General features: G+C 44.2%; 1 protein-coding gene across 1 annotated transcript; it reads left to right on the plus strand.

Moving 5' to 3' along the window:
* The first annotated feature begins 21,283 nt into the window (after nucleotides 1–21,283).
* On the plus strand, nucleotides 21,284–111,099 carry LOC122933171 (lysophospholipid acyltransferase 2-like). Its single transcript, XM_044288005.1, has 13 exons — nucleotides 21,284–21,410; nucleotides 38,043–38,188; nucleotides 48,768–48,845; nucleotides 61,935–62,024; nucleotides 62,111–62,166; nucleotides 66,551–66,605; nucleotides 73,623–73,752; nucleotides 82,641–82,815; nucleotides 99,752–99,855; nucleotides 100,279–100,343; nucleotides 105,001–105,133; nucleotides 107,931–108,082; nucleotides 109,430–111,099. The coding sequence occupies exons 1-13, from the start codon at nucleotides 21,333–21,335 to the stop codon at nucleotides 109,569–109,571; spliced, it is 1,404 nt and encodes a 467-aa protein (XP_044143940.1). The 5' UTR covers nucleotides 21,284–21,332; the 3' UTR covers nucleotides 109,572–111,099.
* The last annotated feature ends 33,080 nt before the right edge of the window (nucleotides 111,100–144,179 follow it).

The following is a 144,179-nucleotide window of genomic DNA, read 5'->3' on the forward strand; positions in this document are numbered from 1 at the left end:
CCAATCTATCCAGATCTATCTGTAGCAGTATAATTTACACAATTTAGTGTCATCTGCATAAATTGATATTTTACTGTGCAAGACTTCTATAAGATTATTAATTGAAAAACAATTGAAGAGAATGGGGCCCAATACTGACCCCTGTGGTACCCCACTAATAACAGTGACCCAATCTGAGTGTGTACCACCCTCTGTTTTCTATTACTGAGCCAGTTACTTACCCACATACAGACGTTTTCTTCCAGTCCAAGCATTTTATATACTAACCTTTTATGTGACACAGTATCAAATGCTTTGGTGAAGTCAAGATATATGACATACATTGACTCACCCTGGTCCAGTCTAGAACTTACCTCCTTATAGAAACTGATTAAATTAGTCTACATGAACATCCCCTCATGAAGCCATGTTGGTATAGTGTTATACGCAGAAATAATGGTCTGTCTATTATATTACTTAATTCTCCTAGGATATAGGGGTATATGCCATCTGGTCCCAGCGAATTGTCTTCCTGGATCAGACAGGCCACGTTTAATGGAGAATTTACTTTTACACTTTGCGTTGCATCCCTCCCCCCTCAACACTCTGTAAAGGGCCGACACCTTCAGATTTATACTTTTTATCATTTATATTATTGAAAAACATTTTAGGGTTAGTTTTACTCTCTTTGGCCATTAATCTCTCCAGTTTGGCTGCTTTTATTTACCTTTTATATATTGTATTTTTTTTCCTTAGTTTTTCAATGCTTCCTCGCTAATTTCCTGTTTAAGGCTACTTTCACACTAGCGTTCGATCGGATCCGTTCTGAACGGATCCGATCATAATAATGCAGACGGAGGCTCCGTTCAGAACGGATCCGTCTGCATTATATTGGCAAAAAAAAGCTAAGTGTGAAATTAGCCTGAGCGGATCCGTCCAGACTTTTACATTGAAAGTCAATAGGGGACAGATCCGCTTGAAGATTGAGCCATATTGTGGCATCTTCAAACGGATCCGTCCCCATTGACTTACATTGTAAGTCTGGACGGATCCGCACGCCTCCGCACGGCCAGGCGGACACCCGAACGCTGCAAGCAGCGTTCAGGTGTCCGCCTGCTGAGCGGAGCGGAGGCTGAACGCCGCCAGACTGATGCAGTCTGAGCGGATCCGCATCCATTCATACTGCATCAGGGCTGGACGGAAGCGTTCGGGTCCACTCGTGAGCCCCTTCAAACGGAGCTCATGAGCGGACAGCCGAACGCTAGTGTGAAACTAGCCTTAGTGATTTAAAGGTTACGTACACCTTTGTGTACATAGGGGGCAATTTTTTTTATTATTATTGCTTTGTACTTATTTTGAGCAAAACATTTTTTTTTCACTTGGTCTTTATTAAAAATCCTATCCTTTTTTGTGTACATAGCTGAGATGCTCTAGTAGCTGCCTGTGGATTTATTGTCTTTTCCGTCATCTGGGGAGCAGACGGACTGCTATCTCTGCTCTCTGACATTATAAACACTCATAAAAGCTCAACCCTTATCTTACTGATAAGAATATGGCTTAAATAATTGTTTATCACTTCTTAGTAGTTTAGAGATAAGGGTAATTAGATAACTGGCAAAAAGTGAAAGTACCAGTCACACAGTTAGAAAAACAGTTAACCCTTTGTGACAGAATGGCTCAATACTTTTAACCCCTTAAGGACCCTGTCATGCCCTGCTCAGGTTATGTGCGGAGGTCTGCCAGTTTAGCAGCATGTGTGTAGTTTTTTTTGTTTGGGTTTGGAGTTGAGCTGTATTCGCCTTCCTTCAGGTGCACTGGGTGGGGTCATTTGTGTGAGTTTAAATTACGCCCCTTCCCAGTGTGGGTTATAGCTTCTATCTTGCTCTGAGGAAAGGTGGATTTGCTGTTTCTGCTCAGCTACAAGATAAGTTGTTTTTTGTCTTCCTTTTTGTGTGTTCTGTCTAGGCTGTTAAAGAGACACCTGACTCCTGCAGGTCCTGAGGAAGCAGGCTGACGCTTTCCCCCTTTCCACCATCTTAGCGGCTTTAGGGAATCTACAACCTTAGGCACGGGGGCACGTTGGTTCCCACCTTTCGGGTCTGAATGTGGGCACAGAAGTCCAGGGAGAGCTGGTAGGGAATTGTCAGGAGGTGACCTTTATTCCCAGCTTCTGGCCTAGACACTTGTTTTGTGGTTATCTGTGTGTTTTGTATCTTGTATCCTACCCAGCGTGACAGACCCATGACGTACATGTACGCCATATTTGGCCGGGACTTAAAGACCAGTGACGTACATGTACTGCATGGTGATCGGGCGGGTGCAGTCACTGGTAGCGGGACCCCTGCTATATGCGCCGGCATAGGTGAAAACACTGATGCCGGCGCATTAACCCTTGATGTTCCGTGGTCAGCGCTGACTGTGGCACGCGTGATGTCTGAAGAGGGAGGGAGCTGCCATTGTGTCCCCGCGCTGCGGTGACGGAGACCAGATGGAAAGGGAAGGCAGCCCGATGCCTTCCTTAGGCATCGTGGCTGCCTTCCGTGACAGCCTGTGAAATCCAGCCCCCTGGATCTCACAGGAAGCAGGCTGTAAGTGTATTACAGTGTGTAATAAACTTACAGCCAATGCATTACAATACTGAACTTTTGTGATGCATTGTAAAGGGGATCAGACCCCCAAAAGTTGAAGTCCCAGAGTGGGACAAAAAATAAAGTTAAAAAAGAAGTTAAAAAAAGAAAGTTTTACAAAAAAGATCTAAAGTTTCAATTTAAAAAAAAAGCGTCCTTTTCCCAAAATAAAGTAAAAAATATTTTAAAAAATAGGGAAAAAAAGAAAAGTAGACATATTAGGTATTGCCGCATCCATATCGACTGGCTCTATAAAAATATCACATGACCTAACCCCTGTCACCGCCAGCTCTGTGAGAAGATCTGGCAGACATTCTTCTCTACCTCTTGTATGATGTTCTTTGTTTTGGTTTCACTTTCTCATCTCTTTTCCTTCTCCCAGCTGTCACCTATTTGCACTGATTGTCTCCCTTTATATTCCCTCCCATACTGCCTCACTTTGTGGTTTATTCTTCTTCCTGGATTGTGTTCACTGCTGGAGGCTGCTTCTCCTGATTCCTCAGATAAGTCTGTTTCCTTTATTTGTGCTTCCTTCCTGGCTTGATTGTAGGTCACCCTGACTCCATCCATATTAAGTGCAGGGAGCCGGTGGTTGTGTCCCCTCACTATTATAGGGTTTTCAGGTGTCACATAGTAAAAGGTATGAGGGCATGCAATCGTCTACCATTAAGACCTCTGCATGGGCATAGCAGTCAGGGAGAGCTCGAGAGGGTTTTATAGGGCTCACCCATATGCTCCTTAGTTTGGAATCAAGCCAGTTGGATGTTTATTTATAAGTTCCAGCTTTCTGCAACACCATCCATAACAACCCCTCAGGTGAACACCATAAAAAAAAAAAAACTGTGCTTAAAAAAAAATTATTTTTTGTCACCTTACATAACTAAAAGTTCAACACCAAGCGATCAAAAAAGCATATACCACCCAAAATAGTACCAATTTAACCGTCACCTCATCACACAAAAAATTTGCCACTACCTAAGACAATCACCCAAAAAATAATAAAAACTATGGCAATTTTAAATGTAAAAAAAAAAATAGGTAGACATATTAGGTATTGCTGCGTCCGTAACAACCTGCTCTATAAAAATACCACATGACCTAACCCCTCAGGTGAACACTGTAAAAAATATAAAATAAAAACTATGTCACAAAAGCTATTTTTTGTCACCTTACATCACAAAAAGTGTAATAGCAAGCGATTGAAAAGTCCTATGCACCCAAAAATAGTGCCAATCAAACCATCCCACAAAAATAATACTCTACCTAAGACAATCACCCAAAAAATTTTGAGACATTAAAACATGATTTTGTTTTTGTTTCAAAAATATTATTGTGTAAAACTTAAATAATTTAAAAAAGTATACATATTAGGCATTGCCACGTCTGAAAGGACCTGCTATATAAAAATATCACATGACCTAACCCATCAGGTGAACACTGTTAAAAAAAAATAATAACTGTCAAAAAGCAATTTTTTTGTCACCTTACATCACAAAAAGTGTAATACCAAGCAATCAAAAAGTCATACGCACCCCAAAATCATACCAATCAAACCATCTCATCCCGCAAAAAAACAACGAGACCCTACCTAGGACAATCGCCCAAAAATAAAAAAAATGATGGCTCTCAGAATATGGAGACACTAAAATATGATTTTTTTTGTTTAAAAAAATGCTGTTATTGTGTAAAACTGAAATAAATAAAAAAAGTATACATCACATGACCTAAATCCTCAGGTGAACACCGTTAAAAAAAAAATGAAAAGCCATTTTTTGTCACCGTACAGCACAAAAAGTGTAATACCAAGCGATCAAAAAGTCATATGCACCCTAAAATAGTACCAATCAAACCATCATCCCCTAACTGAAAAAACATGAGGCAATCGCCCAAAAAATAAAAATAAACTATGGTTTTCAGACACTAAAAAATAATATTTTTTTAAATGCTTTATTATGCAAAACTGAAATAAAGCAACCAAAAAAGTAGTCAAATTTGGTATTGTCGCGTCTGTAACAACCTGCTCTGTAGAAATACCACATGATCTAACCTGTCAGATAAACATTGTAAATAACAAAAAATAAAAACGGTGCCAAAACAGCTATTCTTTGTTACCTTGTCTCACAATAAGTGTAATCTAGAGCAACCAAAAATCATATGTACCCTAAAATAGTGCCAACAAAACTTTATCTTGTAGTTTCCAAAATGCGGTCATTTTTTGGGAGTTTCTACTCTAGGGGTGCATCAGGGGGTCTTCAAATGTGACATAGCAACTTAAAATTATCCCAGTGAAATCTGCCCTCCAAAAACCATATGGCGTTCCTTTCCTTCTGCGCCCTGCCGTGTGCCTATACAGCAGTTTATAACCACATATAGGGTGTTTCTGTAAACTACAGAATCAGGGAAATAAATATTGAGTTTTGTTTGGCTGTTAACCCTTGCTTTCTTACTGGAAAAAAATGGATTTAAATGGAAAATCTGTTAAAAAGTGAAATTCTTAAATTTCATCTACATTTTCCTTTAATTCTTGTGCAACACCTAAATGGTTACCAAAGTTTGTATAATCAGTTTTGAATACCTTGAGGGGTGTATTTTCCAAAACTTTTTGGGAGTTTCTACTCTAGGTGTGCCTGAGGGGGTCTTCAAATGTTAGATGGCGACTTAAAATTATCCCAGTGAAATCTGCCTTCAAAAACCAATATGCTGTTCCTTTCCTTCTGTGCCTTGCCGTGTTCCCGTACAGCAGTTTACTACCACATATGGGGTGTTTCTGTAAACTACAGAATCAGGGCAATAAATATTGAGTTTTGTTAGGTTGTTAACCCTTGTTTTGTTAGGGCTTGTGCACACAACCGTTGCCCCTCCGTGCCTGTGCTGTGGACCGCAAATTGCGGTCCGCAATGCACGGGTAACGGCCGTGGGGCTGCAGCATGCAGAGCGCAACCCCATTCACTTGAATAGGGCCCGGGATCCATCCGTTCTGCAAAAAGATAGAGCAAGATCTTTTTGCGGTGCGGAGGCACGGAACGGAACCCATGGAAGCACTCCGTAGTGCTTCTGTAGAGTTCCGCTCCATTCCGTACCACATCTACGGATTTGCGGACCCATTGAAGTGAATATGGCAACTGAGGGGCAACGGCCGTGTGAATGAGCCCTAACTGGAAAAAATTTATTAAAATGGAAAATATGCCAAAATCTACATTTTCCTTTAATTCTTGTGGAACACCTAAAAGGTTGAGAAAGTTTGTAAAATCAGTTTTGAATACCTTGAGGGGTGTAGTTTCTAAAATGGGGCCATTTATGGGTGGTTTCTATTATATAAGCCTCAAAAAGTGACTTCCGACCTGAACTGGCCCTTAAAAATTGGGTTTGGGAAATTTTCAAAAAAATTTCAAGATTTGATTCTAAACTTCTAAGCCTTCTAACGTCCCAAAAAAAGAAAATGTAATTTACAAAATGATGCAAACATGAAGTGGACATCTAAAGTAATGACTATTTTAGGAGGTATCACTATGTGTTTTAAAAGCATAGAAATTGACATTTTAAAAATTGACAATTTTTCCAAATTTTTGGTAACTTTGGTATTTTTTTATAAATAAAAATGAAATATTTTGACTCAAATTTACTACTATATGAAGTACAATATGTGATGAGAAAACAATCTCAGAATGGCTTGGATAAATAAAAGCGGTTTAAAGTTATCACCACATAAAGTGACATGTCAGATTTGCAAAAAATATGAAAAGTGGCAGGGTCCTTAAGGGGTTAATAAAGGCAAATTGAAAATATGATTTTTAGCCATAAATGAATAAAATGTAATCATAAACAAAAATTGCCTCCAATGGTGTACATAGCCTTTAAATGTTTCCTTTTTGTCATGTATTGCTTCTTTTACATATCTATTTATCCACATTGTTTTTTTCTTGTTGTTTACCCTTTATTCCCGTAAGGTCAAGTCTAGAACTTACCTCCTCATAGAAACTGATTAAATTAGTTGACAGTGCGGCCGCGCTACAAACTCCAGCATGGACCCCACAGACTTGAAAAAGGAGTACATTCATTTACCAATAAAAGATCCTATACATATCTACTGAGGTTGTGTCTTGGCGCCAGAAGTTATAACTTTTTGTGTACTGACACAGTACACACCCCCTCAAATTGTGTTTCATATCATTCCTCTGGAGAACTGGCTACTCCACCTACAAGGATTGAGAGATACCGGCTGCACTGGCCCCTTGTTCTCATGAGTGTTGTGCCTGCATATGCACAACACCAAAAGGTGAGCACAACCATTGATGTCCTACTTCTAAATATTTTGTAATAATCATACAACCCTTTGAGCGCCTTCCCATCTTTTTTTGCCATATTTTCAGTCTATGTCTGGGTAGTTGAAGTCCCCCATAACAACCTCATGATTTGCCACCTCATATATCTCATGTAGTAGTAGATTTTCTGTGGACTCTGATATATTAGGTGGCCTATAACAAACCCCTATCAGTATTTTATTATTTTTTTTGCCTCCATGTATTTCCCACTATGTCATAGTCCTCCTCACACATCACTAATTCCAGTTCCCCAGTTTTATTAGTCAGGCTTCTGGCATTAGTATACATACACTTGAGAGGTTTATGTATATTTTTTACCCTACAGCTTTCCTTCTGAACTGCTCTAGTCTCTCCTTCCATTCCCCAGTTCCAATACGTCGCCCCAGGCCTCTATCTGCATCTTTCCCTCCTATGATGTAATTACCCTCCCCCAAGTCCCTAGTTAAAACACTCCTCCAACTTTCTAGCCATCTTCTCCCCCAAAACAACTGCACCTTCCCCAGTGAAGTGCAGCCCATCCCTACAATAGAGCCTGTAGCTGACAGAGAAGCCGGGCCAGTTCTTCAGGAACCCAAATCCCTCCTTCTTACACCAGTTCTTGAGCCAATCTCCCTAATCTCCCGCTGCCTTTCTGTTGTGGCTTGTGGTACAGGTAGTATTTTGGAAAATACTACCTTTGAGGACTTTGTCCTGAGCTTCTGACCTAAATCCCTAAAATAATTTTTAAGTACTCTCCACCTACCTCTAACTTTGTCACTGGTTCCAATATTGACCAGTCCTCCCAGTACTCTATCAACCCAATCTGCGATATGTCAAACTCGAGTGCCAGGAAGTCAACACATCATTCAATGATCCCAGTCTTTGTGACAGATCACCCTATCTGTACCCCTAATAACTGAGTCTCCCACTACCGGCACCTGTCTGGCCTTCCCTGCTCTCCTGGTCCCTTGCTTACTGAAGCTGACATTCCCCTGACTGGCAGAAGATGTGTCTTACTGCAGAAGTGCCATCCCTGAACTGACACCCCCCTTATCTGACAACCTTGCGAACTTGTTGTGGTATGTCAGATCTGGGCTAGCTTCCCTCTACCTTGTTTTCTAACTGTTACCCAAACTGTGATTCCGAACAGGCAATTTACTCATACTTTGAACAAAGATATGCACCCTCAAACCGTATTCTTCACTCCGTAAGACACACCAGACCATAAGACGCACCTAGGATTTAGAGGCAGAAAATAAGAAAAAAATATATATTTTCATCCCACCTCAGACCCCAAATCTTCATCAGACCCCACAAATCATACCCTGAATCCTCATCAGAGCTCAGATCAGACCCACAATCCTCATCAGAGCTCAGATATGACCCCCAATCTTTTTTTAGCCTTCCCCAGATCTGTGTCTCCACACAATCCTGTCTGTGATCTCTACAGGCAGCTCTTTCCTCCTCATTGCTTGGGTCTTTCTCAGAAATGCATTGCCAGCTGTGAGACCTTATATAGATAGGGGTCTCTGTTTCCAAAGCGTGTCCAATTAACTGAATTTACCACTGGTAGACTCCAGTCAAGGTGTAGAAACATATCAAAGTTGATCAGAAGAAATGGGAGCACCCAGAGCTAAATTTCAAGTGTCACAGGAAAAGGTCTGAATTCTTATGTCCATGGTAAATTTTTGCATTTAATTTTTAATAAATTTGCAAATATTTCTAAAATTCTGTTTTCACTTTCTCAATATGGGTTATTGAGTGCAGATTGATGGGGAATACTTGCATTTTTTTTTATTTTAGCACAGAGCTGCAACATATCAAAATGTGAAAAAGGGAAAGGGTCTGAAGACTTTCTGACTACTGCATAATGTGATTATTCTATAGTTTCAGTTGTGTTTCGGATGGACACAGCAATAGCATTATGTATACTTTTTTCCCCTTTTTATTCTTTCACATAGTGAAGTATTATATTGTGGAAAAAACTTTAGTATTTTGCTTTTTTTAAGCTTTTTTTTAAGTTTCTTTATACTTTTTATTTTGTTTCCATTTGGGTACATGAATTTGAGTTACATTTATTGCTTTTATAACAAACTACAGTATTGCAGTGTATCACATCTGTGGGACAACACTGCGACATTTTGTCTGAATATAGCTGTGGAATCCAGGCCCAAAATCTGACATGGCCTTCACCAGGGAAGACTACACAATCCAGTTTTATCTGGTAGCGTAGTGGAGGAGTTGCCTTCAGCTGCAATTATTTATCAAGGTTTTCTGACACATTTCTAAATAGCATTGCAGGGTGTAAAAACATTATCAACATCAAGTTCTGTTCGTAAATCTGGTGCAGACTGCAATCACCACTCCCATCATGGTCCAATACTAACAAGGGCTCATTCCGATGAGCCCCTATTGTCCCTGTTCTCTCTGCTGAAAAAAAAGATCCTTTCATGTTAAATCAGATTTATCTTTTTTTTCCATTTATATGGCATCAGTATGTCATCTGTTTTTCACATCTCAAAAAAAAAAAAAAAAAAAGTAACGCCCAATAGACCATACATGAATGGTATCCATGTACTGTCCGGGTTTGTTTTTAGCACACACTCAATAAGGAACATTTACTTCAGACCCCCATTTCACACTCTAGTCTTAGTAAAAGCTCACTTGCATAAGATCCAGATTAAGAGGTGCAGGCCTCTTCATAAGGGCTCAATCACACGAACGTAAGGGCTCCGTGCCCGTGCTGCGGGCCGCATACAGCGGTTCCGCAATACATGAGTCACCAGCCGTGTGCATTCCGCATCACGGGTGCGGACCCATTCACTTGAATGGGTCTGCAAATCCGGAGATGCGGAACGGAAGCATGGAAGGGAACCCCACGGAAGCACTACGGAGTCTGTGGTGTTCCGTTCCATGCTTCCATTCCGCAAAAAGATAGAACTTGTTCTACCTTTTTGCGGAACAGACAGATCACGGACCCCATTCAAGTGAATAGGTCTGCAATCTGCATGCAGCTACCCCACGGTCGTGCCCGTGCATTGCAGACCGCCCTGAGCCCTTACGTTCGTGTGAATGAGCCCTAAATGTGTGACATCTTCTGCTGTCTGTGCCCCAGAACATAAATCTAGACCTCCCAAGTGTCCCTCTTTTAGGGGGACAGTCTCCCTACTTTTGACCCATGACCCTCTTTGTTCCTTTTTTTGATCTGAGGTATAGATTTGCATTATTACATTTACAATATTCATCCATATAGAGCAGTGATGGTGGTGAACCTTTTAGAGACCGAGTGCCCAAAACTGCAACCCAAAACTCACTTATTTATCGTGAGCCATTTACCCTGAATACTAATATAACATATCTTTCATGTACTTTATCATTTATCTGTAAAAGCCTGCCTACATTCAGTGAGCTGTCATGCCATAGCATACCCTGCGCTGATGAATGGCAGAAAAAGTCTAAGGCATAGTGTTACACCTTGGACTTCTTCTTCCAGGGTGCGGGTGCCCACAGAGAGGGCACTGAGTGCCGCCTCTGGCACCTGTGCCATAGGTTCGCCATCACTGATATAGAGTTTTCCTGGTTCCTCTCTGTAAATTAGAGCATGTAGCTGGCCAGCTAAGAGCTGTCCTAGGTTGCTAACATAGCTTAGAGTACTTTCACACTAGCGTTTTTCTTTTCTGGCGCTGAGTTCCGTCCTAGGGGCTCAAATCCGGAAAAGAACTGATCAGTTTTATCCGATCCGGTCTTTTTTTCCCATTGACTTGCATTAACGCCGGACCCGGCGCCGTGTGTTCAGTCAAACCGGATCCGGCTTTTGCATGTTAAACCCGAAAAATGTGAAAAAAAAGTCCATAAATGGCGGATCATTTTTTTCCAATGCATTTTTGCATTGTAATCAAAATCCTGATCAAGATCCTGATTCAAATGTGATCCGTTTTCACACATTTTTCCGGATCCGGCGGGCAGTTCCGGTGTCAGAATTGAACACCGGATTTAAACAATGCTAGTGTGAAAGTAGCCTAAGGGTACTTTTACACTTTTTTTTCTTTTCCGTCATAGTGGCTCAATACCAGGAAAGAACTGATCAGTTTTATCCCCATGCATTCTGAATCCGTTCAGGATGCATCAGGATGTCTTCAGTGCGGTCAAGACTTGCCTGAATGCCATAGGAATGTATTAGTGCTGGATCCAGCATTCAAAATACCGGAATGCCGGATCCGTCCTTCCAGTCTGCGCATGCAGGTGAAAAAATAAATGCCGGATCCGTTTTTCCAGATGACACCAGAAAGACGGATTTGGCATTTCAATAAATTTTTCTGACTGATCAGGCATTTTTCAGACTGATCAGGATCCTGCTTGCCGGATCACTCTGCCGCAAGTGTGAAAGAAGCCTTATACAGACGTGGACAAAATTGTTGGTACCCTTTGGTCAATGAAAGAAAAAGTCACAATGGTCACAGAAATAACTTTAATCTGACAAAAGTAATAATAAATTAAAATTCTATAAATGTTAACCAATGAAAGTCAGACATTGTTTTTCAACCATGCTTCAACAGAATTATGTAAAAAAATAAACTCATGAAACAGGCATGGACAAAAATGATGGTACCCCTAACTTAATATTTTGTTGCGCAACCTTTTGAGGCAATCACTGCAATCAAACGCTTCCTGTAACTGTCAATGAGACATCTGCACCTCTCAGCAGGTATTTTGGCCCACTCCTCATGAGCAAACTGCTCCAGTTGTGTCCGGTTTGAAGGGTGCCTTTTCCAGACTGCATGTTTCAGCTCCTTCCAAAGATGCTCAATAGGATTGAGGTCAGGGCTCATAGAAGGCCACTTTAGAATAGTCCAATTTTTTCCTCTTAGCCATTCTTGGGTGTTTTTAGCGGTGTGTTTTGGGTCATTGTCCTGTTGCAAGACCCATGACCTGCGACTGAGACCAAGCTTTCTGACACTGGCTAGTACATTTCTCTCTAGAATTCCTTGATAGTCTTGAGATTTCATTGTACCCTGCACAGATTCAAGACACCCTGTGCCAGACGCAGCAAAGCAGCCCCAGAACATAACAGAGCCTCCTCCATGTTTCACAGTAGGGACAGTGTTCTTTTCTTGATATGCTTCATTTTTTCGTCTGTGAACATACAGCTGATGTGCCTTGGCAAAAACTTCGATTTTTGTCTCATCTGTCCACAGGACATTCTCCCAGAAGCTTTGTGGCTTGTCAACATGTAGTTTGGCATATTCCAGTCTTGCTTTTTTATGATTCGTTTTCAACAATGGTGTCCTCCTTGGTCGTCTCCCATGTAGTCCACTTTGGCTCAAACAACGACGGATGGTGCGATCTGACACTGATGTTCCTTGAGCATGAAGTTCACCTTGAATCTCTTTAGAAGTCTTTCTAGGCTCTTTTGTTACCATTCGGATTATCCGTCTCTTAGATTTGTCATCAATTTTCCTCCTGCGGCCACGTCCAGGGAGGTTGGCTACAGTCCCATGGATCTTAAACTTATGAATAATATGTGCAACTGTACTCACAGGAACATCTAGTTGCTTGGAGATGGTCTTATAGCCTTTACCTTTAACATGCTTGTCTATAATTTTCTTTCTGATCTCTTGAGACAGCTCTTTCCTTTGCTTCCTCTGGTCCATGTCGAGTGTGGTACACACCATATCACCAAACAACACAGTGATTACCTGGAGCCATATATATAGGCCCAATGGCTGATTACAAGGTTGTAGACACCTGTGATGCTAATTAGTGGACACACCTTGAATTAACATGTCCCTTTGGTCACATTATGTTCTGTGTTTTCTAGGGGTACCATCATTTTTGTCCATGCCTGTTTCATGAGTTTATTTTTTTACATAATTCTGTTGAAGCATGGTTGAAAAACAATGTCTGACTTTCATTGGTTAACATTTATAGAATTTTAATTTATTATTACTTTTGTCAGATTAAAGTTATTTCTGTGACCATTGTGACTTTTTCTTTCATTGACCAAAGGGTACCAACAATTTTGTCCACGTCTGTATGTTTATACAGCTAGACCTGCCAATAACCTTAATGCAGTTCCTATGTTTGTGTGTTAAAGACAAAAGCAGAGTTATTCACAGTGACTCCATGTTTGGATGTCAGGTAATAGTTACATATTGTGTTCACAGAAGCAGAAAAGATAATATGCCTTTAAGAGTCATTATATAATGTAAGGTGAGGCTACTTTCACACTGGCGTTTTGGCTTTCCGTTTGTGAGATCCGTTCAGGGCTCTCACACGCGGTTCAAAACGGATCAGTTTGGCCCTAATGGATTCTGAATGGAAAAGGATCTGCTTAGAATGCATCAGTTTGTCTCCGATCAGTCTCCATTCCGCTTTTGAGGCGGACACCAAAATGCTGCTTACGAAACTGAGCCAAACGGATTCGTTCTGACACACAATGTAAGTTAATTGGGACGGATCCGTTTTCTCTGGGACAATCTGGCACAATAGAAAACGGATCCGTCCTCCAATGACTTTCAATGGTGTTCAAGACGGATCTGTCTTGGCTATGTTAAAGATAATACAATCCGCATTTCCTGAGCGCGCCCCTGATCTTCCGGTCCACGGCTCGGGATAAAAAAATAGAACATGTCCTATTCTTGTCCGCAATTGCGAACAAGAATAGGCAGTTCTATGGGGGTGTATTGCGGATCCTCAATTTGCGGATCTGCAATGCACTATGGACGTCTAAATGGACCCTTAAACTGTTGTTGCTAAACAGGAGTCTTGGCCAATCCTAGCTAGCCTCACACAGCCTAGGACTTTTGACCAATTAGAGCCAGCCTCACACACAACTTGTGTGGGAAATTCCCCTAGCAGGAGCTGCTGGAATAATTATTCGCCAGAGAGAGGAGCTGAACAGACACACACTCCACACACTGAACAGACACACACACAAAGTATTTAAAACAGTTATATAATGTTCCTACTGTTAATATAGTGATTAGAACTGTATACTGAACCAGTTATATGTGTGTTTACTTACAGTTCCACCAATTGCAAATACCATACAAATGAACTACTACTTTGTTTACATTCCAAACAAATTGCATACAAATGCGAACTGCTCATACCAGATCATAAGCAATTGTATAGAGCAAACTGAAACCCAAGTAGAGCAAGTAGAACTATTGGTTAACCTCAGATATACAGACAAGTCCATAAATATTGGGACAGCGACAGAATTCTAACATTTGTGGCTCTATACACCACCACAATGGATTTAAAATTAAACTAACAAGATGTGCTTTAACTGCAGACTGTCAGCTTTTATTTAAGGGTATTTACATCTAAAGCAGGTGAACGGTGTAAGAATTACAACAGTTTGCACATGAGCCTCCCACTTGTTAAGGGACCAAAAGTAATGGGACAATTGGCTTCTCAGGTGGTCCATGGCCAGGTGTGTGTTATTCCCTCATTATCCCAATTACAATGAGCAGATAAAAGGTCCAGAGTTAATTTCAAGTGTGCCATTAGCATTTGGAATCTGTTGCTGTCAACTCTCAAGATGAGATCCAAAGAGCTGTCACTAGCAGTGAAGAAAGCCATCATTAGGCTGAAAAAGCAAAACAAACCCATCAGAGCGATAGCAACAACATTAGGCATGGTCAAAACAATTGCTTGGAACATTCTTAAAAAGAAGGAACGCATCGGTGAGCTCAGCAACTCCAACAGATCTGGAAGACCACGGATAACAACTGTGGTGGATGACCGAAGAATTCTTTCCCTGGTGAAGAAAACACCCTTCACAACAGTTGGCCAGATCAAGAACACTCTCCAGGAGGTAGGTGTATGTGTTTCAAAGTCAACAATCAAGAGAAGACTTCACTAGAGTGAATACAGAGGGTTCATAAGATGTAAACCATTGGTGAGCCTGAAAAACGACATCTAAAAAAGCCTTCACAGTTCTGGAACAACATCCTATGGACAGATGAGACCAAGATCAACTTGTACCAGAGTGATGGGAAGAGAAGAGTATGGAGAAGGAAAGGAACTGCTCATGATCCTAAGCATACCACCTCATCAGTGAAACATGGTGGTGGTAGTGTCATGGTGTGAGCATGTATGGCTGCCAATGGAACTGGTTCTCTTGTATTTATTGATGATGTGACTGCTGACAAAAGCAGCAGGATGAATTCTGAAGTGTTTCGGGCAATATTATCTGCTCATATTCAGCCAAATGCTTCAGAACTCATTGGACGGCACTTCACAGTGCAGATGGACAATGACCCAAAGCATACTGCAAAAGCAATCAAAGAGTTTTTTAAGGGAAAGAAGTGGAATGTTATGCAATGGCCAAGTCAATCACCTGACCTGAATCCGATTGAGCATGCATTTCACTTGCTGAAGACAAAACTGAAGAGAAAATGCCCCAAGAACAAGCAGGAACAATTGCAGTAGAGGCTTGGCAGAGCATCACCAGGGATGAAACCCAGCGTCTGGTGATGTCTATGCGTTCCAGACTTCAGGCTGTAATTGACTGCAAAGGATTTACAACCAAGTATTAAAAAGTGAAAGTTTGATTTATGATTATTATTCTGCCCCATTACTTTTGGTCCCTTAACAAGTGGGAGGCACATATGCAAACTGTTATAATTCCTACACCGTTCAGCTGATTTTGATGTAAATACCCTCAAATTAAAGCTGACAGTCTGCAGTTAAAGCACATCTTGTTCATTTCATTTCAAATCCATTGTGGTGGTGTATAGAGCCAAAAATGTTAGAATTGTGTTGATGTCCCAATATTTATAGACCTGGCTGTACCTCTCAGAGAGATCATAAAGTGCTTAAATAACTTAAAGTGACAGTACAGATACTGAAGAGAGAAATATATCAGACATTTTATGTTGAATGATAAGATTGAACAGTTGAACCACCATCTTATGCATACCGCCATTTTGTGATATATTTTCAACACGTGTTATGTACATGGACTATCTGCTGTGAAGGTGGACCCCCCTTTTGCCTTCAGAACTGCCTTAATTCTACATGGCATTGATTCAACAAGGTGCTGATAGCATTCTTTAGAAATGGCCCATACTGATAGGATAGCATCTTGCAGTTGATGGAGATTTGAGGGATGCACATCCAGGGCACGAAGCTCCCGTTCCACCACATCCCAAAGATGCTCTATTGGGTTGAGATCTGGTGACTATGGGGGCCATTTTAATACAGTGAACTCATTGTCATGTTCAAGAAACCAATTTGAAATGATTCGAGCTTTGTGACATAGTGCATTATCCTGCTGGAAGTAGCCATCAGAGGACGGGTACATGGTGGTCATGAAGGGATGGACATGGTCAGAAACAATGCTCAGGTAGCCCGTGGCATTTAAACGATGGCCAATTGACACTAAGGGGCCTAAAGTGTGCCCAGAAAACATCCCCCCACACCATTACACCACCACCACCAGCCTGCATGATGGATACATGTTCTCATTCTGTTTACGCCAAATTCGGACTCTACCATTTGAATGTCTCAACAGAAATCGAGACTCATCAGACCAGGCAACATTTTTCCAGTCTTCAACAGTCCAATTTTGGTGAGCTCGTGCAAATTGTAGCCTCTTTTTCCTATTTGTAGTGGAGATGAGTGGTACCCGGTGGGGTCTTCTGCTGTTGTAGCCCACCTTTCTTTCCCATTCTGACCTTCAGTTTGGAGTTCAGGAGATTGTCTTGACCAGGACCACAACCCTACATGCATTGAAGCAACTGCCATGTGATTGGTTGACTAGATAATCGCATTAATGAGAAATAGAACAGGTGTTCCTAATAATTCTTTAGGTGAGTGTATATGAAGAAAAGTTGAAGTTAATAAAGAAGTTATTTGAAGTATTTGGTGTGCTCTTTAACCACTTAAGGACCACAGGTTTATACCCCCCTAGTGACCAGGCCCTTTTTTACAAATCGGCACTCCACAACTTTAGCGGTTTATTGCTCGAACATGCAACTTACCACCCAAATTAATTTTACCTCCTTTTCTTCTCACTAATAGAGCTTTCATTTGGTGGTATTTCATTGCTGCTGACATTTTTACTTTTTTTGTTATTAATCAAAATTTAACGATTTTTATGCAAAAAAATGTCATTTTTCACTTTCAGTTGTAAAATTTTGCAAAAAAAACGACATCCATATATAAATTTTTCGCTAAATTTATTGTTCTACATGTCTTTGATTAAAAAAAATGTTTGGGTAAAAAAAAAATGGTTTGGGTAAAAGTTATAGCGTTTACAAACTATGGTACAAAAATGTGAATTTCCGCTTTTTGAAGCAGCTCTGACTTTCTGAGCACCTGTCATGTTTCCTGAGGTTCTACAATGCCCAAACAGTAGAAAAAACCCACAAAGTACCCCATTTCGGAAAGTAGACACCCTGAGGTATTCGCTGATGGGCATAGTGAGTTCATAGAACTTTTTGTTTTTTGTCACAAGTTAGCGGAAAATGATGATTTATTATTATTATTTTTTTTTTCTTACAAAGTCTCATATTCCACTAACTTGTGACAAAAAATAAAAACTTCCATGAACTCACTATGCCCATCACGAAATACCTTGGGGTGTCTTCTTTCCAAAATGGGGTCACTTGTGGGGTAGTTATACTGCCCTGGCAATTTAGGGGCCCAAATGCGTGAGAAGAACTTTGCAATCGAAATGTGTAAAAAATGACCGGTGAAATCCGAAAGGTGCTCTTTGGAATGTGTGCCCCTTTGCCCACCTTGGCTGCAAAAAAGTGTCACACATCTGGTATCGCCGTACTCAGGAGAAGTTGGGGAATGTGTTTTGGGGTGTCATTTTACATATACCGATGCTGGGTGAGAGAAATATCTTGGCAAAAGACAACTTTTCCCATTTTTTTATACACAGTTGGCATTTGACCAAGATATTTATATCACCCAGCATGGGTATATGTAAAATGACACCCCAAAACACATTGCCCAACTTCTCCTGAGTACGGCGATACCAGATGTGTGACACTTTTTTGCAGCCTAGGTGGGCAAAGCGGCCCAAATTCCTTTTAGGAGGGCATTTTTAGACATTTGGATCCCAGACTTCTTCTCACGCTTTCGGGCCCCTAACATGCCAGGGCAGTATAAATACCCCACATGTGACCCCATTTTGGAAAGAAGACACCCTAAGGTATTCCGTGAGGGGCATGGCGAGTTCCTAGAATTTTTTTTTTTGGCACAAGTTAGCGGAAATTGATTTTTTTTTGTATTTTCTCACAAAGTCTCCCTTTCTGCTAACTTGTGACAAAAATTTCAATCTTTCATGGACTCAATATGCCCCTCACGGAATACCTTGGGGTGTCTTCATTCCAAAATGGGGTCACATGTGGGGTACTTATACTGCCCTGGCATTTTAGGGGCCCTACAGCGTCAGAAGAAGTCTGGAATATAAATGTCTAAAAAAATTTACGCATTTGGATTCCGTGAGGGGTATGGTGAGTTCATGTGAGATTTTATTTTTTGACACAAGTTAGTGGAATATGAGACTTTGTAAGAAAAAACAAAAACAAACAAAAAATTTCGGCTAACTTGTGTCCAAAAAAATGTCTACATGGAGCCTTACAGGGGGTGATCAATGACAGGGGGGTGATCAGGGAATCTATATGGGGTGATCACCCCCCTGTCATTGATCACACCCCTGTCATTGATCACCCCCCTGTAAGGCTCTATTCAGACATCCGTATGATTTTTTACGGATCCACGGATACATGGATCGGATCCGCAAAACACATGCGGACGTCTGAATGGAGCCTTACAGGGGGGTGATCACCCATATAGACTCCCTGATCACCTTCGTCATTGATCACCCCCCTGTAAGGCTCCATTCAGACGTCCGTATGATTTTTTACAGATCCACGGATACATGGATCGGATCCGCAAAACACATGCGGACGTCTGAATGGAGCCTTACAGGGGGGTGATCAATGACAGAGGGGTGATCACCCATATAGACTCCCTGATCACCTTCGTCATTGATCACCCCCCTGTAAGGCTCCATTCAGACGTCCGTATGTGTTTTGCCTTACAGGGGGGTGATCAATGACAGGGGGTGATCAGGGAGTGTATATGGGGTGATCACCCCCCTGTCACTGATCACCCCCCTGTAAGGCTCCATTCAGACGTCCGTATGTGTTTTGCGGATCCGATCCATGTATCCGTGGATCCGTAAAAATCATACGGATGTCTGAATGGAGCCTTACAGGGGGGTGATCAATGACAGGGGGGTGATCAATGACAGGGGGTGATCAGGAAGTCTATATGGGTGATCACCCCTCTGTCATTGATCACCCCCCTGTAAGGCTCCATTCAGACGTCCGTATGTGTTTTGCGGATCCGATCCATGTATCCGTGGATCCGTAAAAATCATACGGACGTCTGAATGGAGCCTTACAGGGGGGTGATCAATGACGGAGGTGATCAGGGAGTCTATATGGGTGATCACTCCTCTGTAATTGATCACCCCCCTGTAAGGCTCCATTCAGACGTCCGCATGTGTTTTGCGGATCCGATCCATGTATCAGTGGATCCGTAAAAATCATACGGACGTCTGAATGGAGCCTTACAGGGGGGTGATCAATGACAGGGAAGTGATCAGGAAGTCTATATGCGTGATCACCCCCTTGTCATTGATCACCCCCCTGTAAGGCTCCATTCAGACGTCCGTATGCGTTTTGCGGATCCGATCCATGTATCCGTGGATCCGTAAAAATCATACGGACCTCTGAATGGAGCCTTACAGGGGGGTGATCAATGACAGGGGGGTGATCAGGGAGTCTATATGGGCTGATCAGTGGTTTATAAAGGGTTAATAAGTGACAGGGGGGGGTGTAGTGTAGTGTAGTGGTGTTTGGTGCTACTTTAGTGAGCTGCCTGAGTCCTCTGGTGGTCGATCCTAACAAAAGGGACCACCAGAGGACCAGGTAGCAGGTATATTAGACGCTGTTATCAAAACAGCGTCTAATATGCCTGTTAGGGGTTAAAAAAATCACATCTCCAGCCTGCCAGCGAGCGATCGCCGCTGGCAGGCTGGAGAGCCACTCGCTTACCTCCCGTTCCTGTGAACGCGCGCGTCTGCGTGCGCGCGTTCACAGGAAATCTCGGCTCACGCGAGATGACGCCTATTGGCGTTAGCGTAGCCTGGGAGAGCCGCCGCGATGACGCCTTTCGGCGTTAGCGTAGCGCTAAGTGGTTAAACCTACTGTTTCCTAGAGGAATTACAGAGTAAGGCCTCATGCACACGACCGTTTTTTTTTCCCGTTTACTGGCCGTTTTTTGCGTTCCGTATACGGTCCGTATACGGAACCATTCATTTCAATGGTTCCGCAAAAAAAACGGAATGTACTCCGTATGCATTCCGTTTCCGTATTTCCGTTTTTCCGTTCCGTTTTAACATAGAACATGTCCTATTATTGCCCGCAAATCACAGTCCGTGGCTCCATTCAAGTCAATGGATCCGCAAAAAAAACGGAACACATACGGAAATGCATCCGTATGTCTTCCGTTTCCGTTCCGTTTTTTCCTGAACCATCTATTGAAAATGTTATGGCCAACCCAATTTTATCTATGTAATTACTGTATACTGTATATGCCATACGGAAAAACGGAACGGAAAAACGGAACAGAAACGGAAACACAACGGAAACAAAAAACGGAACAGCGGATCCATGAAAAACGGACCGCAAAACACTGAAAAAGCCATACGGTCGTGTGCAATAGGCCTAATAGACAGTCTGGTTAGACTAATAGTCAGAGATACCAAAATTCTTCTAATGCCACAGCACAAAAGGCACTTCATAGTGCTGTGTCTGTCACAGAGCATGCCCTATATATTCATTATTTGATATAATTTGGCTGTTTTTACGCTATTGTGTTGAAGAAAACTACTAAAGTGTCTAGATACGCCGGAAAAATGGATCTTTCACACAATGAACCATAAGTGTCCTTCTTTCACTGTCCAGAAAGTTGGGAGGTATGATAAATCCATTTCTGTCTGCCATGGAGCTCCTGCCCCCTCCAGCTCACATTCTGGAAAAGTGTGAAGGGGGTCAGAAACAGCTGGGGGGGAAAATCACACATTTTGACACAAAACAGCAGTGGTGACAAAATGTGGCACTTTTCTGCTCCCAAAAACTGGCGTAGAAAGTTAGTGCATGAGCCCAGTTGACTTGAGTGGGTTTGTCTCCTGAGGGTCTCCATAACCCCAATGATCAGGTCTGAATTCTTCAGGCACCCTCCCTCCATTCACAGCGCAAGGTGCAGCCCTGGCGGCTTTTCGGGAGTGGTGTGTGGGCGGGTGTCCTAGTAGGTAAAGTGTCAGTGAAGTCAGTGAAGAACGGGTGTGGAGCAGCACATCACTCAGGAAGAGGCTGCGAGCGGAGAGAGTATGAGGGAAGCGGGGGACTCCGGAGGGTCGCCCTTACAGGCGGTGCGGCAAACGCTCAGGGGCCTCCCCACAGAACAGGTGTGTACGTGTGTCTGTCCGTGTGTGCGGCTGTCACTGTCGCCGGGACGTGGTAACCCTTGCATTGCCTGGACGCAGTTCTGCTCCTCCTGTGTGGGGAGCGTTCAATGCATGTAAAAAGTGATCTGTAACCGGTTAGACTGGGAATTATCAGCGGTTTTCTTCTCACTGGCTGTGACTACTGAATGAATGAGCCGCCGCATAGTGATTGCTAGCTGCGTATGCTGTGCCCGAGTTCTCGAAGTATGATGGGAGTGAGAGGCCGCGGGGTAATAAACAAGCCTGTGTGCTGTGCACGACTCTTATCATTGTACAGTCAGTGTAAACGTTAGAGGAGCACAGGGAGGTGCCGGGTGTAGGACGGGAAATGTCCGCGGTGCCGGCCGGTGACGTCACTGAGCGGGACTGCTGGCCCCTTGTACCTCAGCATCAGCCCCGGCTGTGGCCGCACTTAGTGCTAGCATTAGGGACTGCTGGCCCCTTGTACCTCAGCATCAGCCCCGGCTGTGGCCGCACTTAGTGCTAGCATTAGGGACTGCTGGCCCCTTGTACCTCAGCATCAGCCCCGGCTGTGGCCGCTTAGTGCTAGCATTAGGGACTGCTGGCCCCTTGTACCTCAGCATCAGCCCGGGCTGTGGCCGCACTTAGTGCTAGCATTAGGGACTGCTGGCCCCTTGTACCTCAGCATCAGCCCCGGCTGTGGCCGCACTTAGTGCTAGCATTAGGGACTGCTGGCCCCTTGTACCTCAGCATCAGCCCCGGCTGTGGCCGCTTAGTGCTAGCATTAGGGACTGCTGGCCCCTTGTACCTCAGCATCAGCCCGGCTGTGGCCGCTTAGTGCTAGCATTAGGGACTGCTGGCCCCTTGTACCTCAGCATCAGCCCGGGCTGTGGCCGCACTTAGTGCTAGCATTAGGGACTGCTGGCCCCTTGTACCTCAGCATCAGCCCCGGCTGTGGCCGCACTTAGTGCTAGCATTAGGGACTGATACAAAGTTTCTCCTCCACAGAGAAGTGGCAGCTGACAACACCCAGTACCGCCGTGTTCCCCATAGGCGTGCCATGGTTATCAGTGACAGGACAGAAACCCAGCAGCTCTGGTATTCCTCAGTTTGGAATGTACTATTGTCTGAGGGCCCTTTCACGCTGGAAGATGTTCTGCTGGTGACAATGGTGACAAGCAGGGCAGGACTATACATGTGTTGCAAGTCTACAGTGTTAGGGCTCACGCACACGACCATTGGCTATTTTGTGGTCCGCCATCTGCCTCTCTAGATCTGCACTTGTCACCAGTTTCTAAGGCTACTTTCACACTAGCGTTCGGGCGGATCCGTTCTGAACGGATCCGCTCATAATAATGCAGACGGAGGCTCCGTTCAGAACGGATCCGTCTGCATTATATTAGCAAAAAAAAGCTAAGTGTGAAAATAGCCTGGGACGGATCCGTCCAGACTTTCAATGTAAAGTCAATGGGGGACGGATCCGCTTGAAGATTGAGCCACATTGTGGCATCTTCAAACGGATCCGTCCCCATTGACTTAGGCTACTTTCACACTAGCGTTCGGGTTTCCGTTCGTGAGCTCCGTTTGAAGGAGCTCACGAGCGGACCCGAACGCAGCCGTCCAGCCCTGATGCAGTCTGAATGGAGGCGGATCCGCTCAGACTGCATCAGTCTGGCGGCGTTCAGCCTCCGCTCCGCTCGCCTCCGCACGGACAGGCGGACAGCTGAACGCTGCTTGCAGCGTTCGGGTGTCCGCCTGGCCGTTCGGAGGCGTGCGGATCCGTCCAGACTTTCAATGTAAGTCAATGGGGACGGATCCGTTTGAAGATGCCACAATGTGGCTCAATCTTCAAGCGGATCCGTCCCCCATTGACTTTACATTGAAAGTCTGGACGGATCCGTCCCAGGCTATTTTCACACTTAGCTTTTTTTTGCTAATATAATGCAGACGGATCCGTTCTGAACGGAGCCTCCGTCTGCATTATTATGAGCGGATCCGTTCAGAACGGATCCGCCCGAACGCTAGTGTGAAAGTAGCCTGGGACGGATCCGCACGCCTCCGAACGGCCAGGCGGACACCCGAACGCTGCAAGCAGCGTTCAGCTGTCCGCCTGTCCGTGCGGAGGCGAGCGGAGCGGAGGCTGAACGCCGCCAGACTGATGCAGTCTGAGCGGATCCGCCTCCATTCAGACTGCATCAGGGCTGGACGGCTGCGTTCGGGTCCGCTCGTGAGCTCCTTCAAACGGAGCTCACGAACGGAAACCCGAACGCTAGTGTGAAAGTAGCCTTATGCTGTTGCTTCTCGATATGTGCCCCCAATTCCGAGAAATAAGTGTTTTTATGTTATGTAAATAAGGCCTCTTGGTGCAACAAGGGTGTTGTCATTGCACAAGAGGCTCCACTCAGTTTTCTCTGCCAGCCACGGCCCTGAAGTTTTGCGGCAGCGCATTTGGTCTCTTTTTAAGCTCTTAGGCAGCGTTGCCAACTGTCAAGAAATTTACGGGCAGCCTAAAAAAAATCTATTTTCCTGTGTCCGCAAAAAATAATTCTCATCATTTTCTAGCTCACAGTAAATGAGGGTAATGAGTTCCTATCAGTATGGACAAGATATTTCTGGGAACGTTCTGTCAAAGAAAGATGTTTCGTCCACGCATGGTCTTACTTTGAACAAAACATCTGTTGTCCGACTATGAGATGAAAATTGGAAACACGGCCTACTTGTTTTCAGATGATGATCTGCCATCGGTCGCCTAAATCCGTTATTTGTTGTTTAATTTAACCCGAAGAACGATGGTTCTGGTTGAAATCGTCTCAGCTTTAGACCAGTATGAGGACCTTCAGTTGCCGTACGTGAGACCATTATTTTCTATCAGAAAGCTGGCAATAAGTGCAGTCTGTGCCTAATGATGGGCTGAAGGGGAGACTGCTGTGAATATAAATTCTTTGTCGCCTCCCTACCTTATTGTGGGGTTGATCTACCTGTAAAGGAAGCAATTACAAACCTGTTAAGAGGGAGTTGGCGATTGTGCTAATCTGCGTTAGTGTATAGGTTCACCTGAGATGACACAAGGTACAGTATGACAGTGCTGTCATTTCATCAGAGCCGGTCGTAAAGCTATAGGAACGTCCAAGCAGAATAGCTTCCATGTGGCGAGCCTCTTTCCATCCCATCAGATGATATTTTAGTATTTTTTCGTTACTGATCAGACCTTGGAGAGCCTCATTCATCTCCATTGTTTGCACCAACAGTCGCTGTGAAGCTGGTCACTCCTGGATACATTGTTTATTGATATCTCCAGGTTGGTCACACCTAATTCATGTGACTTTATGTCATTCACAACACATATAGGATAGTCGTCAGGAGTGTAACAAAAACTAATCACATATCAAAAATCTCCCTTAAAGGGGTTGTCCAGGATCAATTATTTTTTTTACAAAACAGTTTGCTCACTATTAATAGCTGTTTCAAGGTCCCCCCAGATGTTTTTCAGTATTTATTTACATCAGCACTGCTCCGACAGTCCCCCACTGGATTGTTGACATCTATGTTTATGTGTGCAGTAACTTCCTGCCGCACTGCCTTCTGGGTCCCAGCGCAGAGCAGCATCGTGTGGTTTCTGGTGTCTGTCTGCTCCTCTGTGCATCCGCCCCCCCTGATTCATATGCCACCTCCTGCCTCACATATTCATCCCCCTTAGTTACGCCCCTAAACTCTGCCTCCTTAACTGATAATAAAGCGCCCTGCCCGGTGACGTCACTGGACCAGCGCAGTTTGTTGCCGCCGAGCTACTGCCCATCCATGCGCTGTGAATAATTAGTTTGGCTGACGGTGACATCACCGGGCTCCTTGCGAAGCGGAAGAAGAGGCTTCGCTCTGCAGAAAGGGACCCGGTACGTCACTGACTCTTAGAACAACGGCCCTTCCGGTTGAGATTTTGTGAATTCAAAAAGGGGCATCAGAAATGTCAGTTAAAGGTAGGACAGGCATGAATGTAATATTTAGGGGACTGTTATACACATACAACAATGTCCCCAATCCCGGACAACCCCTTTAATTAAAACATACCTTTTATTAAATATACACTAAAATATGAAAACCCCTGAAGAAAGTGTTATTTTAAGGCTACATGCACACGACCTTATGTTTTTTGCGGTCCTCAAATTGCTGATCTGCAAAAAAAACGGATGACATCCATATGCATTCCATTTTTTTTTGCGGATCCATTGTAACAATGCCTAAAACGGACAAGAATGGAACATGTTCTATTTTTTTTGTGAGGCTACGGAACGGACATACAGATTTTTTGCGGACCCATTGAAATGAATGGGTCTGCATCCTATCCGCAAAAAAACGGAACGGACACGGAAACAAACAACGTTCGTGTGCATGTAACCTAAGTGTTAAGCAGTCATATAATACACCATCTGTACAGGGTCCGGGTTATGGGCAAGCTTAGCCGCTCCCAGGCCAGTTGATACAAGTTGTGACGTCACTGGGCCTGCGGTAAACAGTGAGAAGGCCGCTGCGCTCCTGGAGCACTACTGCCTTCTCAAACAGCTGATCGGCGGGTGTCGGACCCCCGCCGATCAGATGCTGATGATCTATCATAAATGGTGGATATAAGTAGTTACTAAAACCGTCACGTCAGGAGAGGTTACAGGCTTTCTTTAAGGGTCCATTCACACGTCCGTTGTTTGTTTCCTGATCTGTTCCGTTTTTTGCTGAACAGATCTGGACCAGATCTGGACCCATTCATTTTCAATGGGTCCTGAAAAAAAACAGACAGCACAATGTCAGATTTTTTTTCAGGACCCATTGAAAATGAATGGGTCCAGATCTGGTCCAGATCTGTTCAGCAAAAAACGGAACTGATCAGGAAAGAAACAACGGACGTGTGAATGGACCCTAAATGGTATTCCCGTGTCAGACATTGGTGGTATGTCACTGGGATATGCCACCAATGTCAGATAGGAGTAGGTTCCAGAGATGAGAACAACACCGCCCTATCTCCATAATAGGCCCCCAAATTGAAGGAGAGTGCAGGCACAGCCACCCTCCATTCACCGTTATGGGAGTTCAGAAAATAGTCGATCGCTCACTCTGCATTTTCCAGCAGTCTCATAGTGGTAAATGCAGAAGTGGCCATACATGCACGGTGCACTCTTCATTCACTGCTATGGGACTTCCGAAAATAGCCAGTTGCGCCCATGGCAATGCATAGGACTCCCAAAGAACCTGTATATGTGCAGTGTGCCCTACTTCACCGCGTTCAGGAGAGCCGGTATGGTGACACGTCTCTACGGTTCCATATTATGTGTTCCACTGTCCGGTGCTTCAGTAGAGCACCAAATTGTCATGTACAAGCAATGACCCAGATTTACTAATGTGTCTGCAACAAAAATCTGCCTAAAAGTTGCGCAATTTGGGGCATCACACTACCGGTCCACAGGGCATCTGGGACAGTACCCTCGGTACTGGAACAGGGCGCCATTGAAGAGTAAATTGGCTTTTTTTTTTTTTTTTAAGCTAATCACTTTCAGGGCCTTTTTTTACTTTGGGGAACAACTCCTCTAAACACAATGAATAAAAGATATTTGACTAATGTCTAGAAGAATTGCACATTTCCTCACACAGTAACCTGCAAAAATAGGGGAATACTGTACACTAGGCCTTGAGAGGTGGCCTCCACTAGAATGTATACACAGGCCAGATGCCGACCAGATGTTTGGGATAGGAGAAACTGAATAGTAGGAATATTTTCTGTATCTATTTTTACAGGTTTCTACCAGTTTGGAGAAATGTTGATTCTTGGGCCTTAACTTTAACTTAGTGTTGTATAATATATTTCATGGTCTGGAGCTTATCACACACAAAGATGGAAAATTGCTGGCTTATCGGGAAACACAGTATCACTAAATTGTAATGCAAAGGTCATTCACTACGAGGAAAGTAGAACTGAACCTGGGGCTCAGAAATGCATCATAGGCGGTTAGTGAAAGTGTGCACTAAACTAATCACTAAACTGATATGATCTACATAGACTATATCACACGACACAAACAAATAGTACTGCTATAATACACACATACAGATATAATACATACATGTACACATTGCACAAACATATATACACAATACACGCATATATGTAAATACACATTAAACATATATATATATATATATATACACACACATGCTTACACATCATACACATATATGCACTTTAGGCTACTTTCACACTAGCGTTCATAGGTCCGTTCGTGAGCTCCGTTTGAAGGAGCTCACGAGCGGACCCGAACGCCTCCGTCCAGCCCTGATGCAGTCTGAATGGAGCGGATCCGCTCAGACTGCATCAGTCTGGCGGCGTTCAGCCTCCGCTCCGCTCGCCTCCGCACGGACAGGCTGGACAGCTGAACGCTGCTTGCAGCGTTCAGCTGTCTGCCTGGCCGTGCGGAGGCGAGCGGATCCGTTCAGACTTACAATGTAAGTCAATGGGAACGGATCCGCTTGAAGATGTCACCATATGGCTCAATCTTCAAGCGGATCCGTCCCCCATTGACTTTACATTGAAAGTCTGAACGGATCCGCTCAGGCTGCTTTTACACTTAGAATTTTTTCTAAGTTATTAATGCAGACGGATCCGTACTGAACGGAGCCTCCGTCTGCATTAATATGATCGGATCCGTTCAGAACGGATCCGATCGAACACTAGTGTGAAAGTAGCCTTACATAAATACATACACATTACACACACGTGTTAAATAGATGACTTACACTCATGTTATCCACATGTATACTTGCCTGTCCTGTGGGATCACTGTCAACTCTCAGGAGAGCAGAGGAACCATAGTGAGCAAACTGCATTGCTTCTGCACCCTCATGTCCATTCCAACAAAATTGCCACCAGGATCTGTTACCACAGCAGGTAAGCTCCAGCCCATGATTGCTCTAGAGCAGTAGCGGATCCAGAGCCTGGTCTCGGGAGGGGCACTTCCAGATTATTTTCTGTCCGCCGCCACAAAACAATGGTGCTTATAGAACAGACTACACAGTGTAGAGGTATACTGTATATTGTGGGGCACAGTGTAGAGGTATACTGTATATTGTGTGGCACAGTGTATGCTATATGTGTATAACAAACATTTCACATGAAAACTTACAATTACTTGGCTTGGCCCTTGGGGATCTCGGACACCACTTCAACAGCTGGGGGGCTCGGTGGAGCTGATGTGTTTTATCCTAATGAGAAAGATTTCACAAGAAGGATTTGGAGAAGGTATAGCAGAGCAGGGAGAGGCTGGTGCTTCTACTAGGGGGCTCATACCACGGGGGAGTAATAAAGCCCACCATAATGCCCCCCCAGTAGAAATAATTCTCCTTGTAATGTGACAGTGCAAAAAATACCCCCTTGTAATGCCCCCAGTTGAGCTAATGTCCCCATAATGTGCCAGTGTAAAATATCCCTATATAGTGCCCCCAGTAAATGCCCCCATAGTGCTCCTCTCCCCCTTCCTCCTAGTTTAAATAATAATTTGCAAGTTTAAAATACCCCTTCTTAGTGCCCTCCGTAGATGACCCCATAGTACTCCTCTCCCCCCTTCCCCATAGTACCCACCATAATATGTCCCAGTATAAAATGCTACTGTACAGAGCCCCCCATATAAAATACCCCTTCTTTGTGGCCTCAGTAGATGCCCATATAGTGCCCACCAATAATGTGCCAGTAATAAGTGCCCCAATCATGTGCCAGTAATAAGTGCCCCCAATCATGTGCCAGTAATAAGTGCCCTCATCATGTGCCAGTAATAAGTGCCCCAATCATGTGCCAGTAATAAGTGCCCCAATCATGTGCCAGTAATAAGTGCCCCCAATCATGTCCAAGTAATAAGTGCCCCCAATCATGTGCCAGTAATAAGTTCCCCCCTATCATGTGCCAGTAAAATGTGCCCCCATCATGTGCCAGTAAAATATGCCCTCCCCCAATGTGCCAGTAACAAGAGCCCCCCCAATGTGTCGGTAACAAGAGCCCCCCCAATGTGCCAGTAACAAGAGCCCCCCCAATGTGCCAGTAACAAGCGCCCCCCCCCTAATGTGCCAGTAACCGCCCCACCAATGTGCCAGTAACCACCCCACCAATGTGCCAGTAACAAGAGCCCCCCTAATGTGCCAGTAACAAGAGCCCCCCTAATGTGCCAGTAACAAGAGCCCCCCCAACGTGCCAGTAACAAGAGCCCCCCCCCAATGTGCCAGTAACAAGAGGCCTCCCAATGGGCCAGTAACAAGAGCCCCCCCAATTAGCCAGTAACAAGAGCCCCCCCAATTAGCCAGTAACAAGAACCCCCCCAATTAGCCAGTAACAAGAACCCCCCCAATTAGCCAGTAACAAGAGCCCCCCCCCCCAATTAGCCAGTAACAAGAGCACCCCCAATTAGCCAGTAACAAGAGCCCCCCCCCCCAATTATCCAGTAACAAGAGCCCCCCCCAATGTGCCAGTAACAAGAGCCCCCCCAATGTGCCAGTAACAAGAGCCCCCCAATGAGCCAGTAACAACAGCCTCCCTAATGTGCCAGTACCAAGAGCCCCCCCCCCCCCAATGTGCCAGTAAAACTATTGTACATATATAAAAAAAAAAACACTTAGGCTGGGTTCAGACCTGAGCGTCCTGACCTGAGCGCTGTGTATGCTCGATTCTCCGGCGTCTCACATACGCGGCTCCGGTAGTATGCAAACGCCCATTGTTACGCGTTCCCGGAAGTCTATGTACAGGAACGCGTGACAAGATGCCCCAAAGAAGCTCCTGAACTTCTTGGGGCGTTGGGCGTTTTACAAGCGCGATCGTACGCGCTGTAAAACGTCCAGGTGAGAACCATGCCGATAGGGAAGCATTGGTTTCTCCTTGTTGAGCGTTTTACAGCACGTAGGAACGCGCTGTAAAACGCTCAGGTCTGAACCCAGCCTTATACTTACCTCCATGTCAGCGATGCGATGCAGGTGTATTGCACTGCAGCGATGCAAATACAGATGTATTGCACTGCATTGAAACAGGTATCAGACCCTGAAATGTTGAAGTCCCATAGCGGGACAAAAATAAATCCTGATGGTGTTCTCCGGATCTGGGATAAGCAGATAGTGTGGCGTGTCCACTGGACCCAATTGGCCATAATGGGATCCTGCCACCCCCAAGCATAAATTCTGGAGTCGAATGAAAACAAAAAATCGCTGCATGAAACGCTTTTTTGTTTGGTCGAATCCCAATATAGTCAATGGCGTCCGGTGGACATGTGGAACTATCATTCTGTACTGGATCCGGAGAGCACGATCACACCGTAAGGCTCCATTCACACGTCCGCAAATGGGTCCGCATCCGTTCTGCAATTTTGTGGAACGGGTGCGAACCCATTCATTTTCTTTGGGGACCGAATGGATGCGGACAGCACACAGTGTGCTGTTCGCATTTGCGGAGCGCGGCCCCGATCTTCGGGTCCGCAGCTCTGCAAAAGATAGAACATGTCCTATTCTTGTCCGCAGCTTGCGGACAAGAATAGGCATTTCTATAGGGGTGCCGGGCGGGTGTGTTGCGGATCCGCAATTTGCGGGTCCGCAACACACCACGGAGGTGTGAAGGGAGCCTAAGGGCTCGTTCACACAAAGTTTTTTGTGTTCCGTATACGGGCCGCTTTTGCGTTCCGTATATGGTCCGTATACTGAACCATTAATTTCAATGGTTCCGCAAAAATAAACAGAATGTACTCCGTATGCATTCCGTTTCCGTATTTCCGTTTTTCCATTCCATTGAGGCCTAGTTCACACAAACGTATGGCTTTTATAGTTTTTTGCGGTCCGTTTTTCACGGATCCGTTGTTCCGTTTTTGAGTTCTGTTGTGTTTCCGTTCTGTTTTTCCGTATGCCATGTACAGTATACAGTAATTACATAGAAAAAATTGGGCTGGACATAACATTTTCAATAGATGGTTCCGAAAAAACGGAACGGATACGGAAGACATACGGATACATTTCCGTATGTGTTCCGTTTTTTTGGCTGACCCATTGACTTGAATGGAGCCACGGAACGTGATTTGCGGCCAAATATAGGACATGTTCTATCTTTCAACAGAACGGAAATACGGAAACGGAATGCATACGGAGTAAATTCAGTTTTTTTTGCGGAACCATTGAAATGAATGGTTCTGTATATGGACCGTATACGGAACACCAAAAAACAGCCCGTACAGTCGCAAAAAAAACGTTCGTGTGAACTCGGCCTGAAAGATAGAACATGTCCTATTATTGCCCGCAAATCACGTTCCATGGCTCCATTCAAGTAAATGGGTCCGAAAAAAATGAAACACATATACGGAATGTACTCCGTATGTCTTCCGTATCCATTCCGTTTTTGCGGAATCATCTATTAAAAATTTTATGCCCAGCTCAATTTTTTCTATGTAATTATTGTATACTGTATATGCCATATGGAAAAATGGAATGGAACCGGAAACACTACTGAAAAAAAAATGGAAAAACTGATCCGGGAAAAATGGCCCGCAAGACACTGAAAAAGACATACGGTCGTGTGAACGAGCCCTAAGGCCTCTGGCACCCGAACGTATTTTTATTCGGTTTCTGTTCCGTATACGGAACCATTCAATTTATTGGGTCCGCAAAAAAACTGAAGGTATTCAGTGTGCATTCCATTTCCGTATGTCCATATTTTCGTTACGCAAAAAAATTTAACATGTCCTATTATTGTCCGCATCACAGACAAGGACAGGACTGTTCTTTTAGGAGCCAGCAGTTATGTCCTGCAAAATACGGAATGCACACGGATGTCATCCGTATTTTTTGCGGATCAGTTTTGTGCAAACCGCAAAATACATACGGTTGTGTGCAAGAGGCCTTAGTCAGCCTAAAATGGTATCATACTTTTTTCACTTTTGTGACTTTTTTTTAACATAACTTTCTTTTTCGTCCAGCTTGGGCACTCTAATATTGTAATATCTGTACATTATTGCATGTGGATATAACGTTTTATTGTGACTAGAACACAGCAATTAAGAGTTAATGGCTTCAATGCAACAAAGGGGCCTATGTTGTTGGTCATTTTAAGCAATACAGCCTGATAAGGGCTATGCTGGATTGTATTCTCTGCATTCAAGTTTATTATTTCAAGATGTTGGATTGCAGCGTCAGCCTCTTAAAATAATGAAATACATATGCTGTGTACAGTGATATCATGATTTGCTACATAACACATGGATTTTAAAGAAGAATCATATGTAGGGGACACTTACATCAGAGGTATTTTTTAACGCAATATTCATAGAAACGCCTTTAAAAAAAAAATTGGGGCCGCATTTCTTTTTCGTTTCAGCAGTACTATGCGATTGGTAATTAAATAAAACGCATTATTCATCTGTAGTAACACAAATTCTTGTCTACAAAACGGACAAGAATAGGACAGGTTATATTTTTTTAGCGGACCATGGAACGGAGCAACGGATGCGGACGGCACACGGAGTGTTGTCCGCATCTTTTGCGGCCCAATTTAAGTGAATGAGTCCGCACCCGAGCCGCAAAAACTGCAGCTCGGGTGCGGACCAAAACAACGGTCATGTGCATGAGGCCTAAGACCAGCGTTTTAGATGCTAGTCTTGATGAGGCCCAGCACTGGCAATGGATCCGTCTCAGTTATGTAGAGGCGCAAGCTTCTGCATAACTTTGGCTCATCCACCGCCGCTTCTAAATGTAGGACAGTTTCCTTGCTGTCTTACATTTAGACCATTTTCTATGCCTAAACCAGGTGTAGAAAGTGGTAAATAAAACGGCCTTCTGGCCCGTCCCCTTCCCAAGCCATGCCCGCTTTTTTAGAACTGGCGTGAGCGAAGGAAAAGTCACAGATGCAAAGGACCTTTGCGCCACAATCTGCGCCAGAAATAAGCCTAATATAGACATATTTTGGTTTAATAAATGACCCCTTTATCTGCAAGGTAATGCTCATTATAAGGCCTCATGCACACGACCGTTGTGTGTTTTGCGGTCCGTAAACTGCGGATCTGCAAAACACGGATAGTGTCCGTGTGCGTTCCGCAATTTTTGCGGTACGGCACAGACAGCCTTTAATATAACTGCCTATTCTTGTCCGCAAAGCGCGGACAAGAATAGGACATGTTATATATATTTTTTGCGGACCACGGAACAGAGCAACAGATGCGGACAGCACATGGAGTGCTGTCCGCATCTTTTGTGGCCCCATTAAAGTGAATGGGTCTGCATCCAAGCCGCCAAAACTGTGGTTCGGATGTGGACCAAAACAACAGCCGTGTGCATGAGCCCTTATAGCAGGTTTAAAATTTGGATAATAGTGTGACAGCTGTATTGTTCTTTTGATAGGAGTAGATAAAGACATTGCATTGATTAGTGTAATGTGTGATGTTCTAATTGAATCACTACAGGGGATTTCTCTGGTTGCTGTGACGGCCTGACTGAGGAAGTTACAGGGGTTATTCAGTCCCCCCATATGCCGTGCCACCCACACTGAATATACCTACCTGAGTCCCTGCTCCCTGCGCTGCTCCTGGTCCCTGCACCGCCGCTGCTGCTTCTTCCCGTGCATGGATGAAAACATCTTGTGTGGGGGGGCAGCCAATGGCAGGCAGGGACAGGGAAGAGCCTCCCTAGCATCACCTGCTATCTGCCGACCAGGAGCGGCACAGGGAGCGGAGACCCAGGTAAGTAGATTCAGTGTGGGGGTCCCGGCATATAGGGGGGCTTTTTATAGGATTGGAGGGGTTTTCTGCTGTTTTCTTACTGGTGATCTATCCTTTGGATAGGTCATCAGCATCTCATCCGCTAGTTGAGAAGGCAGCGGCACTCGCAGCTGCGCTGAAGTCTTCTCACTGCTTCCCGCAGGCCAGTGACATCACAATTATGTCATGAGGCCTGGGCGCAGCTCTGCCCCATTCACCGGGGACCCCTGCCAATCTGATGCTGATGACTTAACCAGAGGATTAGATCATCAGTAAGAAAAAGACGGAGAACCCCTTTAAGCAAGACTGTCAGAAGTGCTAAAAGTCTAAACAAATAGGAAGTTAAAGAGCCAGGACAGGAAGCAGAAGAGATGGCCTATTTTATGGAAACAGCAGGGTGGACTGAGATCCCTCCACAGTAGTGAATGTTAGCTATGGAAAGAGAGTAGCTCACAATGCTACTGGATCTGGTTGTCACCTGCAGTATACAGGGCTGAGCAATATTCCATAAATATTCAAGTCACTTCTTAGAAAATAACAGGCACAGAAACTACGTCTAACAAAAATGTGGTGGTGTTCTTCAGTACTATTGGGAAAATGCATCTTGAATCCAACCTGCAGAAAAAACATGGTTTTCACAGTACCTACCCCTCCGTCATGTTCCGATTCTTCACTGGTCCTCTGGATCTAAAGTGATTTTTTTTAACCTATCCAAATTATCACAAATAAAGCATCTGTGCCCCCAGATACCTTTTTAAGCTATGATATAACTCATTGAGATATGTCATTGTAGGCCAGACTGCCAGATGGTGCGCTTCATTTATGAACTGGCTTAGTCGCCCATAGCAACCAGTCAGATTCCACCTTTCATTTTCCAAAGGAGCTGTCAAAAATGAAAGGTGGAACCTGATTGGTTGCAATGGGCAACTAGTTCTACTTTACACCGGTTTGATAAATCACCCCCTTTGTTTGTAATGTATGGGCTGCGCTTAGGCAAAATTCTTATCTGGCAAGACTTTAGTGAGTTAATTCGGTATTGCTATCTGCATATTTAAAAAAAAATTGAATTAGGAATCTGAAGTCGGGTTTTGTACCAAGGTACCAGCCAGTAACAAACACGACTTTAAAAACATTTTAAAATAGGAATCCAAAGACACAGATAGGAATACTGAATAAGTTCACAGAAGTTTTACCAGACTGCGGCCAATTAGAATTCCGCCTACGCTCAGTCAATTCATTTTAATGCTGGACGGAGACAGCATTAAAATCAAAGTTTTTCTGAATGAATCGGCTTTGGACCTATGAGCCGAGACTACTTGTCAGTGCAGGGGGAATCAACGACCCTTCTCCAGAAATCTAGTAACTATAACCTGTAACATTATTACACTCCAGAAATACATCCAGGAACTCTTTTAGCGCGTTCGCCCTCACCACCTCCTTTGGCAGATTATGGACCGTGTAAATGAAGCACTACATTATGAAGGAGATTATCGTTTTAATAGCCGACAGTTGGTTTTCTGTCAAAGGCTCTAGTTTAAAAACAAAAAGTGGTGCAGGTTAGAGATAGATTCCCCACACAGGTGCTATATCCAAACATCATTGGTCACCAGCTACGCACTTTTGTGTCTGCTCAGTCTCTGAATCAAAAGACAATTATAACTGTATCAAAGGGGCATATCACTAAGATATGTCCCCATTGTCTGATAGGTGCGGGTCCACCGAGAACAGAGCCTTGAAAGTGGTGGAGGGCGCACTGTTCATGCACAGCTGCCCTCCAGGTGAGGTTACAGGTCTTCATTGAAAGCTGTGTACCATGTCATGTCAACAGATTGGAAAAAACTATGTAGTCTGATCCTGCAGTCATACTTCCCCTACAGTTTAATGTACATCTGCTAGATTCCTGGAGAAACAATTAAATTGTATGTTCAATTTTATCCCTCACCATTAGGTTCCATTAACGCGTCCGCAATTTTCCTTACGGTCAGTTTTTTTGCGGATCCGCGTTTCCGTAAAAACCTTCAGTTTTTTACAAAAGTGCATCCACATCCATTCCGTGTTTCCACAGAAATAAAAAAAGGAGGACTACATGCTGCTAGAGTTATGCGGATGATAAGCGGATGATATTTGGTGTCTTTCCGCATGTCATCCGCTTTTTTGCGGACCCATTGAGTACAATGGGGCCACGGACAGCAATTTGTGGCCAAAAGTAGGACATGCTTCATTTTTTTTGCGGAACTGCTTCAAAGCAAATACTCCCCCATTGAAATGAATGGATCCGCACCTGTTCCGCAAAATTGCGGAACAGATGCGGAAGGAAAATTGCGGACGTGTGAATGGAGCCTAAGGGACAATGTTGGTGGTGCCCCCTCCCCTACAATGTTAAATCGCTATGTCATTCCACCAGATATGTAAAACCAGCTTTAGGGCTCATGTACACGAATGTGTCATGCCGTGCATTGGGGACCGCAATATGTGTGGCCAGTGCTGACAGATGTAGACCCATTCAACTTTAATGGGTCTGCGATCCATCTGCACCGCAAAAAATATATAAAGCATGTTTGTAAACCGCAATACGGGCACGGCTGGCACACGTTCATGTGCATGAGCCCTTAGGCCTCTTTCACACGGGCGTCAGTTTTTTGGCCCGGATAAGAGGCGGGTGCGTTGTGTCTCCTTTGCTGAACAGGACCTGGGGTGAGCATTAAATACAGGTAAAGGACCTTTGATGACGTCACTCCGGTCATCACATGGTCTTTTACCATGGTAAATCACCATGGTAAAAGATCATGTGACGTACCATGTGATGATCGGAGTGACGTCATCAAAGGTCCTTTACCTGTATTTAATGCTCACCCCAGGTCCTGTTCAGCAAAAGGAGACACAAGGAGATGCCGGGCTTCGCGATCAAGTGGACTAAGGTGAGTTAAATTATTTTTTAATTTTTTTTAACCCCTCCAGCGCTGTTTTACTATGCATTCTGTATTCAGAATGCTATTATTTTCCCTTATAACCATGTTATAAGGGAAAATAATAATGATCGGGTCTCCATCCTGATCGTCTCCTAGCAACCGTGCGTGTAAATCGCACCGCATCCGCACTTGCTTGCGGATGCTATGCGATTTTCACGCTTCCCATTAACTTCTATGGGGCCTGCGTCGCGTGAAAATCGGACAATATAGAGCATGCTGCGATTTTCACTCAACGCACAAGTGATGCGTGAAAATCACCACTCATGTGCACAGCCCCATAGAAATGAATGGGTCAGGATTCAGTGCGGGTGCTCGCCCGTGTGAAAGAGGCCTTAGACTGAAGAATTTCCTTTGTGAAAATGTTGTTCCTGGTTCAACAAGTAAAAATGGGAGAACAATAAAAATATTGTCACCGTGTTGACAGGTATACTATTGGCAGTATATTTGAATTGGCTCAGGGTCCTTTTACACTTGCCGATGATCTGGCTTATTATGGGGAACAAAAGCAGACGTTCCCAATAATTGCCTGCTCGTCAGTGGAGAGGAGGGCTGTATTTACCTGCAGCAAACACCTCCACTGTATGGGGATAAGCAATTGATCCAGGGATCACTTGTCCCCATAGAGAATCATTGTTCCTAGGCAGTAGATCACTGTTTAGACAGAACTATCTGCTGCGCAGGAACAACGATTTTTGGTGTCGGCAGAACGACAGGATCACCTGATGAATGGACGTTTCCTCATTCATTGGGTGATTGCTGGCACCTTTTGCACAGACCGATTAATCTACCTGATCATCTGTATGTGCAAAAGGATCACTACCTCTGTTCACCTCTGTTGGCTAATAGCATTTCTTACAAATCAAGTCATATTATAGCTATGTGCATGCAGTTACAATGTTTTTTTGTTTTTTCTATTTTAGCGCCTTTTCCTCACTGGGCAGCTCTCTGCACTCATTTTGGCTTTCTTGTTCCGATACTGTCTGCCTCCTTCTCATTGTGGACCAAAAGTCAGACATGGCATTGCCACCTTGCTCGGAATTGGGCTGTCAATCTACTGCTTTGGATGGTGAGATATGAGTATTGTGCTCCTTCCTATAAAGCTACAATGAAAATTAAAATCCATTGCTCTGTAGCAGTTATACTTTATGCTAACCTCTAATAAGAAATCGTCTTGTGGTATCATTATAATATCTATGTGAAAGCTAACATACCCATGAATGTAAGAACCGACAGCACACGGACTAACTCATTACAGTCAATGGTGAAATTTACATGTGAGGCCATTGGCCTGCACAGAGGAAGGTGCAGCATGCACCATGCAGGTTCATATAAGACTCGCCCATTTAAGTGAGTCGGTGCGTGATAAAAACATACAGTATACGGACAACATCTGTGTGCAGTTTGTGTTTGCCAGCTTAATGTCGCTGATATGAAAGGAGCCTAAGGACCCTTTCACACGGGTGAGTATTCTGCACGGGTGCAATGCTTGAGGGGAACAAGTGCGGATGCGGTGCGATTTTCACGCATGGTTTCTAGGAGGTGATAGGGATGAAAGCAACCCTGGAACCCATTAAAGTGTATTTTCTGTATTATTTTCCCTTATCACATGGTTATAAGGGAAAATAATAGCATTCTTAATGCAGAATGCTTAGTAAACTGTAGATTGAGGTGTTAAAAATGAAAAAAAAAATTAACTTACGGTACCTATTCCAATTTATTGCGCAGCTGGCATCGTGCTTCTTCTTTCAGGACCTGCAGAAGGACCTTTGGTGACGTAATCGCGCTCACCATGTGGCGAGCGCGGTTACATCAGCGCAGGTTCCACTGAATGAAGATAGAAATCTTCATTCAGCAGGACCTGCGCTGCCGTCACCGCGATCACCACGTGGTGAGCGTGATTACGTCACCAAAGGTCCTTTTGCAGGTCCTGAAAGAAGAAGCAAGAAGACAATGCCGGCTGCGTGATCAATTGGATAAGGTGAGTTAATTTTTTTTATTTTTATAACACTTCAATCTACAGTTTACTATGCATTCTGCATTAAGAATGCTATTATTTTCCCTTATAACCATGTGATAAGGGAAAATATTAAAATCTACAGAATACCAACCCAAACCCGAACTTCAGTGAAGAAGTTCGGGTCTCGGTACCATAGCCAGTTTTTTATCACGCGCATGCAAAACGCATTGCACCCCCGTGAGAAAAACTGAACATCGGAACGCAATGGCAGTCAAAATTGACTTCAATTGCGTACCTACTCGCACTTTTTCCAGCGACGCATCCTATCCGGCCCTCACACGCGACGCTCGTGTGAAAGAGGCCTTAGTGAACGTCCAGATAAAATTTCGGGTTTTACCTCTATGGTTTGGATCTTTATTTTCAACACAGTTTGTCACAATTATCCTGTGCATCCATCAGGTTCATTGACTGCTTCCAGTATGGCTGATATGTTTTCTCTATCAGAACGGGTGATTTTCCGTTTTTTTTTTTTTTTTTACTCCAAGCCCTCACAAAGCCATAATATTTTTATAATCACATAGCCGTATGAGAGCTTGTTTTTTGAAGGACAAGATGTACTTTCTAATCGCACCATTTATGGTTGCATATAATGTGGTGGGAAGCGGGGAAAAAATTCCAATGGTGGTGGAATTATATAGAAAAACACCATTCCGCCAGAATTTTATGGAGGTTATTTTACCGTTTCCTATGCGGTAAAACTGACCTGTTACTTTTATTCTCTGGATAAATACAATTACAATGATACCACATACAGTATGTATAGTTTTTCTTGTGTTTTTAATACTGAAAAAAATTCTAAAGTTTGGGAAAAAAAGTTTTTCTTTGCATTGTCATATTCCGATCTCCATAACATTTTACTTTTATGTGTACAGAGCTGTGTTAGGACTAATTTTTTGCGGGGCTATCTGTACTTTTCATTGATACCATTCCGGGGTGTGTATGACTATTTGATCACTTTTTATTCATTTTTTGTGGGAGGTGAAGGGACCAAAAAACGGCAAATCAGACAGTTAGATTTTTTTTTATGTTTTGCCATTTGCCGTATGGGATAAATATTAGCAAGCATTTTCGCACTTGGTGATGCTCGTGATATATTTTTGAAAATTATTTATGTATATTTATTTTAATTTTGGGGGAAGAGGAGTGATTAGAATTTTTATAATTTTTTATTTTTGTAAATATATATATATATATATATATATATATATATATATATATATATATATTTTTTTTTTTACACTTTTCATAATTCTCCTAGAGAACTATAACAAGCAATCATTATATAGCTTTTTCTCATAGACTCCAATGCATTAGCATTGTACCACTTCTAAGTACAGAGGCTGCCGCACACTACGTCTGGTTCCCCCAGACCTTGCTAGAGGAAGCCTGCACACGGCCGGGAGTGTGCGCTCCTCGTCTTTAAAGAGGACCTTTCACCGATTATGACACTGTGAACTAAGAATACAGACATGGAGAGCAGTGCCCGGGGATCTCACTGCACTTACTGTTATCCCTGGGCACCGCTCCGTTCTCCTGCTATGCCCTCCGGTATCTCCGGCCACTAAGTTATAGTAGGCGGAGATTTCAGTCACTAAGTTATGGTAGGCGGAGTCTGCCCTTATTCTGCTCTAGCGCTGGCCAATCGCAGCACAGCACTCACAGCCTGGGAGGTTATTTTCTCCCAGGCTGTGAGCTCTGCAATGCGATTGGCCAGCGCTACAGCAGAACAAGGGCAGACTCCGCCTACCATAACTTTGTGACCGGAGATACCGGAGGGCATAGCAGGAGAACGGAGCGGCGCCCAGTGATAATAGTAAGTGCAATGAGATTCCCGGGCGCCGCTCTCCATGTCTGTATTCTTAGTTCACAGTGTAAAAATCGGTGAAAGGTCCTCTTTAAAGGGACACTGACAGGCCCAATTAGCATATTGAGTTATATATATCACAGTACAGGTCATATAAAGTGTATTAGAATCATGTAAGTATCCCCCCTGCCCACCTTATAAATAAAGTTTTATAACCTGCTTGTCCGGTCTCCAATCTGCCCAAGGGGCGGCGTTTCATCTGAAAATGCACCCAGCCAGCCGCTCCCAACTGCCGTTCTGAAGCCCCGCCCAGCTCATCAATATTCACTTCGCTGGGCGGCGGCTACAACTCTCCCGACAGCAGAGGCTGCAGCACTTGAGTCCGGAGAGTTGTAGCCGTCGCCCAGCTATGGAAAGCTATGGAAATGTAAATAGAGTGATTCCCTGTCCCTTATGTTTGTCAATTCCTCATGACCACAGGGAGGGAGTACTCATTTTTAGGATCCCAGCGCTGGTACAGTTTCAGACCCTCCGCTATATGCATTTACCATGTACAGCGGAGAAGAACTGTGTGAAACGCATATTCTGTCGATGCGTTCCACTGCTGAGTCAGGCGCATGGGCAGTAGCAAGGAATAGGCGGACTGTAAGCCTGTGCACTCCACGCCTGCGTTCCACCTACAGGAAGTGGACGCGGGCCGGCGCCCCATGTGATCCTAGCTTCCAGAAGCGATATTCAGGTGCCGCCCATCAATTCGCTGGGCGGCGGCTACAACTCTCCCGACTCAAGTGCTATGCGCTGGGCGGGGCTTCAGAACGGCAGTTGGGAGCGGCTGGCTGGGCGCATTTTCAGATGAAACGCCGCCCCTTGGGCAGATTGGAGACCGGACAAGCAGGTTATAAAACTTTATATTTCCCTATTTATAAGGTGGGCAGGGGGGATACTTACATGATTCTAATACACTTTATATGACCTGTACTGTGATATATATAACTCAATATGCTAATTGGGCCTGTCAGTGTCCCTTTAAGCTCTCAGATGCCGTGGTCACATTTGACCATGGCATCTGAGAGGTTGAATGTATGCGATCTACGTAATTGTCGATGGACCAAATTCATCCCAGCTGCCTGCTGTGTGAAGCAGCGAGCACTCAGTGGTTAAAAAATGTTTAAAATACCCGAACGCTGAAGTAAATTTACTTGTAGTGGTTGGGAAGGGGTTAAACTCCATCACCACATACATAGCTTCTTAATCACATATACCACTAGAGACTGGGAGATAAAAGTCTTCGTGTTTAACAAGACTTAATGTAGCATATGCTTCACTTCATATAATGCTTCTGCAAAACCTATTAAAATCCCAGCAATCCAACTGTGAAACGAAAGCATTTTTCAGCTAAACCCAGAATTTATTAGCTTAGGTTTTCCAATTTACATCAACACTCTTTACAATAATCACTTATGAGGGAAGCTGTTATTTTGTAATTAATGTCTTTCTTTTACCTTTATTGCTACTATCTTCTATTCTAGGCTGTGGTCACATGACCATGACCATGTCCATGCAGCTGTTTCCTATTTCCTATGATGTTATGTTCAGGGCAGGGCCGGTGCAAGGATTTTTGCCCACACAAGCGAAGCTACATTTTGGCGCCCCCCGACCAGAAACCAGAACTCGGTGGGGGTGATGTAAAAAGGAGGCGGTGATGTGACATGGAGGGGGATGAGAAATGTGACATGGAGGGGGTGATGTGACATGGAAGGGGGAGAAATGTGACATGGAAGGGGGAGAAATGTGACATGGAAGGGGGAGAAATGTGACATGGAAGGGGGAGAAATGTGACATGGGAGGGGGGAGAAATGTGACAATAAAAAAGTTTCATTATCCCCCCTTCTCTGCGCCCTAAGGCTTGATCTGCCTTATTGTAGCACCGGGCCTGGTTCAGGGGCGTGTCAAAGCAGTAACAGGAGCAATGATAGGGGAGTGTTTATATAGCTAGCTGGTGGGAGGAGCTATAAACTAGCTGGGTGTAAGGGGCAGTGATAGGGGAGTGTCTATGTAACTAGCTGGGTAGGAGGAGCTATAAACTAGCTGGGTGATAGGGGAGTGTCTATGTAACTAGCTGGGTAGGAGGAGCTATAAACTAGCTGAGTGATAGGGGAGTGTCTATGTAACTAGCTGGGTAGGAGGAGCTATAAACTAGCTGGGTGTTAGGGGCAGTGATAGGGGTGTGTCTATGTAACTAGCTGGTGGGAGGAGCTATAAACTAGCTGGGTGATAGGGGAGTGTCTATGTAACTAGCTGGGTAGGAGGAGCTATAAACTAGCTGGGTATTAGGGGCAGTGATAGGGGAGTGTCTATGTAACTAGCTGGTGGGAGGGGCTATAAACTAGCTGGGTGTTAGGAGCAGTGATAGGGGTGTGTCTATTTAACTAGCTGGTGGGGGGAGCTATAAACTAGCTGGTGTTGTAAGGGGCAATGATAGGGGAGTGTCTATTCAACTAGCCTGCCCCTATGTAACTAGTTGGGTGGGAGGAGTTATAAACTAGCTGGGTGTTAGGGGCAGTGATAGGGGTGTGTCTATGTAGTTGGTGGGAGGAGTTATAAACTAGCTGAGTGTTAGGGGCAGTGATAGGGGAGTGCTTATGTAAATAGCTGGTGGGAGGAGCTATAAACTAGCTGGGTGTTAGGGGCAGTGATAGGGAGTGTCCATGTAACTAGCTGGTGGGAGGGGCTATAAACTAGCTGAGTGTTAGGGGCAGTGATAGGGAAGTGTCCATGTAACTAGCTGGTGGGAGGAGCTATAAACTAGATGGCTGTTAGGGGCAGTGATAGGGAAGTGTCCATGTAACTAGCTGGTGGGAGGAGCTATAAACTAGCTGGGTGTTAGGGGCAGTGATAGGGGAGTGTCTATGTAACTTGCTGGTGGGAGGAGCTATAAACTAACTTGTTAGGGGAAGTGATAAGCTAGTGTCTATGTAACTAGATAGGTAGGAGGAGCTATAAATTAGCTGGGTGTTAGGGCAGTGATAGTGAGTGTCTATGTAACTAGCTGGGTGGGAGGAGCTATAAACTAGCTGGGGGTTGTAAGGGGCAGTGATAGGGGTGTGTCTATGTAGTTGGTGGGAGGAGTTATAAACTAGCTGAGTGTTAGGGGCAGCGATAGGGGAGTGTTTATGTAAATAGCTGGTGGGAGGAGCTATAAACTAGCTGGGGGTTGTAAGGGGCAGTGATAGGGGTGTGTCTATGTAGTTGGTGGGAGGAGTTATAAACTAGCTGAGTGTTAGGGGCAGTGATAGGGGAGTGCTTATGTAAATAGCTGGTGGAAGGAGCTATAAACTAGCTGGGTGTTAGGGGCAGTGATAGGGAGTGTCCATGTAACTAGCTGGTGGGAGGGGCTATAAACTAGCTGAGTGTTAGGGGCAGTGATAGGGAAGTGTCCATGTAACTAGCTGGTGGGAGGAGCTATAAACTAGCTGGGTGTTAGGGGCAGTGATAGGGAAGTGTCCATGTAACTAGCTGGTGGGAGGAGCTATAAACTAGCTGGGTGTTAGGGGCAGTGATAGGAAAGTGTCTGTGTAACTAGCTGAGTGTTAGGGGCAGTGATAGGGGAGTGTCTATGTAACACTTGCTGGTGGGAGGAGCTATAAACTAACTTGTTAGGGGAAGTGATAAGGGAGTGTCTATGTAACTAGATAGGTAGGAGGAGCTATAAATTAGCTGGGTGTTAGGGCAGTGATAGTGAGTGTCTATGTAACTAGATAGATGGGAGGAGCTATAAACTAGCTTGTTGTTAGGGGCAGTGATAGGAAAGTGTCTGTGTAACTAGCTGGGTGAGAGAATCTATAAACTAGCTGGGAGTTAGGGGCAGTGATAGGGGAGTGTCTATGTAACTAGCTGGGTGAGAGAAGCTATAAACTAGCTGGGAGTTAGGGGCAGTGATAGGAAAGTGTCTATGTAACTAGCTGGGTGGGAGGAGCTATAAACTAGCTGGGGGGTAGTAAGTGGCAGTGATAGGGGTGTGTCTATGTAACTAGCTGGTGGGAGGAGCTATAAACTAACTTGTTAGGGGAAGTGATAAGGGAGTGTCTATGTAACTAGATAGGTAGGAGGAGCTATAAATTAGCTGGGTGTTAGGGCAGTGATAGTGAGTGTCTATGTAACTAGTTGGGTGGGAGGAGCTATAAACTAGTTGGGGGGTTGTAAGGGGCAGTGATAGGTAAGTGTCCATGTAACTAGATGGGTGAGAGGAACTATAAACTAGCTGGGTGTTAGGGCAGTGATAGTGAGTGTCTATGTAACTAGATAGATGGGAGGAGCTATAAACTAGCTTGTTGTTAGGGGCAGTGATAGGAAAGTGTCTGTGTAACTAGCTGGGTGAGAGAATCTATAAACTAGCTGGGAGTTAGGGGCAGTGATAGGAAAGTGTCTATGTAACTAGCTGGGTGGGAGGAGCTATAAACTAGCTGGGGGGTAGTAAGTGGCAGTGATAGGGGTGTGTCTATGTAACTAGCAGGTGGGAGGAGCTATAAACTAGCTGGGGGTAGTAAGGGGCAGTGATATGGGAGTGTCCATGTAACTAGCTGGGTGAGAGGAGCTATAAACTAGCTGGGGGTAGTAAGGGGCAGTGATAGGGAAGTGTCCATGTAACTAGCTGGTGGGAGGAGCTATAAACTAGCTGGAGTAGTAAGGGGCAGTGATATGGGAGTGTCCATGTAACAAGCTGGGTGAGAGAAGCTATAAACTAGCTGGGGGTAGTAAGGGGCAGTGATATGGGAGTGTCCATGTAACTAGCTGGGTGAGAGAAGCTATAAACTAGCTGGGGGTAGTAAGGGGCAGTGATAGGGAAGTGTCCATGTAACTAACTGGGTGGGAGGAGCTATAAAGTAGCTGGGGGTTAGGGCAGTGATAGGAAAGTGTCTATGTAACTAGCTGGGTGGGAGGAGCTATAAACTAGCTGGGTGTTAGGGGCAGTGATAGGAAAGTGTCTATGTAACTAGCTGGGTGGGAGGAGCTATAAAGTAGCTGAGTGTTAGGGGCAGTGATAGGAAAGTGTCTATGTAACTAGCTGGGTGGGAGGAGCTATAAAGTAGCTGAGTGTTAGGGGCAGTGATAGGAAAGTGTCTATGTAACTAGCTGAGTGGGAGGAGCTATAAACTAGCTTGGGGTAGTAAGGGGCAGTGATAGGGGAGTGTCCATGTAACTAGCTGGGTGAGAGAAGCTATAAACTAGCTGAGTGTTAGGGGAGATGCTGGAGCTGGGGCAGAGAAAGGAGAAGTCTTTAGGGGTTTGGTTGGCTACAGCAACAGGAAGTGCTACATACAGAATGTAAAGAAATCAGAGTGATTTGTTTTCATAGGTTTATATTGAAAAAAAAAAGCATGGCAAAATGTACATGAGATAACAAAATGACATGAGCATATCTGTTAAAAACCTTAGTAATCTCATCAAATCCATTTAAGGTAATGTTCACACTGCATGCTTCATTTTATTTTATTCACTTATATGGTGCTGACATACCACACTTTATAGACCTTATCATAATTATGCTACCATTTTTTAAATGGATGGTCATTTTAGATCTGTTACTACATGTTGGTCTTAAAAGGGTATTCTAGATTTTTTTTTTTTACTGATGATCCATCCTCTGGATAGTTCATCAGTATCTGATCGGTTCTGACACTCGAGACCCCGCTGATCAGCTATTTTGAGAAGACAGCGGCGCTCCTGTGAGCCCACAGCTTACCAAGCACAGCGCCAAACATTGTACAGTGGCTGTGCTTGGTATTGCACTCAGCCCCATTCACTTGAATAGGGCGGAGTTGCTCCTAGGCCATGTGGCACATTAATGTGTTGTCACTCAGTCTAGGAAAAGCAGAGAGAGGGCTTTGGTTCTCACAGGAGTGCCAGAGCCTTCTCAAACAGCTAATCCCCCACCGATCAGATACTGATAAAAATCATGGAAAACCCCTTTAAAGCACTTCATTTTTACCCTTGTGTGTTTAGTAAAAAAAAAAAAAATAAAAACTATTGCTAGTGTAAATGAATTTTAAATAAATATATACTATAAGAATAAAGCACCCATGAACCAGTCCTTTCAGCTTCTCAGCAAATACAGAAAGTTTTTTTGTTCTTCACTTTGCTTGCCCAGAAGCTACAGCAAACCACTGCAGCAGCACAATACCACCTCCTGGCCGCCACCTGAAAACCTAGCCTTTATAGGCTACATCCATGAGGACAAGTGCAGTTCTATGTCCTAATACTCTATTACAGCATAGGGAGGTCACTGCATAACAGTGGATATGAGTTGGACATGTCTTACCAGGCAAAATCAGCTTTTTGCCCAGGTTGTCTGGAGGGGGACCTACTGCAGTTAGCTGAATGAAGGCAACCTTGTGTAGCCAAGTAGCTATAATGAAGACATTCAACTGATCATTATGCTAAGCAGGAATATATTCCTGGGATTAAAGCAGTTTTTACCTTTTGCAAACACACCTTTATGACTAACAAGATGGCAGTTTCTTTATGTTCCGGATCCTAGCTTCCTCAAAGGAGTTGTCTCATGACAGACAATGGGGGCATATCACTAGGATATGCTTCCATTGTCTTATAGGTGCGGGTCCCACCACTAGGACTCGTACCTATATCGAGAACGGAGCCCTCCATTCATTTTCTATGTGGCTGGCAAAAATAGCCAAGCGCTGGCTCAGCTATTTCCGTCAAGCCCTAGAAGTGAATGGGAGCGGTGGTCGGTCATGCTCCCATTCACTTCTATGGGGAGCCGGCTTGGTGGTGGCCAGACCGGACTCCTCCAGCCATCACATTGGGCTCCGTTCTCGATATAGGTGCAGGTCCCAGCGGTGGGACCTGCACCTATAAGACAATGGAGGCATATCCTAGCAATATGCCCCCATTGTTTATGATGGGACAACCCCTTTAAGCAATATGATTGCATTTCATAGATTATAGAAGAATATAATGACAGGGCTAACGCTATAGCATTTTACTGTTTATAAACATAATTAAAGGGTTTCTACCATCAGAAATACTGTTATGTAGCTGACTGACATTAGCGATGTGGTAATGTCAGCACTACAAAACAGTATGTTTTTTACATTTCTCCCTGCAGCCGTTTTGCTAAAATACTCACTTTTATAATATGCTAATTAACCTCTAGGTGCTATGTGGGCGTAGATTCAGCACCTAGAGGCTTTGTCTACTCACCCTTTATCTCGCCCAGGTCCCCCGTTCTGCCCACCCCGCTCTTCTTGATTAATGTCCAAGTTCCATGCATCGTTGAGGAAATCTTGCGCCTGCGCCGTTCTCTTCTGTATTCGGCGCAGTGAGTGAAGGTCGCGCTCCTGGTGCCGGCTTCCTCACTGTGACATAGTCGGCGCAGGCGCAGTGAGGAAGCCGGCACCAGGAGCGTGGCCTTCACTCACTGCGCCTGTGCCGAATACAGAAGTGAATGGCACAGGCACGGAATATCTTTAACGATGCATGGAACTTGGACATCAATCAAGAGGAGCAGGGCAGACAGAATGGAGGACCTGGACAGGATAAAGGGTGAGTAGACCGAGCCTCTAGGTGGCTCATTAGCATATTATAAAAGTGTGTATTTTAGCAAAACGGCTGCAGGGAGAAATGAAAAAACATACTGTTATGTAGTGCTGACATTAGCGCATCGCTAATGTCAGTCAGCTACATAACAGTAATTCTGGTGGTAGAAACCCTTTCAATTATCTTGCCAACTTGTCTAATATTCTACTAAACATATCACACCCTTAAGCAAGTTGTAAACCTGTTTTTCATATTTTTACTCTGCAGGCTCACTCTATTTCTTGTTGGAGAGGTCGTCATGTGCTATCTCATGCTTCTTGTGATTGACCCTAGAAAAATTCAAATGTAAGTATAAAGACAGCTCACACGAGGAGTTGGTTATTATTTACCATCCTAAACATCAATGAAAATTCTCCAGATTTCAGCTGTGCTCCACTTTTAGTGTCTTAGACATAAATACATTTTTGATCAAAATTGCATGTTCCCATCTACCAGCAACAAGGTGGTCTCTTTGGATGTGCACAGAGCTTCATATCTTCATGTACAGTGAGGCTAAATGCACGTGATCAGGATTGCGTGTGGAAAATCTGCACCGTAGGTCATATACATTGCATTCTATGAACATTTGACATTTTCATATACACAGAGCATATTTTTTCCATACGGATTTTGACCTGCAGTGGGGATTTTAAAATCCACAGCATGTCAATTTATTTTATTTTTCCTGACTAGTTTGTCTCCATTCAGTTCAATGGGGAGAGAAAAATCCACATGTAAATCGCACCAATTGATTCGCATTGTCCACACGTATTTCTCTGCGAACACCTGCAGATTCCAGTGCGGATTCTCCACACATAAATCCTGAATGTGAGCATTTACCCCAAAGGCCCCTGGTCTGAATGAGACTGCTGCATTTACATGAAGCCGTCTTTAATATTGATTGGACCCCGGGAAAGAATTTACTTGGGCCCCCTGGATCCCACTTTCTAACACCCTAGCATGCAATCACGCCCTCCACCACAACACACACACACAAAAATAAAAATCCACACGCTTCGTAGAGTAGTAAACTTTAATAATGATGAGTGGCCACTAGGTGTTCCTTGGCAGTAATGTAAATACTGTCTTTTTTTCTGAAAAGGCAGTGTTTACATTAAAAAGCTTGCAGAGACATGCTATAGACACCAGAACTACTACGTTTAGCTGTTGTGGTTCTGGTGACTATAGTGTCCCTTAATATAGAGGAAAAAAAAGAATCAGTACAAAAGTGTCAAATAAAATGGCTGCATCATTATTCTAAAAATTAAAAAAGCACAACTTCTGACACAAATATAGAGTATTTTGCAGATTTTTTTTTTACAATGTGCATATAGTACTGTACTACTAACCCCTCCATCCACCCCTACATACAGGGTAATACAGCGCCACATACCTCTTACATCCAGTGACGTCTCTTTGAAGTAGATGTTCTCTTTCCTCGTCTTCTGCTTTCAGACCTTAATACCAGATCACCATTTTTCAGCCTTCTCGTCTCTGCAGTTTGACAAACAAAATCTTAGTTTTACTACTTTTCCATCATCCTCCCATCTTCTGGACAAATCATCCTACCACCCCAATACTGTGCCGCTGTGCTCCCCAATACTATACTGCAGAAACAGATAAATCCCCTGATAACATGATAATGTCTGTAAAGCGCTGCGGAATTAGTAGCGCTATATAAGTGTGTATAATAATAATATAATAATAATAATAATAATAATAATAGTACCATGCAGATAGTGCCCTTCAATTATTCAATTATTGGCACACACTGCCCTAAAATAACTGCGCCCAGCAAATAGTGCCCCTGACACTAATAGTGTAAACATAACGTCATCCAAAAATAATTGTGGTAAGCTGATACTGTACCAAGGTGCCCCCACAGTAATAGTGGTCTCAAAAGTCCCACCAATAGGAATAATTCTCTGCTAGAGCACACCGAAACAATGCCAGAACAGGTCAGAAGCACAGAGGTTAAGAAATGATAAGCTCAGAGTCCTGTCTACAAATGCTCGCAGTTTAGGAAAAAAAATCAATGAACTTGGGTCAATAATGGCATCTGAGAATGTAGATTTAGTGGCTGTTACGGAGACATGGTTTAATGAAAGAAATGACTGGGACATAACCATACCAGGGTACTCTTTATACAGAAGAGACAGAGAAGGCAAGAAAGGAGGAGGAGTGGCCCTGTATGTGAAAGATAGCATTAAATCTAACCTAATACAAGTTGGTGAGGCCAACATAGAGTCAGTTTGGGTTACGTTGCAGTTTGCTAATCATGCAGTAACTCGTGTAGGTGTGATATATAGACCACCTGGTCAAGTTAAAGAACTAGATTATCTACTAGTTGAAGAAATAGCTAAAATGACAATGAAAGGAGAAGTTATCATTATGGGAGATTTCAATCTTCCAGATTGAAACTGGAAAACCAAAATAGCAAGTTCTACCAGGAGTACAGATATTCTAAATTCCCTACTGGGGTTATCCCTACAACAAATGGTTGAGGAGCCAACCCGGAGGGAGGCCATTTTGGATTTGGTATTCACAAATGGGGATTCGGTATATGATGTCATTGTAGGCGAAACCTTGGGATCTAGTGATCACCAGTCAGTGTGGTTTAATATAAGAACTGTGAAAGAGTCCCACCACACAAAAACAAAAGTTTTAGATTTTAGAAAAACAGACTTTTCAAAAATGAAATTAGTCATAAATGAGTCCTTATCAGACTGGAACGGATTACATGGAGTCCAGGAGAAATGGGACTACTTAAAAGGTGCATTATTGAAGGCAACAGAAAATTGCATTAGACTTGTCAGTAAAAGCAAAAAAAAGGAAGAGACCACTGTGGTACTCAGCAGAAGTGGCCCAAATCATTAAAAATAAAAAGCTAGCATTTTGTAATTATAAGAACTTCTAAAGCGCAGGCAGAAGAAAAACTAGCTCAGTCTATGAAAAAGGGGATAAGACATTCTTCAGATATATAAATGAAAAAAGGAAATTAAAACAAGGAATAACTAAATTAAAAACAAAGGACGGAAGGTATGTAGAAGAGAATAAAGGGCTAGCCGACTGCCCTAATGAATACTTCTGTTCAGTTTTTACAAAAGAAAAAGGAGAAGGACCTCCACTAGAAAGGATGACTAATAAATTGTTTGATGCATGTGTCTTTACAGAAGAAGATGTTCTAAGTTTGCTGTCTAAAGTGAAGACAAATAAGTCACAGGGGCCTGATGAGATACACCCAAAATTATAAAAAGAGCTTAGTGGTGAGCTGGCAAAACCGTTAACAGATTTATTTAACCAATCATTAGTAACAGGAGTCGTCCCGGAAGATTGGAAATTGGCAAATGTCGTGCTCATTCACAAGAAAGGTAGTAGGGAGGAATCGAGCAACTATAGACCAGTGAGTCTGACATCAATAGTAGGCAAATTAATGGAAACCCTATTAAAGGATAGGATTGTGGAACATCTAAAATCCCATGGATTGCAAGATGAAAAACAACATGGGTTTACTTCAGGGAGATCATGTCAAACAAATCTTATAGATTTTTTTGACTGGGTGACTAAAATAATAGACGGGGGAGGTGCAGTAGACATCGCATATCTAGATTTTAGTAAGGCTTTTGACACTGTCCCACATAAAAGACTTATCAATAAACTGCAGTCATTGAGCATGGACTCCCATATTGTTGAGTGGATTAGGCAGTGGCTGAGTGACAGACAACAGAGGGTTGTAGTCAATGGAGAACATTCAAAACAAGGTCATGTTACCAGTGGGGTTCCACAGGGATCTGTACTGGGACCAATTTTGTTTAATATCTTCATAAGTGATATTGCAAATGGCCTCGATGGTAAGGTTTGTCTTTTTGCTGATGACACAAAGATATGTAACAGGGTTGATGTTCCTGGAGGGAAACGCCAAATGGAAAAGGATTTAGGAAAACTAGAAGAATGGTCAGAACTCTGGCAACTGAAATTTAATGTGGATAAGTGCAAGATAATGCACCTGGGGCGTAAAAACCCAAGGGCAGAATATAGAATATTTGACACAGTCCTGACCTCAGTATCTGAGGAAAGGGATTTAGGAGTAATTATTTCAGAAGACTTAAAGGTGGGAAGACAATGTAATAGAGCAGCACGAAATGCCAGCAGAATGCTTGGATGTATAGGGAGAGGTATAAGCAGTAGAAAGAGTGAAGTGCTTATGCCGCTGTACAGAACACTGGTGAGACCTCACTTGGAGTATTGTGCGCAGTACTGGAGGCCATATCTCCAGAAGGATATAGATACTCTAGAGAGAGTTCAGAGAAGAGCTACTAAACTAGTACATGGATTGCAGGATAAAACTTACCAGGAAAGGTTAAAGGACCTTAATATGTATAGCTTGGAAGAAAGAAGAGACAGAGGGGATATGATAGAAACTTTTAAATACATAAAGGGAATAAACTCGGTAAAGGAGGAGAGCATATTTAAAAGAAGAAAAACTACCACAAGAGGACACAGTTTTAAATTAGAGGGGCAAAGGTTTAAAAGTAATATAAGGAAGTATTACTTTACTGAGAGAGTAGTGGATGCATGGAATAGCCTTCCTGCAGAAGTGGTAGCTGCAAAAACAGTGAAGGAGTTTAAGCATGCATGGGATAGGCATAAGGCTATCCTTCATATAAGATAGGGCCAGGGACTATTCATAGGATTCAGATATATTGGGCAGACTAGATGGGCCAAATGGTTCTTATCTGCCGACACATTCTATGTTTCTACATGGTAGTAATAGTGCTCCTACAGTGTCCCCACTGTGCCCCAGAAGTAAGAATGCTCCCATAGTAGTAACAATTCTCCTTATAATGTGCCAGTGCAAAAAATACCCCCTTTTAATGCCCCCAGTTGAGCTAATGTCCCCATAGTGCCCCCATAATGTGCCACTAAATGCCCCATAGAGCTCCTCTCCCCTTCTTCCTAGTGCCCCCCCATAATGTACCAGTATAAAATTCCCCATATATAGTGCCCCAGTAGATGCCCTCAGTGTCCCCCATAATTTGCAAGTATAAAATACCCCTTCTTAGTGCCCCCATAGATGAGCCCATAGTACGCCTCTCTCCCCTTCCCCATAGTACCTACCATAATGTTCCCCAGTATAAAATGCCCCTACACAGAGCCCCCCATATAAAATACCCCTTCTTTGTGGCCTCAGTAGAAGCCCCCATAGTGTTCATCTCCCCCCTTCCCCCATATAAAATACCCCTTCTTTGTGGCCTCAGTAGATACCCCCATAGTGCCCCCAATAATGTGACAGCAAGAAGTGCCCTCATAGATGCCCCCATAGTGCCACCCAATAATGTGCCAGTAAAAAGTGCCACCAATAATGTGCCAGTAAGAAGTGCCCCCATAGATGCCCCCACAGTGCCCCTAATAATGTGCCATTAAGATGTGCCCCCATAGATGCCCCCCAATAATGTGCCGGTAACAAGTGCCCCCATAGATGTCCCCCAATCATGTGCCAGTAACAAGTACCCCTATAAATGCCCCCCAGTGTGCCAGTAACAACTACCCCATATATGCCCCCAATCATGTGCCAGTAACAAGTGCCCCCATAGATGCCGCTCAATCATGTGCCAGTAACAAGTGCCCCCATAGATGCCCCCTAATCATGTGCCATTAAAAAGTGCTCCCATAGATGCCCCCCAATCATGTGCCAGTAACAGGTGCCCCCATAGATGCCCCCAATCATGTGCCAGTAACAAGTGCCCCCATAGATGCCCCCCAATCATGTGCCAGTAAGTAGTACCATATTAAAAAAATAAACACTTATACTGGCAGCAATGCGATGCAGGCCTTTTCCGGCCTGTGTCCCGTGCTGTACGGCTCAGGCGGTGCACCGCCTGCACTGCCTGCAGCCTATGAGAGGAACGGGGAAGGGAGACGCCTCTCCCTCCCCCGCCGCAGCACATCTATCTGTATCGCTGTCCTGAGGACGGCGATACAGATGACTATGGAGATGAGCGCTTGCACAATGGAAGCGCTCATCTCCCTGTGCCCTGCCGCCCCCCCTACTTGTCACCAGGGGTCCATCGCCTCACTTTGCCTAATTGGCGGTGCTGCCCTGCTAGCGCCCCCTGGAATTTTGCGCCCGGGGCAATGGGCCCCCACACACATGCTACGCAGCTGCCCCTTTTGCCCCGCGTTAAAGATGGCTGTGATGGGGGGGAGCGATTGCTAATACTATCATTCGTCCCCAAACCGAATAATTGTTTGCCGACAGCAGAGGCCGTTTAGAAAGCACGATCTGCTGCCAGCAAACGATGATTTAGGTGACTGCATGAAAGATCCAATTACCCAATGAACAAGCGTTTCATTTGTTCATCGGGTAATCAAAGGCATCTTTAAACTGACAGATAATTAGTGTCATTAAACGTTCCTAAGTTGATCTACCCAAAAACAGACCCAAAGTCCTGGATTTTACTGCTTCTTAAAATCATCATTCTCGTACAACACTGACCTGTCAGAGCTTCACTAGTGTACGGATTTAACTGGCTGCTGCAGCGAACGCTGCTCAGGCTGGAGCACACATCGCTACCTTGTACCCGGTACCGATATGCCATGCCAGGATTTAGCTGAGCGAAGAGGGCTCCTGCTCAGCTCAAGGCTCTCTATAGCACATCAGTACAGGAGTAGCAATGTGCTTTAAAGAGCCTTGAGCTGAGCAGAGCAGCTTCAGGTAGGAGCCTCCCTCCTAATGCCCTCACGGCCGCCACTGCATCCCCCCGTCCTGCAGATGAAAACATCCGGAGACGTGGGGGCCGTCAATAGCAGGCCACGATGGGAATAAGCCTCCCTAGCATCGCGGGTGACTCTAGGGAGGCTCATTTCCGTCTCAGCCTGCTATTGGCTGCACCTCTTCCCCACCGGGCATTAGTATTACCTGTATGTTGTGCCCAGCATTTTGGGGGCATAATAGGGGTTAGATAACCCCTTTAATCATTAGGATACCGGAGGTTTTTTTTTTTGCGTTTTTGCATTTTTGTTCCCTATATCTTGAGCCATAACTTTTTTAACCTATCCATTTGAGGGCTTTTTTTTTTGCAGGACAAGTTGTACTTTAATATGGCATTCAATGTAGTGGGAAGCGGGCAAAAAAATCCAAATGGGGTGGAGTAAAAAAAAAAAAAAAACGTTATTAGACTTACCGGTAATTTTGTTTCCTTGAATCCACCATGACGACTACCATGGAGAGATGACCCTTGTCCTCTATAGGGGCAGGAACACAGAGAGTTTAAAAGGCCACCACCCACTCTCAGTGTTTACAGATTACCAAAGTGGGTGCAGCCTAATGAATATTATAATGGCATATTCAACCACCAGTGACACCAGATTTTTTTTTTTAAAAGAGTATTACTTCATACTCTCTGATAAGGTTTACTAGGGAGGGAATATCTGGGCCGTCATGTTGGATTCAAGGAAACAAAATTACCAGTAAGTCTAATTACGGTTTTCCTTATCATCCACCATGATGGCTACCATGGAGAACTACCAGATTACTAGGTAGAGGTGGGGGGGGGGGGGAGCTGCCTGCAGAATCTTGCGACCGAAGGTCAGGTCTGCACTGGCTGAAACACCCAGACGATAGTGTTTTATGAAGGTATTTATATTTGACCAAGTGGCCGCTTTGCATATGGTATCTAGTGAAACACCGGCCTTCTCTGCCCAGGACGAAGCCATAGCCCTAGTGGAATGGGCTCTAATGTTGGCTGGGCTATCCAGGCCTTCCATGGAGTAGCAGCATGTGATGGTTGACTTAATCCATCTACCAATGGAGGCCTTTCACACTTTTTTCCCTTTGTTCTGACTGGACTAGGAGGTTATTGTCTTTCCTAAATTCTTTAGTAGTAGCCAAGTATAACACGATGGTGTCTCGTACATCAAGGAGGTGGAATTGAGATTCTTCTGGCTGAAGGACATCTACAGGAAAGGATGGTAAAATAAAATGGAAAGACTGAGAGGTAAGGTTCTTTGCATGAGAGGGCCTGGATCTCCCCTAGGCGTCTGGCTGATGTTATGTCGATCAGAAAGGCCGTCTTGTATGATAGATGTTTTAATGAGATGTCTGAATGGGGGATTTGGCTCAGGAGCCACTGAGGAAGGGGAGAGACGTCCCCGAAACGCGTCTGGCGTAGTTCACCCCCATAAAGAAAGACCCGGAGTTATCAAACAAGTTTGCAAACTTTTCGGATGCTGGAGCGCTCCACAAAACCTCGATTCGAAATTACTCCGAGGAAAAATCAGACCGAACAAACTGATAGGCAAATCCCGCGAGACAACCAACACGTGGTACGGAAGTCTCGAGCGAGGACGCCAAACAGCGTGAGAAGAAGCTGGCGCAGCGTGGTGAGTAGCGGCAAGAGAAAACGACTTCCGAGTCACCGGCCCCGAACTAGAAGGGTAAGATAAACGGTTCCGCTTTACCCCCCACCTGCAGCCCTATTTTCACTTTGCTGTGTATTTACACCAGTTGGAACTCTACATGTTCTCCCTGAATTGACATTACCACTTGGCCATAGTGCCGTCCCTGGAACATTGTTGTATTCTAACCAGAGGAACATCTCAAGGAGGACATAATTTTACATTATAGAGAAACTGCCTGATAGGACTTTCTTGCAGATCCAACTAGGGATACAGTTCAGCTTTCTACGGGATATCTGCAATTACCTACAGATTGCAATCTACAGTGTGTATTCATTCTGCGGTTTTTACATCTTATTCACATTTCCACATATTTTAACTGATTGTATTTTTATTGTGCATAATAATTGTAATTGTTTTTATGTAATGTCTAAATAAATTGTCACTTCAATTAGTACCACATATTTGAGTGCCAGCCTTATACTTTTTTCACTACATTATCCTTTGACTGATTGGGTGATCAGTCTTCAGGCTAGAGCACCAGTTCCGTTTGGGAGAGGTGGTGAGCTATCCACTACTGTGTCACGTATGATTTTTTTATGTTTATTATCCAGCCCAGTTTTGACATTTCTTGTAAGACGTAGTCGGTTATATTGTGTATTTTCGTTGATGAGTCTCCTATTATGAGAAAGTCGTCTAGGTAGGGAATTTTTTTTTGCCCCTTTTAATCTGAGAAAGGCAGTCATTTCTACAACGATTTTTGTAAATACCCTTGGGGCGGAGGAAATGCCGAAGGGTAACGCTGTAAACTGAAAGTGATTTGTTATGCCTTTTTCATCTTGCAGGGCGAATCATAAGTAGGCCTTAGACTCTTGATGTATGGGAACGTGATAATACGCGTCTTTCAGGTCTATGGACGTCATGTATGAACCTTTTTTGATTAGTGAAATGATGGAAGAAATGGACTCCATTTTGAATTTCCGGTATAGTATGTGCTGATTTAATCCTTTTAGATTTATTATAGTACGGGAGGATCCGTCTGGTTTCTGGACCAGGAATAAACTTGAGTAAAAACCCCTCCCTCTTTCGGGGATGGAGACCTCCGTTATAACGCCTGCTGATTTTAAATCTAGGACTCCTTGCCAGGTTTTTTGCAATATTTTGGGGTTGTGTGTAGTTAGTTGAAACTTTCTTGGGGGGATTGAGGAAAGTTCTATACGATATCTGTTCTGGATTAAATTTAGGACCCAAGGATTCTGGGTTACTTCCTGCCAAGGTAACAGAAAATTCCTCAATCTGCCCCCTACTTTGGCGTCATTGCTTGCCCTCGGTTTGTTTATTCTGTGGATTGAAGAGAAAACCTCTGCCCTTGCCCCCTTTGGGATAACTCCACTGACCCGTTTTACCTTTGCCTCTATATGATTTTGACTGAGAGGGAAAGGAACTAAAGGTTTTTTTCTTTTTCTCTTCAGGAAAACCCTTTTTTGTGTCTGCTACCTTTTCCAGTATTGTGTCCAACACAGGACCAAACACATACTCGCCGGAGAAGGCAATAGAGCAAAGTTTTGCTTTAGATGTTCTGTCTCCTCCCCAGGATTTAACCCATAAGGCGTGACATGCGGCGTTAGATAGAGCTGCATCCTTGGCAGCAAAACAAATGGACTCTGGGGAGGTATCCGCTAAAAAGGCAGTGGCAGACCTCAGTAAAGGAATTGAAACTAAGATTTCTTCCCTAGGTGTTTTATTTTTTTATGTGGTTTTAGAGTTCGTTTAGCCAGATATACATGGTTCTGGTGATGTTGGTCTTGATACCATACATAGAAGCCTCCCAACATTTGCGTTACAGGGCATCGGCTTTCCTTTCCATAGGATCGGACAATTGAGAAGAGTCCTCGAATGGCAAGGAAGTCTTTTTTACCACCTTAGCGACTTGTACGTCGATCTTAGGTGTGTCATTAAATATTGTGTTTCTGTTGGGTCAAACAGTAATCTTTGCTTAAATTCCCTGGAGACTCCTAGTTCAATTTCCACGGATGAGAAGTATTTTCTATCATCCTCAATAATTTCACCTTCTGACAAACTTTCGTCAACTTCAATTGGTCTAGGTTCGGACAGGGCCAAATCCATGTCCTCTGAATCAGAGGAGGGTGGAATTTAAATTTTTGACTTTTTTGGCGGAGGTGCAGAAACAGCTAGCGACGATTTGATTTGATTTTGTATCATCGATTTAACCTCTGTTAGGATGGACGGCTGTTCCTCTTTCATTAGGGCATAAATACATGGCTGGCAGAGTTTTTTAGCATAACCTTCTTGCAGCTTTTTAGCACAAGTGGCACATCTTGTGTTCTTAGCTTTAATCTTTGCCTTTGCTCCCTAAAAAAGAGGAGCAGCTATACATTAGCCCACTATAAGGAATCATACATTTTTGTTTCATGCCCCCACAGGGTAACTCACGGTTGGAGTGGCCAAGGGGGGTTCCGCCTGATCCATGTTGCTTGCTGGGGCGTCCGGAGGCTACATATTTGCTCAAACAGGGAGGACTCGCAGTGGAGGCTGTGAAATTTGAAAATGCCGCTTTTTAAGCCGATCGGCTTCTGACATCATCACAGCGCGCCTTGGCGTATGTGTTCCACTGCGGAAGTATCCCAGCGCGCAGCCAGCGACAATGGTAAGGCGTCTGGAAGGGAAGGAAGACCCTGGGTACTTACTGGAGGGAAAGCAGGCCCCCCAAGCTGAGGACGAGTTCCCTCCGTTGCTCTACCTCTGCCTAGCATTGGAATAAACCACAGGAGGGCAGAGGGAGTCCAGGATAAAATCTTCAATCAGGTATTTCACGATACCTCCTTCCGGAGGTGCACTGTGTAGGTGCCTTCATAGGGGCAGGAAAACACTGAGGGTGAGAGTGGGTGGTGGCATTTTAAACTCTGTGTTCCTGCCCCTATAGAGGTTAAGGGTCATCTCTCCATGGTAGCTGTCATGGTGGATGATAAGGAAAAAACACAATTCCTCCACCTTTTTACGGGTTTTGCTCTTATGGCATTCCCTTTGCGGAAAGACTGACCCATGCCCTTTATTCTCTGGGTCAGTAGGAATACAACAGGGGTGTGGCAGGGGAGGAGCCATGAAAAGTGGTGGGATGGGCCAGGGGTGGGTAGTGGGCGGGTTTCGGGGGCCCAATTCAGATTCTTGCTATGGGGCCCAATGATTTCTATGTACGCCCCTGGGTACATGAACAGTAAACTATCACAGATGATAGGCTGAGATACAGAGGCACTGTGAACAGTATTGATTGCTGATGTATTTTGATGTGCTTGCTGTTTATTGCACTCTGGAGATGAGAGATTAGACACTGAATGAGAAATAGAGTAGCAGGATTCATTTATGGGTGTAGTAACATGGCCACATGTAGAAGGAGTAGCTACTGCAGACTGAACAGTGAGGATTAGGGCCAGCCTGTGGCTTATCACTCTGCAGGGCAGCCAGGCTTTATCAATAAAGTTACCTATTCAACAAAACAGGAAACTAGGAAAGTAAACAGATCTGCCAGGATAGTCTGATATCCAGACAAGGGGAAGGAAAGCACAGGCATGAAAAACAGGTATTGGGGCATATGTATGCATAGCGAGGGGTGCTGGGAGCACATAAAAAAAAATGAATTTGGGACCGAACAATCTCTTTAAGCCAAGCTTAAGGGGAGCACAGGCAGGAGCATAGATGTGTGCTCCGGCCCGTCCAGTATTTGCTGTGGCAGCCAGTAAAATCCGAACATGAGTATAGCACTGTATGAGAATGATGATTTTAAGAAGCCATAAAATCCAGGACTTTGGGTCCTTTTTTGAGTAGAAAAAACTGCATAATTGATTAATAAAGTACATTTCAAAAATATCTTTGGAGCTATTTAGAACAGTTTAAAGAAAGGTTTAGTTAGTATTTAAAAAATTATATCTTTTGGGGGAATTTATCAAGCTGTGCACTCCCGAATTCCAACCACTCACTCCGGCTTTGAAAAGTGGGTGTAAAGTGAACATGGTTAGCTGTGTTAATGGGTTTCACTTCTGATTTATCAATGAGACTTTTTTTTTAAGTCTGAAATCTTAGTAAAGGGATGGCGAAGAAAATTGGCAACATCTCAAGAAAGAAGTTTTAAGCTTAAGGCTACTTTCACACTAGCGTTCATGGGTCCGTTCGTGAGCTCCGTTTGAAGGAGCTCACGAGCGGACCCAAACGCCTCCGTCCAGCCCTGATGCAGTCTGAATGGAGCGGATCCGCTCAGACTGCATCAGTCTGGCGGCGTTCAGCCTCCGCTCCGCTCGCCTCCGCACGGACAGGCGGACAGCTGAACACTGCTTGCAGCGTTCAGCTGTCCGCCTGGCCGTGCGGAGGCGAGCGGATCCGTTCAGACTTACAATGTAAGTCAATGGGAACGGATCCGCTTGAAGATGTCACCCTGTGGCTCAATCTTCAAGCGGATCCGTCCCCCATTGACTTTACATTGAAAGTCTGAACGGATCCGCTCAGGCTGCTTTCACACTTAGAATTTTTTCTAAGTTATTAATGCAGACGGATCCGTACTGAACGGAGCCTCCGTCTGCATTAATATGATCGGATGCGTTCAGAACGGATCCGATCAAGCGCAAGTGTGAAAGTAGCCTAAAGATGCACATTTGATAATGTTTTGGCGAATTACAGCAACTCAGATTGCAGCAAAGCTCCTATTGTTTTTATTTGGTGAATAAAACAACCTTGCTCTTTGGAAAAGCAGCTGACGTCATCTGTTTGCTGGTGGTTTGATACATACTTCAGGAGATAGTCATCCTATGATAATTCAGATTATTAACCATGTAACTATTTACTATGTAACTATGTCATAATTGTACTTGATGCTAAAGAACAATAGGCAGTTGTATTGTGACTCGATAATATATGGGTATTACAGGGCTGTGACCGGTATATAAATGGGAAGTTCTATAACAATGTTCCTTTTTCTTCTATCTCCAGATACACATTGCTGATAACCATGGTTTATCTCACATTCTTTCATGTTCGAAGATATGCAAACCCTTTAGTAGACGAGCTGGATTTTACAGTGTAAGCCTTGATTGGTATCTTTATTTGACAAGTTTCACCAGCATTTCATATTTGTGAGGCGGCGTAGTTATATTTCTCTCTTTCAGGGCTTTAATGACACTTACCCAAAAACTGAGTCGTTTTGCATTTGAATATCATGATGGTGAGTGAATACAATGATGTTATTGCCGTTTATGAAAAATTTTCTATGTAAGTTGTAGTCCACTGAAGCAGTACTGTATTTAGGAACGGTGTGCAAAACTGCATAAGGGTGCTTGTACACGAGATGGTCAAAGCCATATCAAAATTCCACCGCAGAACTGCACACAGTTTTATCATGAATTAACTATGCGATTTTTGGCCGCACTGCTTGTACAAGTGAAGCACATTGAAATCTTGAGTTCTGCACACCTACTGCTGTGGGCCTCCCATTCCTCTTCTCTTTCTGGAGGGCCCATCTGCCAGGGTAGCTCTATTCTTCTATCTCTGTCTGTCCGTAGTGCGCACGCACTCCCTCCGGCTCGTAAAAGGCCAGCATGCAACCCAGTCTTCACCAGCCAGATGCTGGCAACTATGGGATTCTTAAGGCGCCTTCCCCTTATGGAAGGTGCCTCAACAATAGGTTCCTACTCCGCTAGACTCCTGGTAAGGTGTGATGTATTTAATTTGTATCCCTGTGTACCGACTTCTGCCCATTTCCTGCATATTGACCTGACCTGTGTCTGTTCGCTGTAATGACCATCCGCTGCCTGTTCTGACCTCGGACTGTATACTGGATTTCACGTACTATGCCTGCCCTGTACTTGGCCTTCTCCTGACTTCAGTTTGGCCTGACCCCTTGGTGCCCTGCATTAGTGTCTTGTCCTCTTGGGCCAGCTTTCTGCTAGGATAAAGCCCTCACAAGCAGCCTCTTGTCAAATATGTTCAATTGACTCAGTGGTTCCACACCCACTGTGTAAGGCCTCATGGACACGATCGTTTTTGTGGTCCGCATCTGAGCCTCATTTTTTGCAGCTCGGGTGCGGACCCATTCACTTCAATGGGGCCGTAAAAGATGCAAACAGCACTCTGTGTGCTGTCCGCATCCGTTGCACCGTTCCGTGGCCCTGCAAAAAAAAAGAATATGCATTTCTACAATGGGCCGCCCGTTCTGTTTCGCAAATTGCGGAAGGCACACGGGCGGATCAGCGGTTTGCGGACCGCAAAAAAACGGCACGGTCGTGTGCATGAGGCCTAACAATGAGCTTTACCTCTACAAGCTGAGTAGGTGAAAACTGCATGACAAAACCATACCATCTTGCTGTACAACTGCATGTGGTTTTGACCTTGCGGTCAAAAACGCCCTATGAAAATACACCCTTAGGCCTCATGCACACGACCGTTGTGTGCATCCGTGGCCGTTGTACCGTTTTCTGTTTTTTTTTCGCGGACCCGTTGACTTTCAATGGGTCCGTGGAAAAATCCGAAAATTCACAGTTTTGCAGCCAAGACTGTGATCCGTGTATCCTGTCAGTCAAAAAAATAGGACCTGTCCTATTTTTTGGACGGACAACGGTTCACGGACCCATTCAAGTCAATAGGTCCGTGAACGAACACGGATGCACACAAGATTGGCATCCGTGTCCGTGATCCGTGGCCGTAGGTTACTTTCATACAGACGGATCCGAAGATCCGTCTGCATAAAAGCTTTTTCAGAGCTGAGTTTTCACTTCGTGAAAACTCAGATCCGACAGTATATTCTAACACAGAGGCGTTCCCATAGTGATGGGGACGCTTCAGGTTAGAATATACTAAAAGAACTGTGTACATGACTGCCCCTTGCTGCCTGGCAGGTGCTGCCAGGCAGCAGGGGGCAGACCCCCCCCCCCCCCCGTAGTTAACACATTGGTGGCCAGTGCGGCCGCCCCCCCTCCCCTGTAGTTAACTCATTGGTAGCCAGTGGGCTCCCTCCTCTGTAGTTAACTCATTGGTGGCCAGTGGGCCCTCTCCCCTCCCTCCCCCTCCTAATTAAAATCTCCCACCCTATCATTGGTGGCAGTGGAGAGTACCGATCGGAGTCCCAGTTTAATTGCTGGGGCTCCAATCGGTAACCATGGCAACCGGGACGCTACTGCAGTCCCGGTTGCCATGGTTACTTAGCAATTTGTAGAAGCATCATACTTACCTGCGAGCTGCGAGGTCTGTGTCCGGCCGGGAGCTCCTCCTACTGGTAAGTGACAGGTCTGTGCGGTGCATTGCCTAATGATCTGTCACTTACAAGTAGGAGCTCCCGGCCGGGACACAGACATCGCAGCTCGCAGGTAAGTATGATGCTTCTACAAATTGCTAAGTAACCATGGCAACCGGGACTGCAGTAGCGTCCCGGTTGCCATGGTTACCGATCGGAGCCCCAGCGGTTAAACTGGGACTCCGATCGGTACTCTCCACTGCCACCAATGATAGGGGGGGAGATTTTAATTAGGAGGGGGAGGGAGGGGAGAGGGCCCACTGGCCACCAACGAGTTAACTACAGGGGAGGGAGGGGAAGCCCACTGACCACCAATGAGTTAACTACAGGGGAGGGAGGGGGGGCCCACTGGCCACCAATGAGTTAACTACAGGGGAGGGAGGGGGGGACCCACTGGCTACCAATGAGTTAACTACAGGGGAGGGAGGGGGGGGGGCGGCCGCACTGGCCACCAATGAGTTAAAAACGGGGGGGGGGGGGGCTCTGCCCCCTGCTGCCTGGCAGCAGGGGGCAGTCATGTACACAGTTTTTTAGTATATTCTAACCTGAAGCGCTCCCATCACCATGGGAACGCCTCTGTGTTAGAATATACTGTCGGATCTGAGTTTCACGATCTAACTCATATCCAACAGTATATTCTAACATAGAGGCGTTCCCATGGTGGTGGGGACGCTCCAAGTTAAAATATACCATCGGATTGGAGAAAACTCCGATCCGATGGTATAAAAGGGACTCCTGACTTTACATTAAAAGTCAATGGGGGACGGATCCGTTTGCAATTGCACCATATTGTGTCAACGTCAAACGGATCCGTCCCCATTGACTTGCATTGTAATTCATGTCGGATCCGTTTGGCTCTGCACGGCCAGGCGGACACCAAAACAACTTTTTTTTCATGTCCGTGGATCCTCCAAAAATCAAGGAAGACCCACGGACGAAAAAACGGTCACGGATCACGGACCTACGAACCCCGTTTTTGCGGACCGTGAAAAAATACTGTCGTGTGCATGAGGCCTTAAATAGTGGTAGCCAATTCAATTGCAGCACAGCCATCTTAATAACCAGTAGCTGTGTGCCATGGACACCAGGCAAATAGTTATGAAGCTGTGAAGGAAGCTTTAATGGAAGATGGTGGGGCAGTAGGATCAACACCACCAACTGGCACCATAGAAGAGGTCTGTGGCAGACAATATAGGGAACATCTGTAGTAAACACTAAAGTGCTTGATCTGTGGCAGACCGTATTAGTAGAATGTATGGCTGACATAAACCTGTGGCTAGAATAGAGTTATCTGTGGCTGGCACCATACGAAGCATCGGAGATTGGCACTGTAAAGAACATCTGGAGCGGAAACTATAGGGAAAACCTTTGGAGGGTATTCTGGGGGCATCTCGTGCTGGCTCACTGGAGACCACCACATTGACTTACTCATAGGAACTTTGAGGTCAATAAAAAGGCAGAGTGAAAACATATTATGGCTTTTATTTTTCATCAAACTAGTTTTGCCTTGTATTTGCTGGTATGTTTTACCACCTCTATTTTATCAAATGCTGGAGGACATGCAAAGTGCAGGAGCAATTCTGCTAGTAAGAGACTGTTAACATATTGCACATTCCTATGGGTATGTTCACACTGTGGATTTTTCCACTGTAAGCCATGGCAGAAATCTAAGACTGACTCAGGTTTATGCAGCAGTTCTGCATTTTACATTCGACAGATCTGCCTGCAGCTTTAGCCCCATTCAGTGAAGCCAATCCATGTGCGGACATCCATACATGGGTTCCATGCAGATTTGTTGTGTGAACGAGCCTTAATATATGAGCTTGTGTACCTCCAGGAGCTAAATAGGATAATAATAGTTATATTTATAGTTATATGAGATAGATAAATCCAAGGGATATAAAGAGACTCCGACAGGATATACCAGGGATAGAGATCATGCTTCACACGTATGCTGTGTCCCCCAATAACCACAGATAGGGATATGTGGGACACTCCACCACGACCACAGGAGGCAGTAGGACCAGATTGACTATATTACCTATTGCATATTTGGTGGGTGTCACCGTGTACACCTTTCTTGCTACATATTGTAGTCTTTTATTGCAGAGTCATATATCCCTCTCACCTACCTGTGGGTGATTAATATTTTGGAGGGTAACTTTTGTACTGTTTGGATTCCATGGGTTTAACTTTTTTGTCCATTAAAAGATACATTTTATGCATATTCATCAGAGGAGTTATCAATAAGGATAATGACCTTACTATCCCAATAATGTCCAGAACTGTAAGATTAACTATTTCTTATAACATTTTGTAGGTACTGTGCGCAGTGATCAATCTCTGACTCCCACACAGAAACACCTAGCTATCAGGTAAGTGTATAAACATGCCGCCTCTTGCACCACGACCGTATGGCTTTTTCAGTTTTTTGCTGTCCGCAAAAAATGGATCCGGAAAAGATACGGATGATGTCCGTGTGCATTCCGTATTTTGCGGAACAGAACAGCTGGCCCCTGATAGAACAGTACTATCCTTATCCGTTATGCGGACAATAATAGGACATGTTCTATCTTTGAACGGAAATATGGAAACGGAAGGCATACGGAGTACCTTCCGTTTTTTTTTTTTTGCGGATCCATTGAAATGAATGGTTCCGTATACGGAACGCGCAAAAAACGGAACAGAAAAAAAAAACGTTTGTGAGCATGAGGCCTTACTCTGCTGATTGTTTAATGAATAAGGCCTCATGCACACAACCGTATTTTGTTTCCGTGTCCGTTCCGGTTTTTTTGCGGATAGGATGCGGACCCCTTCATTTCAATGGGTCCGCAAAAAATCTGTATGTCTGTTCCGTTGCTCCGCAAAAATAATTGTGCATGTCCTATTTTTTTCTAGTTTGCGGACAAGGATAGGCATTATTACAATGGATCCGCAAAAAGAAAAAAAAAAACGGATGCCATATGAAAAGCCATCCGTTTTTTTTTTTTTTTTTGCGGACCGCAAAACACATACGGTCGTGTGCATGTAGCCTAAGGTTGTAATAAGGCTGAAGATTGAAATAATGCCAATGAACACTGGCCGATAGGTTAACTGAACCCATGGATACATTTCATATATACACTGGAGCCTTTCCTGACGTATGTGTTCAACGCAGGCCCCAGATGCAGTGTACACAGAGCCTTACCTTAGTAATATAATAACGCATCTTTCTCAAAGCAATACTGAGGGAATATGTAGAAATGCTAATATAACAGGATAGGTGTGATATTTGTTGGGGTGAGAAATGGTGTGTATACCCTACAATGCTTTCCTATGTTCCTCTTAATCTGCAGATCCAGCCCAATCCTTTAACCAGCCTGTGTGCACTTACTGCCAAGCTGCCCAACTAGTCTTTCAGGGTTGTGGATAGAAGGAAGAACAGGGCAGAGAGGGAGGGACTGACATCTTGCTGTGGCTGCAGCAAGCACACAATAGCTCGTTTCTTCACATCCACTCTGCAGCTTTATAGACTTGCGTGATTTGAATGTATGTAACAGATAAACAGTATACTACAAATAGTGAAGGGAGACATGGTCCAAATCAATTACTCTGGTTCTTTCCAGAGCATGAATTGACTGTTCCTCAGTTACCTTGCCGTTTGCATTGACATTTTAGCTTTAAATCTAAGGTATGCAAAGTTGGAAACTTCTGTTCAGTCTTTTAAAACCATGTTTTAGTTCAAGTGGAAAGCAAAAGAGAAATTCCTTTTAGGGATGAGCGAATGTACTTTGGATGAAACATCCGAAGGTGATTCGCATAAAACTTCTTTTTAATACTGTATGGAGCGAGCACTCTGTACAATATTAGAATGTATTGGCTCCTATGCGCCGAAGTTATTACCGTACTTTGGGAAGTCTTGCGAGACTTCGCGTTATAACTTCATAAATTGATTTCTACTGTAAAAAAAAACATTTCTCGAATTCGGGTTCAGTTCCAAGTGGTACCTAGTATTAAAACAAAGTTTTATGCAAATCGACTTAGGATTTTTCATCCGAAGTCTATTCGCTCATCCCTACTTTCTTTCACAGGCCAATGCAGACCCACTGGTTTACTTTAGAGATGAAGCTGTAAGCTGCACCAGGGAGAAAACATTTGAAAGTTTATCTACTGAAATCCATTTTTAGCAATATCTGATTTTACTGCTGGTAAACTATGCCCATAAAACTTATGCAGCTTCAATCTTGAAGAGCACCTGTTGGCAGGATCGACCCTATTAAACCAGTCATATTGCATGGTAGAGTTGATCCCACTGATTTAAATGAAAATTGGTGGTGACATTACTGACAAAAAATACTTTTATTCTTTCAGCAAATGACTTTAGTACACTGAGGGGCATGGCATATAATTTTAATCAGCAGGATCAGCCATGCCAGTTTTGCTGGTTCAATAGGGTTGATCCTGTTGACAAGTACTCTTTAACCCCTTCCCTGCCGTACATTTATGGCAGATGTTGGGTCTTTAAAGATGGCACCCACTCAGTTCTCTGAAAAGTGTAGAGTCCACCACTCGGAAAGGGAGGGACTGCAGCACCAGCAACTTGGCCAGGAGCACATTCAGCTTCTGTGCCGTTGGATGAGTACACGCATACTGTTGTCTCTTGGCAACCGCTTCGGTGATCAATTGCTGACGGAATGACTGGGGAGGAGTAGGAGGAGGAGCAGAAGCATCAGGACCAGCAGATGATGGGAAGGACAGACAGCTCTCATCGGCTGAGGTGGTGGAGCCTTGACTGCCTTAAATCGGGTGCGTGCCACTGGGTGATGCAGCGGTTGCTGCGGCAGGCTGGACCACCACATTGGAGCCACGGTTCTCCCAGGCCACTTTATGGTGACGCTGCATATGTTGACGCAGGGCCGTGGTGCCAACATTGACACCCTGGCCACGCTTCAACTTCTGCCCACAGATTCTACAAATGGCCATGTTCACCTCCTTCAAAAAAGTGCCACACCAAGAGTAGGTAATTTTACCCCCAACACTCCGCACTGACTGACTGCTACTGCCGCTGCTTCCGTGAACCCTGCACCACTACTTTCCGGGCAGGTAGCCTCCAGCGAAGCGGGTAGTCTACTCCGGGCACGTTTGGCTACCGACCTCCCACTGCTGCCACTCTGCTGACTCCTGGCCACGCTAGCGACTTGCTGGATAGAGCTGCAGATCGGCTAGATCGCAGCTAGCATGTCCGCAATATACCTGTCCGATAGCGCGGTGTGCCTTTATTGTGTTTAAAAAATTATTTTATAGATATATAAATGAGCCTGGTAAGGAGCCCAGGGGGCTGTACTAACCTTCTGTCACCACCAGACATCTGAGAAGCTCTGACAGATGTTCTTCAGAACCTCCTCCTTGAGGTTCCTTTTGTTTTGCTTTAGTTTTCTCATCTCGTTAGTCTCTCTCAGCTGTCATGTAGTTGCACTGATTGCATCCCTTTGCGGTTTATACACTTTGCGGTTTATACAACTTCCTGGAGTGTGTGCATGCTGGATGCTACTACTGAGTCTTCTACAGATAAGTTTTGTTCATTCATTTGTGTTTTCCTGTTTGCTGGATCCCAGGTGACCCTGACTCCCTCCGTATGAAGTGTAGGGAGCCGGTGGTCGTGTCTCCTCACTATTATAGGGTGTTCAGGTGTTATACAGTCGAGGAACGAGTATATGCGATTATCTACCATTGAGATTTTTGCATAGGCTGAGCAGTTAGAGAGAGAGCCAGGTCTGTTGCAGGGCTCTCCCTTTGGTTCCTTAGTTTTGGATCCAGTCAGTCGGATCTTCATTTTGTGTCTTCTAGTTTTCTGTACACCTTCCGTGACACCTTCTTGGAGCTCAGCCACGCCCCCTGTGAAGGAGCCCAGCACCGCCTACATCCTCTGAATCTCCTCCTTGCTCACTAGCCGTGCATGTCCGCAGCTCTATAGGCTAAAAAGAGGTGACACAATCTCTTTAAAGTATTTTCTACCACTGTCTCTAGCGCCTGCTGACGTCTCTCCCTGCACTAAGTACACTGGAAAATGGCTGAATCCAAGATGTCTGAGGCTATTTATAGGGCTGTGACATCACAGGGCTGGCTGCTGTTTGGCTGCATGCATGGCATTGTGGGTGATCACTCGTTCCCAGAGTTCCTTGCTCCATGTCCTAACACGTGCAGCATCCATTTTAGAAGAAAATGTGATTCGTTGCCACTAAACGTGAGGAAATTTAGATTTGGTGAAAATCGAATTCCACTTCATCAAATTCGATTCGCTCATCTAATCTAATCTATCTAATAATAAACATTAAAAAAAATAAAAAAAATATCATAGGTATCATGCATCCAAAAATGCCTGAACGATTAAAATATAAACATATTTAGGTCTTACGCACATGACCGTGGTTTGGGTCCACATCCAAGCAACATTTTTTGCAGGTCGGTTGCGGACCGAGTCACTTCAAATGTACTGTCTGCATCTGCACATCCGTTCTGCGGCCCGCAAAAAAAATACATATATATAGAACATGTCCTATTCTTGTCCATATCATGGACAAGGATAGGACTGCTCTATAGAGGGCTGGATGATCAGTTCTGCAAAATACGGAATGTACGTGGCAGGTATTCATGTTTTGCTGATCCGCAATTTGTGGATCTCAAAACGGACACAGTCATGTGCATGAGGCCCTGTACAGTGAACATCATAATCAAATTAAAATCAAAAAAAATTACAGCACTTCACCTTCCAAAAAATTGAATAAGTGATCAAAAAACTACACCCACACTGACATGTCAATAAGGCCTCCTGCACATGAACGTGTGCTGCCCGTTGCGGACTGCATTTGTGTACCTGCAATACACAGGCTTTGTTCCGTGGGCATTCACTTCTGTGGGTCTGCAAATCCAGAGATGTGGAATGGTGCGAAACGGAACCCTACGGAAGCACTACGGAGTGCTTCCGTGGGGTTTCGTTCCGCAAAAAGTTATAACATGTCCTATCTTTTTGCGGAACGTCCGGATTGCGGACCCGTTAAAGTGAATGGGTCCGCGATCCGCTGCGGCTGCCCCACGGTTGGTGTTCCTGCATTGCGGCCCGCAATGGGGATAAGTGAACTTGTGTTCCACGTTCGGCGTACAAGGTTCGGGTTATCTAAGAATTACATTATGGATTCCGCTACCACCATACACCATAAGTTAATTTCGCAATTTTCAACATTTCAATTTTCCCGCTTTTAAAACAGAAATTGATACCTCATAAAATATTTATTACTTAACATTCCCCATTTTGTAAATGTGATTTAAATTTTTTTAGGACATTAGAAGGCTTAGAATTTTAGAAGCAATTTTTCAAACGTTCAACAAAATGTTCTAATTCAGTTCTAAAGTAACTTTGTAGGGCTTATATAGTAGAAACCACCCATAAGTTATCCATTTTAGAAACTACACCACTCAAGTTATTCAAAACTGATTTTACAAACTTTGTTAACCCTTTAGGTTAACAAGATTTAAAGGAAAATTAAGATAACATTTCTAACTTTCACTTTTTTGGCAGATTTTCCATTTTAATAAATTTTTTCCTGTAACACATCAAAGGTTAACGGCCAAACAAAACTCAATATCTATTACCCTGATTCTGCAGTTTATAGAAACACCCCATATGTTGGTCGTAAACTGCTGTAAGGGTGCACGGTAGGGCGCAGAGGAAAAGGAGCGCTGTATGGTTTTTGGAAGGCAGATTTTGCTGGACTGGTTTTTAGATACCATGTCCCATTTGAAGCACCCCAGATGCACCCCCACAGTAGAAACGCCAAAAAGTGACTCCATTTTGAAAACTACGGGATAAGGTGACAGTTTTAATGGTATTATTTTGGGATACATACGGTTTTTGATCTCTCTATATTAAGTTTTTTGGTGAGGCAAGGTAACCAAAAATGGGTGTTCTGGCACAGTTTTCATTTTTTACATTGTTCAGCTGACAGGGTAGATTATGTGCTATTTTTATAGAGCAGGTTGCTACGGATGCGATTATATCAAATATGTCTACTTTCTTTGTTTCAGTTTTACATAATGAAGCATTTTTTTAAACAAATTATATTTTTGTGTCTCCATATTCTGAATGCCATATTTTTTTATTTTTCTGCCGATCATCTTGTGCAGGGGCTCGTTTTTTGCAGGAAGAGTTTACGTTTTTATTGGTACCATTTTTAGGTAATAATGATCATTCATTATTACACTTTATGGGGCAAGGTGACCAAAAAATGTGTTGTTTTGGCACAGTTTGTATTTAGCATTCACCTGTGGGGGTAGGTCATAGGTCCGCCTAGCAGTGAGCCGTGACGTCACCGGCACTAATGGGTAGGCTTTAGCGCTGCCCTAGCCTGTAATACAGCCTAGGGCAGCGCTAAAGCCAACACGTTAGTGTCGGTGATGTCGCCAGGAACACTGCTAGGCAGAAGCCTCAGTTTAGCAGTGTAAAAATCTAAACAAAACGGCCCTTGCCTGCGCGATACAGTGCAGAGCAATGGAAAGAATGAAATGCTCTACTTAAAGGGGCTGCCTGGGTGAAGAAGGGAATATGTCCGGGTTCAGCTCTGAACCCGGACAACCCCTTTAAATTGTTATTAGACTTTGTATGAAACATGTCAGCTTGTTTCCAAAAACAGCACCACTGTAGTCCACGTGCTATGTCTGGTATTGCAGCTTTGTCCTATTCAAGGGTTGTGTTTAACCTTTTTATAAGATCTGACAATTTATGTCCAGCACTAGGCTGATCGAACATGTAAATTTGTCTTCAGTTTTCGAGACAAGGGAGTTAGGAAACACTCCTTCGGTAAATGTTAGTGAGTTTTTCCCTCTTCCTTGTCCTGAGATAGTCTTTGTTTAATCACAAAATGACTCACAGGCGAGCAGATCTTCCAGACGCCATGTGAAAAGGTCCTTAGATTCTAGCTTTCCATTCATTTAAAGGGGTTTTCTGGGAGTTCTTCAGCCTATGTGCAGCAAATTGAATGGGCCTGAGGTGCAATATCAAGCATAACCGCTTCCCAGCCATTTCAAACTGCTGATTGTTGCCCGGAGTCAGACCCCCACTGATCAGATATTGATCATCTATCCTGAAGAAAAGTCATCATTATTATACTCCTGGAAAACACATTTAAGAATATGTTAACCTAGATTTCTCATTTACGTTCCAAATTTCCCAGCATAGTGCATATGCACGTCAAATCCACTTCTAGTTGAAATAGCGCAAAGACTCAACAACACGCATGTTCTTTTTTTATTTTGGAAGCGAGGTCACACTTTTTTATTTTGGAAGCGGGGTCTAGTGATACATTTGGAAGTTTATCCTTTATTAAACTTTTATTGATATATATGTTCTTTCTGTTTAGGTGTCCCCCTGGAATACTCCCATATCTAAGTTACACAGTGGGATTTCTAGGACTGCTTGCTGGTCCTTTATGTTCTTTTAATGATTACCAGATATTTATATACGGAGAAGAGAAGAAAAGAAACCCAAACGTGAGTAATGCCATGTAGTGACAAGGCAACTTTTATTGCAGGAGTTTAGCTGTGGCTCCGTTCCCTTATAAGTAGTCATTTTTTCATGTTATGGACATTTTAAATTCCATCTTATAAATTTACTAAATGAGGTCATGCAATACTTTTTAACTGTAAGTAAGAGTTATTGCACATGTAAAATGTTTTCTTGTTAGATAGGACATTGATAATGTGTAAATATAATTATGCAATTGTGCGATTATCTTGTGGTCCTGTGATTACAGCAGCATCTGCACTAGGTTCCACAAGCAGTATGAGAGTGTTCAAAAGATTAACATTAAAATGGGAGGGGAATGGCAAGTGTTATGTAAACTAGAGGGCTTGTAGAGAGCAGCTCTTGGGTTATTTGCAAAATGGCAAAAAATATGTCCACAAAGTGGCTGAGCTTTGAAGGGAAGGGCTCTACAATGGTGCTGTAAATAATTATCTAAGAGCGACAACATTTTTGATTTTTCACTGGAGGATATTTTCTGCTTGTGCTTTAGAATGTGAAGAGTTTTGTGCAAAAGACAGCTTTTGTGTATACAGAACTGTGGAAAGGTGATACTTTTAGAGCTCATGTACATTGCGAAATTATGCCTTTGTTCTGTACAGAGCCCTAATTCTGCTTCCATAGAAGTGCATGAGGCCTCTGCTGAATCTCTTTATACATCTAATTTCAAACCCAAGGCATCAGACATAGCATGTTTATATAATGCAAACAGGTATCCAGCAGAGCCTCTATGGCAGCACACAGAAGTTGTTCAGTGCCAAACAGGCTCTGTGCACAGGGCTGAGCATGTGCAAGTGCAGTACCCCAGACCAGGAGTATATGCAATTGCCTCCTTCCAGGAAGGGGAGTTCCAGTAAGACAGCGAGGAGGGAGGAAGCTAATGCCTAAACTCCTTCTAAAGGGAACTTCAACTAGTGCTCCTGTGAGACTCTTACTCCTGGAAGACCATCAGCATCAAGAACTAAAAAGCTTCAGTGTGCTTAGTAAGCAGAGTGATCAGCAAAACCACAGCTTTACAGACCTTGCTGCAGGTGAGGGACTACAACTCAGACGCCCCTCACCCAGAGTACTTCTAGGCTAGTCTAACTCCAGGCCTATATAACACCGTGGACACCTTTATCCATAAGTGCCACTGAACTGCACATTGTATCTACTGCTGCTGGATGTACCACAAGATATATGTTGCACTAAGTAAGGAGAGATTGTTATATTATTACTTCTAGCCTGATTCTTCAAACCACCTTTCCACTGCACTGATTCCCAAGGAGCAACGGCCTGAGGGAGTACACCATGACACGTGTCACCATGGCCTCATGTAGTGTGGATAACATTTGTGGAGACTATGTGCAATAAAATGCATTCTATGTTTCAGCTTTGAATATATGATAATGTAGCATGTTGTAGCCGTATATTTTATAGTCATCTTACAAAAAATATATATATATCTATAATACTGCTGCTCGGTTCTGGCTGCAACAATTATTCACATAAATCAAAGTGGCAGTCCGTGGTGCTTTTGGTGTTATGAGTTTGGTATGGGTGCAAGGCAGGAGATGTAGATGCTGTGGCCGATGAATGGTGCTGGAGTTAGTAAGGCTGTGTTCACATCTCAGTTATTTCCATCAGTTATTGTGAGACAAAACCAGTTGTAAAGCCTACACAGACATAAGGTATAAGGGAAAGATCTACTCCTGTTCTATGTTTTTGACCCGCACCTGGTTTTGTCTTACAATTGCCTCATTCACACGTAAGTGTTCGATCAGTGATTTCCATCAGTGATTGTAAACCAAAACCAGGTGTGGCTCTAAACACAGAACAGGTGCAGATCTTTCCCTTATATCTTATGTCTGTGGAGGCTCCAATCCTGGTTTTGGCTTAAAATCACTGATGGAAATCACTGACCGAACATTGACTGTGTGAATGAGGCTAATAAATGATGTAAATAACTGACCAAATAAATGAAGTGTGAACTTGGCCTAACCAGGCCAGTTGTAGAAAGTAGACAGGTCTCTCTTTATTAAAGTGCATAATGGGAGTTGTACTACATCCAACGTTATCAAAACATAGTTCCTAAAATAAGCAATGAGGAGGTTTGTGTAGTACTTCTCCTCTCTATCTTTCCAAAATCTCTGTTTGCAGAATCTAAGGCTGCCAATAAGGTTCTTGAAAAACATGTCTGTATTTTCCTACTGAGGGGTACATGATTAAGATACAGCTGGCCAGGACTATGTAAAAATGTGAAAAGATGTATTAGCAATCAGCCTTTCACTGCAGTAAAGTCTGTATGAGCCGACTCTGAACCTTGCAGATTCTGAACCTTCTAGTACTGTAAAGTAGAGATGGATTTCTCAGAGATAGTGATTCTCTGGGACTCAGGCCTAGTCTGAGGAGTGAGCACATGTAACTCTCACTAAACTATTGGTGGACCTAAGTCCATCTCCTAGCCACCTACAAGGGCAAAATAGGATTTAACTTTTTTATGTGTTGTAATCATATAGTTTTTGACATGATATGTGTTTAACTCCTTAAAGAGGACCTTTCACTAGAATAAAAAAAATCTAAACTAACTATACAGACATGGAGAGCGTCTTTTTTTTCTCTCAGGCTATGAGCTGAGCACTGCGATTGGCCAGCGCTACAGCATGGGAGAATTAAACGCCGGCAGGTTCAACTGGGTCGAGCCTAACATATGAAGATAGCAGAGGCTATACCGGGAGAACGGAGCGGCGCCCAGGTATAACAGTAAGTGCAGGGAGATCCCTGGGCGCCACTCCATGTCTGTATAGTTAGTTTAGATTTTTTATTCTAGTGAAAGGTCCTCTTTAAGGACTCAGCCCTATTTCACCTTAAGGACCAGGCCATTTTTTGCAAATCTGACCAGTGTCACTTTAAGTGGTGATAAATTTAAAACGCTTTGACTTATCCAGGCCATTCTGAGATTGTTTTTTCATCACATATTGTACTTCATGACACTGGTAAAATGAAGTAAAAAAAAAAATATGATTTTTATTTATTAAAAAATACCAAATTTACCCAAAATTTTGAAAAAATTGCTAATTTCCAAGTTTCAATTTCTCTACTTCTATAATACATAGTAATACCTACAAAAATTGTTATTACTTTACATTCCCCATATGTCTAATTCATGTTTGGATCATTTTGGGAATGATATTTTATATTTTGGAGATGTTACAAGGCTTCGAAGTATGGAAGCAAATCTTGAATTTTTTTTTTAACAATTTAACAATTGTTAGGGACCAGTTCAGGTCTGAAGTCACTTTGTGAGGCTTATATAATAGAAACCACCCAAAAATGACCCCATTCTAGAAACTACACCCCTCAAGGTATGTAAAACTGATTTTACAAACTTTGTTAACCCTTTAGGTGTTGCACAAGAGTTATTGGCAAATAGGGATGAAATTTGAAAATTTCATTTTTTTGCCGCATTTTCCATTGTAATCCTTTTTTTCCACTAACAAAGCAGGGGTTAACAGCCAAACAAGACTGTATCTTTATTGCCCTGACTCTGCCGTTTACAGAAACACCCCATATGTGACCGTAAACTACTGTACGGGCACACGGTAGGGCGTAGAGGGAAAGGTGCCCCATATGGTTTTTGGAAGGCAGATTTTGCTGGACTGGTTTATTTACACCATGTCCCATTTGAAGCCCCCCTGATGCACCCGTAGAGTAGAAACTCCCTAAAAGTAACCCCATCTAAGAAACTACACCCCTCAAGGTATTAAAAACTGATTTTAAAAACGTCGTTAACCCTTCAGGTGTTGCACAAGAGTTATTGGCAAATGGGGATGAAATGTGAAAATTTCATTTTAACCCATTTTTTCCACTAACAAAGCAAGGGTTAACAACCAAACAAGACTGTATCTTTATTGCCCTGACTCTGCCGTTTACAGAAACACCCCATATGTGGCCGTACACTACTGTACGGCCACACAGCGGGGCGTAGAGGGAAAGGAGCGCCGTTTGGTTTTTGGAGGGCTGATTTTTATGGATCGGTTTATTTACACCGTGTCCTGTTTCAACCCCCCTGATGCACCCCTGGAGTAGAAACTCCCTAAAAGTGACCCCATTTTGGAAACTACGGGATAAGGTGGCGATTTTGTTGGGATTATTTTTAGGGTACATATGATTTTTGGTTGCTCTATATTACATTTTTGTGAGGTAAGGTTACCAAAAATTGAAATTCTGAAATTTCATCTCCATTTGCCATTAACTGTTGAGGAACACATAAAGGGTTAATAAAGTTTGTAAAAATCAGTTTTGAATACCTTGAGGGGTGTAGTTTATTAGATGGGGTCACTTTTAGGGAGTTTGTACTCTAGGGGGGCTTCAAAAGGGACATGATGTCAATAAAAAAGGCCATCAAAATAGGCCTACCAGAAACCATGTCGGGACTTTCCTTTTGCGCCCTGCCTTTTAGTGATACAGCAGTTTACGATCACAAATGTGGCGTTTCTGTAAACTGCAGTATCAGGGTAATAAATATTAAATTTTGTTTGGTTGTTAACCCTTGCTTTGTTACCAGAAAAAAAATATATATTTGTTTGTAAAAAGTTCATTTTTTGAACTGTTTTTTTTTTTTTTTGGACTGTGTTAATATGGGGGGTTTGGTCATGGGGTATTTTTATAGAGGAGATTATTACCAACGCAGCGATAACTAATTTGTATACTTTTTTTTTTATGATTTTAGTTTTTACAAGTTTTTTTTGGTGTCTCAAGTCTGAGAACCAGTTTTTTTATCCGATGTCAGTGCTAAATTGGGTTATAAATTTAGTACTCCATGGAAGTGTGATACTCCCTGAAGCAACCGTCAATGCAGAGACACGTGTCGCACTGAGTAGTGGTGTCCTTCCGTATCCCCCTCCTGCGACACACTCTGCACTTTTTTGGGGTTCCCGAGGTACTCCGCCTGCTCTTTCCCGGTCCGAAAAGATCAGGGCCTTGAGGACTGCCTCATAGAACTGAAGGAATGTCCCTGTGTTGCCAGCGCTCCGGGACAGCACAAAAGAGTTGTACAAGGCTACCTGTACCAAGTAGACCACAACTTTTTTGTACTATGCACGGGTTTTGCGCATGGCGTTATATGGCTTGAGGACTTGATCAGAGAGCTCAACTCCTCCCATATACCGATTGTAGTCGACGATACAATCAGGCTTGAGGACCGTTGACGCGGTACCTCGCACAGGGACAGGGGTGATGCCGTTACTATGAATTGTGGACAGTACAAGGACATCCCTCTTGTCCTTATATCTGACCAGCAACAGGTTTTCACTGGTAAGGGCATGGGTCGCACCCCTGGGGATAGGTACCTGGAGGGGGTGGGCAGGGATGCCGCGTTTTTTATTTATTTTTTTCATCACGGTCTCCCAAGCGGACGTGGATCTGGTGGCGAGGGACTGGAACAAGGGGATACTAGTATAAAAGTTATCCACGTAAAGGTGGTAACCTTTATCTAGCAGTGGGTACATAAGGTCCCACACAAGTTTCCCGCTAAAACCCAGAGTGGGGGGACATTCTGGGGGTTAAATACGGGAATCTCGCCCCTTGTACACACGAAACTTGTAAGTGTACCCTGAGGTACTCTCACAAAGTTTGTACAGCTCTGTAGTGTTGCCGACATATGATACAGCAATACAGTGTATTGTATTTGTTACTCACTGTTTCGAGCTGGCTCTTGTTCCTGTGGCGTCCCACATGTAAGTGCTCTATGCTCCAAATTGTTTGTCGGTTACGAAATTTTTCAGAATTTTTTCCAAAGTTTTTCTCCTTTTTTCGGAGTGCAACACGCCAGACCTGCAGGGTATAGACTAAGTGAGGTCACGGTTATGGGCAATCGAGGGTACTCACTGTATTGGAGAACCCTGGGCAGGCGCGTGGCAGTGAAGGAGAGGTAGACACGGTTCCTCTGGGGCACACTCTGTATATAGGGACCAGGCCTGATGGTGGATGAGGTGCCCTGGATGTTACGGGTATTTTGAGTGCCCGGGGCAAGGTCCCTGTTGGATTCGTGACGCCAGTGCCTTTGGACGGTGGCACGCCGGTTGGTAGTTGGAATGATGGAGCTACACAAGTAGAATAGTGAACCAAATGTATTTTTACTGAACAATCCAACTTAGTACAGCAGGTAGTAGTACAGTCTTTCAATCACAGTTCCACACGTAGGCTTATTCACAAAATGGCAGGCAATATTAATGCAAGATACGCAGAGGGTAAACTTCACAAGCACTCAGCAGCAGGTTGTACCTTTCCTCAGAATCAATGTACACTGTCCTTTCTAGAACTCCTGCTCTGGCTTTATCTCCCAAGGCCCGGATGCCTAAAGGGTGGCTTAAATCCTTGGTTACTATCTTCCTCAGGTATTAGATTCTTGCTGCACTTTCTAGTTTCATCTGCCCATCAGGGTGACTTAGCTTACACTGGATCGCCCTCTCTTGTAAAGTGGATGACTGTGGGTTTCTCCCAGGAGGTTGGGTACTGCAACTGGGGTGTCTTCAGAGCTAACTAAGGCTCTCTTGTTCTCAGACAGACTGGAGCTTCTCACTAGCCTCCTGGACATCACTAGCAGCCAGGGCTATCCAGCTGCATGTCAGGAGCAGGCTTTTTAACCTCTGTCTTCTCAGACTCCTGACTCTGCACACACTGCACTGCACTAACTCTCCCTGTCTGGGCCTGGACATTTATACTAGGGGCTCCCTATCTCCCTCTAGTGTCTGGGATGTCTAACTACACCCAACTAGGCCTGCTGTTGCATCATACAGGGGTACATTGCATGTAAAAACACATTAAAACATACATTAAATGCACAATTAAACATGACATTTCTGTTCCTTGTGAGTAGGAGTAAAGCGCACACCAATTGACCCTTGTGTAGTGCCCACCCCTACCTAGTGGGACACTACAGGAGTATAAAGATTCTCTTTCGGTTTTTCGGTAATTGAAATTTCGTAATGCAATTAATCCAGACGGTGTTTGAGTCCACAGCTTTATGCTCCAAATACCATGGAAGTAGTCTCTACAGAGGGGCTTGAATCCTTATTCAAATTTTCATATGAATCGCATGGCCATGCTCCAAGGATTTTTTATGAGCAGATGTCTCTCAATTACCCAGACGCGTTTCGAAGTAATCGCTACTTCTTCCTCAGTGGGTTCACGCACAATGAAAGGTCTCATGCTTTTATACCTGATATCCTCAGGTGGAAATGTCACATCGAAATTCAGGAGTGGATTTTTCGATCCTACATCTCCATATTGCGTTTTTCATGCAATTAAATGTCCCTTCAGAAGGAATGCGATTTTTGTGCGTTTTTTTATACATTTTTTCATCCACGGTTTTCCCTTGCTACATAATGCGTATCTTGTTAGTTATAGATAAAATAATATTTTATTAGTGTATGATACAAATGTTATTAAATAGTGTATACCTTATTTCATTTGTCCCATATTCAGTGTAGCCCACTGTGGAAATCTGGATTCCCGATTGGCCAACAAAATCAGGAATCACAGGCTCATATTGCTCTGGGGTACACCAGACAAGTTCACCGGCAGGGGGCTCCGGTGGATTTAACTGGTGGGCCGGAAAACTAGTTCGAGCCCCAGAGCTGCTCGTACTAGGCTGGGCCACAGGGTCCCTAGCATGGCGGTCCCCTTGCTCCGCCTGGCGGCGTCTCCGCTGTCTTGGGGGCTCATCATCATCGCTAGATGATGAGGAGGATGACGCGGATGACAACAGGAAAGTTTGGTCATCCTCGTCCTCACTTGGACTCTCGGAGTCGGAGGCAAGCTGGGCGTATGCCTCCTTGGCCGAGAACGTCCGGCGGGCCATAGGGGAGTGTGTGTCTGCATGTGTATGTGCGTGTGTGTAAATCTTTATTTGGTGTGCGTGTGTGTGGGGGCACGGGTGTTTGCGTACTTTATCCCTAAAACTAACAGAAAATAAATAAAGACTAACTAAAAAAAAAGGGGTCTGCGATGCGCTAACAATAGCCGGAAGCTAAGAGTGCCGGCCCCAGTCAGCGTATGGACAAAAAAAAAAACTGCCTGCGCCCAAAAAAAGTTGGGGGGGGGGCAAGCAGCAGCACCCCTGGGGGGTCTAGGGTGACACGGCTGTTCTGTGGACCCCAGAAACCCTAAATTAGGGTGATGCAATGCAAACTTTTTTTTTTTTACCACTAACTTTCCCTTTTATATCCCTGCCTAGCCCAACCTTTCCCTATACTTTCCCTAATTACCTGGTGATAAAGATGGGGGTGGCACAGGTCCTGGGGGCAAGGATGGGTGCTGGGGCACAGATGCTGGCTCAGATGCATGTGCAGGCAGCGCTCCTCTCTCCTCGGGCTCCGGACACAAAAGGATGAGGAGAGGAGCGCTGCTATCATTTGAATCTGCCGCCGGCCCGCCCTCCTACCAATCAGAAGCGATCCTGATTGGTGATGTCATCATCACCACCCTGTTCCGGGTTATCGGGTCCTCAGAGAACCGAATAACCCGGAAACGCAGCAAACCGCAGGTCTGAATTGACCAGCGGTTTGCTGCGATCGCCTACACGGGGGGCGCCCGCCGCGCAGCGGTGATCGAAAATACACAGGGCGAACAGGTACGCCCTTTGTCCTTAAGTACCAGGACATAAGGGCGTACCTGTACGCCCTGTGTCCGGAAGAGGTTAAAGGAGTTGGCCACTATGTATTATTAGCTGCATGTATGTGCTGTTCCCAACACATGCGCAGCTATAAATATATATTGGCCAATGCCTTTAATTAAACAGGGAAAACATTAAATGTTTTAAACATTTGAAAGCTCCTATGAATAAAGCAGAATCTTTTATTTTATTTTATCTTAGGTGGCAGTATTCAAGAAGTTGTGGCTTTGCTGTTTCCTATTAGCTGCTCACGTTACGCTTTCGGACCAATTCTCTATATCAAGTGACCCAAATAACTCTGTTCCCAATATTTTTCTGGAACTCTACTTGACTGCAGCTTGCAGAAGACCAAAGTATTATTTTGCCTGGACCCTTGGTGAGTCTATGAGCTTTTTCACGTTTGCTGTGACTTAAAGAGCACCTGTCAGCCTACTCAACCCTGTTAAACCATGCATACTGCCTAGGAGGGTTAATCCTGCTGATTAAAATGATACCTGTCTCACTCGGGGCATTTAAGACCTTAGTTGCATAAGGAGTAAAAGTCTATTTTCTCAGGCATACCAATTTTCACAAGACAAAATCATTTTAATCAGCATTTAATCTTATTAAACCAGGGTGATCCTGCTGGCAGTGCTCTTTAGGTTACGGTATACTTAGAGATGAGCGAATTTCAGGTTATGAAATTTGTTCACGCTTCGTTTACTGGTAAAAGGTGAATTGCGTTATGGATTCCGTTACCATGGACCATAACGCAATTCTATGACGGAATGAATAACAGAATGCCTTTAGAGGCATTCCGGTATTCATTCCGTCATAATATAAGTCTATGGGCGGCATAATGGATCCGTCCTGTTTCCATTATGCAGGAGAGGACTCCCTTGCATAACGGAAATGGGACAAGTCTGTTTTGCAGCCCATAGACTTCTATTATGACGGAATGAATAACAGAATGGTTCTAAAGGCATTTTGTTATGCATTCCGTCATAGAACTGCGTTATGGTCCGTGGTAACGGAATCCATAAAGCAATTCACCTTTTACCAGTAAACGAAGCGTGAACAAATTTTAAAATATGAAATTCGCTCATCTCTAGTTATACTATTCAATTATTCCTTACAATTGTATGCATTGGGCCAGTTTCACACAGCTGTTATACAGCTAAATTTTAGTGTCTATATTACAGTCACAACATCTGGACCACTGAGGTTCTACTGAATAAAACTTAGATCAGCACAGAACCTTATGATACTATATTGTAAATACTGTCTTATGTAGAAGATCAGAGGTCACAATAACACCTCTACAAGCACCATACATGCCCGTACAGGCAATTTTACCCTCTAAACCTCTAAATTTTGTTGTGTATATTAGTACATATGAGACTTTCCCTAGTGTTAATAAGTGCACTGCGCTGCCCGTCTCCCTCCTCCGTTGGTCATCAGTTGTCCATACACCGCACTGCACACAGGCGCTGTCACACTGAGTAAAGGAGGTCTTTCTGCGTCAGCCAATGAGCAGCGGCCTATCCATACGGCCAAACAATAGTAATCTGCTTCTAGTATCATCGCCACCTGACTAATAGGGAGACACAAAGTATAGAGAATTGTCACTGTAACTGTAAGGGTGTAAGCAAGATTTACATGCAGAACCCAACCGGTTCCGAGGTGGCTTCGGCCGTGGCCCCCATCACCTTTCTTGCCGTGGGAGTAGCTCCGACCATGTGTTTGCCTGCAGGAGCAATGTTGAACCAGGTAGTGCGGTTTGACAGCCAAAATATGCTGTTAGAAGACTGGGCCACACATCTTAATAGCACCCTCATGTTGTACAAATTGGCTCCGGATCTACAATCAGATGTGGCACTGAACGCCCTTGAAGGGGATTCTAGACGCACTGTCATGCTGCGTCCAGAAGAGGAAAGGATGACACTGGATGCTATATTCTCAATACTCAAGTCTATTTACAGAGAAACGTCCGGTACTGGCACCCTTAGGTCCCGCTTCTTTACTGGCTTCCAGCGTGAAGATGAGACTATTCCCTAGTTTGGACCCATATGCAGAAGAGAGAGACCAGTGGTGCTAACATGCTTGGAAATGGAGATAAATCCTCTGGGATCAGTTCATTCTTGGATCTTTGCTAGGCTCTCAGGGAGCGTATCCTGGTGGATGCTACATTGCAGTTTCAGAAGAACAAGCTGAGGCTGTGGCTCGAGACAAAGAAGAAGCTTATGGAGCTTACACCGTGAGGATGCAGGCTGTAGGGAGTCAAAGTACTCCCTCTGATGGGGGGGGGATCTGCGAGAGACAGTGAAGAGGCACTTAGTGCATCCCTGGGAGAAATTCAGAGACAGTTGGCACAGTTACAGGCCCCATCAATGGCCCCAGTTCAGCCTGATTACTGGCAAAGAAGTGCAACCCCCATGGGTCCCCTTCTATATCGATCAACTCAAGGGACTGGAGTGAGAGACTCTACCATGCACTGGGCTGGCCTGGCACCATCCACGGAGGCACAGTTGTGTGGTCCTCCAAGGGACCGGAAAATGTGTGGGTCGCAGTGTTGGATTTGCAGAGAAAGAGGACATATCTCCCGTCAATGCCTGGTGACCGAAAGCCCTTACCTAAATGTGCAGATGGAAGAGCAGATGGTGGGATGTCTTATAGACACAGGATCAGAAGTAACCATGATGCCAGTGGAGTTCTTTGAAAAAGGTTTGAAAAAGGGCACTGTGATCAAGCTGATGGCGGTAAATCAGACATCTATACCCGTGTTCGGAGTGGCATAGATGAAGATGACGCTATGCGGACAAGATGTCGCCAAGAAGGGGATGAACGTCCTGCGGGAACTGGACCTGCTCATGTTTACAAAAGAGGGCCCGAGCTATTGGAAGAAAACGACTTCCCACAAGCCTACCCAGAGGGCATTTCACAGGCTGATCCGGACGTGTGGTATCTGCAAAAGCACCCCTGAAGATAAGCCAGTGGGAGCAGTGTATGCCCCATATGGAGGAGCCTGTACCGTACCTCCGCGGCAGGAGAAGATGATACGGATGTCTGTCGGAAGCCAGCGGAAACTGAATGAGATAGGGGTGCTGATGGAGCCTCTAGGCATGTCGGGAGCCGGACGGAGCCCAGTGGTCGCCAGGACCATTGTGACAGTAATGAACAGCCATGTGTCCGGTGTGTCAACATACACGACCATGAAGTTACCTTCCATGCTGGTGAAAAAGTGGCTAAGTTATATGTGCTGCAAGGAGAACCACTCACAAGTAGCCAATTCGCCCTATCGGCTGTTGAAAATTACACCTGGAGGAACCCACTCCGGACTGGAATGGTCAGCGGATCTTGGAGAAAATGGAGATTGATGTGAACCAATTCACCGCTGAACAAATGGAGAAGATTGAAGCAGCACTATGGAATTTCAATCTACCTTTTCCCAGTGTGAAGAGGACTTCGGGTGCACAACGGCTATAGAACATAAAATACCAACTGGGTACACTCCCCCAATTCGAGAAAGGTACCGGCAGATCCCGCCTACTCTCTACCAAGAAGTGAAAACGATGCTGTCACAGATGTTATATAGTGGAGTGGTAAAAGAGTGGTCTTGGTGCGGAAGAAGGATGGGTCCTTGTGATTCTGTGTGGATTATCAGAAGTTAAAAGCTGCCACAGTAAAGCACGCTTTTCCTGTTCCCAGGATTGAAGAGTCATTGACGACATTACAGCGAGCCACGGAAAGGGATTTAGGGGTTATTATTTCAGAAGACTTAAAAGTAGGCAGACTATGTCATAGAGCAGCAGGAAATGATGGCAGAATGCTTGGGTGTATAGGGAGAGGCATTAACAGTAGAAAGAGGGAGGTGCTCATGCTCTCCAAAATATTGATACTTTGGAGAGAGTTCAGAGAAGAGCTACTAAACTAGTACATGAATTGCAGGATAAAACTTACCAGGAAAGGTTAAAGGACCTTAACATGTATAGCTTGGAAGAAAGACGAGACAGCGGGAATATGATAGAAACTTTTAAATACATAAAGGGAATCAACACGGTAAAAGAGGAGAGAATATTTAAAAGGATAAAAACTGCTACAAGAGGACATCATTTTAAATTAGAGGGGCAAAGGTTTAAAAGTAATATCAGGAAGTATTACTTTACTGAGAGAGTAGTGGATGCATGGAATAGCCTTCCTGCAGAAGTGGTAGCTGCAAATACAGTGAAGGAGTTTAAGCATGCATGGGATAGGCATAAGGCCATCCTTCATATAAGATAGGGCCAGGGGCTATTCATAGTATTCTGTATATTGGGCAGACTAGATGGGCCAAATGGTTCTTATCTGCCGACACAGTCTATGTTTCTAAGTATTTCTCAACTCTGGACTTGGCGAGCGGTTACTGGCAAGTACCTGTGGCAGAGAAAGATAGACAGAAGACAGCCTTTATCCTACCCATGGGGCTGTACGAGTTCAACAGAATGCCCTTCGGGCTGACGAATGCTCTGGGTACATTTCAACACCTAATGGAACACTGCCTGGGTGAACTGAACTTTGAGTCAATTCAGATCTATCTGGGTGACGTAGTAGTCCATGCCCTTATGTTTGAAGAACATTTGAGAAGATCATGGCAAGTGTTAAGTAGGCTCCGTGCTCATGGTCTTAAGGTCAAACCGAGGAAGTGTCATCTCTTTCAAACAAGCTTAGAGTATTTGGGACATGTCGTATCAGCTGAGGGAGTTCGTCCTGCAGAGAGTAAGATAGAGGTAGTGAGTAAGTGGCCGCAACCTAAGATGCTTTGAGAAGTGAAAGCATTCCTAGGATTGGCTGGGTATTATGGAAGATTTATAAAAGTCTTTGCAAAGATTGCCGGACCACTACACGAACTCTTTAGAGGGACCGCCCAGGGAACGAAGACACGACCCACATCATGGGGACTGCCTCAGCAGCAAGCGTTTGACCAGTTGAAGAAAGCACCGATTAGTGCCCCCATCCTGGCCTATGCTCAGTATGACAGACCATTCACACTCTACACAGATGGAAGTCTGCATGGATTGGGAGCAGTACTAGCCCAAGAACAAGACGGGCAGGAACAAGTCATTGCGTATGCTAGTCGATCCCTACGGGACTCTGAGCGCAATCCGGAAAATTATACCTCATTTAAACTTGAGTTGTTGGCGTTGGTCTGGGCAATGACTGAAAAGTTCTCAGGGTATCTCACCGGAGCACAGGTCCTAGTAAGGACAGACAATAACCCATTGACTCACCTGCAGAATACGAAGCTGGGCGCCTTGGAAAAGAGATGGATGGCAAGGCTGGTGAAGTTTGATTATACCATCAAATACCGTTCCAGTAAGGACAACGCAAATGCGGACGCACTGTCCAGAGTCACCTGGGAAGTCCTAGAAGGTGAGGTGGACGAAGAGGATAAAGGCACTGAGATACCCGATCTTGGCAGAGTGCCTCAGCAGTCACCAGTGGCCAGTTCAAGTGGGGTTGCCACCATTAACACGGTGTTGCTGGGGAAGACTGAAGAAGAATGGGGTCAAGTGCAAGATGATGATGATCCTGACCTGAAGAAGATCAAACATTGGGTGATGACTGGCCTATGGCCCAAGATAGAAGAGAAAAGTGGCTTGTCCTCAGATGGGTGGAAGCTGCTGCTGCTGCAGTTGGATCGGCTACGAATCAAAAATGGAATCATGCACCAGAGGTTGTTTCTACCTACTGATCTTGAAGAAAGGTGGCAAATAGTGATACCCAGTAGCCTGGCCCATACAGTGGCCCTCGAGGGACATGAAAAGGGTGCCCACCTTGGAGTGGAGAAAAAAGTGGATACAGAGATTCATATATTGCCCGCAGTTGGAGCAGATTGTTCGTGAAGTTTGCCAGAAGTATCGATCATGTGAGATGACAAAGCCTCCTGAACAGAGAGCTCAAATTCAAGTGATTAAAACATCCGCGCCACTGGAGATCTTAATGATCGATTACATTTTGATCGGCTAGTCGGTGAGTGGCCACCAATATTGTCTTGTGATGACTGATCACTTTAAAAAGTTCTCTGTGGCAGTACCTACCCATGACCAGACGGCGAAGTCAGTTGCCCGTGCAGTGTGCCAACACTTCATCAAGGTGTACGGATTCCCAAAGCGGATTCATTCCGATCAAGAAGCTTGCTTCCAAGGGAAGATGATGGGAGAGCTGTGTCGGTTGTATATGATTGAGAAGTCGAGGACGACGCCGTACCACTCACTGTAAAAGATTCAACAGGACGCTTCTACAGATGCTCCGTACTCTGGAGCAAGAACGCAAGTTGCGCTGGCCCGAATACTTGCCTGGGCGTATAATAATTGTGTTCATAACACCACTGGCTATACTCCACACATGCTGCTGTTTGGTCGCCCAGGACAAGAAGTAGCAAAAATGAACTTTGGATCTCTTTCAGAAGAGTTCCCTAGGGCAGCTGAGGAGCACCAAGACAAACTGTTCATCGGTTGGTCAATGAGAAGTTGCAACAACAAACCCCTAGGGATCATCAACTGGTGCAGACTACATCCTTGTCACCGGCTGACAGTATTGGTTCGTGCTAAACGACCCACAGATAAATTGGATGACCGCTGGGAACTGAATCCATATATTGTGAAACGTCAAGTGTTTTTGGAAGGCCCAGTCTACGATGTCCAAAGGGAAGACTCGGATGGGCCGACTCGAAGATTACACCGTAACATGCTCAGACCTTGTCTCTCAGAGAGTCGCCCCACGACAGATAATTCTGCCTATGTTTAAAAGAGACAATCAAAGCCTGTGAGTCCAAGGGACGTAGAATAGTGGCTGATCCCTACGCTGCCTGTACAGGCTGGTGAGTCGTCCGCACCCAATTGTGCAGTACCAGACACTGTTCATGAAAATGGCCTACCACCCCGGGAGGGGACGGGTCATGTTACTATACCAACTACAGAGCACTCAGTCCTTCGCAGGTCGGAGCACTCCACAGAAGGTATCCCCCCTCAGCGCTATGCAGCAGACTAATTTATTTGGTAGGGCTGTCGGGACGCAATATTTTAGTGGGTTGGTATGTAGAGGTGTAAGCAAGATTTACCAATGTTATTGAATGTAGAGTGCAAATTACCTGCTATAATTTGTTTGGTCAGTAGATGACAGCAAAGGACTAATCTGCATTGAAGTTTACTATAGAGAAAATTCTTACAGTATATACATTTACCTTGCAAAGTCAAAATACTGATAATTTAGGGGCAGGCTAGGACTCAGAAGGGTTATGGTGAACTGTAATTGCAGTTTTGAGACTGCACTTGGCAAATCACTTGCTGCATCACACTCTCCCCAGGAAAGGAAGGAGTTCCGGAGCAGAGCAGTAAGGGGAGGGAGTCCCTGCCTGTGTAATGCTGAGGATGTCAGGAAGGACTTGCTGTGGAGCTTGAGAGAGGAACTTCGGCTTACAGTGGATTCTGACTACAGCCCAGAGGGAAGATTCACCGAGACGAATCCGGGAAGCACATAGCTGTACGGTCCGGTTCTGGAGTGGACCAGGGGATCAAGGAAAAGTACCAAGAACTTACCAAACTACCCAAGGAACTGTAAATGTGGCTCTGCAGTGTCACACCTCTTTGTACTGCACCAGTGATACTTTGGGGACATATAAGAAAGCGGCAAGATACAGACCACCTTGTTGAATTACAAATAGTATTGCGCAATACTTAAGGGTGCACCCCCAAAGATAAAGCTCGCTCAGGAACATTCAGGCGCAGCCAGGTTGCTTTATGGACTGTGGGGGAATATTTCTCAATAGCTAGTTTAGTTTAGCGTTAGGCAGTATTACTGTTACTGTTTAATTTATGCTCTGTTGTTATCCTGTTTATATCTGCCTAGCCACTTATCCATTACTACTGTTTAGTAAACTTTACTGCTGGGTAAAAACCGTTGTCGGTGTCTGTGTGGCATCGTGTACCCTCTGTACCTGTGGACCTAGCCCTCGGTCTTTTTTCATAACCTCTCGTTAACCTTACGTCACCTGGGTGTTGTGGGTCCACAGGGTGGATTTCCACAGTCTGCGTCACTCCGGTAGGCGGTAGTAGTTTATGGTGGTGTAATAAGCTAATATATACATATACACACTATATACAATACTACTGTTATATACATACTGTAGACAGTGCTGCATGCTTGTCAGACTTTATTGTTCATGGCTTCAGCCTTCATGCGATAGTGAAAGCTCTGGTGCCTCCCCTAAATAGCGACAGTTACAGTGCCCCCATAACACTACCAGCCATAGTGCCCCTAAATAGCGATAGTTAGTGCTCCCATAAAATTGCCAGCCATAGTGCCCCCTAAATGCGACAATTACAATGCCCCATAACACCCTAAAGAGCGATAGTTACAGTGCCCCCATAACATTGCCAGCCATAGTGCCCCCTAAATACGACAATTACAATGCCCCATAACACTACCAGCCATAATGGCCCTAAATAGCGATAGTTACAGTGCCCCCATAAATTGCCAGCCATAATGCCCCCTAAATAGTGACAGTTATGGTGCCCCCATAACACTACCAGCCATAGTGCCCCTAAATAGCGATAGTTACAGTACCCCCATAACATTGCCAGCCATAGTGCCCCCATAAGAGTCCTGGCCACAGTCCCTCAAAAAGAGCAACAGCTTAGCTATAGTGCCCCAAAATAGTAAAATTCATGGTGCCCCCCTAAATAGCAACAGCTAAAATGCCAAGAAAATAGCAACGGTTCACAATGTCCTCGTAATAGTGTCAGCCTTTATACCAACCAAATAGTGACAGCCACAGTGCCCTTCTAATGTGCCTAGAACAGTGTTTACTGTGATGATGGAGAGGCCATTGGTGATTCAGTAATGAATGGCAGAAAGAACTGGAGTTCTGCCCTGCAGCTCACACAGTAGCAAGGGAGATGCATGTGCAGTGGTGCTGCAATATTTACCAATGCCAGTGTAGTGGCAGCTTGGTAGAGTAAGCAGCCTCTTGTAAGAGGTGGGCACCAGTGAATGTTTAGCAGGGTTTATATGACCCTGGCTTGCACTGAATAGGGTTAATAAGTCCCTAGGTGGAGTCTGGGGTTAATACACAGCACGCAGTTATAGCCAAGTAGCTTTATAAACCCTAGCTAGTGCCACCCAGAGGTTTTATAAACCCTAGCTAATGCCATACAGGGGCTTTCTTAACCCTAGCTAGTGCCACCCAGGGTCTTTATTAACCCCAGCCAGTGCCATCCAGAGGCTTTTCCCTATCCAGTGCCATCCAGGTGGTTTTATTAACCCTAGCTAATGCCATTCAGGGGCTTTATTAACCTTAGCTAGTGTCACCCAGGGGCTTTATTAACTATAGCTAGTGCCACTCAGGGGCTTTAGCCAGTGCCACCCAGGGGCTTTATCAACCCTAGCCAGTGCCAACCAGGGGCTTTATTAACCCTAGCTAGTGCCACCCAGGGGCTTTATTAACCCTAGCTAGTGCCACCCAGGGGCTTTAGCCAGTGCCACTCAGGGGCTTTATCAACCCTAGCCAGTGCCACCCAGGGGCTTTATTAACCCTAGCTAGTGCCACCCAGGGACATTATTAACCCTAGCTTGTGCCACCCAGAGACTTTATTAAACCTAGCCAGTGCCATCCATGGTCGTTATTAACCCTACCCAGTGCCACCCAGGGACTTTACTAGCTTTTGAGTGAACGCCTGTTTGTTACAGAAGATGTCAGGTGTCTTCACACATCTCGACTACTCAGAAGGTGCAATGAGGCCGTTTTTATTGTAACTGCCATGAAAATGCATCAATAAAAAAATGCACAATTTTGAAATATTGCAGTAGTCACAGACTCGCAGTTACATACTTGTGGCAGTCACAGTAATAATAGAGATGTGACCACACTGTCTGAACATATCCTAACGGGTGGATAGTAGTGTTGATCGAGCACCAAAGTGCTTGGATGCTCTGGTGCTCGAGTAGAACACTTTGGGATGCTCGGGTGATCTACAGAGCACCAGAGCACAATGGAAGTCAATAGGAGAACCAGAGCATTACACCAGGCATCCCCTGCTCTGAAGAGGGGAGGGTGTCTGGTTCACAGTAAAAGGTCAGAAATTTATGGAAACACCACTAAAATGGTTCGGGAACAGCATGGGCAGGATGTCTGGATGCATCTTGGATTCCCAGGATGATGCTGGGAACGATGTTGTCCGAGTAGTACGACACTTTTACAGACTGACAATAATATGCACAAAACCGAAGATAAAATCGATTTTAGAGGAAAAATTGTTAGGAAACATTCTTTCCTGTATATTTACTTGTATATAAAGTGCAAGTGCTGCCAAAAATTACAAGGAAGAGGCACTCTGATTCAACCTATATATCACAAAGGAGGGCCTCATTCACATTGTGGTACAATTGTTCAGGTAATGGGACTCCTACACTCATAAAGCCTATGCACTAAGTGAAAGGGCTGCCAAAAATTACCGAAACTCCAATACACCCTTTATTACACATAAAGAAGGGCATCATACACACCCTTGAAAAATTATGATTGATGGCCTGCTGGTGACCCTCAAAAACATTAGGAGCAAGGGCCTACTGGTGACCCTTTAAAACATTAGGGATGAGTGCCTGCTGCTGATCTGACCATCTAAAACATTAGGGGCGAGGGCCTGCTGCTGATCTATCTAACACATTATGGGTGAGGGCCTGCTGGTGACACTCTAAAACATTAGGGGTGAGGGTCTGCTGCTGAGCTGACCCTCTAAAACATTAGGCGCGAGGGCAGCCTAATAAGCATGTTGATATGATGGAGGAGGAGGAGGACGAGAAAAGGAAGATGAAACCATATACCCTTTTTTGTCGTGGAAGGGGTGCATGGGAATACAGTGTATTCAATATACCATAACAGCCACATTTAAAGTACCTTTATGTTCAGCCTCTTTCTTCTGGTGGAGTAGAGAAGTCAGGGGCAATCCAGGCCTGGTTCATTTTGATAAGAGTCAACCTGTTAGCATTTTCAGTTGACAGGCGGATGCGCTTATCAGTTATTATGCCCCCAGCGGCACTAAATACCTGCTCTGACAAAACGCTGGCCAGCACCTCCAAGGCTGCCAGTTCGTGCCACGTGTTCAGCTTGGACACCCAATCGTTGTAAGGCATGACTGAGGACGCTGACACAGTCTGCTACGTACTCCTTCACCATCTTCCAAAACTGTTCCCTCCTTGTGACAGTAGGCCACGCAACAGGGTGAGGGTGCTGGCGGGGTGTCATGAAACTGTCCCAGGCCTTGGAGAGTGTTGCCCTGCCTCTTTTGGAACTGCTGTGTGTTTCCCTCGTCTCCCCTCCAAGGAACTACATACTCTGCCACCAGCATTGTCAGATGGAAATTTTTGGAGCAATTGTGCCACAAGGACCTTCTGGCATTGCACCATTTTGCTAGTCCTCTCCACCACAGAAATGAGAGATAAATTCTCTTTGTAGCAGGGGTCGAGAAGGGTGAATAACCAGTAATCGGTGTTTGCCAAAATGCGTATAACGCGCGGATCATGGGAAAGGCAGCATAACATAAAGTCAGCCATGTGTGCCAGAGTCCCAACAGACAAGACTTTGCTGTCCTTATCAGGAGGATGACGCTAAATCTCCTCATCCTCTTTAGCCCATCCACTCTGAACAGAGGGAATAAACCTGCTATGGGTACTACCCTCTAGTGGAGGCAACTGTCTCCTGCTCCTCCTGATCATCATCATCCAATTCGTACTAAGAAGACGAACTGAGGGTGGTCTGGCTATCACCCTGTGTACTGTCTTCCCCCATTTCCACCTCTTCCAGATGCAAAGCGTCCGCCTTCATTGTGAGCAGCGAGCCTTTTAGTAGACACAGAAGTGGGATGGTTACGCTGATAATAGCGGCATTGCCACTCACCATCTGTGTTTATTTCTCAAAGTTGCGTAAAAACCTCACAGAGGTCAGACATCCATCCCCACTCGTCGCTTGTGAAGAGCGGAAGCTGATTGGAAAGGCGACGACCATGTTTCAGCTGGTATTCCACTACTACCCTCTGCTGCTCACAAAGCCTGGCCAACATGTGTAAGTTCCAGCGCATGCTCACGTCGGTGAGCTGGCAATTGAAAGCACTGCTGCAGCGTTGCCAGACCGGCGGCAGCTGTAGATGACTTTCGGAAATGGGCACACACGCGGCGCACCTTCACCAGTAGCTCAGGCAAACTGGGGTAGGTTTTGAGAAACCACTGAACCACTAAGTTGAACACGTGGGCTAGGCATGGTATGTGTGTGAGCTTGCTGAGCTCCAAAGCCCCAACCAAGTAACGGCCATTATCAGACACAGCCATGCCTGGTTGTAGGTTGAGTGGTGAGAGCCACAGCTTACTCTGGTCCTTTATACCCTGCCACAGCTCTGCGACGGTGTGCTGTTTGTCACCTAAGCTAATTAGTTTCAGCACGGCCTGTTGCCGCTTCCCCACTGCCGTGCTACACTGCTTCCAGCTACTGACTGATGGCTGACTGGTGCTGCAAGATGAGAATTCAGAGGTGGAAGTGGAGGAGGAGAAGGGGGGGCTGCAGCCACTAATATATGTGGTGGTGGAAATTCTGATGGAAGTAGAGCCCGCAACCCTTTTCGTCGGTAGCACCTGTGCCATCCCAGGGTACTACTCGCTCCCAGCATCCACAACGTTCACCCAGTGTGCCGTCAGGGAAATGTAGCGTCCCTGGCCAAAGGCACTTGTCCATGTGTCAATTGTTAAGTGGACCTTCCCACTAACTGCGTTGGTCAGGGCACGGGTGATGTTACGGGACACATGCTGGTGTAAGGCGGGGATGTCACACCAGGAAAAATAGTGGCGGCTGGGAAGTAACGAGGGACGGCCGCCGCCATCAGGCTGCGGAAAGCCTCAGTGTCCTCAAGCCTAAATGGCAACATTTTCAGGGACAGCAATTCGGAAAGGTGCGCATTTAGTTCTATGGCCTGTGGGTGGGTGGCTGGGTATTTGCGCTTTAGTTCAAAGGCCTAGAGTAAGAACATCTGTATGCTGCACTGAGACACAGAAGTGGATGTGCTAGTTGATGGTGCTTGCGAAGGTCCATGTGCAGGGCGGGAGGCATCCGGGCCTGCGTCTTGGACAGGGGATTGGCCAGCATGTAACACAGGGGAAGAGGAGGCAGTTGTGTGACCCGCAGACACTGATTGTGGACACAGGCGTTCGGCTCACCTTTTAGGGTGCTTTGATGCCATGTAGCAGATCATGCTGGTGGTGGTGAGGTTGCTAGTGTTCACGCCCCTGCTCATTTTGGTACGGCACAAGTTGCAAATGACAATTCTTTTATCATCCGCACTTTCCTCAAAAAACCGCCAGACTGCGGAACACCTACCCCTTGACAAGGAGGATTGCCGCAAGGGGGTGCTCCGGAGAACAGTTGCGGGCCTGTTTGGTGTGGCCTGCCTTCTCCCTTTTGCCACCCCACTGCCTCTTCCAGCCTGTTGCGGATCCCTCCCCCTGTGTACTGCTGTCCACACTCGGTTTGCCACCTTCCCAGGTTGGGTCAGTGATTTCATCGTCCACCACCTCCTCTTCCACTTCCTCACCCTGGTAATCCTCCTGACTTGTTGACCTAACAAGAACCTCACTTATTGACAACTGTGTCTCATCCTCATAATCAACCTCTTGCCGTTGACTTATTGGCAACTGTGTCACTCACATCATCATCATCCACCTCATGAAACACTAATCATCTTCTTCTGACTGTGGATGCTCAAGAGTTTGTGAATCTGCACAAGATCTCCTCATGTCCCTCTTCAAGCGGGCTTGGCGAGAGGCCCAAATCAAGGAATGGCGATGCAAAGAGCTCCTCGGAAGATCGGAGTGTGGGATTACTTGTTTGCCTAGACTCTCCATGGTGGGAGGAAGGAGGATCAGGGTGAGAATTCTGTTGACCAGACTCTTGGCTACTAAGACTGGAGTTTGTGGAAGACAGGGTGGTGCTTAACTGACTGGAAGCATTATCTGCTGCAATCCAACCGACCACCTGGTCGCACTGGTGTGACTTCTAGAGTGGTGTCCTGCACCGCCCTGCAAACTGAGACATCAAGCTAGGTATCGTGGATGAGTGTGTTTCTTGTGCTCTGGCAGCAGGCACAGTTTCAACACGCCCAGAGCCACGGCCTCTGCGTGCACCATCAGCAGCACGGCCACTTCCCGTCCCTTACTACTTGCCTTCAGCATATTAAATGGTATATATGCTTGCAAGTATGTTACACGTACAGTAGCACAGGTTTTGTAAGTGTATGCGCAAACAAATTCAATTGAATGTCACAAATATTTAGGATGCGCAAACGTTATACCGGAGATGTAGCGCAGTAAATGTCGCTGTCACCAGCGGCGAAATAATGACACTGAATGTCACAGATATTTAGGATGCGTAAACGTTATACAGGAGATGTAGCACAGGTAATATTGCTGTCACCAGCGGCTAAGAAAAAAATACACTGAATGTCATATATTTAGGATGCGCAAACGTTATACAGGAGATGTAGCACAGGTAATGTCGTTGTCACCAGGAGGAATATTTTTAGTCTTCCAAAAAATGTAGTGTGACCTCTGTAAATGATGCACTTAAAAGTGAATCCTTAAAATAAAAATATATTTCATGATGCTACACTACTAGGACTATCTAGCACAGTGCCATTGCTTTTTTATTGCATGTGAAAATCAGCAGGAAGGATACTAAAGCTTTTTACCATAAGTAATCTAATTAGCTCTTGGTTCAACTACATCTGCCAGGACTGGCTGGCATTTTAGTCTCCAAAGTAAGTTCCCTTTCACACTACTTTCATGGGGTACATAAGAAGAGTACAAAAAGTCTGTCTGGACATATCTTGTGAAGTACCTATGGACTTCTATGGGCCAAATGTTATTTCATATGAAAGAGCGTAAAAGCTAAAGTCCAGAAATAAATTGCAGTTGCAGACTGAGCTAAAATTCAGACACATCCTGCATAAAAAAGTATACGTGTCTGTTAGAAGGGTGGTCTAACCTCAGCACATTGATTAAGACTGGCATTTTAGATGCTGATCTTAATAAGCCCCTGCACTTGCAGTGGATCGTACCGGTCTCTACATAACTTCGGCGTATCCACCGCTGATACTAAATGTAAGACAGTCTTCTTTCTTACATTTTCTGCGCCTTAACCTGCCGGCTCATCCCCTTCCTCACCCACACCATGTCCCCTTTTTTAGACCTGGCATGAGTGGGGAAGATTCTGCCGAACATGAAATGCACCAGTATTTGCGCCAGCTAAAGGACACAAAAGTGTTTGCAAATGACCCCATAGTATTTACCATGTAGACAGGGGTATTACAAGACACTTACTAATGTATTGTGATTGTCTATATTGCCTCCTTTGCTGGCTTGATTCATTTTTCCATCACACTATACACTGCTCGTATCCAGGGGTTGTAGCGGCCACTGCAGCGTAGATACGAGGTGACCAGGATGGCAGCTACTGCACACGCTTGCCTTTGTGCGCCCCTCAGTCCCAGCCACCAGAGAGGCCAGAACTTTTTTTTATATATTATGCAAGCATGACCCCCTCTGCTGGATTGTAGGGTGGTCAAAAACCCTGAAAATAAGCAATGTATAAAGTGATGGAAAAGTGAATCCAGACAGCAAAAGAGACGATATGGACAATCAATAATACATTAGTAAGTGCCTTGTATTGAATTTCTCTACATGATAAATGCCATTTGCTGAAGTGAGACAATCCCTTTAATAGTCTTAGTGAAGGATGCTACTGTTACTATAGCAGTTTTTTTCCAGCCTATAGGTTAAACAGAGCTGAATAACAGTGTTAAAAGTCCCTAAGCTTCTGTTTTTTTTACTGTAAAGGTCAATGACAATATATAAATCTGTATCACCCTACATATACCGTTTTCACATACAGTAGAGTGTATGTTTTTTCCCAAAAAACAAAAATGTACACCTCCGATCTATGTCTCAAACATGAATTAAATGGAGATTAGGATTGTGTGACAGACGGAAAATGAAAAATTCCATCCTACAGTCTCTACGCAACTGGAGTGGTCATAAATGTGCTGCGTGTGGATTAATACTGAGGACCTCTCCTATGGATAGGTCATCAATATCTCTTCACTGGAGGTCTGACTCCAAACACCCCACTGATCAGCTGTTTGAAGAGGCCACAGCCCCTGGTCCTAGTTTACCAAGCACACTGAGGATAGGCCATCAGTATCAAAATCCCAGACAACCCCTTTAACATCCTCAGGCAGATGTTTATTTTCCATTCGATGAAGTGGATTGTTCTAAAAATAGTGATTAGCAGTCATACTATGTCAAGACATTAATAGTCAACTATTAGCAGAGCTTTAGTAGTTGGAATGGAGGCAATTATTTGTCACTATATACCACATGCATAAGGACAGTAGGACATTTCTACATGGCTTTTTTGTAATTATTGATGTGATTAAATGAGAACAGTGATATTTTATTACATTGGAGTACAGCTATTGATGTATTAACACAATTGTTCTCCTTCATCCTACAGTTAAAATCCAGCAAATGTGTGTTGAATTTGTAAGTTTGACACTCACTTAGGCCTGATGGTCACTAGCATATTGTGGCCCAGTGTTGGACAGAGCCATAAAGCACTAACCATAGAGGTCTATGAGATCTTACTGAACCAATGATAGATTCTATACAAATTTGGTTAAAAAAATACTTGTGATGTGCTCCATAACTAGAGGAGACTATCTCCCACATGCAGTACCAGCCGCACATGGAGTAGTGTGGAGCCACAGGCGACTCTTTGTGCTGCGGTCAGTCTGCTGTACACAGACCATGGGCCCTTACCTGTATTCTGAGCGTTAGATTCCTGTGCAGTGGCATTGACAGTGCGTCCTTACCATGAGATGTCACAGCTTTCAAACCGTGTGCTACACTTGCTCACACAATCATGGCTCTTTCTAAATCGGCTATTTTTTCTAGATTTTCAGCATGGAAGAATAATAAATTACTGCTTGGCCACTTCCCAGTAATTATACTGCAATGCATTTGCATACGCGTCATATTCAGTAATTGCCTTCTTTAGATCAGTCTTTATATTGCTGACTTGAACTATAAAGATCTCTGGTCTGGAAGAGCTATTAAATCTGAGCTTTTGTCTAAAATGAAATATAAGCCACTTACGGCAGATCCACCCGTTTCATTGTAATTAAGTAAATGACTACTGATAGAGATGAACAGCATAGTCAGGCACAATGCACATAAAATGTCTGTGTTTCATTGCTCAGCGGATGCCATAAATAATGCTGCCGGCTTTGGCTATAATGGAATCTCGGAGGATGGGGAGGAGAGGTGGGACCGACTATCCAACCTGAATATATTAAGGATTGAGGTAAGCGCCCCGGGGGTCTTGATATAAGGAAAGAACAATATATAGAATATAGGAAATGTACCTACAATAACAGAAATCCAAATAACTGTATGGACAGTGATTGCCTCACTGATTGCATTGTGAATACAGCTTATACAGAAGAAATAGACATGATATTTAGCTTTTTTTGTTCTCTGGAAAGATCTGCAAATGGTGCATCATTGATTCTGAACTTGCATAACTAGTATACTGTATACAAGATGTATATTGATGATATATAATATGTATGCTAGATGCATACATTTACAGTTTCCTGCTTGTGCTGTGTTATTTCCTATTAGCCGCTCTGAGTCTACATTTCCTGTATTGCCCTGAATCATTGCATAGCATTATGCATCATTTCCTTTTGCTTTTGTTCTTCTTTCAACATTGTATTTCTTTTAGACAGCTACCAGCTTCAAGATGTTTATTGACAACTGGAATATACAGACAGCAGTGTGGTTGAAAGAGTTAAGTATGAATTAAGACCAAGACTCAGTATATTCTGTTCTAGGATTACTACAAAAGATCCATTGAATCTGTCTTTATTTTATTCATTATTAAAGTCATAAGACCAGGGTGTAACTTCTGATTCCAGACTTTCTTGAGGACCTGGGTGCATGATTGCGTGTTTTTCTCATTTGCTTTTTCCACTGCCGAATTTGCATTTAATATGATTTTTATTAATATCAACTAATAAGCAACAGTGAAGTATTACGAGGCCTTCCCATAAATCCACTTGGCACATCTCCATTTTTGGCCGGTGTAACCACCAACCTGTTCATACACAGGGCATGGATTTCACGATAAGAAGATTAGGTGTAATGAAGAGGGATTTTAGGTAGTGGGAAATAGTAGGCGTGGTATATGCAGCAGCATCTGCCCTCGTATTTGTGCTGAGCTGTCCCTCAATATAGAGGTTTGTTTAGCCTCTTTATATGGGGACATATGGCGAGATGTATTCTAATGTATGCAAATTTAAAGGCACCCATACACATTTAATAGCCATCATCTGAAAGCTCCTCCCAACTCCCCAGATGAGTTTGATATATTTTCAACATGGAGAGAGGAAAAAGCTTCTGCCAGACACCTTTGGCGGCAGCTTATCTCCCAGGAGAACAAAAGGACCGGGTGTGGAAATTCATCCTTCTCTCCCTCAACATCATTTGTCAGGGGAGAGTCAGGAGCTCTCCATACACATTATAATGTGAGCTGTTCTAGGCGGGTTTGACCAACAGTAGTCTAATGTGTATGGTGGCCTTTAAATAGATGTGCAATAAATTAAAATGGTGAAAAATAGGAAAAAAGCATCTCTCACCTGCTCCCTGCTATGCAGAACACTGACAACAGCTTATGGGCTTAGCTGTTTCAACGATAATCCAAAAAACTTTAGGTATCCAGCTCAAAGCAAAAACGGCGGAATCTTTATTTCAGCGGTTAAAAACTTCCAGTACAGGGTATAATGTTACGCGTTTCAGACCTCTTAATTCGGGTCCTTCATCATACATCAAATGTATTAAGAACATCTCTTAAAGGGGTTGTCCGAGTTATATTTATTGATGACCTAACCTCAGGATAGGTCATCAATATCAGATCGGCGGGGTCCGACACCTCCACGATCAGCTGTTTGAAGAGGAGGCACGTGCCGTGCCAGCGCTGCCTCCTCTTCACTGTTTACCTTCTCGCCGTTGCATCTGCAGTGGTGAGCAGGTGTAATTACACCCAAGCCGTCCCATTCATTTCAATGTTTTTTGTATTTGAAGAGACCCTGACGTAGCCCTACAGTGGAAACCCTAAAAAAGTGACCCCATTTTGAAAACTACATCCTTCAAAGAATATATTAAAGGGGGGTACTGAGCACTTTGACCCCCTAAGCGTTTTACGGCATTTGAAAACACTTGGCTGTGAAAATGAAAAGTTTCATTTCTTACAATAAAATGATGCTTTAGCCACAAATTTTTCATTTTCACAAGGGGTAACAGGAGAAAAAGCACCCCATAATTTGTTACCCATTTTCTCCTGAATACGGCAACACCCCATATGTGGTGGTAAACCGCTGTGTGGGCACATGGCAGGTCTCGGAAGGCTTTTGCAGCGCAGATTTTGATGGATTGGCTTATGGGCGTCATTGGTTTTTATTTTTTGAGTGATTGTCTCATGTGGGGGGGGTCATTGTTTGCAGGATGAGGTGACCTTTTTATTGGTACCATTTTAGGGTACATAAGACTTTTTGATCGCTTGGTATTACACTTTTTATAAGGCAAAGTGAAAAAAAAGGCTGCTTTGGCGTAGTGTTTACATATATATTTTTTTGCAATATTCACCTTAGGGGACATAGATTGTGATATTTTCATGAAGCAGGTTTTTACGGACACGGCAATACCCAATATGTCTATTTTTATTTTTGTTAAGTTTTACACAGTAAATGCATTTTTGAACAGAATTCAATCTTGTTTTTGTTTTGCCATTTTCTGAGAGCCATATTTTTATTTTTTGGACGATTATCTTGGGTAGGATCTCATTTTTTGCAGGATGAGATGACTGATTGGTACCATTTTGGGCTAAATACGCCTTTTTGATCGCTTGGTATTACACTTTGGCTACATGCACACGACCGTGCCGTTTTTTGCAATTGCCTTCCGCAATTTGCGGAACGGGTGCCGGCAATATAAATGCCTATTCTTGTTCGCAAATCGCGGACAAGAATAGGACATGTTATATTTGATGTTATATTTTTTTTGCGGTGCCGCGGAACGGAGCCACGGATGAGGACAGCACACTGAGTGCTGTCCGCATCTTTTGCGGCTCCATTGAAATGAATGGGTCCGCATCCGAGCCGCCAAAACTTTATTTTAACTTTTTTTTTTTTTTTTCAACGACTTTTGGGGGTCTGATCCCCTGTACAATGCATTACAATGCAATACAGTACAATGCATTATATGCAAGTTTATTACACACTGTAATGCACTTACAGCCTTTCTGCCTGTGAGATCCAGGGAGCTGGATCTCACAGGCTTACATGGAAGGCAGCCCTGATACCTGTGGAAGGCATCGGGCTTCCTTCCCTGCCATCGGGTCCCCATCACAACAGCGCGGGGACCCGATGGGAAAGGGGAGCGAGCTCCCTCCCTTCACACACCACGTGGTCAGCGCTGATCGCGGCATAGTGAGTGTTAATGAGATTCATCGATGCCTGCGCATACAGCAGGGGTCCGGCTAACGGGAACAGACTGTCCCCTGCAGCTGATCAGGCAGGCTAGTACTACGGCGCTGGTCGGGAAGTCACTTTCCGCTGCACCGTACTATTACAGCTCTGGTCGGGAAGGGGTTAAAGTCAGATTTTATCAATGTGCATTGCTGTAATTTGCAGCAAATTTATCAAAAGTTGCGCATTGATAAATTCGGTGCATCTTTAAACAGAACATACTGGGGGACATTTATCAATAATGGCGTAACGTGCGCTAAAAAAATACTAACATTACAAATCAAAAGTGGTGATTTGTTTCTCCTCATTTATCAAAAGCATACTTTTAAAATGTGACTTTTTAAAATATAAACCTGATTATTCGCCTATGTCTCTCAATTTGTGACATTTTAATAGCAATATCACCATTTCAGCCAACCGCTGCCAGACCACACTTAAGACTTTTGAAGCATATTTGCGACATTTCCTGTGGTAAATTGCAACTTTTGTCTCAGACTCTGGATGTTCTTTTCTGTTGAATGTCAATTTAGGGTACTTTCACACTTGCGTTGCTTGATTCCGGCAGGCAGTTCCGTTGCCTGAACTGACTGCCTGATCAGGCAAACTGTATGCAAACGGATGTCATTTTTTCTGACTGATCAGGCATTTTTCAGACTGATCAGGATCCTGATCAGTCAGAAAAATGCCTGATCAGTCAGAAAAATGCATTGCAATACCGGATCCGTTTTTCCGGTGTCATCAGGCAAAACGGATCCGTTTTTTTTTTTTTTTTTTTCATTTTTAAAGGTCTGCGCATGCGCAGACCGGAAGGACGGATCCGGCATTCCGGTATTTTGAATGCCGGATCCGGCACTAATACATTCCTATGGAAAAAAATGCCGGATCCGGCATTCAGGCAAGTCTTCAGTTTTTTTTGCCGGAGATAAAACCGTAGCATGCTACGGTTTTCTCTTTTGCCTGATCAGTCAAAACGACTGAACTGAAGACATCCTGATGCAAACTGAACGGATTACTCTCCATTCAGAATGCATGGGGATATGCCTGATCAGTTATTTTCCGGTATAGAGCCCCTGTGACGGAACTCTATGCCGGAAAAGAAAAACACAAGTGTGAAAGTACCCTTACTGACAAAACCCTGTTGTTTAGCTCATTTATATTAGATAAAAATAAACGTGTCCTGTTTTAATACTTACCTATCACTTGTTATTTTCATCAATGCAACAAAAAGTCGCTTATTTTGCCATAAATGCAACTTTTTGCCAAAATAGCACCACATAAGATGGCATAATTGTCCGCAACAATTTATGCCATTTCTGTCCATAAGTTGATGATAAATGAGGCGTAATATGCGCCAATTTGATAGGCCCGCCCACTTTGACATTTAAAACTTATTTCTGGCATGATGTCTTCATGGTGAAGATTCTGGAGAAAACAGTTGATGTATTTGGCACAAATTAAAACGCCATTCTTTTTGGCACATTTTACGCCATAATTCTGGTGCAACATGCTTTGTAAATGTTCCCTTTTGTCTACAGATGTTGCTCTAGTTTTTTTACTTAAAAAATCACAGTTGATAAATCTGGTGTACACCTAATTAACATCACAGACCACGCCCACTTTTCCACCCAATTACCAAAAGTTGCGTAAAATCACTGTAAGTCCTAACTTTGCACATAAAAAGTGTGGGCCAGAATTTGTGACCTTTTCCTGCAGAATTGTAACCCAAATGGAATAATAAATTCCCTGGCACATATGATAGAAATGCGTCGAAAACGTTTTTTGACACTTCATGGCAGATTCATGCATATGTACAGAGCTCAAGAGGTTAAGAATGCTTCAAAATAAATAATGCTCTAAAAAATGTATAATAAATAATTATAAGCAGCAACATACTAATTATATTCCTTTTACTTTTTATGCAGGGTTTGTTATGACAGAAGTCCATTTAATCCTCTGCTTTCCACATTCCTATTGTCGGCAGCTTGGCATGGTGTACATGCAGGATATTACTTTACCTTTCTGACTGCTGCGCCAATTACACTTGCTGCCCGCAGGGTGAGTTTGACACAGCAATAATACAATATGACACATATTTCTTTTTGTTACTTGCTCTGTTCCATGTCTAAAAATTTTTACTTTTCAAGGTTTTCAGTCACTTATTGTAAAACGTATTCCCACCTTTATACCACATACTGTATATCCTACTTTCACTGCTCCTTCCACAGGACTGCAGTCATGAGTACTTCAGGGTTAATCAAGATTTTTGAGGAAGGAAAAATGCTTTCTTGGCTGTGTAGGAGTATGACCTCATACTGCCACATTTACATGATTTCTTGCAGATTTTTAGCATAAAGTATGTCCCAAAAAAAGAGAACTGCAAATTTAAATGCCAATAAACATGAGAGCATGCTGCAACGTTTCCAATCTATTCCCAGGGAAGGGAGGAGGTGGCGTGGAAACATGTCCTAAAATGTAACATAGTAACATAGTTTATAAGGCTGAAAAGACATCTGTCCATCCAGTTCGGCCTGTTATCCTGCAAAGTTAATCCAGAGGAAAGCAAAAGAAAAAAAAAACTGTCAAAGCCAGTTTTCCTCATTGTAGGGGAAAAAAATTCCTTCCCGACTCCAATCAGACAATCAGAATAACTCCCTGGATCAACGACCCATCTCTAGTAGCTATAGCCTGTAATATTATTACCCTCCAGAAATACATCCAGGCCCCTATTGAACTCCTTTAGTGAATTCACCATCACCACCTCCTCGGGCTACTTTCACACTAGCCTTAGGTTTGTCTGGCAGGCTGTTCCATACTAACTCTTGCACAAGTGTGCAGCCGGAAGTCTGTAATGGGGGACGGGCAGGAGATGCGGCCGCAGCAGGGCAAACATGCTGAGAAGCGGCCAGATGAATACTGCAGCACTGGTTTCTACAGCTTTAGCCTCATGGTATAGATCATACCGGTGTATCACTGTACTGCGGCGGCAGCAGGAAGCGCACGGCATCATAGCGACCAATGACGCCCTGCGCTCAGAAGAAATCCAGGCCGGTATTACACGGTCCGTGTTCCACGGACGTGTGCATGATGCTTTAGTTTGCTGTTCACTAAAATTCCTAAGTCTTTTTCCATGTCAGTGTTAGGGCCCTTGCGCACGACCGTATGCCCTCCGAGATATACGGTCCGTGAGCGCGAGCGCACAGCATCATAGATTACAATGATGCTGTGCACATCGGGCCGCCCGCAGGACTATTGTCCCGCACTGCTATCTTATAAGTGCAGGACAGTAGTCCCTCGGGCGGCCCAACGTGCACAGCATCATTGTAATCTATGCTGCTGTGTACTCCCGTGTGCACGATCAATGCTGCTCCGGGACATATGGCCCGCTCACGGACCGTATATCTCGGAGGGCATACGGTCGTGTGCATGGGCCCTTACCCAGTGTTTTACTATTTAGTATGTACTGGGGTCTGGTATTTTTCCTTCCCATGTGCCTAACCTTAAAGGGGTTGTCTCATTTCAGTAAGTGGTGTTTATAATTTAGAGAAAGTTAATACAAGGCACTTACTAATGTATTGTTATTATCCATATTATTTTAGTAATCCATCAGTGGTGGCCGTTGCACAATATAAGAAAAAGCACTAGCCTATGTGAGCTCCCATGGTCCCGGCCACCAGAGAGGCTGATGTTTTTTCCTATATTGTGCAAGCGCGGCCACCACTGATGGATTGCAGGGTGGTCTGTAACCATGGAAAACGAGCAGTGTATAATGTGATGGAAAAATGAATCCAGTCAGCAAAGGAAGCAATATGGATAATAACAATTGGGGGATTTAGCTCTGATAGAGGAAGGATTGGCCTGTGTGCTTGTCAGCACTGAAGTTCACCACAGCAAGCTACTCACAAGCACCAGCATATCAGTTCCAGATATAATCCGGCTCTCGGGCCCAGACCCACTGCCTGGGTTCTCTTTATGCAACTGTTGCAGGTGCAGCTGATCAGGCAGCAGGCTAGATCTGTACCAGAAGTGGACTGTGGATTGGGGAACCCGCCCAACTCTTCCCCAATCCAAAACTCCAGGCCCTATACCAGATTTTTTACAAAGCCACCTCAGGAAAGCTTGGGCTTTCCACTGCATACTGGGCACTCCCTGGAGCTAAAGCTGCATGTGACAGGATTCTGGGGCAAAAGTACCTGCCATCAGTCACTCTTCCTGTCACTGTCTCACACAGTACATTGTAGTAAGTGCCTTGTATTAACTTCCTCTACATGATAAATGCCACTTACTGACATGAGACAACCCCTTTAAGCCTCATTCACACGTCAGTGTTTTGGGGCGTGATTCCATTTAGTGATTGTGAGCCAAAACCAGGATTGGAGCCTCCACAGCCATAAGGTATAAGGGAAAGATCTGCACCTGTTCTGTGTTTAGAGCCGCACCCGGTTTGGGCTCAAAATCACTGATGGAAATCACTGACCGAACACTGACTCTGTGAACGAGTCATTACATTTATCAATGTTAAACCTCATCTGCCTCTTCTCTGCCCAAGCCTCTACGTTACAGCCACATGGTCAGGTTTCATGATGCAGTTTTGAAAGCTAAAATCAGGAGTGAATCACATAAGGAGAGAAAGTATAAAGGACATATACAACTTCTCTTTCTTAAATTCATTCCTGGTTTTGGCTTCCAAAATTGCATGCAGAAACCTGACCGGGTGGCCATACCCCTAATCTGTCCAGATCCATCTGTAGCAATATATTGTCCTCTTTTGTGTCTTACTTTGAAAGGAAAATGAAATGTACTCTTGCTACAAAAAGGAAGTGACTTGAATGCTCTTTTTTTTCTTTTTATTTAGATCAGGCAAACCATCCGTCCTTGGTTCCAACTAACCTCATGGCGAAGACTGATTTATAGTTTGATTACCTGGGTAGGCACACAAATAGCTATGAGCTACACTGTTGCACCCTTCATATTGTTAGGACTTGGACCATCTCTACAATTATACAGGTAAAAAAAGAGTTGTTGTATTAACTGTACTCATCTTTTGTTTCAGCGTTAGTTGGAGAAGAAGGCTCCCCTTTTTCCTAATAATTTCGGGAGGAGGTTTCTGATTGTATGAACTTCCTCGTAACCCCTTTGCACATTTTCACATACATGTACGTGGGGTAATGCAGTCTCTTGCCACATCCCCACGTGCATGTACATAATGTGATTGGGCGGGTGCATAAGCTGTGCCCGCCAATCAGCAGCACGGGCCCCTGCTGTATCAGCCGGCATCTCTAAAAACATTGATGCTGGCGGACTAAACCTTCACATGCTGCGGTCAGCGCTGACCATGGCACGTGCAAGGTTTACAGAAGGAGGGGGCTCCCTCTGACTCCAACGACCCCCTTCCCCACTCTGCGGTGACAGGGGGCCAATGGTTGCTATGGCAGTCCAGATTCCTTACACAGACATTGGAGCCTGCCAGCTGCAGAAGCCACATCCCATAAAAAACGATGCCCCAACATAAGACAGTCGCCCCCTATGTAAAATCATTAAAGGGGTTATCTAATTTCAAGAACCCCCCCCCCATGTGCCGAGCCCCTCACTGGTAATATACTTACCCCGCTCCTGGTCCCCGCACTGCCACTGCTGCTTCTTCCTGCACACAGATGAAAATATCCGGTGTCGGGGGAAGAAGCCAATGGCAGGCAGGGACGGGGGCGAGCCTCCCTAGCATCGCGGGAGAAGCGGCAGTGCAGTGACCAGGAGCAGTGTCGGGAACGGAGAAAGTATATTACCGGTGAGGGGCCCGGCACATGTAGGAGGGTTTTCTTGAAATTGGATAATCCCTTTAACAGTCCCCTTCCTCCCCCATCTATAATACGTCTTATATAATACTGGATAATATGGTAGTGGAGTCTCATGTAACTGCAACTTACATGGGCCGACTGTTCAGGCAATTACTGGGAACAGACTTTCAATTCCTGATAATTGCTTGATCATGAGCTAAGGTGATAGCTGAATTTTCATTCAGCAGTCAATTCCATTGTATGGGGACAAGTGATCGCTGACCCATGTAAAGGGGCCATTAGGCAATAAACTAGAATGCACAGCCATTGGATTTAATTTACTGAACAGTGTAGGCAGATGAGCCATCAAAGCTCTGAACCGAGAGAAAGGAGGTGCAACTCTTATGTTTTGCTGCTGGCAGTGCCTTGAAGGCAATTAAAGGTAGAGGCACTGGATATTGCCTATTTTAACTTAACTTAACATTTTAGCTGCCATGTGTGAATTTGGCTGAAAATCCTACCTTACAATATGTAAGCTCTGTGTTTTGCTGATGTGTATTTGTCCTCTTTTCTTCTGCAGGTCCCTGGGTTTTTGCTTACACATTCTCCCTCTATTGCTTCTTTTCATTGTCCCTAAGAGAAAACGGTCTGAGACCAAAGGAGGTAGTTCTCAAGAACCATCCTGTGACCGTAACTACAACCATCTTAAGAAGGAAATGTAAAGAGGATATCCATTTGTTAACAGATGCAGAAACGTCATATAACATAAACTTTGTCTCGTAAATGTACATGTCAGCAGCTGCCTTGAAAGAAGTGCCTTTGACTGCATCCAACTAACTATACCAGAAGCCTTCAAATTTACATATCACAATGACTACTAAATGTTTCATTTAGATTACACAGTAGTTAGCTTCCTCCATATCATTCCAGCCAGTGTCTGGCATGTATTTCTAGTCATACTCAGGAACAGAAAAAAACTTGGACGAAGTACCCATCCGTACAGAAGTGTAGTTCATCATGAAACTTGTATTCTTACGTATACACAGTGGCAGCACTTTAAAATGAGGTTATGTTATATGTAACCCCCTGTGAACTACATCTACTTTTTGTAACCATTTCCAGTTTTCCTAATACTGTGCCCACAGACTTAGTTGGGGTCATGCTTGCCGCCTGTTTCTTACAGAGGCATATACAGAGTTTTCTTTTAAAGTCAAATACTGTACAGACTCCATATGCCACTGTAGAGCTCTGTGCACACGGTTCTGTCATATTCATGAAGCAAAAGGCAGTTACTATCTAAGAGCAAAAAGCAATGAATTTTTGGAAAATGAGCTTTTTTGCAATGACCTTTTTCCCTATAGCCAGTTGAGTATATTTTAGATCTAACCAATTTAAGATCTATCTGCTAGTCTTGATATGGTGGCCACAACATGGTTGTTGAATGATGGGCATATTGTGCCTCTTTGACAGCGGTGAGTTCACTTTTAGTTTTTACAAATAGTTTTTCATGGTAAGGAGAATTAAGCCTACACACAACGGTATTTAGGATCTGTGATGTATAGATCCAAAATACAGCACCCTTTGAAGTCTATGACCACACAGATGTGCTTCTTACTCCCAGATTCATGCAGAATGCATGAAAAGAAAAAATGCCCCATTGCATATTATTACCAAGGTATTTTCTCCTAAAAGCCTTGTCTAGGGGAGAATATGGTGTCTTATATGGCAGAACATGGAGTGCCTCCGTCTCAATGCACCTTCCATGCACACAGCTTTGGGGCATTAAATTAAAATATATATATATATAATCCAATCAAGTTTTCCTTTAAAATTACATACTAATTTTCAGGACTGGTATTGTTGCTTCCAGTTTAAACCACTTGCAGACCATGTCCACTTGGTTGTTTGAAGTTTTTTCTCTGTTGCCAACTAGTGAACATCACAATAAAAGGTCTGACATTATAAGAATACAAGGACCTTTTATAAGAGGTGGCTCATACTACAAAACATAAATATTTTTTTACTGATAACTTTTACTACTACATTTTATTTTCTTAGCATTGCGTTACTACATTTTATAAATTTTTATATTTGTAACATACTGTAAATTTGACTGCAATTTTCTCACTACAGCTATTTATAATCTAATAATTGTATTTTACAAAATTCCTTGCTTGCACCACAGTATTTGCAGTTCCTTTGACTCTGCATAGCTAGTGAATGTTTACATTAAATTTGTATTTTATTTAAGTGTTGTCCATATGTTATTTCTTGGGATTTGACTAAGCACAGAGCAACATAGAGCTAAAATGCACCATTAATGAAAAGTCTAGTGAGGCCGGACTGGAGGCGTAGCCTTTGGGCAATGAACACACATTGTACAGTGACAGCCTGCTACCTACCTTCTCGTCCATGGAGATGGATGCAATCTTGCAGCAATTGAGGGCAGCAGCTGAGTCCCGGGGTCCAGAGTGGCTTCGGGGACAAGTGCAGGGTTTGCTGGGGGCTGCTGAGGTGGATGCTCCACCGCAGCACGGGGTGCGACGGCCGCGGAGGTCCCAGCCTCTGGCAAGCTTAAGCCCAGAGATAACCCCCAGGGTCCGGCGCCGGGTTAGGAGCCCCTCCGGGGACTCTCTGCGCCAGGAGGCTTGGAGACCACATGGGCGTGGGAGGAATCCTGTAGTGCGGCAGGACCCAGGAAGGGGGCGGGTGTCCTCTTCCCCCTCCAGAGCGTTGTTCGACAGGGAGTCAGGTCCGGAACCGCAGGCTGCTCTCCTGATTTGCCTGCTCAACGTGGGAGTGGCATTTCTAGCTCTGCTGCTGCCTGTGTTCAGGCAGGAGGCAGCAGTAATTCTAGAGGCCATCTTGGGGAATCCTCTGTGGAGAACAGGCAGCAAGTGGCTCGCCCTGCTCAGCCTGCGCTCCTGGATGTGTGCCCCCTGCTGTTCATTTGTGGACGTCACCACAGGTCCTTTAGCCGGCAGCTCATGATTAAAAAAGTAAGAAGAGATCGGCAACTACGCGATCAAGAGGAGGAGGTGAGTTAATATTTATTTATTTTTTATCCCTCAATTGACCTTCTACTAAGCATTCTGTATTAAAGAATGCTATTATTTCCCCTTATAACCATGTTATTAGGGAAAATAATACAGTGAATAGACTGTCATCTTAGCAACCATGCGTGAAAAGCGCACCGCATCCGCACTTGCTTGTGGATGCTTGCGATTTTCACGCAGCCCCATTCAGTTCTAGAACGTGATAAACGCACAATATAGAGTATGCTGCGATTTTCACGCAACGCACAAGTGATGCGTGAAAATCACCGCTCATGTGCACAGCCCCATAGAAATGAATGGGTCCGGATTCAGTGCGGGTGCAGTGTGTTCACCTCACGCATTGCACCCGCGCGGAAAACTCGCCGTGTGAAAGGGGCCTAAGGGTGAGGTTTATGTCTGTTTTGAGGGGCCGTTGGGGCGCATCTTAAGCAAGAGGTCAGGGAGCAGGTTTGGAAAGGGAGATACGTGGATATATTTTCACTGCTCCCTCTTGAGTGTTTTAACTTGGATAGGGGAAAGAAGGATGAGAGTAAGAAAGATGAGGAGGAAAAGAGGCGGTATGTTTGATTCTCCGCACCTTTTATAATTAGCTCCAGGCGTTTGCTATTTTTGCTAGGGTGGTGGGGGAGTGTCACGGATGGTGTTGCTGAAAGTTGGAACTTATAAATAAACATCTCACTGGCTTGATCCCAAACTAAGGAGCATATGGGTGAGCCCTATAAAACCCCTAGAGCTCTCCCTGACTGCTATGCCCATGCAAAGATCTTTATGGTAGACAATTGCATGCCCTCGTACCTTATACTATGTGACACCTGAAAACCCTACAATAGTGAGGGGACACGACCACTGGCTCCCTGCATTTAATACGGACGGAGTCAGGGTCACCTACAATCCTACAATCAAGCCAGCAAGAAAACACAAATAAAGAAAACAGACTTATCTGAGGAATCAGGAGAAGCAGCCTCCAGCAGTGAACACAATCCAGGAAGAAGTATAAACCGCAAAGTGAGGCAGTATGGGAGGGAATATAAAGGGAGACAATCAGTGCAAATAGGTGACAGCTGTGAGAAGGAAAGGAGATAGAAAGTGAAACCAAAACAAAGAACATCATACAACAGGTAGAGAAGAATGTCTGCCAGATCTTCTCACAGAGCTGGCGGTGACAGTACCCCTCCCTCTACGGGTGGACTCCGGACACTCAGAGCCCACCTTCTCAGGATGAAAAGCCCTGATGAGACGAGTGGCCCTAATGTCTGCCACTGGGACCCACATCCTCTCCTCAGGACCATAACCCTCCCAATGAACGAGGTACTGGAGAGAACGCGGATAATGCGAGAATCCACAATCCTAGAGACCTGAAATTCAAGATTACCATCAACAACAATCGGAGGAGAAAAACATTATGGATCTTCCATGTCTGAGGAAGATCAAGACGGAAGGCAACGGTATTGATGACGGACAAGATCTTGTAAGGCCCAATAAACCTAAGACCCAACTTCCAGGAGGGAACCTTCAGTTTGATATTCTTTGTAGACAACCACACCAGATCCCCCACATTCAGGTCCGGACCAGGCACACGTCTCTTATCCGCCACACACTTATATCTCTCACTCATCCTCTTCAGATTACCCTGAATCTTTTGCCAAATAAATGACAAAGATGAGGAAAATCTCTCCTCATCAGGTAAACCAGAAGACCTCTCTCCAGAGAATGTCCCAAACTGTGGATGAAACCCATATGCACCAAAAAATGGTGACTTATCAGAGGACTCCTGGCGACGGTTATTTAAAGCAAACTCAGCAACGGACAAAAAAGAACACCAATCCTCCTGATTCTCCGCCACAAAACAGCGCAGATATGTCTCTAGATTCTGATTGACACGTTCGGTCTGACCATTCGACTGCGGGTGAAAAGCAGAAGAGAACGACAACCGAACCCCCAAGCGAGAACAGAAGGCCTTCCAGAATCTGGAAACAAATTGCGTGCCCCTATCAGAAACGATGTCTGAAGGAATGCCATGCAATTTAACAATGTGATCAACAAACGCTTGCGCCAGCGTCTTAGCATTGGGTAGCCCAGGAAAGGGAATGAAATGCGCCATTTTGCTAAAACGGTCCACTACTACCAGAATCACAGTTTTCCCCAAGGAACGAGGCAGGTCCGTAATGAAGTCCATGGACAGATGCGTCCAAGGACGAGAAGGAATGGGTAACGGAAGGAGAGAACCCGATGGCCGTGAATGAGGGACCTTGGCTCGAGCACAGGTCTCGCAGGCTGCCACAAAACCCTCAACTGTCTTACGAAGAGCCGGCAATTAGAATCTCCGAGCAATGAGATCCACTGTGGCTCTGCTCCCCGGGTGCCCAGCAAGGACAGTATTGTGGCGCTCCTTAAAAACCTTGTGTCGTAAAGCGAGAGGCACAAACAACCTCCCATGGGGACAAAGATCAGGAGCCTCTGCCTGGGCTGCCTGAACCTCTGCCTCCAAATCATGATAAAGAGCAGAGACGACCACCCCTTCAGCCAAAATGGGACCTGGGTCTTCAAAGTTCCCCCCTCCCGAAAAACAACGTGACAGGGCATCTTCCTTAACATTTTTAACCCCAGGGCGGAACGTAACAACAAAATTAAACCTAGAAAAGAATAAAGACCATCTGGCCTGTCTCGGGTTCAGACGCTTGGCCTATTCCAAGTAGGCCAGGTTCTTATGGTCTGTAAACACGGTAATAGGGTGTCTTGCTCCCTCTAACCAATGGTGCCATTCCTCAAAAGCTAATTTGATGGCCAACAACTCCCTATCTCCCACATGGTAATTTCTCTCTGCAGAGGAGAGTTTTCTTGAGAAAAAGGCACACAGTCGCCATTTGGCAGGAGAGGGACCCTGAGATAAGACTGCACCCACACCCACCTCAGAAGCGTCCATCTCAACAATAAAAGGTAGAGAGACATCAGGTTGTACTGAAATAGGAGCGGAAGCAAAACTCTCTTTGATAGTAGAAAATGCTTTAAGCGCATCTACCGACCACGAAGAAAAATCTACCCCCTTTTTAGTCATATCAGTGAGTGGCTTAGCAACAGAGGAATAATTCAAAATTCAATTTCTGTAGTAATTGGCAAAACCCAAAAACCGCATCAGCGCCTTCTGATTCTCAGGAAGCTCCCAATCAAGCACAGTACGGACATGCTCAGGGTCCATGTGAAAACCAGAAGCGGAGAGAAGAAAACCAAGAAATTAAATCTCCGGAGCCGCAAACACACATTTTTCCAGTTTAACGTACAATTTATTATCCCGCAGAACCAGCAAGACTTGACGTAGGTGGTCCCGATGAGTTTTGAAATCAGGAGAAAAAATCTAAATATCATCCAGATACACCAGTACAAATTTCCCCATTAAATGATGAAAAATGCTGTTCACAAAATGTTGGAAGACAGCCGGAGCATTCATCAAACCAAAGGGCATAACCAAATTCTCAAAATGACCCTCAGGGGTATTGAAGGCCGTCTTCCATTCGTCCCCTTCCCTGACCCTGACCCTGACTAGGTTGTATGCCCCTCTTAAATCCAACTTAGAAAAAACCTTAGCCCCAACAATCTGATTAAACAGGTCCGGGATCAGAGGAAGCGGATATGGGTCACGAACCGTGATACGGTTCAGCTCCCTGAAATCCAGACAAGGTCTTAAAGAAGCATCTTTTTTCTAGCATCTTTTTTCTTAACAAAAAAAAAAAAACAGCGGCAACAGGTGACTTCGAGGGTCAGATGTGTCCCTTTCTCAGGCTCTCAGAGATATTAGTACGCATAGCGACTCTTTCAGGTTGGGAGAGATTGTATAAACGTGATTTTGGCAGTTTGGCGCCTGGGATGAGATTAATAGGGCAGTCGTACTCCCGGTGCGGGGCAACTCCTGGACACCACTCTCGGAAAACACATCCGAAAATTCTGAGAGAAAAGATGGCACAGTCTTGGTAGAAATCTCTGAAAAAGACGCCGTGAGGCAATTCTCTCTGGCAAGGCAAATAAATGGTTGGAGTGAGTTTTGCAATCAATGGTGGGGTTATGTTTAGTGAGCCAGGGTAGCCCCAACACTAGAGGAGTAGGTAATCCGCTTAAGACGAAACATGACATATCCTCAACATGAGCATCACCCACAGTCAAACGGACATTGTGAACTATGCCCTTTAACGATCTTTGAGAAAGTGGAGGGAATCAATAGCAAAAACAGGTATATCCTTTTCCAAAGTGCATACCTGGAAACCATGCGTTATTGCAAATTGATTGTCAATGAGATTGACAACTGCTCCACTATCTACAAAAATCTCACAAACAATGTTCTTGCTGTCTAGCGCCACCCTGGCAGGTAGGAGAAAACAGGAACTACAAGTAAATGGCAAACCTTCAATTTACGCATCAACTTTAGTAGCAAATGGAAAGTTTTTTGAGGGTTTTTTCTTTTTCTTTTTCTTTTATTACCCTCAGAAAACTCCATGAATCTCCTAGAGGGGCAAACATTATCCAAATGATTTATACCCCCACAACAGAAACAAACCCTCCTCTGAGAGCTGAATCCTCTACTATCAGAGGCAAGCAAACCCAGCTGCATGGCCTCCTCCTCAGAGGGGATTGAGACAGACAGACCCCTGCGCACTGAATGAGACAGCCCCACTGTCCTTGGACTGAATATGACAGGAAGGAGTAGTCTCTTCTCTCTCTCTAAGACGCCTGTCAATACGAACAGCTAGAGACATGGCAGATTCTAACGAGGCTGGTCTCTCATGAAAAGCAAATGCATCTTTCAATCTTTCCAAAAGACCATGGCAAAATTGACTTCGGCGTGCAGCATCATTCCAACCAGTATCAGCTGCCCATCTCCGAAATTCTGAACAATATATCTCTGCAGACTGTTTACCCTGGCATAAAATACGCAGTTTAGATTCAGCCAGAGCAATACGATCCGGGTCATCATATATCTGTCCCAGGGCTACAAAAAATTCATCCACCGATCAGAGGGGCTGTGCCCCGACCGGCAGCGAAAAGGCCCAAGACTGAGCGTTATCCCTGAGCAGTGAGATGATGATCCCCACCCTCTGCTCCTTATCACCAGAGGAATGGGGAAGTAGGCGAAAATGGAGTTTGCAAGCCTCTCTAAAGCGAACAAAATTCTCACTACCCCTGGAGAACGTATCCAGAAGCGAGATCTTAGGCTCGGAACAAACTCCATGAACGCAAGCAGAACCGGTCACCTGAAACTGAGACACAGTTTTACGGAGATCTGCTACCTCCAGTGTTGCAGAAAGCTGGAACTTGATCCCAAACTAAGGAGCATATGGGTGAGCCCTATAAAACCCCTAGAGCTCTCCCTGACTGCTATGCCCATGCAAAGATCTTTATGGTAGACAATTGCATGCCCTCGTACCTTATACTATGTGACACCTGAAAACCCTACAATAGTGAGGGGACACGACCACTGGCTCCCTGCATTTAATACGGACGGAGTCAGGGTCACCTACAATCAAGCCAGCAAGAAAACACAAATAAAGGAAACAGACTTATCTGAGGAATCAGGAGAAGCAGCCTCCAGCAGTGAAGACAATCCAGGAAGAAGTATAAACCGCAAAGTGAGGCAGTATGGGAGGGAATATAAAAGGAGACAATCAGTGCAAATAGGTGACAGCTGTGAGAAGGAAAGGAGATAGAAAGTGAAACCAAAACAAAGAACATCATACAACAGGTAGAGAAGAACGTCTGCCAGATCTTCTCACAGAGCTAGCGGTGACAGGGAGAAGGTGCCAGAGAATTGTTCAGCTCTCTTTTGTTATTTAGATGCTATTGGGGAGGCTTATCAGCTTTATGTAGGGCAAGCCTGGTGGGGCATTATGATAAACAATTTAGGCAGCGGAAAGCGGTGTGCCCGAATATCACGTGGGACCACAAGGACATTGCTTTGTGGCTCAAGGTGACGGCACCTGTTAGGTCTGGTCAGTTCTTTCGGGGGGAGGATTTCCAGTTTGGTTTTCGGATCCCGTTTGTTTCATCAGGTGCACTTTTGGGCAAGAGGAATTTACCGTTGGCGAGGAGGTGCAGTTGGGAAGGATAGTAGGTCCATTTGCTGTGACCCCGATATCAGACTTGCGGTGCCGAAAAAAGAGCGGAATAAATTTCGGCTCGTTCACAATTTATCGTTCCCGTGTGGCACGTCGGTCAATGATGGTAAGGAGAGGGAACAATCATATGATTTAGGTGGGATAAGTAGCGGGCCAATAACCGGTACCAACGTCAAGTGAGGCTGGACTGGAGGTGTAGTCTTGGAGGGAGGCCGGCATTATGGGGGGTGGTTCAGGGAAGCAGGGCTGAGAGGATTGGGCAGTTTGAGCTGCTGGGGGTTGAAGCTAGTGAAAAGGGGGGTTATGGCTTTAAAAGGGGGCAGTGGGGGTAGAAAGAGTGCCATTTTACAGGGAAGGCAACAAACTCCCGCCCACCCTTCCTTGTTTTGTTGATTGGTATGATTTTGATCTGGTTTGAGTGGAGTGACGGAAAGTCATGGGGGGATTTCTGGAATTGTGTTGTCGCGGCAGCTGTGGCGGTGGGAGGCCCTCGAAGTTGCCAGTTTGCTGAGGAGGGGGGGGGCCCTACGGTTGGGGCTGGACTAACTTGGTTGGTGGCGGATTTAAGGGGTCCATCGGTTGGTGCCTCCGAACTGGTGTTTAACGGCTGGAGGCAAGGTATAAGAATTTAATTATTTTAGGCTTTGACGACCTTCCTTCGTCGGTAATGTTAAGAAGCTGTATGGTTGTAATTAATAAAACGGATGCTATGGCCAATTAAAATCCACCACTGTGTATGAGTTTTTATTTTGGAAAAGGGGAAGGAACGATCATATGATTTAGGTGGGATAAGTAGCGGACCAGTAAAAAGTACCAACGTCATGGAGAAGTACAGCACAATGATGCAAGTAAAATGAGATGCAAAGCTGCTTAGCGAAATTATCTACTCTCATAATCAACCACATGTGATAAAGAAATCCAGTCGCTCCATTCATGGTACCAAATGCTTTGGAGCAAAAACAGCAACTCATAAGTTGGACCTCTCAGGGATCATTCACTAACACAGGTCTATGAAGGTTCTCATTCGGGACATCAATGCCATAAGTTAAAATAAATCACTGACAACTGACAGCTTGATCTCTACCTTTCTATGTGACCTGGGCTGCATTTCTATTGATAAAATCATTGGAACATGCTCCATGGTGCATATCAATCGTTTGTTGTGAGTGACTTTCAAATATGCCAGACTACAGGCTGAAATCAAATAATCAATATAGCAAATCATTTTACCATAAAAATCTGACTTAAAGGGGTTCTTCAGGAATTAAAAAATGAAAATACTTAAATATTATTTTATAATTATATTCACAAATACCTTTCATTACTTAGAATGGCTTGTTTTGTCTAGGGAGCAATCCTTAGGAGAAATAAAATGGCCGCCGTCCTATCGGTACACAAAAAAACTGTCCTAATCACTCAGGAGGACAAGTTATTCACCACAATGAGCCATAGTGCTGCCTCATCCTTCTCTCCGCTCTGCTTGTCGGAAATCATGATCCTGAATACAGTTGAATATCTGGGAATGGAGATGATGAGGAGACATGAGAAGAGGGTGAGGTGTGGCTAATGTAGCAGCAGCTCTTGTATGCAGTCTCTATTACAACAGCAACACATTACCACAGTCTGTCCTGTCCGTTCTCTCTGTACTTCATGTCTCTTCATGAACTAAATTCCCCAGAGATTCAGCTAAAGTTCTTAGCATCTGTATTCAGGATCATAACCCCTGACAAGTAGAGAGGAGGATGAGGTAGCTCTTTACCTCAGTGTTGTAAAGTAACTTGTCCTTATGTGTGATTAGGACAGGTTTTGTGTGCACTAATAGGACAGCGACCATTTTGTTTCCCCTCATGATTGCTCCCCAGACAAAATGAGCCATTATAAATAATGAAAGGTATTTGAGAATATATTTTTAATAAGGTAATATTTAAGTATTTTCACTTTCTTAATTCCCGGAGAACCCCTTTAAAGGGATCGTCCCATCTGGACATTTATGGCATATTGATGCTTCATAAAAATTTCTTAGTTGAAATTACCAGCTCTGGGACCTGCTCCTATCAAGAACAGGCCTCGCTCGGCTATTTTTAGAAGGTCAATAGCAGTAAATGGAAAAGGTAGTGCATGCACAGCTTGCTCTCCATGCATGACAGGGCCCGGTTTTTGAGATAAGAGCAGTTTCCAGAGATGGGACCCACACCTATCATACATTTATGGCATATCCTATTGATATGCCAAAAATGTCCAGATGGAACCGACTCTTTAATTTGGCACTTGTCTCACACTTTCATGCCACAAAAAGGTCACCGAGAGATTACTAAAAAAAATTGTCTATGCAAATCATTTGGCAGGAAGGGTCCTTTTACAGGGACCGATGCAAGACCATGAAGAGTGCAATCTATATTCTTCTATCATATATACAGTACAGACCAAAAGTTTGGACACACCTTCTCATTCAAAGAGTTTTCTTTATTTTCATGACTATGAAAATTGTAGATTCACACTGAAGGCATCAAAACTATGAATTAACACATGTGGAATTATATACATAACAAAAAAGTGTGAAACAACTGAAAATATGTCATATTCTAGGTTCTTCAAAGTAGCCACCTTTTGCTTTGATTACTGCTTTGCACACTCTTGGCATTCTCTTGATGAGCTTCAAGAGGTAGTCACCTGAAATGGTCTTCCAACAGTCTTGAAGGAGTTCCCAGAGATGCTTAGCACTTGTTGGCCCTTTTGCCTTCACTCTGCAGTCCAGCTCACCCCAAACCATCTCGATTGGGTTCAGGTGTGGTGACTGTGGAGGCCAGGTCATCTGGCGCAGCACCCCATCACTCTCATTTATGGTCAAATAGCCCTTACACAGCCTGGAGGTGTGTTTGGGGTCATTGTCCTGTTGAAAAATAAATGATGGTCCAACTAAACGCAAACCGGATGGAATAGCATGCCGCTGCAAGATGCTGTGGTAGCCATGCTGGTTCAGTATGCCTTCAATTTTGAATAAATCCCCAACAGTGTCACCAGCAAAGCACCCCCACACCATCACACCTCCTCCTCCATGCTTCACGGTGGGAACCAGGCATGTAGAGTCCATCTGTTCACCTTTTCGGCGTCGCACAAAGACACTGTGGTTGGAACCAAAGATCTCAAATATGGACTCATTAGACCAAAGCACAGATTTCCACTGGTCTAATGTCCATTCCTTGTGTTCTTTAGCCCAAACAAGTCTGTTCTGTCCAACAATACCCATTGAAATATATACCTCTGTCCAATAGACTCTATACTAAATAATACCAAGAGTAGTTACTTGATCATAACATATATTATATATATAGGATTATCTCATTAATTTTATATTTTTATATTATCATTTTTATGTAATTTAAATAAATATCAAATATTTTACTTTATATAACATTAAACATCCCTCTATTTAATCCAAATGCGAGTGTGCCATCACAATTCTTTTCTATTTTAATATATCCTCACGGTTTTAGGTGTACCGGTGATTGAGCACCTCTATCCATACTGACTGTCTGGTGAGCCGCAGAAACCCCTCTATTTATAACTCTTCTGCTTGTTGCCTGTCCTTAGCAGTGGTTTCATAGCAGATATTCTACCATGAAGGCCTGATTCACACAGTCTCCTCTTAACAGTTGTTCTACAGATGTGTCTGCTGCTAGAACTCTGTGTGGCATTGACCTGGTCTCTAATCTGAGCTGCTGTTAACCTGCGATTTCTGAGGCTGGTGACTCGGATGAACTTATCCTCCGCAGCAGAGGTGACTCTTGGTTTTCCTTTCCTGGGGCCGTCCGCATGTGAGCCAGTTTCTTTGTAGCGCTTGATGGTTTTTGTGACTGCACTTGGGGATACTTTCAAAGTTTTCCCAATTTTTCGGACTGACTGACCTTTATTTCTTAAAGTAATGATGGCCGCTCGTTTTTCTTTACTTAGCTGCTTTTTTCTTGCAATAATACAAATTCTAACAGTCTATTCAGTAGGACTATCAGCTGTGTATCCACCTGACTTATCCACAAGGCAACTGATGGTCCCAACCCCATTTATAAGGCAAGAAATCCCACTTATTAAACCTGACAGGGCACACCTGTGAAGTGAAAACCATTTCAGGTGACTACCTCTTGAAGCTCAACAAGAGAATGCCAAGAGTGTACAAAGCAGTAATCAAAGCAAAAGGTGGCTACTTTGAAGAACCTAGAATATGACATATTTTCAGTTGTTTCACACTTTTTGTTATGTATATAATTCCACATGTGTTAATTCATAGTTTTGATGCCTTCAGTGTGAATCTACAATTTTCATAGTTATGAAAATAAAGAAAACTCTTTGAATGAGAAGGTGTGTCCAAACTTTTGGTCTGTACTGTATATATATATATATATATATATATATATATATAAGAAGGACCTATATGTGTGTGTGTTTGTATGTTCCGCGATCACACAAAAACGCAACAATCAATTTTAACGAAACTTGGTATACACATCCCTTGCTACCTGCAAAGAAATCTTGTGGGGGTCACAGCTCTCTAGGACGTACAGTTCCTGAGATATAAAAAAATAAATACAAAATTACACTGCTAGATGTGTCGCGCGACATTGATGTCGCACCAATGTCGCGCAACAATTTTTATAATGATAGTCTATGGTGTTGCACTGCGACATGTGACATACTGTGACGCGACAGTCGCAGAAAAATCCATCTTGGATGGATTTTTTGCAACTGTCATGTCGCAATCACAGCATGTAGCAAGTCAGTGCGACGCCATAGCCTATCATTATAAAAAATTTGAGTCAAAATGACACACGACACGTCATCGTCTATCCCTAGCATTGTAGGAGCAGGGCGCTGTGGAGGTCACTTGTTGAGGTCACTGTTAAAGAGGCGTTCACTGTGGTTGTTACTGTTAAGGGGGCAGGCCTCTGTGGAGATCACTGTTAACTCCTTAAAGGATAACTGTCACATTTAATTTCAATTTTCATATATGTATTTACTAATAACATGATATTCCAGAATCAGTTACTATTAGACTGACTTACCCCATATTTAATAAGATTCAGCCCTTAGCAACCAGTCTGCATAAAACTGCAATTTCACTATTCAGCTAAGATGGCCGCCACTGCCCTCACCCTGAGGCTAATCCCGCCTGCCCTCACTAGCCAGTAACAATAGCCCCCCAAAAGTGTCAGTAACCAGAGCCCTCCCACCTAAAGTGTTAATCTCCTGCAGCACAAAGGGGTCCTCTTACCACATGTTGCTTTCATTTTTACACTGAGCAGATGGCAGATCTCCCTTCCCTGTTGTGCGCTGCTTCAACTCTACTTCTCCAGCTGTGCTGAGTGAGGGAGCGTATGCCAAGTGCAGGGAGAAGTGCACACAGCCAAGGCACTGTTATCAGCTGCTGGGGAGGACCTGGCTTTAATCATTTACTTACAGTCCCTCGCTGTCAGTAATCTGGACTTGCACGCTGCCTGCTTCTGCGTCCTCCGTCCAACAGATAGACGGACCATGCCTAGCAACCCTATTTTAAGCACAGGTAAAAGTAGGCAGTACAGGGAACAAAAATGTGGAATTAAGGGGTAATTGAATACACAGTGAAAAGTTGAAATACGGCCACCAAGGTGATATTAATCACCACAATCCAATACTCCAAAAAAAAAATATAATACGACAGTTATACTTTAAGGATCGGGCTCATTTTCACCTTAAGGACCAGGCCATTTTTTGCAAATCTTACCAGTGTCACTTTATGTGGTGATAACTTTAAAATGCTTTGACTTATCCAGGCCATTCTGAGATTGTTTTATCGTCACATATTGTACTTCATGACACTGGTAAAATGAAGTAAAAAAAAATGTATTTATAAAAAAATACCAAATTTGCCAAACATTTGGAAAAAAAATGCAAATTTCCAAGTTTCAATTTCTCTACTGCTATAATACATAGTAATACCTACAAAAATAGTTATTACTTTACATTCCCCATATGTCTACTTCATGTTTGGATCGTTTGGGGGATGTTACAAGGCTTAGAAGTTTAGAAGCAAATCTTGAAATTTTTCTGAAATTTTCAAAAACCCACTTTTCAAAGACCAGTTCAGGTCTGAAGTCACTTTGTGAGGCTTACATAATAGATACCACCCAAAAATGACCCTATTCTAGAAACTACACCTCTCAAGGTATTCAAAACTGATTTTAGAATGCCATACGGTTTTTGGAAGGCAGATTTTGCTGGACTGTTTTTTTTACACCATGTCCCATTTGAAGCCCCCCTGATGCACCCCTAGAGTAGAAACTCCAAAAAGTTACCCCATTTTAGAAACTACACCCCTCAAGGTATTCAAAACTGATTTTACAAACTTTGTTAACCCTTTAGGTGTTCCACAAGAATTAATGGGAAATAGAGATACAATTTAAAAATTTCACTTTTTAGGCAGATTTTCTATTTTAATAATTTTTTTCCAGTTACAAAGCAAGGGTTAACAGCCAAACAAAACTCAATATTTATGGCTCTGATTCTGTAGTTTACAGAAACACCCCATATGTGGTTGTAAACCGCTGTACGGGCACACGGCAGGGCGCAGAAGGAAAGGAATGCCATACGGTTTTTGGAAGGCAGTGTTTGCTGGACTGGTTTTTTGACACCATGTCCCATTTGAAGCCCCCCTGATGCACCCCTAGAGTAGAAACTCCAAAAAAGTGACCCCATTTTATAAACTATTGGATAGGGTGGCAGTTTTGTTGGTACTATTTTAGGGTACATATGATTTTTGGTTGCTCTATATTACACTTTTTTTATTTTTTTTTAAATTCTTTATTTAAGTAAATACAAAAGTCCAAATATGCATTAGTAAAGTCATACAATACAATCCTTGTATCAAAAATATAGCACAACAATGTTATTACATCATACATCAATTCCCATAATAATATCTTATGGCACTTGTGGTATAATGGAAGGAACCTCGCCCGAGCAAGGACCCTTTTTAACTGGCCCATAACCAACTCAGGCTAAGAAAAGAAAAACCAGATAAGGACATAATCCTAGCCTTAAAACAAAATTACCAGTATGAGTAAAGTGCATAAATGGACACAGACTAGGAAGAGCCACCTTAGACAATAACAACAGGAGGAGGATGACAATACACACAAACAATAGACATTAAGGGGGGGGATGGGTACTACATATGGGGTAGATAAAAAGTATCAAGTGGAATCCACCGCTTAGACCAGAAGGTCCTGGAACTCCTGAGACTCCTGAAAAGAAAACCAGGGGGCCCATGAATCAAGAAAGGCTTTATGTTTGGCTCTCAGCTGTGAGGTAAGTTCCTCCATTCTCCGGATCTCCTCCACCTTTTGGATCCAAAAACTGATAGTCGGATGCACCGAGAGCTTCCATCTCGCGGGGATACAAGACCTAGCCGCTATCACCAGGGAACACAGACAGGACTTCCGGAGCACACTCATTGGCAGATCCGAGAGAAATAATAAAAAGAAACCAGGGGTGTATGGGATCGTAAATCGGAAAATTGAAGACAAGGTCTTATGGACCAACTGCCAAAAAGGACGAATTTTTGGGCACTCCCAGAAAATGTGTAACATGGAGCCCATACCGGAGTCACAGTGCCAGCAATTAGGAGACGCAGATGGGAACATTTTCTGCAATCTGGTTGGAACATAGTACCACCTGGACATTATCTTGTAGCCCGCCTCTTGGAACCTACTCGCTATGGATGACCTGTACAGCAGAACGAAGAGTTTTAACCAGTGGTCGGGGGGGATGTTAACTCCTAGGTCTTGTGACCATTTAGCCACAAACGGTGGAAGGTAGTCCTGACGAGGGGCTATCAAAAACTGATAACATTCAGAAAGGGAATGTCTATAGGCGCCTACCCCAACACAAATTTTTTCAAACGATGTGAGAGCCCTGTCATATCCCGTGGAGGTCGGAATAGAAGAAAGAAAGTGCGTCAATTGCCTAGCTCTCCAGAAGCCCAAAGAGCAGGGATCTGGTATACTTAGGATCTCGTCATAAGTGCGCCATCTGCCTGAGGTTCTGAAGAAGGGAGCTCGGGACCTACCATTAGTTCTCCACTGCAGGAACGGACCGCCCTTGCATCCCGCTGGGAAAGTGGGATTCCCCAAGATGGGAAATAAGGGGGAGGGGGAGATCAGAGGATTATCTCTAATTCTATGGAACTGTGAGATAGTGTATATTACACTTTTTGTGAGGCAAGGTAACAAGAAATAGCTGTTTTGGCACCGTTTTTATTTTTGGCTATTTACAACATTCATCTGATAGGTTAGATCATGTGGTATTTTTATAGACCAGGTTGTCACGGACGCGGCAATACCTAATATGTATACTTTTTTTATTTATGTAAGTTTTACACAATGATTTCATTTTTTAAACAAAAAAAAATCATGTTTTAGTGTTTCCATAGTCTGAGAGCCTTAGTTTTTTCAGTTTTTGGGCGATTATCTTGGGTAGGGTATGATTTTTGCGGGATGAGATGTCGGTTGGCACTATTTTGGGGTGCGTGCGACTTTTTGATCGTTTGCTATTACACTTTTTGTGATGTAAGGTGACAAAAAATGGCTTTTTTTACACCGTTTGTTTGTTTACGGTATTCACCTGAGGGGTTAAGTCATGTGATATTTTTATAGAGCAAGTTATTACAGCGATTATGCAGCGATACCTAATATGTATACATTTTTTATTTATGTAAGTTTTACACAATAATATCATTTTTGAAACAAAAAAAATCATGTTTTAGTGTCTCCATATTCTGAGAGACATAGTTTTTTCAGTTTTTGGGCGATTATCTTAAGTAGGGCCTCATTTTTTGCGGGATGAGATGACGGTTTGATTGGCACTATTTTGGGGTGCATATGACTTTTTGATCGCTTGCTATTACACTTTTTGTGATGTAAGGTGACAAAAAATTGTCTATTTAGCACAGTTTTTATTTTTTATTTTTTACAGTGTTCATCTGAGGGAATAGGTCATGTGATATGTTTATAGAGCCGGTCGATACGGACGCAGCGATACCTAATATTTTTTCCCCTATTTTTTACCCATTTTTTTCACTTTATTTGGGGAAAATTACGTTTTTGTTTATTTTTACTTGAAACTTTTCATTTTGGGGGGGAAACTTTATTTTTTCAACTTTTTTTCCACTTTATTTTTTCCACTTTGGGACTTTAACTTTTGGGGGTCTAATTCCCTTTACAATGCATTCCAATACTTCTGTATTGGAATGCATTGGCTGTATGAGTAATACAGTGTGTAATACAGCTTCCTGCCTGTGAGATCCAGGGGGCTGGATCTCACAGGCTCGTCACAGGAAGGCAGCACCGATGCCTCAGGAAGGCATCGCGCTGCCTTCCATGCCATCGGGTTTCCCCTACAGCCCCATGGGGACCCGGTGGCACCGCCACCTGCTGCAACCTGTAAAAGCCGCAAACCGCAGGTCTGAATTGACCTGTGGTTTGCGGCAATCGCCGACACGGGGGGTCCTGGGACCCCCTGCGCATTGATCCAAGGAGCCTGCTCAATGACGGTACGTCATGTGTCCTTAAGTACCAGGACATAATGACGTACCGGTACGTCATGTGTCCTCAAGAGGTTAAAGGGGAGGGGTGCTATAGAGGTCACTGTTAAGGGGGATACTGTCGATATCTTTTCACAACACACACAAACATTAAATGAAATAGATGAAATATACCAGTGCGAAGTCGGGTCCTTCTGCTAGTATATATACAAAGTCAATTGGAACACTGCCCGATGCAAACTGTATGAGAAACAATAGCGTTATTTACAGCTTGCATATAAATGATAACTGTATAATTCCTAGTGGTGGCTGCAGGCAGTCAGCTTAATACCATGATATGTGAAGGGAAGCAGATTTTATCAATGTATTTATGCAAGTTGTCTGGTGAAATGAAAAATATGGCAAGGAATTTATCACAGTAATATCTGAAGTCAGTTTAGCCTGCGTTTGCCTTGGCATACGTTGCACCAAATTTATCAAATCTTGCACACTGTTCATTAAATATGATGCATCTTTAAACCTAACACTTGTCTAGAAATACTGCTCCCAGTTTTCTACGCTACCCATCTACTGAAGTGAGTTTTCAATTTTTTTGTGACTTTTTATAAAGCCTCAGTTGATAAATCTGAAGTGAAACTACACTCTCCAACACTGAAATTGCAACACCAAGGAAAAGCCGTAAGGTAATGCAACTCGAGGAAGTAACAGTTGTTGCTAAGATCTGCAAATGATCACATTTTAAGCACTTAGCTCCATTCTGTGTCATGTTGGAAGGGTATAAAAACCACATCAAAAGCAAAAAATGTTAGTCACATGAAACCTCAAAAATCGGATCAAGTTGTGTGGGATAATTGTACAATGTGTCCTGTTCACCAACTTGCCAGTTATTGCCACTTCTCTCAAACTGAGAGGGACACAATCCTTAAAATGTGAGGCCTTTGATCATCACTCCAGCAGATCACTACATGCCTACGTCGAGATGTCAGCAATTTGTAGCAGACTGACAGCTACAGGAAAACAACTGTTCCCCACAAGTGCTGGAAACTCACTGTAAGGAGCCATAAGGGAGCCATTGCGATTTACTTTACAGGAGGTTAGGCAAATGCAGGTCTGGGAGCAGCAGGGTGGGGGCAAGGACAAAATGGAGATTGAGACAGTGGTTGAGGAAGGTCCTGGAGACAATAGGTAATTTAGGTCAGGGGAAGTAATAGACAGCTGATTGGCTAGGTAGTGTTAAAGGGGTTTAGGGTATAAGAGATGAGGACTGGGGAGGTCTTAGGTAGAGCATGTTTGGATTTACAGCTCACCCAAAAACGTAGTTTCAGATTAGGTAAAAAAAATGTGACAAATCTGACTGCAGCATAGGGCATTTTAGTAAAATACCCCCACTGATGAAAAAAATCCATGTGGAATTCATATGGAAAATGACCTGCAGTGCAGATTTTAAATTCGCAGCATGTCAACTCATACTGCAGATTTCCACTGTGGAGTTATCCTTTGCATTGCACAGCAAAATCTGCAACATAAGCTACATGTGGATCTTGCTGCGGAAACTGTCATGTATTTCAGCCAGGGGCGTAGCTATAGGAGGTGCAGAGGTAGCAGTCGCTACCGGGCCCAGGAGCCTGAGGGGACCCAAAGACCCTTGTGTCACATAAGAAGACACCAGTATTAAAGAAAGTGCTTGATTGTCACATCTCTGGCTGGAGGGAAGGGGTTAGGTTGAGAATTTAGCTTGGGGGTGTGCCATTTCAATTTTTGCCTCAGGCAGCACAAACAGTGGCGTAGCTATAGGGGTCGCAGCGGTCGCAATTGCGACCGGGCCCCTTAAGTCAGGGGGCCCCCCAGGAGAGACAGAGTCGCAGTAAACAATAAAAGCGCTGCTTAAGCACTGTCTGCAGGCAGCGCTAGAGTGATTTACATTTCGGCTAAGTTCTCCTAGCAACCGTGCGTGAAAATCGCACGGCATCCGCACTTGCTTGCGGATGCTTGCGATTTTCATGCAGCCCCATTCACTTCTATGGGGCCTGCGTTGCGTGGATAACACACAATATAGGCCCCTTTCACACTGGCGAGATTTCCACGCAGGTGCAATGTGTGAGGTGAACGCAGTGCACCCGCACTGAATCCGGACCCATTAATTTCTATGGGGCTGTGCACATGAGCAGTGATTTTCACGCATCACTTGTGCGTTGCATGAAAATCGCAGCATGTTCTATATTGTGCGTTTTTCACGCAACGCAGGCCCCATAGAATTGAATAGGGCTGCATGAAAATCGCAAGCATCCGCAAGCAAGTGCGGATGCGGTGCGATTTTCACGCACGGTTGCTAGGAGACGATCGGGATGGGGACCCAATCTTTATTATTTTCCCTTATAACATGGTTATAAGGGAAAATAATAGCATTCTTAATACAGAATGCATAGTACAATAGGGCTGGAGGGGTTAAAAAAATACTAATAATTTAACTCACCTTAATCCACTTGTTCGCGCAGCCTGGCTTCTCTTCTGTCTTCATCTTTGCTGTGCACAGGAAAAGGACCTGTGGTGACGTCACTGTGCTCATCACATGGTCCGTCACATGATCCATCACCATGGTAAAAAAAAGGTCATGTGATGAACGCAGTGACGTCACCACAAGTCCTTTTCCTGTGCACAGCAAAGATGAAGACAGAAGAGAAGCCGGGCTGCGCAAACAAGTGGATTAAGGTGAGTTAAATTATTATTTTTTTAACCCTTCCAGCCCTATTGTACTAAGCATTCTGTATTAAGAATGCTATTATTTTCCCTTATAACCATGGTATAGGAGAAAATAATACAATCTACACAACAACGATACCAAACCCAAACTTCTGTGAAGAAGTTCTGGTCTGGGTACGACATTCAGTTTTTTATCACGCAAGTGCAATTGCGTACCTACTCGTGCGGGTTTGCTGCAATGCACCCAGAACGCATCTGGACACGCTCGTCTGCCAGGGGCCATAGAGCATGCTGCGATTTTCACGCAACACACAAGTGATGCGTGAAAATCACCGCTCATCTGCACAGCCCCATTGAAGTGAATGGGTCCAGGTTCAGTGCGGATGCAATGCGTTCACCTCACACATTGCATCCGCGCAGAAATCTCGCCTGTGTGAAAGAGGCTTAAAGGTTCTGTCTCGCGTCACGACAGTGCTGCATTCCAAATGCAGCAAAAAAAAAAAATGCAGGAACAGAAAAACGTTCTGAAATTTGTGCAGGTTTTCTGTTTGTAAACCAGGTAGCCTTAGGCCTCTTTCACACTACAGTTTTTTTTTCCCGTTTTGCGTTCCGTATACAGAACCATTAATTTCAATGGGTCCGCAAAAAAAACTGAATGTACTCCGTATGCATTCCGTTTCCCTATGTCTGTTCCGTGCAAAGATAGAACATGTCCTATAATTGGCCGGAAATCACGTTCCGTGGCTCCATTAAAGTCAATAGGTCCGCAAAAAAAACTGAATGCATACGGAAATGCATACGTATGTCTTCCGTATCCGTTCTGCTTTTTGCGGAACCATCTATTGAAAATGTTATGCCCAGCCCAATTTGTTCTATGTAATTACTGTATGCTGTATATGCCATACGGAAAAACGGAACCTAAACGGAAACACAATGGAAACAAAAAACGGAACAACGGATCTGTGAAAACGGACCGCAAAACACTGAAAGAGCTATATGGTCGTGTGAAAGCGGCCTTAAGGGTACGGCCACAGTCAGGTTTCCTGATGTAGTTTTGGAAGCCAAAACCAGGAGAAGTTAATACTTTTTATGAACCACTCCTAATTTTGCCTTCCAAGACTGCATCAGGATTGTGTGGCCGTACCCTAAGAACAAAAATGTCACTAGTTTTCATGGCAGTGGATGAGAATCTTTCATTTTCTGACCTTCATTTTCACAATTTACGATTATTGGGACCTATGAGGCACTGCGCTCTTTTGCTATTACTCTTTTTATTCTTTCTTTTCATTTTTCCTTCTCTAATGTAAGTCATCTAGCAGTGTACAGCGACCTCTGCTGTTCACTACAGAAATCATTTTTGTTTACTTCTTAAAGATTAACAAGGGACTGGCTGATGAATGTTAAATGGGTTTTCACGTACCCATGGTGGCCCATGAAAAAGTAGCCCATCTCCAATATCTCCAGATCAAACTGCCTAAAATTAAATCTGTCTTGGTTGTCCAAAGTACAAAGCTAAACGCGGGGATTACTGGACTTGGACCATGATTGCTGACAGACATTTGGACCCATTGCTGTACTTCATGATGAACGAAGCTTGCTTTCATTTATCAAGTCACATAAGGCCCCAGAATATGAGGAACACCTCCATTTGAAATACCACTTCACGAGAAAACTGGTGTTTGTGCACAGTGTCAGGAACACGAATAGTGGGCCAAATTTTCTGCAAATCGACTGTGAATACCGCAATTTACCTGGACATGTTTGAACAGTTTTACAACCAACTTAGGCTACTTTCACATTAGCAGCAGCCTTCTGCAGCAGGCTGTTCAGGCGGGTGAACAGCATGCCGGATCCGTGCTGTCGCCGGTGCATGCGTGCCTCCGGAAGTCCGCTCCGGTCCCATTCACTATAATGGGGGTGGGCCAGAGGTCCGGCCGCAGCACGGCAAACATGCCGAGAGGTGGCTAGGAAAAAACTGACATGTAGTTTTATTCCAGCCGCCTTCTTGGCATGTTTGTGGAGAAATCTAAAGCAGAAAGTGTCCGCTAACAATCCACATCCCCTGGATGAGCTCAAGGAAAACAGCACAATCACTATCTGCAGCATCACAAGCCGTATCAGCCAACATAATCCCAAAGAGGCATAGATGAGAACTGGGGCCACTTTCAGCATCTTTTGTGACTTTCGGGTAATTAAAAACAATCCACTTGCTCGTTCCTCTTGTGATACTATCTCTGGAGGTGGGCTACTCTTTCGTGGGCGACCCTGTAGATCAGTGATGGCGAACCTGTTAGAGACCGGGTGCCCAAACTGCAGCCCAAAACCCACTTATTTATCGCAAAGTGCCAACACGGCAATGTAACCGGAATACTCCAGTCCAGTATAGTATATTTTCCATGTACTTTATCATTTAAGTATAATGACGTGCCTACATTCAATGTGCTGTTCATAGTGTGCCCAGCGCTGATGAATGGCTGGTAAAGTCCAGAGTATATTGGTACTCCATAGACTTTTTCCAGGGTGCGGGTGCCCACAGAGAGAGCTCTGAGTGCCGCCTCTGGCACCCGTGCCATAGGTTCGCCATCACTGCTGTAGATTAACGGTGCCCTTGGCCACAAAAGGTGAAAATAATAAATGTATGTATATGTATTGATCTCCTCCCATTCCTGCAGGCCCCCTGAAAATCCACTGTTTACTGCTGTGCATGATGATGTGTTGTCCATACTGATGGCATGTCATGTTAACACTGTGACCACTTGCAGCCCACCATAGTAATGTCATTATGCATGAAATGTCAGAAGCCTGGGCTGCAGTTGGCCACCACAGTCACACGATATGCTGTCAATATGGAAGCCACGTCAACATTCATGGCAGCAAACAACAATAGTACAACAAATCATTGCAAGCTTTGAGTAGCTGCTGCAGTCACATTACATACTGTGACCATGTGTGGTAGCATATAGAGGATTAACAGAGAGCAGCTGCGACACATGGCAACGGCCATGGGTTCCTTAAAGCAAGTGTTGTAACGCCAGTTGTGATGAGGCAACAAGGGCACAGGGCCCCTTTTAGTGATGTGGTGGTAGATGGTATCCAGGTGTAGGAATTCCAGAGTGGTGTAGGGTAGCCTATAATGTCCCTTTAAGTGTACTTGTGCACGTGTCACGGCGCTCTTACCTGGATACGCTGGACCCCAGGCGTTGTTGTCCAAAGCAGAGTAAATAGGGGAATTAGTTGAGGGATTTGAAGAAATGATTGAGTCCAGACCTTTTATATAGTGGAACAGCAACTTTACTTGAGTAAACGTTACTCCAAACAGTTTACAGGCTTTATCTTGGTTTCCATCAGGTTTTAGCATTAACTGTGGCAGGCAAACTCCTCTCTGCTATATCAGTTGCTCTTTGACAGGGTAGCTATAGAACTCAGCTTCTTCTTTTTGCTGCACCTCACTCTGTAGTCTGGTCTGTCTCTAGCTTTGGCCAGGGAACTTTACTCCTGGTTTCAGAGGCTGCAGCTGTGGCCTCATGTCCAGCAGAGCTGAAGGTGCTCTGGCTGGCCCAGACAGGGCTCGTCCAACAGGGACGGGCTCCTGCTGCACACCCTCCCTTGGCAGGGGGTAAACTAGACTAACATTTACCTGAACTCCACCCTCCCAGCAGCAAAAAAAATAAACTTCCTTGACTGTATTTTTGTGCTTTAAAAACAAGTGGCAATATATAGTATTTAAATATCATTGTGTGAAGTACTACAACAAATATTTCACTACAGTCCTTACTGACCTTTAGGCTAGGGTGACACATAGGGTACAACTACACTGCAACATGTGTCGCGCGACATTGATGTCGTTCAAAAGTTGCGCAACAATTTTTATAATGATAGTCTATGGTGTCACACTGCAACATACTGCGACACGACAGTTGCAGAAAAATCCAACTTGGAAGGATTTTTCGAGACTGTCACAGTCGCAGCATGTCGCAGTGCGACCCCATAGACTATCATTATAAAAATTGTTGCACGATTTTAGAGCAACACAAAGTTGCGCTACAACTGTCGCCGTGTAGCCCTAGCCCAGGGGTAGCTAACCCGTGACTCTTGAGCCGCATGTGGCTCTTTCCTTCGTCAAGTACGACGGCCCTAGCTGTGGAGCCGGGAAGCAGTCAGGCGGCTCACTCTCCACCCCATGCTCAGATCTCTTTTCCTGATTGGGCACTGTTGCTACTTTGCAGCTCCAGCTCACTCTCCACTACGTCCTGATGCACACAGTGTGAGAACGTAGTACATGGAGACACGCACTATGACTTGACGTTGTGCTCATCAGGTCACAGTTGAGAGTGTGTCAGACCTGCAAAGTAGCAGGTTCCCGAGCAGGAGCCCAGTTTGATCAGGAGAGGAAAGGGATTTTTTTCAATTATAGGACTGAGCATGGGAGTCTGATCTAAGCATGGGAAGTTCTGATCTGAGCATGGGGGGGCGTCCTGATCTGGGCAATGGGGGTCTGATCTGAGCATGAGGGTCCTGATCTGAGCAATGGGGGTCTGATCTGAGCATGGGAGGAAGACCTGAGCATGGGGGGGAAGACCTGAGCATGGGGGGGTTCTTGTCTGAGCATGGGGGGTCAGATCTGAGGAGGGGGGAGATCTGAGCATGGGGGATGATCTGAGCATGGGGAGAAATCTGAGCATGGGGTGAGGTGATCTGAGCATTGGGAGGGGAAGATCTAAACACTTAGGCCTCTTTCACACGGGTGTTGCGGGAACATGCACAATTTTTCCGCGTTTTGCACGCACGTGAGACAAATCGGCATGTTTGGTACCCAAACCCGAACTTCTTCACATAAGTTCAGGCTTGGGATCGGTGTTCTGTAGATTGTATTATTTTCCCTTATAACATGGTTATAAGGGAAAATAATAGCATTCTGAATACAGAATGCATACTACAATAGCGCTGGAGGGGTTAACATTTTTTTAACTCATCTTAATCCACTTGATCGCGCAGCCGGCATCTCTTCTGTGGTGACGTCATTCCAGTCATCACATGGTCCGTCACATGATCTTTTACCATGGTGATGGATCATGTGATGACCGGAGTGACGTCACCACAGGTCCTTTTCCTGCACACAGCAAAGAAGAAGACAGAAGAGAAGCCGGGCTGCGTGAGCAAGTGGATTAAGGTGAGTTAAATTATTATTATTTTTTAACCCCTCCAGCGCTATTGTAGAATGCATTCTGTATTCAGAATGCTATTATTTTCCCTTATAACCATGTTGTAAGGGAAAATAATAACAATTGGGTCCCCATCCCGATCGTCACCTAGCAACCGTGCGTGAACATCGCACCGCATCCGCTCTTGCTTGCGATTTTCACGCAACCCCATTCATTTCTATGGGGCCTGCGTTACGTGAAAAACGCACAAAGAGGAGCATGCTTCGATTTTCACGCAACGCACAAGTGATGCGTGAAAATCACCGCTCGTGTGCACAGCCCCATAGAAATGAATGGGTCAGGATTCAGTGCGGGTGCAATGCGTTCAACTCACGCATCGCATCCGCGCGGAATACTCGCCAGTGTGAAAGGGGCCTTAGGGTCTGACACTGGGAGTCTGATTTGTGTTGTCTGATCTGAGAATTGGGGGTCTTATTTGGAGGTCTGATGAGGTTTGGGGATCGTATTTTAGGTCAGATGAGGATTGGGGATCTGATTTAGGAGTTTGATCAGAGGTCTGATGAAAAATATTTTTTTATTTTTTTTCTCTGCTAATGAAAAATAAGAAAGTATATTTTATCAGACCTCAGATCAGTTGAAAAATATATTTTTTCTCTTATTTTTCTTTGTTAAAACCTAGGTGCATCTTGTAGGGCAAAAAATATGGTGACTCATGTGTAAATGTATAGCTTGTGTATAGCTCCTGGTAGGCATACGTTGTTGGTTTATTTTGGGGCTCTTTGCGTCTGTAAGGTTGGCCACCCCTGCTCTAGCCTTGTTTACCGGGCTATTTTATATAATTAGTAAAGCTAATTATATTACATTTCAAGTTCTACAGATACATATCCGCGTACCCTGTATGGCGTAGCTCTCACACTCACAGGCTCCAATATGGCCTGTCACATGCTGTCACAGTTTTCAGATGTAGATCCACCCATTATTGTCTCTTAACTAGGACATCTGACTGTGTGGCCATACCCTAAACCTGGGTTCACACCTGAGTGTTTCTGAGACGCGCGTTTTTATGCGCGTTTTTTGCAATAGTAAGCTCGCGTTTGACGCTCGTTTGTGTGATTGGCTGCAGTGTTGTCCAATGAGTCTATGGGCCAAAACGCGCGACAAACGCCCCCAAAAAAGCTCAAGAACTTGTTTATGCGTCGGGCGTTTTACAGCGCGTTCAAACGCACTGTAAAACGCTCAAGTCTGAACCAGGGCCATAGGGAAGCATTGGTTTTCACGTGTTGAGCGTTTTATAGCGCGTTTGAATGCTCTGTAAAATGCTCAGGTGTGAACTTAGGGTAAGGCCCCTTGCAGACGAGCGTGTGCGGATTAGGTCCGGATGCGTTTTGTCTGCGATCAGGAAAAATTGTGCAAGTAGGTACGCAATTGCAGTCAGTTTTCACTGCGATTGCGTTCTGATGTTTTTATCACGCGGGTGCAATGCGTTTTGCACGCACATGATAAAAAACTGACTGTGGTACCCAGACCCGAACCCGGACTTCTTTACTGAAGTTCGGGTTTGGTTTAGGTGTTCTGTAGATTTTATTGTTTTCCCTTACAACATGGTTATAAGGGAAAATAATAGTATTTCATACAGAATGCTTACTAGAATGTGGCTTTAGGGGTTAAAAAATTAAATTAAATTAACTCACCTCATCCTGCGCACAGGCGGCATCTTCTTCTTTCTTCTTCTTTCTTCTTCTTTCAGGACCTGCTAAAGGACCTTTAATGACGTAATCGCGCTTACCACGTGGTGAGCGCAGTAACGTCAGCGCAGTTCCTGCTGAATGAAGATAGAAGATTTTGTCATCAAATGTCCTTTGCCAGGTCCCGAAAGAAGATGATGCCGGCTGCGCGAACAACAGGATGAGGTGTTAATTTTATTTATTTTGTAACCCCTAAAGCCACATTTTAGTAAGTTTTCTGTATTATGAATGCTATTTTTTTCCCTTATAACCATGTTATAAGGGAAAATAATACAGTAAATTGACTTTTATCAATTTACTATCATCATCTCCTAGCAACCATGCGTGAAAATCGCATTGCATCCGCACTTGCTTGCCCCATTTCTATGGGGCCTGCGTTACGTGAAAAACGCAGACTATAGAACATGCTGCAATTTTGACACAACACACAAGTGATGTGCGAAAATCACTGCTCATCTGAACAGCCCCATTGAAATGAATGGGTCCGGATTCAGTGCAGGTGCAATGTGTTCACCTCATTCCATTGCACCCGCGCGGAATTCTCGCCCGTGTGAAAGGGGCCTTATAGTTGCCATAAACTAAATGTGTCAGGTATATGTATAAATAAATGAAGAATAATGCTTTTAAAACATTGCAGTTAATGCATGTAGTTTATTTTTGGGTAAAACAATAAGTGGATCAGAAGAAAACTATAAGGAAACATCAGGTCGACAGCGAAGAACCATTGTATTCTATGAGTCTATTCACAGGCAGTTTTTTTTGTGGCCCATGAATAACTGGGGTCAAAAACTGTTGCATGTCCTATTTTTTCAGCAAGCCATCCGTGAAACAACGGCTTTTAATAATAGACCATTCAGGCTTATTAATAAGAATCAGCACAGCCGTGTAAACAGTTGCTGCACAAGGTTTATAGGGTTAGGTCTTGGCATGCTCCTCGTACTCTTCTGCTCTGGGCTGTCACTGTGTCCTGACGCCTTGGCTCCACAATGTACAGTCTCCCTAAATGTAGGGATCTAGTTTGGGATATTAATTAATTTAATTGTTTGATCTGGGGTCTGGTTAATTTAGGGGTCTCTTTTGGGGTCTAAATTACTTAAGGTGTCTGATCTGGGGTCTGATTAGGGGTCTGGTTTGTAGTGTGAATTAATTTAGGTGTGTTATCTAGGGTCTGGATTAATCCTGCAGCAGATCATACAGTCTAAACATGTCCTATCGTTTGTGGAGCGGAGGTACGGATTGGAAGCCCACAGAAACCTGCAAAACGCTTCAGTGGGCTCTCAGGTTTATGCCTCCGCACCGCAAAAGATAAGACATGTCCTATCATTTGCTATATCTTGCAGATCGCGGACCCATTAAAACTGCACATGGCCAATGCCCTTTCGTGGTGGACCGCAATTTGCGGTCTGCAGCATGGGAACTGAGCCCTTACGTTTGTGGGCACGAGCTCTTAACATGTCTCACCTTTAAAAAAAAATATAAGCAATTGAAAACCATGCTTTTTTTTCTAATGCAGTTTTAACCACGAACTCAAATGATACATGTGATTATACGCAAAGTCTGTGTCCAGATGCCTAGTTTTAGTATTTCAATACACATATTATGGTTTTAGTACAGATTGATGGGCATTTTTAGGCTAACTACACGGCGACATGAGTCGCATGACATTTATTGTAATCATAGTCTATGGTGTCGCAGTGTGACATGACAGTCGCAAAAAATCCATCCAAGCTGGATTTTTGTCCAGCATGTCGTATGTCGCAGTGTGACACAGTAGACTATCATTACAATAAATGTCTCACAACATTGGTGCGACAAGCATGTCACAATATAGTTGTACCCCTTTTGTCGTTCAACAAATGTAACCCTAGCCTTATGCCACATTAGCACATAAGGGCATGAGCACACATTCTTCCCCATGATCCATTATCTGCCTTCCATTGCTTAAAATTGGGAATTTGTACCATAGTTTATACAGTCAGTCTTTTTCCATGCACAGATTTAAAAGTCACATATATGCATGCCTTCTCAGAAGCACAGATAGATGAAACAATGGTTTAGCCGGGTATATGCCTTGGTAGCATCTTTAGACTTAAAGGGACACTGACAGGCCCGATAAACATATTTAGTTATTCCTATGCAGTCATAGGTCTATTAAAGTGTATTCCAATGATATAAGAGTACCCCCTGTCCGCATTGTAAACCATGTAAAAACAACTTTATAATCATCTGTCAATCACCTTCCTTTATGCCCAAGGGGCGGTTTTTCACATATCTTTATGCCCAAGGGGCATTTTTACTCCTACCTTTGTGCCCAGCCGCGCCCAACTGTCGCTTCCTAGCGCCGCCCAGCTCATTATTATTCACTGCGCTGGGCGGCTTTTAGAGTCCCCGATCCTCCCGAGCTGGCGCAGCAGGAGACCCTGGCACTGAACTCACTTGTACCTTCTGCGCGTGCGCCGAATAACTTGCCCGGCACCCTCACTCGCAGTGCGCCTGCGTCCCTTATTCAATGCCAGCATCTCCTGCTGCGCCTGCGCCGGCTCGGGAGGATCGGGGACTGTAAAAGCCGCCCAGCGCAGTAAATAATAATGAGCTGGGCGGCGCTAGGAAGCGACAGTTGGGGCGCGGCTGGGCACAAAGGTAGGAGTAAAAACGCCCCTTGGGCATAAAGAAATGTGAAAAAACGCCCCTTGGGCATAAAGGAAGGTGATTGACAGATGAATATAAAGTTGTTTTTACATGGTTTACAATGCAGACAGGGGGTACTCTTATATCATTGGAATACACTTCAATAGACCTATGACTGCATAGGAATAACTAAATATGTTTATAGGGCCTGTCAGTGTCCCTTTAAGATGTGTAGGCTATTGGCTGAGAACCACTGCGCTAAATGATAAACTGCCTTATCTTAGGAGATAAACATGCAGGTGGACTGCACTGAAGAGTAAAATATGAATCCTCCTTTTGCCTGAGGTATTGAGTTTCCAAGCTGCCTCCGGGATCAATGAATACAGGTGGGTCGGTGTATTAAGTCATTCTGACAGTTCAGTGAAGCTCACATATGTCATTTTGAAAGCCTGCAATATAAAATGTCACCAAGAACTAGAGCTGAAACAGGATGTGATTGCAAAATGGCTTTGTAAATTGCTTTGGCTATTCACAGCTATTAGGGAGCAATGTATTTTCTCCTATATGCTATGACGGCATACCTTGACAGTGAATTCACACCCAGCCGATTTGTTGGAGACAGATCATAGACTTAAGCCTCATTCACACATCCGTGTCCGTGCTCAAATCCGTGAGCAGGTAGTCAGTGATGCATCCGTGAAGGATCCGTGTTGGGTTCGTGTGTCCATTTTTTGCTGTCCATTTGCCATCCGTGTTTTACTGACACTGAACAGCTGAAAAATAATTTTCAAAGCATCTCTTCCTAATGATCCGTGAAACACAGATGCAACACGGATGGCATCCGTGTTGCATCCGTGGTTTTCACGGACCTATAGACTATTAATTGGCATGATGGATCCGTGAACACGGACAAAATAGAGAATGCATCCGTGCTAAAAACACTGACCCACGGACAGTGCTAAAACACTGATGTGTGAATACACACATTTAAATGAATAGGGACGTGTGCTGTCCGTGGAGAACACGTACAGTACACATCCGTGAAACACTGATGTGTGAATGAGCCTTTAGGCCTCTTGCACACGACCGTGGTTTGGTTCCGCATGCAAGCGGCATTTTTTGCGGCTCTGGTGCAGACCCATTCACTTCAATGGGGCTGCAAAAGATGCGGACAGCACTCCGTGGCCCCGCAAAAATTATAGATCATGTCCTATTCTTGTCCGTTTTTGCGGACAAGAATAGGCATTTCTATAATGGGCCGTCTGTTCCGTTCTGCAAATTGCGGAAGGCACATGGGAGGTGTCCGTAATTTGCGGACCGCAAAACATGGCATGTTCGTGTGCAAGAGGCCTTAAAGGGGTATTCCCAATGGGGGCATATCTCTAGGATATGCCCCCATAGTCTGATAGGTGCGGGTCCCACCTCTGGGACCCGCACCTACAATGAGAACGAAGCAGGGAACTGGACGGAGGGCGCACTGCGCATGCGCAGCCGCCCTCCATTCATTTCTATAGGGCTGCCGAAAATAGCCGAGCGCTGGCTGGCCATCTGCCCCATAGAAATGATTGGGTGCACTCCTATTCACTTCTATTGGAGCACCGGGGAGCAGCGCTTGGTGGTAGACGGACCATATCTTGCAAATCGCGGACCTATTGAAGTCTGCATCCGTAGCACGGACTGCACGTGGCCAATGCCCTTTCATTATGGACCACAATTTGCGGTCTGCAGCACGGGAACTGAGCCCTTACGTTTGTGGGCATGAGCCCTTAATATGTCTCACCTTTAAAAAAAATACAACCAGATTGGGACCTGCACCTATCAGACAATGGGGGCATATCCAAGCGATATGCCCCCATTGTCTGTGATGGGAATACCCCTTTAACATTAGTTCTATTAATCTGAACAAGATTGTTAAGCAGGAAGCACATGCATTTCTGAAAGCCCCATTCAGATGTATGGAACAGTAGTAGAAGTTTCTACAAGAAATCTGTTGAGTGTGATTTCAGCTTAAAGTGTGTAAATGCCTAAATAATGTACCTTAGAGACTCAGTAGAGACTCAGTAAAAGCCATTAAGGGTCCCATCTTTCCCTGTTGCAATGGGAAGCCTTGCACTTTAATGGCACTGCCACAGGTTTCTGCATGCAATTTTGGAAGTCAAAATCAGGCGTGAATAATAAAAGGAGAGAAAGTATAAAGAACAGATACCACTTCTCCTCTATTTTTAATTCCCTTCTGGTTTTGGCTTCCAAAACTGCATCAGGAATTCTAACTGTGTGGTCGTACCCTTAGAAGTACTGAGTTATCTCCTTCACTGTTTCCCCTGCCTTGGCCAGGCTTGCAGTGGAATGTGCCTGACTTAGGTTTTGTATCTGCAGGTGCCTAGCAGTGACGTCCATCCAAAGCAAAATATACACTGGGCAGCAACAATGTTTTTCACTGCCTGGCTGTGCCACCGAAGTATTTTCACACAAGCAATAAAGTAAATGCATCTTAGCTATGGCAGTCTATATGAGCCTGGGATTTCCTAAGATTTATTTAAATCGGTCGATTTCATTATTTTTATTATTAACGCGCCATTCATTCCATAGCGCTGTACATATGAGAAGAAGTATACATACATAATACAGACAATTGCACTAAGCATGAACAAGACGAGTTACAAACTGGTACAGAAGGAGAGAGGGCCCTGCCTGTGAGGGCTTACAATCTACATGGTATGGGAGAAGGACACAGTAGGTGAGGGTGAAGCTGGTCATGACGGTGTAGAGGCAGCAGGGGCACTGGTTGTAGGCTTGTCTGAAGAGGTGAGTTTTCAGGTTTCTTTTGAAGGATTCCACTGTAGGTGAGAGTCTAATATGTTGGGGTAGTGAGTTCCAGAGTATGGGGGATGCATGGGAGAAATCTTGGAGGTGATTGTGGAAAAAGGTGATAAGAGGAGAGAAGTAGGTCTTGTGAGGATTGGAGAGTGCGTGTGGGGATGTATTGGGAAAGTAGCTCAGAGATGTAGGGAGGGGACAGGTTGTAGACGGCCTTGTATTTGTTAGTACTTTGAAGTGAATTTGCTGGGCAATGGGAAGCCAGTGAAGGAATTGGCAGAGGGGAGAGGCAGAGGATTAACAGAGTGAGAGGTGGATTAGTCAGGCAGCAGAGTTGCTAGATGGAAGGGTGCGAGAGTGCTAGATGGAAGGCCACAGAGGAGAATGTTGCAGTAGTCTAGGCAGGAGATGATGAGGGCATGTACAAGCATTTTCGCAGATTCAAAGTTAAGGAAAGTGTGGATGTGGGAGATGTTTTTCAGTTGAGGCGGTGGGTGGCGGAAAGAGCTTGGATGTGCGATCGGAAGGAGAGGGCAGAATCCAGGGTCACTCCAAGGCAGCGGACTTGGTTGACCGGGGAGAGTGTGCAGCCATTGATCGTGATAGGTCTGTTGGGGTGGTTGAGCAAGATGGGGGAAAGAAGATTAATTCTGTTTTATCTATGTTAAGTTTTAGAAAGCGAAAGGAGAAGAAGGATGATATAGAAGATAGACATTGTGGGATTCTCAGTATAAGAGTGATACTGAAAGCCATGGGACTCTATGAGCTGTCCCACGCCAAAAGTGTAGATAGAGAAGAGCAGGGGTCCTAGGACAGAGCCTTGTGGGACACCAATAGAGAGGTGTCTTCATAAAGACAATCCCTGTCCATGTGCTGGGTGTATGGACAGGATCTCAATGAGCGTGGTCTTCTACCTGAGACCTTCTCTATAAGCAAGAAAGGAGAGCCGTCCTGTAAGAAGAACACCTGCTCTGTCGGACATGATGTACCCATCCATTACATGAACAGACTTTCATCAATTCAATGGTCAAAATGTAATGCTACATCGCCAACATGCAATGCTAAATGTGTAGCCAGATCACCGGAAGTAAGAGAAGCTGAACCTGCGACTTATTTTGAGAGTCATGAGACTTGTGCTAGTGGATCTGCAGGGGAATTACTGTTAAATTCTTTATTAATTAGTTATTATCTGATATTTATGCAGTACTGTATTTTCTTCTTTAAGTTTAGATGTTTAATAGTGGAATCACTCCTGCCGATGTTTATTATAAAAATTCTCAGCTATTGTAGTTTCCTAATACATTAGCGTATGTACTCGGAAGTCATAAGTATACTTCTTTAAAGCTGTGCTTCTCAAATGTGCTTTCTTCTAGTGGAGGAGGTTTTGGAAGGGGGACAATGCTGCTGCCTGTGGTGGAGGTGTGAGGAGAGACAATCCTACTATCAATTTGGAGGCGTGAGAAGGGGGGACAATGATGCTGCCAATGGTTAAAGGTAGCAAGGGGATAATTCTGCCAGTGGGGAAGGAGTAGTGCTGGTGCCATTTAGGGAGG

This window comes from Bufo gargarizans, chromosome 3, assembly GCF_014858855.1.
Source record: "Bufo gargarizans isolate SCDJY-AF-19 chromosome 3, ASM1485885v1, whole genome shotgun sequence".
NCBI lineage: Eukaryota > Metazoa > Chordata > Amphibia > Anura > Bufonidae > Bufo > Bufo gargarizans.

Coding starts and splice junctions, on each gene's coding strand:
- LOC122933171 (XM_044288005.1), top strand. CDS start 21,333: ATGAGGGAAGCGGGGGACTCCGGAGGGTCGCCCTTACAGGCGGTGCGG. Junction 21,411..38,042: donor GGGGCCTCCCCACAGAACAG/GTGTGTACGTGT, acceptor TTTCTATTTTAG/CGCCTTTTCCTCACTGGGCA. Junction 66,606..73,622: donor CAGAAACACCTAGCTATCAG/GTAAGTGTATAA, acceptor CTTTCTGTTTAG/GTGTCCCCCTGGAATACTCC.